A 144,179-nucleotide genomic window follows, 5' to 3' on the forward strand; every position below is an offset into this window, starting at 1 on the left:
TGGACAGATTTACTCTGTCATGGGGAGAAAGACCTTTACATAGCCGGCATGATTCAGCTGGTCTGTGTGGCTGCCTATCTGAAACCACATTCAAAGCAAGCTAGCTCTCAGCCCTCAGAATTTTGGATTTTTTTCCAGCTTTAATGAGGTAAAATTGACAAATAAATTCTATAAATTTGAGGTGTACAATGTGATTATATATATATATATATATATATATACACACACACACACATATATATATATAATGTTGTGAAATAAGTATCACAATCAAGTTAATACATCCATCATCTCACATAATTACCATTAGTGGAGGTGGGGGGCAAAAGATAAACTTTAAAGGAACCTTATATTACATGTTAGAAATTTTCAAAATATATGGACTCGCAGTTATTCTATGTCTAGGTCACACTGAGAAAATTGTTGGGGATGGAATGGGGATTGGGGGTGGAATGAATGGTCTAAAGAATGCCTTACTGACCAAAGTAAATGCATTCTTTCATTTACATGACTTCATGTAAGTTCAGAAAAAACAAGTACTCAAGTCAGATGGAGGAAAACCTGCTTGTCAGAAGTTCCTAGAAAGAAAAACAATCTGAGTTTTGTTTATCAGGGACTCTATGTGGGCCAAAAAAAAATTTTTTTTGACTTTTTTCCTTAAGGCCAGTGCCATTTTTTAGAGAGTCAGAAGTATGGCCTCCCAACAGGAATAAAGACGCTGACGTAGAGAATGGACTTGAGGACACGGGGAGGGGGAAGGGGAAGTTGGGATGAAGTGAGAGAGTGGCATGGACATATATACACTACCAAACGTAAATAGATAGATAGTGGGAAGCAGCCGCATCACACAGGGAGATCAGCTCGGTGCTTTGTGACCACCTGGAGGTGTGGGATGGGGGTGTGGGAGGGAGATGCAAGAGGGAGGGGATATGGGTATATACATATGCATATAGCTGATTCACTTTGTTATACAGCAGAAACTAACACAACATTGTAAAGCAATTATACTCCAATAAAGATGTTAAAAAAAAAAAAAAGTATGGTCTCCCAGTTTGAGGTGGCAATGGCCGAAATCTGTCCACATTCCCTCCTCCACCATCCCATTCCTCAAAACCCAGACACTAGTTTTCCCCAGTAGTTAAGCTCTATCTAGATCACTGTGTTGATTTACATGCATGTTTGAATGATCAGAACGAGTCTGGAAGATTAACCTGGGGGATCAAAACCTGGAAACCATGTCGTAGAGTGATGAAAACAATTAGCAGAGTTCATCTTGGAACAGAAAACCCTTAGTGGGGTGTGATGAATGTCTTTAAATACCTGAAAAGCTGCATTGCAGACAAAGCAGGAGATGTGCTCTGTTAGCACAGAGAGTAGAACGGGGGTCAGTGTGACGATGACTTTCATTTAATCAAGTATGATTAACTAGATTCATCTAGTAATAAAATAAGACAATTTTGTAATGTAGTGGGCACCATCTCACCAGGAATATCACAAGAGAGTGTGGGTAATGATCAATCACTGATGTTATAGAAAAGATCAAAACGTAGGTTTTAGGACTCAAAAATGTTCATTGTGGTTCAGCTTTACTTCTTATCTGGAATCCTCTCCACAAATCCCCTGCCAGGTGGTTACTCAGCTGATGAGCATACATGTCCACTGACAGAAAAGGCAACCCTTTGGGAGGAAGATGGAGCCAGACTTAGATTTGTCACAGCGTGGTTGCAGGCTGCCTGTCTCAGATTATTTGAACTGATTGTCAGAAAACATACAGATTCCTTGCTGCCCTCCGTTACCAATCTCTTGCACGAGAACGTCTGGGATGGCGCCAGGAATCTACATTTTCAGCGAACTCTTCAAATTATTCTGATGTACATTAGAGTTTGAGAAACACTGAACTAGATGAACATAAAGGTCTTTCTGATGCCAAGAGGCTAGGAAAAAGAACAGTAGGGTAGGATTCTCAGTTTCCCCGCGAGGATTAATTCAATTCAGGGCAATAAAGATATTTTGTGTGAATAGACATCTGCAAGCTTTGGGGGCATGACAGTCGAACATGTAACGAAGGAGTTGCTTCTTTCCATGGAACAGTCCACTTTTCTTCAATGCCAGTTCCCTTGACACGATTTCCAGGGATTGTGACAAACTGGGACATCTTACATGGACACATTCTTGGCCTCGTTCCAAAACAAAAAACATGGAGTATCACAAAATACTCGAGTATCATCGAGTATTGGCAAACGCTAATTTGCCTTCTTGGACCTTCAAATACAAGTTTAAAACTGGGAGATACCAAATTTTATAGAAATTTTATAGAGAAGCACCTGGTTGAATACACAGGGAGGATCAGGCCCATCCTAACCACATCATGGGGTCTTTTCAGTCAGGACATTTAAGGTCTTGGAGACTCTGAGCTGGACATCCCCTTCATCCTTACCTCCCATTTCCTCCCGTCACAAAGCTTATATACAGAATGACTTGACAGACATGAGAAACCACAATCATGTCCTGTGAATACTGAAGCCCCGCCTTGGGTAATGATGTGTGGGACAGTGGAGCTCAGATGCTAAGTGCTCTAAGTCAAGTTTACAAGGGTTTACTGAGAACACACTTTATACCTGGGATTATAATTTGAGAGTTTAAAGGAAGAAAGATAGTTGAATCAAACTTCAGGAAGAAAATGAGATTATTTGCTACTCATTCCTAGAATTTTCACCCTCAGGAGACCTCCTCACCAAGAAGCAGGAAGTAATTTTCATCCCTTACAAATGCTTCCTCATGAAGTTTCTTTTCTCAAAATTCTGCCCCTTATCCTTCAGTAAAAAAAAAAAAAAAAGACTAATATTTAGTCTACACAGAATAGCAGCTCCAATTTTCTGGGAACAGTCCCACTCCTAGGTTAAATGTGGGGTTCGAATATTTGGGTATCACCGTAGACTTACTGACAGTGCCCTGGGGTGACCACTGATAGCTCTGGGCCTTATTCCTCATCCAAGATGAGTCAATTTACAGTATTGCTCAATGCTTTTCACATTTGGATAGAAATTGACTTTCAGGCTCTCTGGAGAAGCAAAGTGAGAGATACAGGGCTTCAGAGCTGCCGGTGGCCAGGATTCCAGCTCTGTGGCAGAATGTAATTTGCATCAATGAAGCCAACATACAGAATGAAGCAGAGAAGAAAGAGGAGCTGCTGGTACTCACCCTATATTCAGTTGCACTGAAGCATGACTATACATGTGTCCTTCTAACACTGTGGTTAGGTACAGAAAATCTAGCAGGTTCCTTTCTGCATCCTAGTTTGAGCTGATTGCTCTTCCTTTCAACCAAGAAGAGTTTTACTAACCAACAGAGAATATAGAATTTCTAGTAACTGAAGTCCTGTTGTACACAGACCCATAATTCCCTCAAGTCTTATGCATTTGGTCATCTTTTCTGAAGACCGATGGAGAAAACCCTGTCAATCTGTAGATTCAGCCATAATGTTAGCTCAGTAACTAAGACCTGTAGCTAAGGGAATATTCTTGGAAATCATTAGAACTTGCAAAACACTCCTTATTTGTTTTTAAATGTAGATCAAAATAAAGGATTTTTAGAAATAGTTTGAAAATAAGAAGGGGTTAAAGATTAATACTCCAGTCAATGTTTTCTGTTGTAACTCAGAGATGCATATTCAAAGCCCTGTGATATAGTGGAATCTTATAAAATCCCAATTCTCTCCTAGGCTCTGTGCCCACGTTAAAAATCCATATCCTATTAAGATGTTTTCCTTACTGGGGGAAGAGTATCTTTAATCTTAACAACAACAAAAAACCTAAAGAAATTCACCACAGAAATGGAACACAATATCAGTATTAGTCCATAAACAAAGTGTTTTGGTATATGGTATATTTGTATATGGGGGTAGGTAAGAGGGGATGGCCAAGGATAGTAAAGACAATGCAAGGATAGGAAGGGTAAGAGGAAGTGAAGAGAAAGAAAAATCAGAAAACTTTTGGAAAGCAAATTAATGGTTAAAAGATACCTTATAGCTACCTGATGTTTACTGACACCCTGGAGGCTTATTTAATGCAAGATCTTTTTGATCTGGGTTTAAATATACACCAAACTAAATCAGAAGGAAAACCATGGATGGCTGGAAGGCATATAGCAACAGAATGGAATATAGACCTAAAACTAACATTAACAAGATAGATGAAGGAACTTTATCCCAGGGGGAAAAATATCAAATAGGAAGATTCAAGTTTCTTTCTTTCAGTCATCCATCCATCCACCTCTCTGCCAGTATTAAACACCTATTGTGCTTCAGACACTGGACTAAAGACTAAGGAGAATACAGCCATGGATCAGACAACCCCTGCCTGTAGCAACTACCCCCGAGTAGGAAAAAGAAGATGTGAACAAAAATAGCTCAAGACCTAAGACAGCGCGAGTGTCATGAGTGACCTAAAGTGTTCTCAGGATTTGGAGCAGCAAGAATCCATTTCCTGCTAACAACTTCACGGTGAAGGTAGCATTGGAATGGAACTTTACAGGATGAGTTCACTTTCACAGCCACTGATCCAAAAATAGGGGCCCCCAGAGCATGGAGTAAAATCCCTCTGTGCATTCTTGATGGCTCCTAATATTTTGAGAGCATTATAATTGACTTGTTTCCCTTCCATTTCCAGCTGTGAGGTCACGGATGTTTCATCTACTTACCACTCCCTCTGGTTTCTTCAGAAGATGGGATTGTTATAAATTGTGCTTTTCGAAAAATTGCTTTTATAGAAAGCAAGAGAGCTCAGCTCAGAGAGGAGGGATCTTTCCTGCATTTCGTGTGTATACATCAAGTCTCAGACACCAGACCCAGAATGTGAATTTCCTGAATAATTCTTTGAGTTGTCATGTTCTCTTGAAAACATGATCCAGATGGCATTCTGAGCCACAAGAGGTTCTAGACCACAAGCAGAGCTCCTCACGTTCTTCATAACCATCAGAATCTGGGCAACAGGAAGACGCCCTCCTCCTCTCCTACATCCCACTCATGCCTCTTTCCTCTGGGAGGGCCTCTAGGGCAGTAGAAATGCAGAGCAGAGGATGAGAGCTCCCAGATAAATGCCAAATGGATTTTTTTCCACGAACAAATAGAGAATTCCTTAAAATCAAACAAAATATTTATTGAAAAATAGATACTTGCCCTTAAGTTAAAGGAGGTGAGGGACTTCCCTGGTGATGCAGTGGTTAAGAATCCACCTGCCAATGCAGGGAACATGGGTTTGAGCCCTGGTCCGGGAAGATCCCACATGTCACGGAGCAACTAAGCCCGTGCGCCACAACTACTGAGCCTGCACTCTAGAGCCTGCCAGCCACAACTACTGAGCCCGTACTTCACAACTACTGAAGCCCGTGCACCTAGAGCCCATGCTTCGCAACAAGAGAGGCCACTGCGATGAGAAGTCTGGGCACCGCAATGAAGAGCAGCCCCCCCTCGCCACAACTAGTGAAAGCCCGCATGCAGCAACGAAGACCCAATGCAGCCAAAAAATAATTAATTAATTAATTGAAAAATAAATAAAGAAGGTTAGAGGCAGTTCTTTTCCTCCGCTGACACTCTCTCCACCATCACAAGATCCAAACTGTTAGTAGCAGTGAGGAGATAGACACAAAAGAGTAATGTGTGCTTATTATCTTTAAAAAATAAACCAAGGACAAGAGAAAAATCATATAAGCACAAATTTAGGGAATTCCCTGACAGTCCAGTGGTTAGGACTCAGCGCTTTCACGCCGTGGCCCCGGGTTCAATCCCTGGTCGGGGAACTAAGATCCCGCAAGCTGTGTGGTATGGTCAGAAAAAGAGGAGGAAAAAGCACAAATCTAAAGGAATCAAACTGGCATCATTCTGTTCATATGCAATCCTAGAAGCTTGAAGATCATGTGAAAAAAAAGAACTCAAGAGAGAAAAGAACAAGAACTCAAGAATTCTATACCTAGCAGAGTTACCATTCACCTATCAGAGTAAAATTAAGTTATTCAAGGATAAACAAGAACTCAGAAAGTATTTTACCTAAGTACCCTGAGGAAAATACTTGGGGGATGCTGGGAGGAATATTAATGAAACAACAAATGATCCAGCAGGGCTTTCAAAATGAGGAAAACTTAAGAGTAGAGAAAACTACAGTAGAGAATAAATAATATAATAGACAGATATGATTATATCTAAAAGGGTACAGGATAGGCCTTGTATCTGTGTAGAAGCATATTAGTATGACTCTCAGGGACAAATGTCTAAGGATTTTTAATACAATTTCACAACTCTGAGCTCAGAATGTACTTAGACCAGGATGCGTCAATTGGGGCAACAGTGAAAAATGAGAACTGGGTTAGTGGCTGAATGGACCTTGCTGTGCTGTTCTCTTTGTTCAAGTCTATACTGTATAAGAACAGGACTGAAGAGGTACATCCAAGGTGACCAACTCACTCTGGTTTTCCCAAGACCTTCCTGATTTTAGCACTGAAAGTACCATGTCTGAGGAATCTGCTCAGTCCAGACAAAGGAGATGGCTGGTCACCCTAGGTACATGTAACCCAGATGAAGCTGCCCTCACAAATAACCTATGCGTGGAGCTTCTAGGCCTGGAATAAGACAACTGTAGGTTTTAAAATGTATAAAGCAGATGTTAATTGGGGTTGGGGAAGCGTGGGGATTTTTCCCCACCACAGGACATTTGGCAACATCTGGAGTTATTTTTGGTTGTCACAACTGGAGGGGGATGTGAAAGCCATCTAGTGGGTAGAAGCCATGTGACACTGGTAAACAGTCTACAATGCATACGATAGTCTTCACAACAAAGAATTATTTGGCCCCAAATATCAGTAGTGCCCAAGTTGAAAAACTCTGATATAAAAAGCAAAATCAAGCATAAAAGTTCTAACATTAAACGAAAATATACTCAAATGCCCTATTGAAAGACAAACTGTCAGACTGGATTAAAAGCAGATCCTGACTATAGGCTATTTGGAGGAAAGAGCTATACAATAAACTGATAAAGAAGTGTGATATGAAGAAACGAACAAAGGGATACCAGTCCAGTGCAAACAATATGAAGGCAAAGGAGGCAAAATTAACGGCAAACAACTTGTTTCTAAAGATTAAAAACAATGAACAAGGTAAAAACTGTCAATTTAAATAGTAAACAAACAACTTTTAAAAAAGATACAAAAAAAAAATTAAAAAAAAGATACAAATGGTCCTAAACTTAAGTTGTGTAAATCAAATAATGTATTAGTTAAATATGTAAACCAAAAAGCATTAAAAAAGCAGGAATAATTTGATAACTGTAAAGTTCTACTGGGAAACAAAACTCTCTCCAGATTAGTCAATTCCACTAGATCAAAGCTAAAAAATATAAATGAAAGTAAAAATACAGTGGAATTAAGTGCTACAAAAGAACCTTAAATCTTTCAGAGAACATACTTTTTTATATATTCTTATAATATATAAAAAAATTACATATTTGAACACAAAGAAAACCTTAAACCTTACAGCAGACATTTGTAGGCCATATTCTCTGATAAGGCGATAAAATTAGAGAAAAAAAATTGTGACAAAAATATGTTAGCTGCTTCAAAAATTTGTTTTTTAAATACTCACATAGTTCTGGCTAAAATTAAAATGGAAATTATAATTTATCTATAAAGCAATTAATTAAAAAGAAAATACATTATAGCAAAACTTACAGTACACAAGGAAAAGAGTATTTAGGAGAAAATGGATAGCCTTAAAAAAACTTCATAATTAAAGAAGGAAGACAAAACTAGAACTAAGAACTTATTTTAAGAAATTTGGGGGAGAAAGGGGAACATTGATTGATTCCAGAAAGAGGGAAATAGAGTAAAGGCTGAAATTTCTGAAATGTGAAATAAAAAAGTAATAGAAAAAATAGAGATATCCAAACCTAGATCTTTGAAGGATTAATACATTATAAAAAGCCATTTGCAATCCTGATTGTGTAAAAAGAGCAAAAATAAAAATGTCTGGACCTGAGACTGCAGTTAAAAGCAGAGATAGCCACTGGACCACCAGGGAAGTCCCTAAGACTCCCAATGCAGGGGGCCTGGGTTTGATCCCTGGTCAGGGAACTAGATCCCGCATGCCGCAACTAAAAGTTCACATGCCACAACTAAAAAGATCCCGCACTCAGCAGCAAAGATCCCTAGTGCCGCAGCTAAGACCTGATGCAGCCAAATAAATAAATATTTTAAAAAATTTAAAAAGCGGAGATAGGAGAGGAATTCTATGTGCAATTGTGGGGCAGCAAATTTTGGGGTCCGGGAGAAAATGGATTGCTTCTTGGTCAAACATAAACTACCAACATTTATTAAGAACCATCAAAAGTGAGATTATATCAATAATTATAGAAAGAATTGGAAAGTCATTCGATATCTGTCTAACCTTTAGAAAATTAAGGAAAAAAAATGTTCTAAGCAAAAGATGGGAGTCTCTAATTCCGTTCTGAAATCAGCATGACTTTATTACCAAAAGTCAAAAAGATAGTATAAAAAAGAAAACTATGGACCAATTTCATTCATGAATATAGTGAAAATTCTAAGTACAAATTTATGAAACAGAGTCTGACAATACATGAAACACAGTACACTATGAAGAAGCTGAATTTACTGCAGGGAAGCAATAGTGCTTTAATACCAGAAAACATATTAGCAGAACCCAAAACATAAAAATAGAGAAATAATTACACCTTCGGGTTCTGAGAAAGCATTTCACAAAATTCATCAGATATGCCAAACAAAAGATTATAAATAAATGACATATTTAATTAAGTTTGTTTATCAAAAACCACAAGAAGCATATGTAACAAAAATATTTCAATTAAAAATCAAGACTAAAAAAAAAAAAAATAAAGACTAGAGCAGAAATCCATGATCACTACTACTATTCAAAATTGACTTGGCAGTTTCAGTAAATTCAATAAAGTGAGAAAATTAAATAACATCTAAATATTAAAAGAAAATCTGTATAATTTTATAGAGAGAAATTCATGAGATGTCAGTAAAAAAAAATTAAAACCTTATCATGCTAAGGAGAGTTTTGTAAGATGAAGAGATACAGGACAAACATATAAACAGAAAATAGAGCAATGGAACAGAACCGAGCACCCAGAAATAAACTCATACATATGTGGTCAATAAATTTATGACAAAAGAGACAAGAATATACAACAGGGAAAAAAATTTTTCTTCACAAACTGCTAAGAAAACTGGACAGCCACAGGCAAAATAATCAGACTGGACCCCTATCTTACACCATACACAAAAGTTAACTCAAAATGGATTAAAGACTTGAGTGAGAGACCTGAAACCAGAAGACTCCTGGAAGAAAACATAAGAGTTAAGCTCCTTGACACGAGTCTTAATGATGACTTGTTCGGGGGGGGGGGGGGGGGCGGGGGGGGGTGGGTGGAGGGGGTAGAATTTGCCACCAAAATCAAAGGCAACAAAAACAAACAAGCGGACAAGTGGGACTACATCAAATTTAAATGTTCTGCACAGCAAAGGAAACCATCAACAAAATGAAAAAGCAACCTACTGAGTGGGAGAGAATATTTGAAAACCGTATCAGATAAGGGGTTAATATCCCAAATATATAAAAAATTCCAACAACTCAATAGCAAACAAACAAAACGGAACTATCTAATTAAGAAATGGGTGGAAGATCTGAATTAACATTTTTCCAAAGATGACAACCAGGTGGCGAACAGGTACATGAAAAGAGGCTCCGCCTCACTAACCATCAGGGAAATGCAAATCAAAAGTACAATGAGATATCACCTCATACATGTTAGCACAGTTATTATCAAAATGACAAGAAATAACAAACGCTGGCAAAGATGTAGAGAATAAAGGACCATTGTGCCCTGTTGGTGGGAATGTAAACTGGTGCAGCCACTATGGAAAACAGTATGAAAGTTCTTCAAAAGTTAGTAAGAAAAGGATCAACTATTTCATAAATAAGCTGGCACAGCTGGCTATCCAGAAAACAAAAATGAGCCCCCATTTTACATTAAAATTTTTACATGGATTTAAGGCTTAAATTTTATTTTATTTTATTTTTTTTGCAGTACGCGGGCCTCTCACTGCTGTGGCTTCTCCCGTTGCGGAGCACAGGCTCCGGACGCGCAGGCTCAGCGGCCATGGCTCACGGGCCCAGCCGCTCCGCGGCATGTGGGATCTTCCCGGACCGGGGCACGAACCCGTGTCCCCTGCATCGGCAGGCGGACTCTCAACCACTGCACCACCAGGGAAGCCCCAAGGCTTAAATTTTAAAACTAAGTATTTAATAAACATCATGAAGGAAATAAATCAGGAAGTCTATTATTGTACAATGTGGGGTTCAGAGAAACTTTGACTAAAAATTCAGAAGCTAAGAATTTAAAACATTTTTGGAAAATTAAAAGTTAAAGAAGGGTGCACGTAGAAAGATACCACAAATAAACTCAATATCATCTATGTGGAGGTAAAATTAACAGATGTAAGAAGAAAATTTTCCTTAATATATCCAGAACTCTTATAAATTACCAAGAAAGGCTATTCAGGAGGAAAAAAATTATGGATAAATGACATAAATGAAAATTTATGAACAAAAAACTAAATTGGACAAATATGTGAAAAGATTCTCATACTGATGAATATTGAGGTAAGTGCAAAATAAATAATAGATTGTCATTTTATTGACATCAGACTGATACATACTAAAAGGGACTATAGTACCTAATGTTGGTAGGGTTATGGGGAAAGAGGGCTCTTAAATTAGTAGTAGAACTTAAACTGCTGTGGCTCTTTTGGGAAACAATCCAATAATAGCTGTTAAATTGTAATATCGTCTTTACTCCAACACTTTCGAATTCTTCCTGGAAACCTACTGCAGAATTGTTAGGAATGGACAGAAACTGGAAATAAATTTTTGCCTACTACTAGAGAAGAGGCTGAACAATGTTTCACACTGTCACACTAGTGAATATTAGGTAGTCATTTTAAAAAATTAAAGCCACCAGATGAGAGATGTTGATGAAGTAGAGTACAAAAAGCTGTAGGAAAACATTGCTTATATCATTTAATTCCAAACAAAGACTCAAGGAAAAACCCAGTATGTACATATGTGAGTACAGGCTCCTTAGATGAGTAGGGGGAAAACATGAGAGGACACAGCAGATTGTGTTGCGAGTTATCGGAAGAGGAAGGAGATATTGATATTGATGTGTAGACTGGAGGGACAAAATCAAAGGAACAAAGTTTTAAAATGTAACAATTTGAAAAACACGATATGATGAATAAACTTATAAGTTTAATTTTATGTGAATAAAAGTAACATGAAATTTAAGGTTAAATGGCAAAGTGAAAAAAAAATAAACTTCTACTATTAGTCCTGCTACCTTTCCCCAGTAAGGTGACACAGTAATCACAGAAACAGAGAGAATGGCTCTACTTAGTAAATGAGGAAGTTTACCTTAGATCAGACAAAAATCCAATTTGACATTAGAAAAATCAAATCATGATTCACTTTGTTATTCACTTTGTTGTGAATCATTCACATGATTCACTTTGTTAAACAGAAACACACCATTGTAAAGCAATTATACTCCAATAAAGATGTTTAAAAAAAAAAACGTAAGAACATATAGGGAATGTTCCTTGACTTGTGTTTCTCACATCTCAGCAACTGCTTAACCTTCTATCTAAGATTTTTTCAATCTTCATATAAGAGCACTGGCATTTTTAAGAATTTGGGGGTCTGTCTGAAGCTGAGTTGCAGTATCTGGGTGAAATGGCTATTTTGTTTTGCAGATGAAGAGAGCGATTTGTAATCCACCTCGGATTACAGGCAACATAGAACGTGGACACTGTTTGGGAACATCAGGCTCCCAAACGAGCTCCTCCTTGTAGAAACTGACTAGTCTTCCCAGTTTATTCTAACCTGGGATGTATGGCCCCCTCCTCGCCTCACTCTTGTCCAGATCTAGCCCCTTAGCCACCTCCAGGTGCCCTTTTACTTGAAACCCTTGAATCCACTTCTTTTTTCTTATCATAATGGTGATTTCCACATAAATAATCAATCAGTCAGCCAAGCATTTGATCCCATTAACTGGCCAGGGCTGCCCCCACTACGAAATTTTGCTAAGCTGTATCTGACACATTCCTCTATAGAAGTAAATATATTTTTCCCAAAGCAATTATTAGACACTTTATTTTAGTTCCTTATTTAATCTTTTTTTTTTTTTTTTTTTTTTTTAGTTACAGAATCTAAGCAGTCTGACTGGAATTTCAAATGATTGTCACACTGAATCTGAAAGTCTTACACAGAATGTAACATTTTTCTTACATTTTAACCAAGTAGAGACAAAGGGAAGGTCCTTTTTATCTAGCTGAACGTATGTTCAATATTATTAATTCAGACAGAAAAAAGAATATCCCACATCTTTGACTCTTTCATAAGATTTTTCAGTCTTTTGTTAAGTTCTCACTTGCTCCCTCTCTCAAAATTTATACTGATTTCCCTCGCTTTCAGACCTGGTTTATTCTTAAGGGGTATGAAATCTCTGTTAGCACCTGCCAGAGCACACAAAAACTAGCTTGTTAGAAAGCAAGCAATTGCACCCTTTTATTTATTTGTTTGCTTGTTTATTTATAAATTTATTTCTAAACAAGAAAACGAGTTTGAGTTAAAAAAGAAAAAGCAAATCAAAGATTGTCACTATCAAGATCCATCGTGACAATTTCAAGAATGGGGTCTATCCCTTGTAACGCATAACCTAGTCCTAGACAGTATCTGGTGCAGTCTTCTCATTTGACAGTTGAGGAAATTAAGGTCCAAGGAGGTTTTAAGTAATATTTCCTAGTGACAGAACTTAACAGAGCAGAAATGGACCTAGAAGCTACTCCCTTCTCCAGGGTTTCCTCCAACACTCAGCCCTGTCCCCTATCATTCTACGAGGTCCCTGCCACCCCGGGTTTGGGAGAGTTCTTTCAGGGTGGGACCAGCATGAAGGAAAGAAGTGTAAATCAAGGGAATGCAAAGACCTTGCCCTCCTAGATGGAGGCATTTTCTTCGTAAGAGAGAACTGTGTCATCTTATTAAGAATTCTTGCACCAGACACAGTGGATCACAGGGTCTCCAGGAGCTCTGCCCATTGACCTGTGCAAGTCATGTCCCTACCAAACCTTTACACACCTACCAGTTGACCCTTACTTTTGTTCAAATGCTCAGGCCCCAATCCCAAAGCCAATTACTTCTTTAACTCAGAGTCGATACTTTTCACACATCCAACAATTGTCTACTATTTCTACATGAGTAATGAAATGCTCAAGTCAAAATATGTAAAATTCCTATATGGGAAAAGAATCTGAAAAAGAATAGAGATATGTATATGTATCACTGAATCCCTTTGCTGTACACCTAAAACTAACATAACACTGCAAATCAACTATACACCAATAGAAAATAAAAATTTTTTAAAGTACATGTAAAGTTACTCTCTCATCCCTTCATAAAGAAACAGACCCAGTTGACATGAGTTAGCTGCTTTACATAATGAATACAGGTCACAGACTCAAGGCCTGTAAGTTTTCCTGCAAGAGACTAAAATTTCAAACTTGGTTATCTATGTGCCTTCTTTAGCAAAAATATCAGGAAAGAGACTATGGATCTCTTGTTGCCAATACAGTATATCTCCCAGAGAAACAAAGTAGGTGGAAAGTGTAACTATTGCATGCCAAAGATGACATGTTTCCATTATGAGTTACATAGTAGAGATGTGAGGCTAACACACATGTCATCCAAGCTGAACAGTTCCCCGATAACTCCATCAACAATGATCAACTCATTATTCCAAGTAGTGGTACTGGATAGGGTCTACGTGAAGACTACAAATCTTAAAAGTTATTTAACTCCTTTGTGACTTTTTTCCTCATCTTCCTCATCATAAAATAGGTTGTTTTTGGCTCCAATAGAACATAGTTCATAAAGTGGTTAGCCTACTATCTGGCATATGCAAGCACTTTATTACTGAGGTAACACTGGTTTATAATATTACATGTTTCACGTATACAACATTATATTTCTACTTCTGTATAAACTACAGTGTGCTCACCAACAAAAATTTAGTTTCCATTTGTCACCATTCAGTTGACCCCCTTTACCCATTTTTGTTCCCCCAATTCCTTCCCCTCTGCTAACCACTAAGCTGTTTTCTGTATCTCTATCTTTGTTTTTGTTTGGTTTATCCATTTATTTTGAGAATTTTTGGTTTCTTTTTTAAAGTCTACATTTGCGTGAAATCATATAGTATTTGTCTTTCTCTGACTTATTTTACTTAGTATAACACCCTCAAGCTCCAACCATGTTGCAGCAAACGACAAGAGTCCATCTTTTTTATGGCTGGGTAGTATTCTTGTGTGTGAGTGTGAGTGTGTGTGTGTGTGTGTGTGTGTGTGTGTGTGTGTGTGTACCACATCTTTATCCATTCATCCATTGATGGGCACTTAGGTTGTTTCCATACCTTGGCTATTATAAATAATGCTGCAATGAACATGGAGGTGCATGTATCTTTTTGAATTAATGTTTTTGTTTTCTTTGACTAAATACCAAAGTAGAATAGCTGGATTATCTGATAATTCTATTCTCAATTTCTAATCTCCATCTTGTTTTCCATAGTGACTGCACCAATTCACATTCCCACCAACAGCGCATGAGGAATTTCCTTTTCTCCACATCCTTGACAACACTTGTTATTTCTTGCCTTTTTGATAATAGCAGTTCTAACAAGTGTGAGGTGATCTAATTGTGGGTTTGGTTTGCATTCCCCTAATAATTAGTGATGTTAAACATATTTTCATGTGCCTGTTGGCCATCTGCATGTCATCTTTGGAAAAATGTCAGATCCTCTGCCCATTTTTCAATCAGGTTGTTTGGTTTTTTTGTTGTTGAGTTGTATGAGTTCTTTATATGTTTTGGGTATTAGCCCTTTATTGAATATATAATTTGCAAATATATCCTCCCATTTAGTAGGTTGTCATTTTGTTTAGATTATTTTCTTTTATGTCCAGAAGTTTTTAGTTTGATGTAATGCCATCTGTTTATTTCTGCTTTTGTTTCCCTTGTCTGAGGAGACATATCCAGAAGTGAGAGCCCAGAAATAAACCCACACATCTGTAGACAAGAAATTTATCACAAAGGAGCAATGAACATATTCAATACAATAGAGAAAGGATAGTCTCTTCAATAAATTGTGTTGGGAAAACTGGGCAGCCACATGTAAAAAAGTGGAATGAGACCTCTATCTTATGCCATACATAAAAATCAACCCAAAATGGATTAAAGACTTGAATGTAAGACTTGAAACCATAAAACTGCTGGAAGGAAACATAAGCAGTATGCTCTTTGACATCAGTCTTAGCAATTCAAGCACTTTAATATAACTATTATCATTTATATGAAAAGTCTTTATGTTGTATGTTCAACCCTATGGGTAAGCATTGTTCAAATAAAAATACACGTAAGTATTACACACACACCTGGAAACAGAGACAATTGCTGAACTTAACATTATGTGGTGTGTATTCTGAGGTTTTTGTTTTGTTTTGTTTTTGTTTTTTGCGGTACGCGGGCCTCTTACTGTTGTGGCCTCTCCCGTTGCGGAGCACAGGCTCCGGATGCGCAGGCTCAGCGGCCGTGGCTCACGGGCCCAGCCGCTCCGCGGCATGTGGGATCTTCCCGGACCGGGGCACGAACCCGTGTCCCCTGCATCGGCAGGCGGACTCTCAACCACTGCGCCACCAGGGAAGCCCGTTTTGCTTTGTTTTGAACATTAGAAGGCAAGGAGGTAGATGGATGAACTGGAGTGATATATACATGTGTTACAAATCCATGGGTGAGAATCTCAGTTTCTTGGAGAGATCCTATAAGAAGAAGCTGTCCTGTGGTCATCTGAATCTTTTATGTGTGTGTCAGGTTTAGAAAAAGAAAGAACCATGGAAACTTTCTCCTCAGGAATTAAGAAAATAATTTTCACAGCTGAGTTGTCCACAGCAGTGGTTCTCAAACTAAATCAGAATCACCTAGGTGGCTCATTAAAGCTCAGATCACCTGGCCCTTCTCCAAGATTCCAAAGTCAGCAGATCTGAAATGGATCCCAGGGACTCAAATTTCTAACAAGTTCTCAGGTGCTGCGGATGCAACTGGTCTGGAAACCACATTTTGAGGACCACTGCTCTGGCTTATTTGCCTCAGTTTCCCAGTTTGCTTTGCTGATGAAGGTCTGAATAGGGAGAACTGGTCCTGAGTAGAGACAGTCCTAAGCACACCATTCTCACAAGCTTCTTCAAACCTTTCCTTGGTCAGTTACCAGGCTCTATGGCCTTCAAACGTTAAGTCAACAAACAGCTTTTTTGAAAAGATAGTGAGGGAGACAAATAGGATTAATCTCTTAATTTGGGGAATCTGGAGAAAAATGACTCCTGTGTTTTGCTATAGATTTTGACATGTAGTCAGAGTTTGGCTCTGAAAATGAGAGCGACATCTCTACTCCAGGAGCCACCCGAAGCCACAGTTAACGTTCAGACAGGCCCATTCAGACTCCACCAGCAGCCCAGATTCTTGTGCCCCCAGGAATATTGATCCAAAGAATCAATTTTGCTTATAAATTAAAGGGGGTGAAAAGATCTAATCATTAAAGCATATGAGGTTTGGTTTAAGTGCAGAACAATTATGCTATATGATATGATAGCTTGCAAATCAATCATTTGGAAATTTTTTTTTTTTATTTGAACCTGGGGAAACTTTAGTAACCAAAGAAGAGGTGACACATTCTAAGGGATTATGCACGCATTTCCAAAAATGGGCTGCAGGTTCAAGAAGTATATAAAGAAATGATGCAACATGGATTCTTTGTAATATTTGTGTGACCCAAAATGTCCATTATTTTAAGAACTTATTAAGAGTAGAACATCCCTCGACATAAAGGGCTGCCAGATATTTCCCGAGGTGTGGACCTCTTTACTAGTCTTTTGTCCCATTTTCCCACTCCATTTGTAGCTCCCACTTGTCCATCTCGGCTGCTTCCTGCAAAGCTCCTTTTAGATGATGAGCAACGGTCACTGGCGATAATAAAAAGAATTCCATTGTCCAGATAAGTACTGTTGCCTCTGGAAGCCCCCAAATCCCAGACTTTGGGGCTCCAAGTGCTGTGGACATCAGGAATAAGGGCTTTCTCCTTTCTCTACTCTGTGCCCCACTCTGCACCTACTTTGCTGACCCAAGAGCATCAGCTGAGCATAGCAGCTCTTGAACAAGAGCTAATTTATTAGTTTGCTCCAGCTGCCTGAACAAGATGCCAGAGACTGGGGGGCTTAAACAACAGACATTTTTTTTTTGTTCCCTAGCAGCTCTGGAGGCTACAAGTCCAAGATCAAGGTGTCGACAGATTTGTTTTCTTCTGAGGCTTCTCTACTTGGCTTGCAGCTGGTGCTCATAGGTCTTTTCTCCACGTACATATACCTCTGCTATCTCTTCCTCTTCTAATAAGGACACCAGTCATACTGGATTAGGGCCTCACACTAATGGCCTCATTTTAAAAACCTAATTATTCCTTTAAGGGCCTTATCTCCAAATACAGTTACATTCTGAGATACTGGGGATTAGAACATTAATATATGAATTGGGGGACAGGGGCTGGGGATGCAATTCAGCCTACAACAAATAGTATCAGCTTCCTTCTTTAATGCTTCATTCCATAGGAGTCCAAAGCCCATGTGAGGGACCTGGTCTGAGGGGCAAAGTCCTTATGCCTTTCTCTTCCCTTTTTCCATCGAAACACAACTCTCACCCTACTATAAAGTGAAATTCCCATAAAAGTGAAAGTAGAAAAATGGATTTTGGTGGAGGTGCGTGCTGGAGAGAGGGATATTGTCTGTATCATCCAAGAATGTAGTGTTATGTTGACTCAAGTCTGGATATCAGCCTTTGAAGATGAAGTCTCCCTGCCAGACTATCTAAACCCAACCCCTTCTCTTACGGACAAGGGAAAGCCCAGATTGATTAGGTGACTTTCTCAAGATCGCACCGCTAAACAGCGATAAATACGACTCTCCCAATTCCTAATACTCTGCTTTTTCCCCACCACACATAGTTTCTTTCTAGAAGATGCTGGGAGCACTTGCTCATGGAAGAACACCAGGGTCCCCTCTGCTCTCCTTGCAGCCCTCAGGGAGCCCTCTCAGGGAGAATTCAGGGTGTGATGTTTCTGAGGAGGCCTTCCATAAACATCACCCTCCCACAAGATGCCTCAAAGAGGCCAGGGTTTCAGGGGAATGAAAGGAGCCCCTAACCACGCACCCATAGGTTCCAGGTACCTGGATGACATAGATAAGAATTGTGGCTTACATACCTGAGAAAAACAACAGTGGCTCAGGTTTCCAATCAGAACCCAGTTAATCCATCATCACGTAGGCAACAGCCTTTGCCTATCAATTAGCTGTATCCAGTCACACACACAAAATATTGCTGTAATGTGAAATGTCTAGAGATTTGAGGCCGGGAAGTTATGTTTAACCTCAAGCTTTAGATAATTGCCTCAATTGTCCAATTACAGCAATCTCTTTTAAAAGACAGAGTCCGCAGCAACCCCCAATAGGCCGCCCATTAGCAATGACTGGGTCATACAGCCTTTTCACATCTGCAGCCCCCAGCCCCCAGCCCCCATTCCTGTGAATCAGCTGCCCTTTTCTTTCCTCAGATTAATACTCTGTATCGAACGACCAAGGGGTTCAGGCTGCTCAGCCAAGAACTGGAAGACCTGGGTAATGACAGCGAAATGGTTAGGTTAACATTATTGCTAACACCACAATCCTCAGATAGAGAGCCTATCTAAAACGAAGTGTATACACATTGTAAGCCACATAGGTATTGAGAAAAGTTTTCTAAATTAATGGCATCAGAGAGGACAAAAATTATACAGTCTTCTGTCCAGAAGCTATCAAAAAGCTCTATCAACTAATCAAAATCTTTTCAAAGATGCCTACTAGCACAGGGCTAGTAAAATCAGTAACTTTGAAATCCTTCTGAATAATGGCCTAAGACGAGTAGTTTGGCTTATGTTTTCTCTCTCTCCCCACCAGTTAGCAATGTCTTCCCCTCTTCCTCCCCTTCACCCAAGTCCTATTATTCTTCAGCATTAATTAATTCACTCATCTGATATTTAACGTACATCATGTACCAGGCATATTTCTCATCAGCTGGGACACGGTACTCTTACTTAGCTCAAAACACCCCCTTCCGATGTGTCTTAGGGTCTTTGTCATGCCCACAGCCTCCTGCTGAAGGATCTATTATGTACAAATGATTGTGGTTAATACCATAGGACCTCACCCACCGCCCTGCCTACAGCTGATGGAAACAGAGATCTCTGCGACTGTCTGGTAAGAGCCAGGGATATTCAGTATTGGAGAGTAATGTGCAAACTCAGTAAAAGGGGCTTTTAATGTTAGAGACACAGGTATGTATGCAAAAGATAGAAATGAAATTGGGGAGACACGTCAAGAGAAGATAGTCATCAGAAGCCACAAGACATTAGAAGTCACAATCCAACAGAGCCTTGACTAAGCAGAAGCCATGACATCGAGTTTCTAGCAGAGACAAGAAAAAGAGGCAGGTGAGAAAGAGAAGCAAAGATGGGGCCGCTGCTGAGTCACAAAAACAATGGTCTAGAAAAGTATTATTAATTCACAAGAGCTGCTACTGAACATCCAAAGTTATTGTAACCTACGTGATAAACAACGTTCGAGTCCTCCAGTAGGACTGCATCCACAATCACGGAGTATTTTCTTTGTCTTGTTATTCTCATAACCCTAAGGAAATCTGAGTGTGCCTCTTCTGCTCTTAAGGAGAACATAGAAGCTATCTTAGCAGGTAATGGAGGGAAACACAAATATACCAAATATTACAGTACAGGTTGTAAGTGGGTGTTTCAGGAGCATAGAGAGGGCCTTAAACCAGGGAGGTATTCTTTCTTGGGCTGAGTCTTGAAGGTCTGATAGGAACTGGAGACATGGAGAAAGGACACTTGAGGCAAAGATCATTGGGTACAGAGGAGCTGCGGCAGGAAATAGTCTGTTGGTTCAGGAAACTCCAAGTGTTTTGATCTGGCTGGAGTGCATGCTAACTTGTGGGTGTGTCCAGAGATGAGGTTGGGGGGAGTCAGGGGCTGAAAGACAGCCTGGTGATAAGGGGCTTGTTATTAACAAAGGCTATAATTAAGCCCTATTGACCATTGGGTTAAATTTTGCCTGACAGCTAATAGCCATCTGGAAAGGCACAGGGTACAAGACAAAGCCTAAGTTATTAAGATATCTCAGGCAGAGCCTCCCTATCTCCATTTCTTTCCCACCAAGAAAATCTGTTTCCATGACCCCTGACCTCATCCCAGCCATTCTCTCCTTGTTCACACCTTTACCGCTGCTAAAAATGGCCTATTTCTTCCACTCTGTTGAAGGTTTCCTTTCTTCACCGCCTTATTAATACTCAGCTAAAACTTTCCAGCCTGGATCTGAGTGATAGGTCCCAATTAAGGACTTTAATTCTATGAGACACCCACCATATTGGTTGACAACACTGGCATTGCTCTGGAAGCCTTCCAATGACCCATAGCAACTTATGAAGAATGAGACCCTGGAATTATCTACCCAGCAGTGTTTTGAAACTATCACTCCTGAGACTACTACTTCTTGGATACTCTGGGTGCCCTTACATTGAGTTGTTCTCTATTCCAGGATGTGTTTTATTCTCATACACTTATTTCAAGATACAGCTTAAAAGTCCCTTCGTCTGTGGAGCCTTCCCTGACAACTTCAAAAGGAAAGCTCTCTTATTCCTATGAGCTTCTTAATTATTTGTTGGTTCACTTGTAAATCATATACCAATTACCATATTGTGCAATATTTTTTACGTCATCACCTTATATTATTTAACATGCATCTTTTTGTTTCATGTTTCTTTTGTCTTGATGGGATCAATGGGAAACCCCAAAAGTCATGCTGTATGTCTTCCATATTCCCTACAGCCATGTAGAATGCCTCATACCTAACAGGTGCTAAGTAAATGTTTGCAAAGTTGACTTATTGCTTAATAAGATCATAAGCTGGGACTGCCTTGTGTGCAATGTCAGACTTTTAATTATAGTAACAGTGATTTCCAAAAGTTATTGAACATTAAAATCGCCTAGGAACTTTAAAAAATTAGGCTGAGAAGGTTGCACCCAACACCAATTAAATCTGAAAGTCTGAGAGTGGGAGCCAGACCTAAGTATTTATTAAAGATCCTAGGTGATTTCAATGCACAGTAATGTCTAGAAACAAGTATGTTAACCTCGATGACTGGAGCTAGCCCTCCATTTAACTGTGTCCCAACTTTCATTTCAATGAAGAGTTACAGAGCCCCAGCCAAGTGCTAGACATTGCATTTGGTGGTGGGTATATAGCGGTAGACAAAGCAGACATGGCCTCTGCATTCATGGAACAGACAATCGGGTGAGTCTAATAAATCTGTAGCCCTGTCTTTCACTAGCACTCCTTTAGTGTGTCAATGTCATAGATGACCTATTTTAGGATGTGTGTCATTTGCCTGTACCGACAGTTTTATCAGAATGATAATATACTTTCCCCTTTTGTTATAAACACTCTCTGGGCAAGCATGGGCTTCAATTTTCTTTGCAACTTCCTTCAAAGAACACAGAACAGCATTACTCACACAGCAGAAAATGGTCATCATAAAGAAGATGATGATGATGACGATGATTATGGTTGTGGTGTTGATAGAAGTGGTGATTTAAAAACATAAGAGCCACTAAATAGAAAAATTCTTTAAATTTCGGAGTCTAATTATATCTGTGTAAAAGAGAGAAAAGACCTAAGCCAAAGGTTATGAATTCCTTTTGAATTCCCCATAAAAGGAGATTCTTTCTTTACATTAAACCTTGAATTAAAGTAATGAGTATAATTTTATAAGCCTTTTTTACTACCCTTAAGAGGAAATGAATTAGATGGATCAATGCTGAATTGATACATCCAAATGTTTTGTGCCTTACTGATGCTGTGATGCAAGTATACTAATTGGAAGGCTGCGCTAAATGAATCTTCTGGAAAGACAAAAACTAAATTATATTAGCCTAAATGAGCAGATTTTTCTGATTTGGAGCCTTTCATCCCTCCTGATCCTTTGATTAATTCACCCACCTACAGCTCATTTTTATACTTCTGATTATTCTCCACTGCAAGTGTTCTTGAAGCCCATTTGAGATGCTCTCTGCTCCACAAGGGAGGCTGTGAGAACTGGAAGAAGAATCTGGTGCCAGATCATTTTGCTAATGGAAGATAATTATTGTGATTATCTCATCCTTGCTTAAAAGCTCTAATGGTAGCAGAGCAGCCTCCCTGACAGGGTGAAGTTTCAACCAAAATATGTTGACTCTCTTTGTGGAAAAACTTGTCATATTCTTCTGAGTGAGGAAAGACTACAGCTAATTCTTAGGGAGAGACTACTCAAGTCACAGAAAGGATGCACCTGGGTCATTATCAACCCAGGTGCCATGTAACCTTTAGTTCCTCCTTGTATTAGAAGGGGTACTGGGGGAAAAAAGCAGTGTAATGGGCACAAGCATTATTTGAAAAACATGGTGTGATCTTGTAAATTGATTGTACTCATTTATATACAAGTTATACATGAGGCAATTTTATAAATTTAAGGGATGTTATTGATATCTAGTATCTTATTCTGGAGCGAATGCTCCAGTCTCGATAAGTATTTCCTAATTCAGTGGACAAAAATCATAGCTCTGTTCTTTAACAGATGTATAACCTTGGGCAAGTTACTTCTTGTAGCGTCACTTTTGCCATCTTTACGATGGGAATTAGTTACTCCTACCATGGGAAAAAGGTTCAAATTCTTCTTGTAAAGGTAGAGTAAGATTGATACCAAAACTGGATAAATACAACTGCCCACACTTTCAGTAAAAACAAACAAACAAAAACCCCTCTTACCATTTTTACATATGAATATTGATTCCAATGAACAAGAAATTTAAAATATTAAATCTATAGTACATCAGAAGCATAAAACACAATGACCATATTCATTTGGTAAAGTAAATGTGATACAAGCCAGAAAAACGATAAGAAAAAAAAAGTTGGACTCTTTTATCCAAAAATAAAACGTTTTTAAAGTTAAAATAATTTTTAAAATTTTAGTGCTGGCTCAGGAAACCAGATAAATTGAACAGAACTGTAATGAATAGTCCAGATATTATCCAAAATGTAGAGAGGAACTTATAATATTGTAAAGATGATTTTTAAATAAGGCAGTGAGAAAATGACTCAAGAAATTATGTTCGAACACTTGTCCAGCTATCAATGGGAGAATTAGAACTTCAGTTGGATCTCAACCTCATTTCTTATATAGAAACATCTGAAAGCTTTTTCAGATAAATCAGAGACGCAAACATAAAAACAAATATACAAAAGCTTGATTGAAATTTTTTGTCGTTTTGGTAAGGGGAAAACCTTTTAGCATTTAAACAGATGCCATGAAATGTGTTTAAACTACTGGGGAAGAAATGAATGAAAAGTATATATAACAAGTTTGAGAAACATTTCTAAGGCATATGACAGAAAAGGGCCTAAGGTTTAATGTATAAAGAGATTTCATAAATCAAGAAAATAAAGAAGAATAACTCAGTAGGAAGAAAAAATACAAAACAAGTATACAAGGAGGTATTTCACAAAAGGAAATGAAATTGGCCAATGAATAAGAAACTTGTTCACCATCAAAAATTTTAAAAACTGAGGTCCATTTTTCTATTCACTTGCTGTAGATTTTAAAGGTTTAATGATATTCAGTGTTGACTATATTGTGAGTCATAAACCACAGAAGGAGATAGAATTGACAGAAAATATTTTTCCCACGTTGGTAGAAATGTAAATTAGTACAACATTTTAGGCGAATAATCTGGCCTTGTTATGACGTGATTTCTTTCTCGTTACGATTCCTACTCATCTTGGGTGAAACTTAAGATTTAAGCTATGTTAAGACATGGTAAGTAGTTCAAAATGGAGTCACACTGGCCAACATTAACTTTCATATTCATTGTTTTGAAACGTCAGCTGTAGGACAGAAAGTGCCTTAGAGGGATAAACTGTTACTTTAGGTAACACTCCAGACCAGACCAGAGACCACAGCTCCTGCTGAGAGGCCTCCTTCCTGAACTTCTCCTTGGACTGGTTCATCACCCCTCTTTCCCTACTTTGACTAACCTGTGTTGTGTTGTCAATTGTGCGCATACCAAATGATTTGTGAACAGAGCATGAGCTACTGTTTCATATTTCTCCAATCCCATGATTCTTAACCTGCCCTTCCTGCTGGGCCCTGACAAATAGGCCCTATTTATCAACATCAAAGTATGGATGTTCTACATCCCAGCAATTCTACTTCTAGCCATTTACTCTCTCGGTATTGGAAAGGACACTTAGGAAACCACTGTAGCTCTTATGAGTTGGTTTGGGGATGGATAGTAGTTGGGACTTTTCAGTTTACTCTTCAGTCTCCTTTGCAAACTTAGAATTCTCTGTATCATTTGATTATTTGTGTGTGTTTCTTATGTACAAAATGTGACTCTTCTGATAGTTTTTAAAGTGGTTAATGAAGACAATAGCACCTACTCTAAAGAGATGTCGTGAACATTACTGATAGTATGTACTGTGCCCCGAACATTTCTGGGCACATAGTAAATGTTCAAACAAAAGATGGCTTTCACTAGTATATAATTTTGTGAACAAGAAACATTCCAGCTCTTTTCCCCGACTCTGCCTTCTTTACTACCATCCTTCTTAGGTGACCATTTAGCAAAACCATAAAATATCCTCATTTCTCTTGTCTAAGCAATGTAACCACATTAAATCTGAGAAATGAACAGAATTACAGAATAGAGCATACTAGCACTAGAGGAATCTTAGAGAATGTTTGTTTCAACTCTTTTGTCCTATTGAAAGATAGATAAATAAGATGGTTAACACAGTTCCCAGGGAGGGGAAGTGACTTGAAGGACTCAGCCTTTGAAGGCTGGGTAGAACCAGAACATGCACCGACGAAATATCCTGTTAGTGTTTGGGAGGAATGTTTAAGAGTTTTTAAGAATATTCTGGAAAACAGAGAAGACTTATTTATGGGGAAGCAGGGACAAATGAAAAGAAATGCATATCTCCTACAAGTACCATGCATTAGTTCTGAAATGATAATTGTCACCACGTAAGAAGAAACCAACCTCAGGAGCCCAAAGGAAGTGCTCACTGTAGAGTGGGAATAAAGATGATGGCCTGCCAGGCCTCGCCACTTCTGCTTTTCTTCTTCAGAATCCATATGATAAAGGGCAAAGGGCACCGGAATAAGAATCCAGAGTCCACGGGCCCAGCTCTTTCTCAACTCCCAATTAGCTTTGGAGTTTTCTTAGTCACTTAACTGGAAAAAGAGCCGACATTTCTACTTCACAGTCCTGTTTCGAGTGTCAGATAAAAATAGTTTGTTCAAGGGACTTCCCTGGTGGTGCAGTAGTTAAGAATCTGCCTGCCAACGCAGGGGACACAGTTTGATCCCTGGCCTGGGAAGATCCCACATGCGGTGGAGCAACTAAGCCCGTGCACCACAACTACTGAGCCTGCGCTCTAGAGTACGCGAGCCACGACTACTGAGCCCGTATGGCACAACTACCGAAGCCCACATGCCTAGAGCCTGTGCTCTGCAACAAGAGAAGCCACTGCAATGAGAAACCTGCACACCACAACGAAGACCCAATACAGCCAATAATTAATTAATTAAATAGTTTGTTCAAGTGCTCTACGAAATCCAAGGATTGTTCCAATATAAGATACAGTTGACCCTTGAACAAAGGGGTAGGGATTAGGGGCACTGCCCCGCCATGCAGTTGAAAATCCACGTATAACTTACAGTCTGCTCTCCATATCCTGGGTTCCTTCGTATCTGCGGATTCAACCAGCTGCAGATGGTGTAGTATTGTAGCACATATTTATTGAAAAAGTCCACATATAAGTGGACCCGAGCAGTTCAAACCCGTGTTGTTCAAGAGTCAGCTGTACTGTCATTGGTTAGCTTTCTTTTCTGGTTATGTGTTGCTTTTACTGAACAACCTCATTTAAATGGCACAGAGAGATGCATTATAAGTGTTTTCATAAAAAGTGGATACACAGAACACACATAAAAAGTGGATACACAGATGCATTATGAGTGTTTTCATAAAAAATGGATACACAGAACACACAAACCAAGGGAAGACTGCCTATGGTGCTGAGGGTAATACCCCAAAGGAAGCAGGCTGTGAGCCCAGTAAAGGCTCTGATGTTACAGATTAACCCTGGGCGCTCTCAGCTGGCTGGCTGGCCATGCAGCTTCCCAGATTTGAACAGCCTATTGTCTTCAGTCCTCAGGGGTTGGTGTCCAAGAAGGGTGTGCAGTGATGCTCCCCAACATACAACACAGACTCTACTGAAGCTCCAGAAGTGAATTTAAGGGTTAGAGTCAAAAATCTTATTGCAATGAACTCAACAGCAACTTCCACAAGTCTTTGGTTGCACCTGAGGCAACAGCCTAAATCATTGGCCTAGAATTCAAGATCTACCTTGGGTTTCATTCATTTATTGTGCATTTATTCTATTTCATATATTTTATTTTGTGCTTACTGTGCTTACTTTGTATATCACTGAGATTGATCATCCTAGTAGCTTCCTAATTAAGACAGCATGGTAGACAATGTTTTAAGACCTTGCATGTTTGAGAAATGTCTATTTCTACTCACTTGAGGATCTGGAAATATAGAAATCTAGGTCTTCCGACCTGAATTGCTGTGATGGGTAAGCTCAATTTGATTCTAATTTCTGACCTTTTGCAGACAATTACTTTTGTTGAGTTTCTGTATTTGTACCTGTTTTTCATCTCTTGAAAACTTTAGGATTTTAGCATAACCTTTCATGCTCTGAAATTATACTGTGATGTGCCTTGTTAACTGTTTTCATATAATTTTGCTGGGTACTTGGTGAGCTCTTTAAATATGGAAACTCATGTTCCTTAGTCCTGGAAAATTTAATTATTTCTGGTAATTTGCTCCCATCAGTTTCCCTCTTCTCCCTGCCTGAGTCCCATTAGCCAGATGGTGGGCCCGTTTGAATGATCCTACTTTTCTCACCATTTCTCTCCTTTTAAGGACCTTTGTTAGGGTCATTGTTAATGCCCTGCTTCCTAAGAGATTCTCAACTTTATCTTATGTGTTTTTTTACTTTCCTGCTACTTTTAATTTTCAAAACCTTTTTACCCTCTGAAAGAATTGTTTTAGTGGAATCTTATTTGGGGTCATATATGCTGTACCTTCTAGCTCTTTGAGAATGCTAATAAAATTGTGTTTCTCTCTGTGCTTGCTTATGTGTGTGCCTGCCATCTGCCGTGTGATGTTGGCTTTGCTAGAAACATGACTGATGACTCTTGGTTGGCCTTTCATATGAAAGAGTGGGTCACTCAGAAACTAAATAATTAGATTATTTTCTCTTGTATTAATCAGATCCAAGAACATTTCAACCTCTGCATGAAGGCAATTAACCTAGCTGCAGGGAGGGAGCCTAGTGAGGGAAGGGATTTGGGAATTTCAAGGTTCCTAACAATACTTCTACATTATCTGGTAGTTATCAACTTGCTACCCCTACCCTTGATGTGATGAGTTCCCAACAGAGTCTAGGTATCCACTCTCCTGAGGATACTCCTCCACCCTTGTACCTGGGGTTGAGGAGGGAAGTCTTCCAGATGGAAAGAGTAATGATGTGGGATCTAAAATGCTTCTTCAGACTTTCAGACTTCAGACCTATCCTATTTTCAATCTCACTTTCGGGGGTACCTGATGGTGCCAATTGCTGTATCTTTTAGGGTTTCCAATACAAATCAAACTCTGCTCAGTCTCCCCCATGGCTGTCTTACAACCTGCCAAGACTGCTAAGTCATTTACCTCCTGTCCATAGATTACTCTCCTTCTGATACTTTGATGCTTTTGTCTTTCTTCATCTCTTTGTCCTTTAGGGTTGCAGTTGTTTTTATTTTTTATCCTTCTTGTTTTTTTAGTAAGATTCAAAGACAGCATAAAGATATATCTTTGTGCTTGATCATATTTATGTTTGAGCATATTTAACTAGAATTGGAAGAGAGGTTTTGAGGACACTAGAAGGGTGAGGGGAAGATCAAGCCTCCAGTGATTCATGAAATCCAAACAGCTTATAGGACACTCATTAAGCAGTCACTTTCTCTTTTAAATACCTCAATATGCTGCCCAGTTATCTATTTTAACATGCCCATGCAACACAGCCAAATTCTAGGTTTAAAGTACCAGAATCTTAAAGGAGATCATATTCAAATGAAGGTCATAAATAACGGCTTGTTGAGTTTTCCAGATACTCTGAGACGAAGTTAAAGAAAATAGTGCCTCTGAGCCAATAAACATTTAAAGGTACTATTAAAATGACTAAGTTCAAAATGCCATAAAAAATTACATCAAGATAGAAACAATTTCTCCCTAATTGTTGGACAGTGTGCTTTGAACAGTCTTTGGGTTTTAAATTAAGGGACAATGAAAATTTTAAAATGCAGTTAGTTATTTGAAAATGGGTCTTTAACGATTTTACCTTCTCACATTTAACAACAAACAGGTAGCGCTGGAACTTTTCATTTTTGTGGAGGAGCTGAACTTTCTTATTCATACTGAGATTGAAATATCAGAAACATAAGGGTGTACAAAAAAAGCCATTCTCATAGGCGACCTCACATTTATGAAACACCCCATCCAATATGGTGCTCTCTGGATCTTCGGGGATAATTCCAAGAATTAAGTTAAAACCACTGACTTCAGGAAATGAAATTTAAGTAAACAACATTAAACAGCCTTGACAGACATGGGGGAATTATTAGTTTGTTGTTGATTTCTCCCTAGCTTTTCCCTATCAAAAGCTTGGCATACACCTTCTACATTAATAAGAGATGAGAAAATATGGTGTATACAGAGAGCCTCTGATCTTATTAAATTGCAAGAGTATTGTTCATTTGGCCAAGGATTCAGGCCCTAAATCCTGTGGCTATCCAAATACCTAAGAATAGCTCCCACCAAATGATGTCCACACACAATCTGTCTTTCAGCTCCCACACAGCATGTTACAACATAAACGATGCCACCTCCTCCAGCACTGCATCCAGAACTCCAATAAGCAACACCTGCCAACCAAAGTAGCTCTTAAAGGGCCCCCACCTCTGGCCACCCATCATCAAGGCTGGAAAGAGCAGGGCCTCATCCTGTCAGGCTCCATTGCGCTACGAAATACTCTTCATGCTCTTGTTCTGTGATCACTCAACATCCACGTGAGGAAGTTGTGAGGAGAAATCTGTTTTGACGTGATGGTACTAATTGTCCCCAAAGTAAAATATTTTTACTATGACAGCTAATTTGAAGGACTGCTGAATGTGTCCTAGAATAGATAGGTAAAAAATCATTATTAGAATGAAAATTTTTATCCTATTTCTCCTTACAGAGAAATGTCATATGTAAGAGGCAACATCTTAAACAGACTCCTCCGAAAGTCAACATTATCTCTCAATGGAAGAATTGCTTAACAGGTAAAGAGCTCAGAAATGGCTGTTACCTGCTCACAAGGCTACTCAAAATCCCCCCACTTCCCATCTCTCTCACACACACATTGTAACATTAGCAGCGATGTTTATGAAAATAGTGAATACTACAAATGCTTACTTTTTTAACATGATTGATTATTTCTGGTGTACAGAGCAATGATATTCAAAAATATCTATAGCTACCATTTTCTCTTTTAGCTTTATTGAGGTATAGTCGACAACTAAAAATTAAATATATTGAAGGTGTACAACTTGATAGTTGGATATATGTAGCCATTGTGTAATCACCACAATCAAGCTGATTTACGTATCTATCGGCTCCAATAGTCATCATCTCCTCCTGAGTGTGGTGAGAACACTTAAGATGCACCCTCTTAGCAAATTTCAAGTATAAAACACAATATTGTTAACTATAGTCACAGTGTTTTCCTTTAGATCTACAGAACTTATTCATTTTGCATAACTAAAACTTTGTACCTTTTGTATCCCAATTTCCCCCTCCCCTCAGCTCCTGGCATCCACCATTCTACTCTCTACTTCTGTGAGTTTGACTATTTTAGGTTCCAAATATAAGTGAGATCATACTAAATTTGTCTTTCTGTGTCTGACTTATTCCACTTAGAATAAAGTCTTCCAAGTTCATCCATATCATCAAAAAGATCAGATTTCCTTCTTTTTAAGACTGAATAGTATTCCACTGTGTGTGTGTGTGTGTGTGTGTGTGTGTGTGTGTGTATAGTATTCTACATAGTATACTATTCTGATAATAGTATTCTAACAAGTGTAAGGTGATATCTCATTTTGGTTTTGATTTGTATTTTCCTGATTATTGAAGTTCAGCACCTTTTAATATACCTGTGAGCCATTTGCATGTCTTCTTTTGAGAAATGTCTATTAGCTCCTTTACCCATTTTTAAAATTTAATTATTTGGTTTTTTTGCTGTTGAGTTGTATGAGTTCCTCATGTATTTTGGATATTAACTGCTTACCAGATATATGATTTGCATATATTTTCTTCCATTCCATACGTTGTCTTTCCACTCTATTGATGGTTTTCTTTGCTGTGCAGAAGATTTTTAGTTTAATGCAATCCCACTTGTCTACTTTTTGCTTTTGTTGCCTATAGTTTTGGTGTCATATCCCCAAAACAGCATTGCTCAGACCAATGCCAAGAAAGTTAATCTTCTCTTTCACTATCATGCCTCATCCAGTATTTCCCTACATTTCCATTGCATTTCTCAAGTAATTTTCCTGACTCTATTCCATACCATATACTTAAAAATAATTCTATCATTATCAGACATTTCATATAAAATACTGGGACAAAACAATGTTTAGTTACTCTGAAAGCCAAGCACAAGAATACCTATATGGAATAGCACTAAGTAATTAAAGAATCACAACAAAAATCGAAAAAGTAACCACATTTTTTTAGGGCTCACACAGATTAAAAAATGAATGAGTACCTTGAGACAAATGAAAATGGAAATATAAGATACTAAAACTTGTGGGATGCAGCAAAAGCAGTTCTAAGAGGGAAGTTCACAGTGATACATGTCTACATTAAGAAACAAAAAAGATAATAATTAATCTAATTTTTCGATTCAAGGGACAGGAAAAGAGCAAACTAAGCCCAAATTTATTAGAAGAAAGGAAATAAAGAGCAAAGACAGAAATTACTGAAATAGAGACTAAAAAGACAATAGAAGAGACCAATAAAACTAAGAGCTGTGTTTTTAAAGAGATAAAATTGACAAGTCTCTAGCTAGAGTCACAAAGGAAAAGAAAAAAAAAGAGGACTTAAAATTAGACAAGAAAGAAGAGACATTATAACTGATACCACAGAAATACAAAGGGTCACAAGAGAATACTGTGACCAGTTATATGCCAGTAAGTTGGACAAGCTAGAAGAAATAGATAAATTCCTAGAAACATACGACCTACCAAGAGTAAATCATAAAGCAATAGAACATCTGAGTTGACCAATTCCTGATAAGAAGACTGAATCAGTAATCAAAAACCACCCAAACAAACAAAATTCCAGGACCAGGTGACTCCAGTGACTAATTCTTTAAATGTCTGATAGAATTCACATCAATCATTCTCAAACTCTCCCAAAAAAATACAAGAGAGGGAAGAATGCTCTAACTCATTTTATGAGGCCAGCATTTCCTTGATACCAAAACCAGACAAAGACAGTACAAGAAAATTATATGCCAATATCTCTGATGAATACAGATATAAAGATCCTAAACAAAATACTAGCAAACTGAATTTCAACAATACATTAAGAGGGTCATACATCATGATCAAGTGAGGTTTATTCCAGGGATGCAAGAATGGTTTAGTATCTTCAAATCAATGAGATACATCACATTAAAAAAGAACATATAAATACCATGATCATCTCAATAGCTGCAGAAAAAAGACAAAATTTTACATCCATTCACAATAAAAACTCTCAAAGTGTGTATAGAAGAAACGTACCTCAACATAATAAAGATATATGACAAGCTCATAACTAACATAATACTCAATGATGAAAAAACGAAAGGTTTTTAAGTTCAGGAACAAGACAAGGATGCCCGTTCTCACAACTTTTATTCAACATGGTACAGGAAGACCTAGCCAGAGCACGTAGGAAAGAAATAAAAGGCACCCAAATCAGAAAGGAAGTAAAATTGTCACTATTTGCACATACATGCACTTGTACACTGAAAATTTTAAGACACTGATGAAAGATAATCCATGCTCATGGATTGGAGGAATATTGTTAAAATATCCATACCACCCGAAGCAATCTACAGATTCAATGCAATCCCTATCAAAATTCTTACAGTATTTTTCACAGAATTATTGCAGTAACTATTTTGCAATATATACATCTACCAAATCATTGTGTTTTACACCTACAACGAGTAGAATGTTATACCAATTACATCTCCATTTAAAAAAAATGAATGAATGGTTGAATGGATTAATGAAGACTAAGCAGATATTTCAATAATTCTGGGTAATTGTATCTTAAAATTGTATCTTACATTTTACTTGATCCTTTAAAGGATGATAGACAATCAAGCAGACTAGGATGAGATAATTGACTCTTGGAGTTAAAAGCAACATACAGAGTGTCTATTCTAAGCTTCTAAACTTTCAAGAAAAAATAAATATCAGAAAAATTGATTTATTTGAAGTATGGAATTCAGTCTTGGTAGAACAAGAATTGGCTCTCATTCTTCTTGTTTCTCATACTATACAACACTGTCTCATAGCGATCTCTAAGGATCATCTCAGAGTACACAAGGGAAGGTCTGATTTTTGGTAGTTTCTCCCCACCTCTCTTGAAGAGACCCTTGACAGCATTTATAAGAAGGGAAATTTCCTAGCTCTGTCAAGTCATCTTTCCATCAAATAAGGCCTACTTATTGACACCTCTGAATGATACCACAAAAACTCCCAGTAGAGTTGGGTAATTTCTACTGTTGGATCTGGGGCTCAGAGAGATCAGAAAACTGAGTAGGGTGTGTGTTGATCTCAGAACTGTTACAAACACTCTTGAACTAAGCATTGTATCCATACATAACTGCATTAAAAAATCAGAAAGTAGAATGTGACACAGAGGGAGACTTCTTTTTTCCTTATATCTTTTTCTAGGGATGGACACTTTTTCAGGACCTTCCAGAAAACTTCTTTTTGTGCTACTTGCCATAACTTAGTTGTATGTCCACTAATACTTGTGGTGGGAAGGGCCTTCCCTACAAGATCACATTGTCAGAAGATGGAACTTCTAGAATGGGAGAGTAAGGACCTCTACAAATTCCCTCCTTAATGAAGGCAATGAGGCTACTGGCTCTATGATTTGTCATCAAAAACATCCCTAAATGACAGAGGCATAAGATGAGAGGTGGGGCTACTTATGAAATCTCAAAGTTTGAGTGAGCAGAGCCTGTCAGGGTAGAAAAGGAAGAGGCATGTAGTGTTGGCCTCAGATTCAAAAATGACTTATTTTCTATTGAAGTTATTTCAACATAGACATGTTTAGAGTTGAAAAGAGATTTATTTTTCTTTACATTAATGTTCAGTCATACCACCTAGAGTGTACAATGAAATGTTAATCTTTTGATCATCTTGAAAGTAGAACAAGATTTTCTACTATTTTTTAAGTGATAAAAGTTTCAATGGGGTGAATGTTAAAGCTTACCACAGTTTTGTTTTGTTTTTTAATAACCCTTCTTTGGCATTTCTTCATATTAAAATAGACTAGCAATCACAAAAATGAAAAGGCAGGGCCCTCTCTTGACCACTGAAAGGCCCAGGTCCTCTGATTGCAGTTGTCTCTTTATTGACAATCTTGGTGTCCCAAGAGAGAGGAATGTGCTAAAAATCAGAAATTTAGGCAGGTAAATTTAGGCAGCTCAAGGCAAAACACTCACAGCGATAGTCTAAGAGATCTCAGTCACACAGCTGGGGAATTGTGCCTTCTTGGAACCCTGCTACTCAAGGTGTGTTCTGTGGACCAGCAGTATCAAACAACTCCTGGGGGTCTGTTAGAAATGCAGAACTTCAGGCCTCACTGTGAAAGTTTTCTAAATCAGACTATATTTTCATAAGATTCACAGGTGATTCAAGTGCACATTAAAATTTGAGAAGCACTACCTTAGACAACTTTTAAACTTTTAACCCAATGACTTTTTTCCAGAGGAGGAAGCAGTTTTGAAGAGGATAAGTGATTGGACAAGGACTTCATGGTAGGAGAGTTAAGACGTAATCCCAGTCTGCTCTGATCTCATCAATCTACTGTTGTCTTTTGTTATGAAAGTTCCTAGAATTGCAGGTACAAAGTGGAGAAATGACTAGCCCAGTGACCTGGAAAGGTGATGAATGGTACCATCAGTGAATTTGGATTTAAAATGTCCTTTTTAGGCAATTCATCTCTAAACTCGGCTTCAAATAAATAAGTAAATTTATTTACTTAAATAAATAAATAAATTGTCAGTTGGCTCCATTGTTTCATTCATACATTCTTTACATAAGCATTTTTTTGTCTACTGTTTCAGGAATTAACCAAACTTACCAGTACTTCTTAGCAGTACTGGATGGGAATTTTCTTTTAAATGGTACTTTATTACAGGGCTAAAAGCTAGAGCTTAAAAAAACTGACTTTACCATGTAGTAGACCTAATTTTATTCACTAAGCTTAACTCCAACAGAAAATCCAAAATAACAGTAGCTTAAACAGGTAGAAATTTCTTTTCCTCTCATGTAAATGTTGGCAGTCCAGGGCTGAGCACTGGGGACAGACAGGATGCCTTCTCATTACCCCACCATAATTACCAACGTGGTCTCCACATAAAATATAGTAAGAAGGAAGAAGTGGAATTACCTTCTTCCTTAAAGCACTCCTCCCAGAAGTGCATTCACACCTGTCACTTAATTTCACTGACCACAACTTAGTTACCTGGCTGACACCCAGCTCCCAAGGGAGCTTGGTAATCTCGGCTTTATTCCAAGTTGCCGTGTGCCTATTATGACATGAGATTTTTCATTCTAACAAGATATGATATTATGTGATAGTTCTTGATGCGCGTTGTTGATCAATAATGTGACTTCCTTCTTTTTTTAACTGTTCATGCAGCCTCTATACTAACAACAAGAAGACATGAGAAGGAAGTCCATGAACTTCTGCCACTGTGAGCCGTAGCGCTCTCCTTCATACAGAACTAACTCCCAGAAATGAATCCAGGTGTTCTAGCCCTCCTATGACTCCTCTTTTTGGATTTCCTTGCAATGCCTCTTTATCTTAAATCTGTGCCCTTCCATTTGTATCTAGAACTGATTAAGGCCGATTGTCAATTCACCAACACTTCCCAGATGTGTGTTAATAATACTTTATGGTCTGAGATCACAGTGTAGCTTTTCATACTCAGAAGTCTGGCTCTTTTAATCAAAACTCCTGTCTCCATATCTGTTGTATTTATAGCACTTTTAAGGACCCCGTTTTGATGCACTGAAGCTGAGCACTGATACCTTTGTTCCTTTCTCAGACATCCTTGCTCTAAAGCCATGAGAGGGCTCCAGAACTGCAAGTGCACTAAAAGGGGTTGTGATGACGGAACACATTGCCTAAGATCTTAACATACTATTTGTCTCTCACAACAAAACAGGGAGTCTAGAGTTTCTTAAAGTTAACAGAGAACTTTGTGAGAACAGATTAGAACACACTGTGTTTAAATCCTAGCTCACCATTCCTTTCCCATGCAATACTAGCATAATTACGCCAATAGAGGATGAATAACACCTTCTTTTGGTCTGTGTTTTGTAGATTTTGGATCCACCCCCTCCAAAAAAAAAGGCGGGGAGTAAATAGGTTTTTACCTTGGGTACAGGCTGCAGTAACTTTTTTTTTTTTTCATTTGCCTCAGAGAAACTAATGACACTTTCTGGTGTAGTTTTCCAATATTCTCACACAAGCTGTGGGGAACCACCTCTATTAGTACACCTCTATTAGCCCCTTGTCCCCAATAAGGAAATAAGTATTTTTGGCTGGGAGGGGGGGAAGAGTGGGAAAGATGGGGCGGGCTTAAGACCATTCCAATTAAAGATGTATACCTCCACTGGAAAGCTGGAAGCAGAGTAGGTAACATCTTGACATTGTTTCATATTCCTTCTGATACAAAGTAGGGGAATCTGGAACCATTTGGACACGTTTTTACCTTATTTTCCTGTGATTTACACTTACTGCAGTTCAAAGAATTGAAATAAAACATCACCCAGGAAAGGAAGCTTCCCTAATTTTGGCAGATCTGAAAACAGATAGCTACTAAACATTTAGTTCAGGGAATTGGCACGATCAGAACAGTATTTTATGAAGATTCATTTCTCCTAGGTAAGAAGAAGCCAAAAGTGTTAACATTCCTATTAAAACATGAGATTTTAAACTGTATCTGTGTAAGTCATCTTTCACGGGTACTACAACTCAAATGCATTTAAAACACATCTTTCAAGCATTTATTGAGGTAATTTAAAGGATCCATCTCCTGGGTGGAATTTCTCATTTCTTTAATGACATTGGTCTTCCTAATGGATTCTGGAGTACACCTGAGTAGATAACTTCTGACCCTACATTTTCAGTTGGCTTTTGGTGCTCTTGGCATCTTACCCTTGTCACGTATAAAACTAACCTTGTCATTTCTCATGGAGAGCAGCCTCTTGCCCTCTCAATGTCTGAGGTTCTTAGATAGCTCTATTCAAAGTCATCTTTGGCTCTGCTTTCTGTTTTCTAGCTGCCCATGTCCAACAAATCCATCTTGCTTCCAAGATGTGAAAGACATCTATCCCTGCCTCTCCATTCACTGTCCTAACTCAGTCTTCGGCGATGTCAACTATGCTGCCACCTCTTTCCCTTTATAACTGACTGTGTTCATCACTGATAGACCTTCTTGTACAGCCTTGAAAATGTCATTCTTCTTTCAAAGCTTTTCGCTGGTTCCATGTTCCTTACAGTCTGTAAGAAAGGGATTGCTATATCTATGTATCTGGATATATATGTATGTTTTAACAGTAATTTTTTTTATAAAAGTAAAGTTACACATAAAATAGATTATAAAAGTATCAGAGGGCTCCTAGTGAAGCCAAGAGGAATAACATAACAAGCACTTCCCAATTGGACTTCCACTGGGGGCCTCCACCCCTCCACAAATGCTTTGGGGAAACCTGAGTCATGTCTAAGAACTGTATTTTGAAAAACACTTTTTTTTTTAATTTTATGATTTTATTCTGGTTTCACATTTTATGATTAATGCATATAATCTCTAATATACAAGAATCTGTAATTCCTATACTTACAATGCATATAATATACTTGAATACAATGTCCGTAGTGCTGAACCTTCTAAGGTGATGTAATCTCTCCTCATTGAACTCTGCAGACTAGTTAGAATTTATTAATCTCATGACAGTTTTCACCTTCTATCTCAGGACAAACTGAAAAGTTTTTTGAAGCCAGGAACTCTACTAATTTATCTGGTAGAAAAGGACCTTCAAACTAGTAAGTGATTTATTTAACTGAACTGGATAGAATATAACCTTTGGGTGTATCCCATAATGCATCAGAGATCAAGGAGGGCTCACCTTTCTCCACAATTTGGAAAACATTTAAATTAAATGACTATAAGGTGACTCCAGCAGAAGCAGATGGGCCCCTAAATAAAAATGAGACTTCGTTTGACCAAAATCATAATGATGCAAAGTTAAGAGTCCGCAAAACCACCTTCACTTCTGACACCAATTACAAGCTCAGGGGTCCCCAAGACCACACTGGGATTCAACAATTTGCCACAAAGACTCATAAATTCACTGAAAGATTTCTACTTGCGGTTACGGTTTAGTACAATGTAAGGGTACGGATTACATTAGCCAGAGGAAAAGACACATGGAGCAAAGTCCAGGAAAGTTCCAAGCACAAAGCTACCGATTGTCATCTTCCAGTGGAGTCATGGACAGCACTACTTTTTCCAGCAATTATGAGTGACAATATTCCTGGAGTATTACCAGTCAGAGAAGGTCATCTGAGCCTCAGTATCCAGAGTTATTACTGGGACTCCATCACATAGGCATAGTTGACTGCCCAAGCGCCTGATCTCAGTCTCTAGCCCCTCTGGAAGTCAAGCTAATATTGTATGACCCAAAGTACACACTCTAAATCACATTGTTAGACTCTAAGATAAGGCTAGTCCCCAACTTGTATCACACTTTTAGATTATCTAGTGTGACCCAAGGCCTTCAGACAAAGACTTCCCAAAGGTTTAGCGATTATCTTCTAGAAGCTCAAGGCAAAGGTCTGGGTGAGGTTAAATTCTTCACTACACAAATGGTAACTGCGTAACTGGAAAATATATAGGGAAAAGTTCTTCACAGAAGCAAGCACTTTCACAACTCAGATTCAACTATTTAGAATGGAAGGGGAACCATGTGAGTGTGAGCTTCCTGAGCTGCACCTTCTGGTTAGAAGAGGCAAATGTGAAATAACGCACCATCTCCTCCAAAGTGGCCATTTGGTTTCTTCCTTAGTGAATCTAAAATGTTCTCTCTGGTTTCTTCTTTTTTTCAAATAAACTTAGTTACTTACTTACTTACTTATTTATTTTTATTTATTTATTTATGCCTGTGTTGGGTCTTCATTTGTGTGTGGGGGCTTTCTCTAGTTGCAACGAGTGGAAGTTACTCTTCACTGCGGTGTGCGGGCTTCTCATTGTGATGGCTTCTCTTGTTGTGGAGCTGGGGCTCTAGGTGAGCGGGCTTCAGTAGTTGTGGCTCACGGGCTCTAGAGGGCAGGCTCAGTAGTTGTGGCACACGGGCTTAGCTGCTCCGCGGCATGTGGGATCTTCCCAGACCAGGGATCGAACCTGTGTCCCCTGCATTGGCAGGCGTATTCTTAACAACTGCGCCACCAGGGAAGTCCCTCTTTCTGGTTTCAATCCCAAGGATGCTGGGATGACAAAAGATTAGAGAGAACCTGCAATAGCTGATTCCAACCCAAATGTGACTGTTGGGCTGCACCCTACAGGCCTATAAGCCTTGTAGTTGCCCAGCCTTGAGACCACAGAAAGAACCCAGAGACAGTGATGGGGATATCAATGGCTTATTAGACAGGGGATCTAACACACAGGGTCCTGGAGCAACACCCCACCATGTGAGGCAGACATCAGGCAGGACATACCAGCAGTCTTCGCTACTCAGGGGAGAAGGAGGCTACCATTTATAGGGGGAATTATGTCAGGTGGGCTCATTGGTTACCAGGGGCTAATTAAGCCTTATAATTATGAGAATTGGATAGTCATGTGAGTGAAGCAAGGCCTGGTCAAGGAGGGCATGTACAGAGAGCAAGAGAACAGCCATCTTGAATGGCCTAACCATACAATGACACTCACAGAATAATTCTTCCTTTCACAGCTAAAGAAGTATTTAAGACATGCTGCCTTGGCAGAAGTGTCATACTCAAACATCAAAATAGTAAAGACATCAGGAGGTTTTGCAGGAAACAAATTTCCTCCCCTGGGTTACAAGTCCAAGAGGCTCCCTCTCCTCCCTTTGGCTACTCACTGCACTACTGGGATGGGGGAAGGAGAGATGGGGTACTATCCTATGAGGAAAAGTAGTAAGCCTTATCAGACCCCCCAAATCACACAGCTACAGCTTATTCAACCACCACCCTTAGGGGATTCAATTTCCCTGCCTACATCAGGGCTCCCCCTCCTCACTGGAGGCTCTCCCAATGCTTAAGTACTACTCCTCTTTTTAACAGGTGTTTTACCCCGCAAATTCTTTTTTTTTTTTTTTTTTTCAGTACGCGGGCCACTCACTGTTGTGGCCTCTCCCGTTGCGGAGCACAGGCTCTGGACGCGCAGGCTCAGCGGCCATGGCTCACGGGCCCAGCTGCTCCGCGGCATGTGGGATCTTCCCGGACCGGGGCACGAACCCGCGTCCCCTGCATCGGCAGGCGGACTCTCAACCACTGCGCCACCAGGGAAGCCCCACCCCGCAAATTCTTATAAAGGCCCAATTTCTCAAAGAAATAGGTATGATATTATTTTCGAATTCAATAATGACAATACATTGAATTCAAACATTAGAATTTTAAAAGGCAACTAGAGATTCTGGCGCAGTGACTTTAGTGCAATACCAGAGCACAGTTCTTTTTACAAAAGCCCTCCAGGCCATCTGATTGAGGCTTCTGGTTTACAACCCTAATTTATACTGCACGATAAAAAGTGAGTTTAAGAGCTCTGCGAGTTGAGAATATTTTCCTCAGTTCTGCTTGGGCAACTTCACTTGAAATACTTGACCAAGATGTCTAGAGCTCTCTTCTGACAAGAGTGACAAGAGTAACCGCAGCTATACTATCTCACTGATTTTACACATACGAATAGCCAGTCATCTAGAGACCTAGGACTGGGGTAAGAACCACTGGGGCTAGAGTGGCTAAAGTTTTAAACAAAACAGAAGAGACACTACCAGGATCAAGAGGCGGCCAGCACGTGGAGCATCTGAGACTCACATAGACCATCTGGAGGAGTAGATATTGTTACAGCCACTTCAGGAAACTGGCAGGTTCTACATGCCTGCCCCATGAGTCACACTGTTAACATACAGCAACAGGAACATAAATATATGTTCATCAAAATGTATGCATAAGGATGATCAGAGCAACATGCTTCATAGCAGCTCCAAGTTGGAATCAGCAGAATTGATAAATCGTGAGGTAGTCATACAATGTGCGACAAGGCAGCAATGAAGTAAGCCAAGTACTGCTACGTGTGACAATACAGATGAATGTGATTATGAACCTAAGAGGCCAGACATCAGAGTAAACAAACTATATGATTCCGTTTATAACAAGTTCAAAAGCAGACAAGACTACTCTATGATGATAGAATAATAGTGGTTACTTTGTTGGGGTGGGAGAGGCCATGGGGGGCTTCCCGAAGTGCTGGTCCGTGCTCCGTGCTCTATTTCTTCATTCTTACTGTGGTTTCATGAGTGATTCACTGTGTATAAGTTCACAGTGCACAGATGTGGCTTGTACCTTTTCCTGGTTGTATTTTATGTTTATCATTTTATTCAGTATTTCTTAAAAAGAGGAAGAGAAGCGCTAGTAAAAACTTCTGTACCTATTCAAGCGGGGTCATTCATGAGTGGCTACCCAATAATACCTGGGAACCGTGCAGAACCAAATAGACCATAGGCAGTAGCTGATGGAAAACTTCCCATTTGGGATTTTCCCCAAGTTTCCAGCAAACCCTAGATCCTCAGTCTTCCCCATTCACATGTCTGATACTTGACCCCCCGTTGCTCTAGGAAACAGGTGGGCCTCCTGAACTCAGCCCTCCTGAGCCCTCCGGACCCTCAGATCTCTTTGGAATGCCCCTAACACACGACTCCTCACCCAACTTTAACCTGCCAGCAGTCTGGGGACAGAAACTTGTTCTCCTGTATGCACTCCCCTTTTTTGATCCCTCTAGTCTGGAAAAATGTGAGGGTCAGGTCATAACTTCCTATCCTGAGTGATGAGGGTAAACAGTTGGTTGAATGGGATCAAGGGTCATCCTTGATGGACACAGGGACCCTTCACCCTCTGCGGCAGTAATGGAACACATGCTCCAGACACTGAAACGATGCACACCTACCCAGTGCACCAGCCTCTCGCAAATAAATGTATAAATGTATCTCAGCCTTTGCAGGTACCTCCAGTGACAGGAAACATCACTTCATGGAAAGAGTTTAAGTTATGCCCTGACCAGTGCCAATATGGATAGATACAACCATACCCAACGCTAATATAGTGCTACCTACACGCCAGGAGATGTTGAGACGGGCAGACAAGCAGACAGGCTCGCTTAATACTCCTGACGAATCCCGCGAGAGAGGTATTATTATTATTACCATCATCATCTTTTGCATATGCAGAAACTGCAAGGAGAGGTCACAGACCTGGCCACAGAGAGCAAGTGAACGGAATTAACACCACAGGGCAGTCTGACTTCAGATTCTGTACTTTCAACTGTTGCATCACGCAGTCTCCAAAAGGGGAGAGGAGCAGTGTACACCTTTGATTCTTCTCACTTTGGCACTTGCTGGTGCCCAGGCAGCCCTCAGAGATGTGCCCCCACTTACCCACTCATCACCAGTCCAGCCCTGAGGGACCCTCCTGACTTGGGGCCCATAGCTTTCCAAAGCAGAAGGGATGCTCTCCATCTCTATGCTCCGCTAGGGACCAAATGTGCTTGCATCTCAAGATTAATACTCATTGCCAGGACACTTTACACAGACATTTTTCTCAAAACACAGCCAAAGCTGGACATTGGGGCTTAACTCTAGGTGCACCTCTTACCCTTGTTGGGGAGGAAGAAATTCTCTACCCTTCTAGGTTCTTCTGGCTGGTCTGAGAACTAAATTGACATCCAAAAGATGAACAGGAAAAAAAATCACATCAAAGTTTAATAACATGTATACATGGGAAAGACCCAGGAAAATTGAGTAACTTGCCAAAAGGGCTGAAACTGTCACCTTAAATAACATCTTCAGCTAAAGATAAAAGAGGATGTTGCCAGTAGTGGTTTGGGACTCCAAAGGGGTGGAAGGAAATTCACATGGTGATGGAAAAGCAGAGGAATGGTAAATAAATGTTTGCTGGACAAGACAGAGATAATGGAACGCAGAGAGGAATTCTAACAAACAGACTTCGCTAGGTCCCCGGGTCTACACGCCTAGTTCTTACCAGGGTGATAGTTCCCTTCCTGGAACAGGTTCTCTGTCTACATTCTTTAGGAAGTTACGGGGAAGGTCAAAGTTTCTACCTGAGTCTTTTGGTCCTTGACTGCTTTCAGCTCAAAATAGCCGACATGCCAAAGAAACATTTTGGGGGTGGCAAATTTTGCTCCCCTACACACTCTATCCATAACCAAAATTCTGCTGTTGAAACCAGGGCACCATCTAGAATTTCCCTTTCCCTACATTAAGTTTCTCTCCAGGTACTGCTGTCCCAATCAAACACAATAATTTTGAACATCAAAAGGAGACTTTAGACCCAGTCCCTTTTCTCTCAGAAGCCTCTCCTGGGATGCCTGGTTAAATTTGTGACTCCAAATAGAAATGGAGAGAAGGGCACTTACATAGGCAGCAATGTCTACATTTTTAGATGCCAATGGAACTGGCAATAGGAAGCTGCCCGCGTGCACCATCCAAACCCCTGACCCATGCCCAAACTAGTGTTTCCAGAGGGGCCACCATGCCCCCAAGCTGTGATGTACTTTGCTGAGCACCAAAGCTGCGAGATAGATAAATCCCTGAGGGCAAAACTACCAACTAGTGAGTACGTATGAAGTCAGTCCACAATGATTGCCTGGGCACCCTGTGATGGATGCTCTTTAGAAAACTTACGGAATAAAAACGGAGAACGTGTCATTTTACTAAATGGCATACTGTGTGTTATGATCTAATGGCCGGAATTACTTTGTTGGGGGAACACTATCTCCCCCTCTCCTTGTATTTCTGGATATAATGACCTCCTTTAGAGGAACACTTCTGGCCTCTCAGTGATTCTTTATGGTGTGACTAAGCTCATTGTATTGCAGAACTGTCAGGACTCAGCTAAACCTCTGCTGTCTTTTACTGAAATCTGCCTTCTCTTTGGGGATCTTGGTCTACATTGGCCTGCAGTAAACTGAGCATTAAAGATTCAGCTCCTGGAGCCAGGTCAGCAATTCTCCAACTCTTCCTGAGACCAGATAACGTATGTTTCCTTCTGGGATACAGTATAAGCCAGCCCTCTGTCATCTGGGTGAGGCACATGTCCCAAAGAGATTTACCTCAATTAAAGATAAAATATGACTCCTGGGTATAAATCCAAACAACAAAAGCCAAAGTACTAATTTGAAAAGGTACATGCACCCCAGTGTTCATAACAGCATTCCTTAAAATTGCCAAGATATGGAAGCAATTTGTGTCCATCAACAGATGAATAAAGAAGATGTGGTGTGTGTATATATACACACACAATGAAATACTACCCAGCCATGAAAAAGAGTGAAGTTTTGCCGTTTGCAACAACATGGATGGACTTGAAAGGTTTAAGTGAAATAAATCAGACAGAAAGACAAATACCGTATGTTACCACATATATGTGGAATCTAAAAAATACAACCAGTGGCTATAACAACAACAACAACAAAAACAGACTCACAGATATAGAGAACAAACTAGTGGTTCCCAGCAAGGAGAGGGAAGAAGGGAGGAACAAGGTAGCAGCAGGGGATCAATCGGTACAAACTATTATGTATAAAATAAGCTACAAGGATAGGTTGTACAAACACATGGGATACAGCCAATATTTCATCATAACTATAAGTGGAGTATAACCTTTAAAAATCGTGAATCACCATACTGTACAGTGTTATATGTTACAAGTGTACATCAACTATTCTTCAAATAAAAAAGATAAAATGTATCTCCTGACTCCTTTCTTAGTTGTAAACCCCAATGGGAGAAAGTAAGACTGTTGCTCTGAGAACCCTTTCAAGCCCCAGTGCTACTCCACTACCATAAAAGCTTCCCCAGGTACAAGGACAGGAGATTTTTCTCTAGTAATTTTACTACCACTGGATCAACTGTCCCTGAATCTCCTCCTGCTATTATTTCTCCTCCTGGCTTTTGCTGCTGATGCTTTGTTGCATTATTTTGCCACTCCGAGTTCCCTCTGGTTCCACTCAAAAAGCCATAGCTCCTTCAATTGGCAGTGCTCAAAAATGGGCTGCCTCTCCAAGGCCGTCATTTAAATGAAATCTTTCCCAAATAGCTCTTCATTTTGATTGGAACAGGAAAATAAACACCAACAGATTATCACAGCTGTATCTGGCACAACCATCAGAAGAGCAATCCAGGATTGCTTTCGTTTTTCCAGATTCCCAAAGATATTTGTCTTCTGCTTTCTATCGCCCAAGCCTGGCTTTCATCAGGTAGCTTACTTAGGAATGAGTCAACAATACATCCCCTTCTCATCCCTCCATCACTGAGGAGGCATTAAAAATTCAGCTGCCTCTTCTCAGTGAACAATTATCTCACTCATTGGCTTGATTCACTGATCTCTTAATGACAGCTTTCCTGCTGTTTCCTTTGAATGTTTAAAATATGAAACAATCCTGTCTCGTCAAGCTGAAAACTGTGGCTGAGTTTTTTGTCGCTGTTTCCAATAAATAATTTCAAGGGGTTTCAAATTATCCATCATCTAACAGCTCTCGGGAAGATTCTCTCATCTCCTTCAGGCATAAAAAGCCATTTCTAACTACCGTGCTGTCCCACTGATTACCCTCAATGATTTTCAAAATCGGTTCCATTCTTCTCAAAGAACCTCCCTCTCCATCAATATTAAAGGGCGCTTTGAATGAACCCACACCCAGGAGGAAGGACTGTATGTGACTGTCCTCCCCTGGCCAGGATGAATTAGTAAATAGACTATAAAGATTAGAATGGTATACTGATCATATTTATTCAGCACTTCATGAGAAGATGCACACATTAGAAAGAGAAGATCTAGGATGGGGAGACCAGTGTAAGTTCTGATGGGAGGCAGCAGAAGTACTATCTTCATTCAGAAAAGGAAGTAAAGTAACTGAAAGACATTCTGACTGGAAAAATGTCAGAGGTTTGTGCTCTAACCTGTCACTGTAGCTTTCTTGCTCCTTTCTTCCCCAGGGAAGGATGGAAAGGACAATTCACAGAAGGGAGTTAGAAAGGAATGCAGTCTGCAGTGCATTCATAGCCAGTGGAGAAAGAATGCAACAGCAAATAGAACCCTTTCCCTGCCACAGAGTCTAAAAGAATCAAGAAATGAGCTTTACTCATGGGAGTTACAGAACTGGAAAATGTAGTCTTTCATTGTCTTCATGCCCAGAGGACCTCAACCAAAAGCCCAGAAGCTAAAAGCTGAAAAGGGGTGGAGGAAGATAGCTGAGGACAACCTCTAACCCCAGGAATTAGTTCTGACTCCAGAATAAGGATTCTGAATGTTTTAAAAAACAGTTTATTATCAAGTTGAAAAGTAAGATCAAAGCTGGATTAAACTTTCATGGTTCAAATTAGCAAGAAAAGATAATACCTCTGTGTATATCTCTTTGAAACTGGTGCTCTTACTGATATTGAAAGTTTTATTTTTTTAAATATTTCTGTGCTTAACCTTATTTAAAAGTTGTGGGGTTTTTTTAAAGGAAAGCCATGCTTTTAGACAAACAAATCAACCTATGAGCTAAGCTCTGGCGTTCTAAGTAAAAATAAAAAGTGTTTCCTGGACCCTAAATGCTTACAAGCTAATTGCAGGATTAGTTATATCACCTGCCCTAATGAATGCAGTAGGGAAACTAATGAATTCTTTCACTTTGCATATTACCACCACCTCCAAAAGAGAATTAAAAATAAGAGGGTCCTCTTCTAGTGTTCATCTCACCATCCACCTAGTTACACAAACCAGAGCCCTAATGGTCATCAACCCCTCACCCCCTAGATCTAGTCTCTCACCGTGTCCCGTGGATGTGACCTCCTCACAGTATTTTTAAGCCTGTCTGGAGTAGCCACCATCACCACCACCCCAGCTCTCTAATCTAGATCATTGTCTGGGTGACCAGAATAGCTTCAAACTGCTCTGCCCACATGCACTCTGGCACCCCTCTAATCTGCCCTACAGACTGGAGCCAGAGCAATCTGTCCAAAATACCAATCTGATGATGTCACCCTTCCTCAAGTCTCACCACATGTGGAGAATCTCCCCTCCCCTTCATCACGCAAGCCCTTGAAGGGCCATGCTCCCTGCCATAGGACTTTAAAATAAAGATGCCGGTCCTTCTGACCTCACCCATTTCTCTTCATCTTGCTAACTCTTACTCACCCTTCACAGGCTAATCAAATATTACATTCCTTTTTTTTTTTTTAATCTCTGCCTCACAATGGGTAAAATTTTACATTCATTTATGGGATTGTTTAACAGCTTTCTCTCTGACCAGACTAGCATAATGCTTGATGTATAGTAAGCATTAAGATAATTGTTGGATGGATTAGTAAGTCAATAAGAAATTAAGATGGGATTGCAAAATGAGATTCACAGATAAATGTGGTCAAAGACAGATTTACAGAAACAGCCTTTTGATTTGGGTCTTCAGAGGAGAATAGCAGTCTATTAGGAGAAGAAATAATGTAGATTATTTGGGATTGAAGGAGTGGATGGATATGGCTGTATTGTGGTGGTAAAGAGGACAGGGCTCTAGTAAGTTACCCAGTCCCATTCAGACTTAGCAGCTTTGGTCTTTGAAAAACCTACTTAACCTTTCTGTTCCAGTTTACTCATTTTTAAGAGGTGGATGACAAGAGTTCCTACCTCATGGTATGGAATGAGGTGTGGTATGTTAATACTTGGCACTATAACTGCCACATAGTAAATGCTCTTTAAATGATAGCTCATGTTATTATTTTTATACTTATCCACAGGTCATTAAAATTAAAGTTTAAGTCAACAAATATACATATATCAAGATGCTATGTGCTGGTACTGAGTCAGGCAATGGAATGGTGATGAAAGATAAATTTACAGAAATACCCTTCGGGCTTCCCTGGTGGCGCAGTGGTTGAGAATCCGCCTGCCGATGCAGGGGACACGGGTTCGTGCCCTGGTCCGGGAAGATCCCACATGCCGCGGAGCGGCTGGGCCCGTGAGCCATGGCCACTGAGCCTGCGCGCCCGGAGCCTGTGCTCCGCAACGGGAGAGGCCACAACAGTGAGAGGCCCACATAATGCAAAAAAAAAAAAAAGAAATACCCTTCAAGGAGCTCACTCATCTTCTATTGAAGGTGGTCACTGTTTAGTGGAAACTAAGGGGGGAAACAAGACAAACACTGAAGGACAAGCTTCTTAATGGACCAATAAAATGACAACAGCAAGTACCCCACCAGGTACTAATTAGTACCTACATCCCAGCTTAACCACGGACAGTATTTCTGTAAAGTCTCCAACATGAACCCACTTTTTCCAACTTGCATGCAATTTGGGGAGCAAGTCTGGTCCTTTGGGCTGTCATCCTTGTGGAGAGAGTGCTTGTGTTCAGAGTCTAGTCACTGCCCCAGGCCAGGTATGTCTTCCTACCATTTAACAGGTCAGTATCATTTCATGTTTTATGTTCTATTTGGTAATACAGATGGAGATATTAAAGTTCCAAAGGTTAAGTCAATTTGTCCAAGGACACAAAGCCACTCAAGATTTGAATAAAGATTGTATAACTTGAGATTGCAGGACAGTGTTCAGTGCACTCCGGGTAACTTTCTTTACACAGAGGTCATGGGAACCTTAAAAGGACAATTACCTAAGGATGATCTAAGCAGGGATGGAGAGATGGAATTCTGGCATGTTTTCTGAAATATTTATAAGCTTCGAAATGAAGAATTTTACTAACATGGATAAGTGGATGATGTCAATGTCTTTAAGTAGCTGTTATCTGTGAGAATCTACAGAATACATTTAGTCACAGAATTTGGCAATTAAAAGGACCTTGGAGGTCATGTGGTTTTACACCCCATACCACATAGAAGCTTCTTTTTGCAGTAACTGTCAGAGAGTTTAGGAGGATACAGTTTTTCCCAAAACCCTACAGTCTCACAAGGGGAAGGCATCCTAGAAATCATCTAATCCAACCCCACGATTTACAGGTAAGAAATGTAAAGCCCAAAGTGTCCAGGTGATACATTCAGGGCCATCGACCACTTATCTCCAGAGGTAGACCCAGAAAGCAGACCATTTGGATTCCAACTATACTGCCTCAATTTAAGATCTTAAAAAATAAGGTAAAAAACAAACCAAAACATTTATTTACAGATGATTCTTTTATTAGGAAAATGCTGTTTGGGCGTAGGAGGCTGCAAGAAAAAACTATGGAATTCCATCTTTAAAATGCATTCAAACACTTTGGTAAACAAATGTCTGGCTCCTAGAAAAACATTTCTGGTTTTTGACAGGTTCAGACACATGCAAATGACAGGAAGAGTCTAACTGAAGCCCTGGAGAGTATTAACAGCACTATCTTAATTGTAGACAAAACTGTGACTAGGTTTCCCAGTCAGGCAGTATAAGTGCCAAATAGGGAACATTCCTAGCCTTTGTGGTGGGGTAGAGCCAAGTATCAGGGATAAAATGTAAGAACATGTCCATGGTAAAGATGCATTATCTCGCATCCTCACAAGGCTATTATTCTGTCCATTCTCCAGTTTTAGAAGTTGAGGCTGAGAAAGCTACTCCAACTTGCCCTAAATCCCAAAGAAGTGGCAGAGCCTGCATGTTCGCAGAGATTAGTAGTTAGTCTCTAACTTAGTGGGCTAGAGTCCAGCCTCTTATGAAGCCTTTTAAAGTAGGATACACTTGGGAGAAAAGGAAACAGAGATCTACGTCCCGAATTTCAAAATACACCACCCACCTCCTCTCTATCCAGGGGTTCACTGAACATGGAGTTCTGTCTGCAAGTGGTCATATTTCTTCCGGGCTACTGCACGCATTCGGCCAGCACTCTCTCCTCAGCACCGTCTGGGCAGAAATCTCTGCAGTAACTCTTAACCAACCAGGAGTTGTAATATGTTCAGTTAATAGGTGGCAAGGGACATGTCAGATTGAACTTTCTAATTTATAATTTCAATCAAAGTTTAGTGACTCCCTGCTGACCATAGACAGGATAAATTCCAAATTGCCTTGTGATATGCTTAGGCTGACATTCAAAATCTCCCACATCCTGGCTTGAATTTCCTGTTCCATGTTCTGCCCAGCCATTACATTTTCCAAGCCTTCTACTCAAGCTAAATTGGCCTTAATCTGTCTTCCAAGCATATCTTACACTACTCCACATCCACATTTTTGCTGAGACCATTTTTCCACATCCTCAGATGTCTCTCTTTCTCATCATTCATCCAGAGTCTACCCTCCAAGATCCAATTCTAATTCTTATTTCTTTCATTTATTTGATAAATAGTTGCTACTTTTGTGTCAAGCCCTATATTATGCAGCAACTGTAGCTAGGTATAGAGTGGTGCTTTAAGCCCACATCCTAGTTGAGGGTTGAGGAAGGAGAAGGAAGAAACAAGAAAAGTTAATATGCAATATCCAGATATGAAAATTGCTATGAAGGGAATAACTTACAATACAAAACAATTGCTTTCAGTGGAGTGGCTGTTCCCTACAGTGGTGGTCAGAGACCTCTCTGAAGAGTAGCCATTTGAGATGAGACTTAAGATATGAGAAAGAACCAGGTGTCCCAAGAACATCCCGGTCAGGATAACAGGGTGTGCAAAACTTTGGATTGTGAAGGACCTGGAACCAGGATAAGAGTGGCAGGAAGTGAGGTAGGAAATCTCACAAGCTTTCCAGTTGGCAAAAGTCTACCTTTCATCTGAATCTCTTACCATCTGTACCATCAAATTCTTTAGCATAAACTGTCTACAATTATCATTTGTTTTTAATCTTATCTCCTTCCTTACATAGAAGTTCCGTGAGAGCCTGTATCCTAGTACTCACCAGCAATAAAAGCTCCAAAATGTACTCAACAAATAATTGAGTGGAAGATTCTAGTTCCTTAGGGGCAAGGCTTTCTATGGTCCGATGTCAGAAGACAGAGTCGAGCACATGATAGATACAAAAAGTTCTGCTGATCGATTGGTTGATTTCCCCCCTTTGCTCTGGGAAAACTGATCTGTTTGCAGTTATTTTAACACTGATGGGAAGACTCTGCCTTCTAACCCTTGCTCCCTTTTGTACTGTCACAACCCTCTGAAGTCTTCACTGGTAACCACATCTCAGCCAATTTCTCCCTGCTCTAGTCACCTGGTCTCTGATTTGAAGTTGAGCCCATGTCAGTCAAAAAATGTTTTAACAATTCTAAATCATGTATACATATAGTTGTTTTAATACATTTACTTAGAAAACATTCAAAAATAAATGGAAAGAATTACAATATTTAAAATGAATATTATAAAGAATCAAGCCATTTTACTCCAAAGAGAAAGCAACATGATTGAATAGGCTTTGTTGTATTTTATTGGCCTGATATAGCTCCTCAGTTTCCCCCCACCTTGGCCCTCTAGATCATGGCTAACCCATCAGCAGTCTGACAAGCCTATTCAAAGCACACATATTATTTGTAAAGTTGTTTTTATAATGTTAAATATATATACGTGTGTGTGTGTGTTTGTGTACAAAGCGTGTCCCCAAAGGGATAGTTCATGCTGTTATGTTTACATTTTTTTTTTTTTTTTTGTGGTACGTGGGCCTCTCACTATTGTGGCCTCTCCCATTGCGGAGCACAGGCTCCGGGGGCCCAGCCGCTCCGCGGCATGTGGGATCTTCCCGGAGCGGGGCACGAACCCGTGTCCCCTGCATCGGCAGGCGGACTCTCAACCACTGCGCCACCAGGGAAGCCCTGTTATGTTTACTTTTAATATTTGAAAGTCCTGATTTGATTTCAAATATATATCACTGAGGGACACTGCAGTAATTTCTCCTTAATACTAAATATTATTTCAAAATCTGGCAGCTAAAAAAACAGATTATTTTCTAGGCAAGAACCTGTTTATTATCCTTAATGTAAAGATGTGCTAAGAAGATCTATTCTAATAAACAAGTACTGAGTATTTATTTATGGTAGTGATGACGATCATCAATATGGATGTGGAAAGCAATCAATGTCCTCATCAAGTAAAATTTGAGAAATTTAGCATTTAAGTCCAAGGCAAAAAAAAAAAAAAAAAAAATCACATGGAAATAAACAAAGAGCCTCCATCCTTCTCATACAACTTCTAGGATTTTTGCCTTGTTTTTCCAGTATGTACACATTTTTAAACTAGAAAAGCTAAAATGTAAAAATTACATTATTAAGAATCATATTTGGTCAGGGAAAAACACTAATTCTTTTATTTCAGAAGATTTTGCTGTTGTGGTGCATTTTCTAAAGCGCATTGCCTCTAGAGACGCTCAAAATGAAACAAAATAAACAAACGCTAGTCATCCTGTCCAAAGTAGAAGAGCTAAGTCCTGCCCTGAGGAACTGTACAATTGAACATAACAAGCTGGAAACCTCCTCATCCACATGCAATTCTTTCATAAATGATTTGAGGTCAAAGTGTCACTTCCAGAACTAGGGCCCAGGGAAGTAGACAGTTCCTACCAGAAGAGGGTACATTCAAAGAAATGCTTAGATCTGGTTAAAGACTGACAAAAAGTAGATTTTGTGCTAAAGATGAAAATTTGAGATACATGAACAAAAAAGACAGATTTACTCCAAGGCCTGGAAATCCATCTGAAAGGAGCAGCAGGAATAACGGATTTGCAGAATGGCTCTACAAAGCCCATGATGGATGTGTCCACCCACGCAGGAAAGGAAGGAGAGGACATGCACCCAGAGGGCCAAGCTGCAGGCAGGTCTGAGGGTAGCATGAGGAAGAGTCAACAGCAGATACTGGTGGCCTGTTCCTAGAGTCTGATCCAGAGGCAGGAGGTGCTATCCTGGGGGAACAGACACCTAAGGCAGGGAAGCCTTTGCTGGGAATAAGGTATGACCCTGGTCCTAAAGAACTAGGGAAAGATGGGAGGCTGTCACAGAGGAGAGAGGCCAGAGCCCCATTCCCATAGAACAACAATGTCACTAGCACAGCATGGTGAGTGGCAAGGCAGGGCCAAGACAGTTCCTGGTCCCTTCAACCTCAGTCATTTGCAGACGGGACTGGGGTGGGACTGACTTACTGGCTGAAGTGACTTCAGCTAGGAGTATTCAGGGACTCCAGGGACAGGACAACTACTGAACCACCCAGCAACTCAACTTAAAGCCATGTTTGAGGGACATCTATGGCCCAAACTACAGCAGCCTTCTTTCTTCTCCCTCTCACTTCCCTTTCCCACCTGGAATTTTCTCTTACAGTAACCCTTATTACTCAATGTTAAAATAGAGTCACCCTTACCCAGCAGGCTGTAAGCTTTGTGAGAGCTAGGCCAGCGTCTACTGTGTCAAGTGTTGAATCTCAAACATCAGTTGAATAAATGAATGGCTCTCCACCTTGTTGGACACATGGGTAGATTGTCCCCTGCACTAATAAGGAAGATAGGAAGACCCCCTGGTTGAGGCTAAATGGTTCAAGAAGAAGACTTTGCCTGCCGCTGGTACTCTGAACAAATGCCTGATCTCTTTGCCTGAATTCTTAACTCTGTTACCTTAGTTACCTGTGTTGATCTCTGGCCTTTAACCTCAGCAGACCATGCCGAGCTTGTTTGCAGCTCTGGGCTCTGCTCCTATGGATTTCTCTAGACCTCCATTTGCCCCTGATGTGCCCTTGCCGGACAGATGTGCACCTGCTGACTTACTCTGATCTAGACAGTCCTCTGCTTCAGGTACCAGATGTCCATCCAGTGCAGCTGCAGCTCAGCCACTGGTTTGGGGCCACATCTCAGATCCAGCTGTGTCCATTCTAACCCAGCCACCACCAGTACCTCCACCTGGCAGGCTGGTCGCCAACAGATGTGATCAAGGCTGCTGTTAAGAACTTCCCCACTGTGTGTGGGGGGGGTACCAAAATAAAAAGCAAGCACCAGAACACCTAGAACTAATATAAAGTAATCACACTGATAGTATATATGTGCGTCTAAATCACACACACACATATATAAACATAGTATAAATTAACCAAAAGCTTAAAATGTGATTATTTCCACACCATATTTTATAACTGCATTGGAGTTCCTCAGCCAAATTACTATGATGTCAAATGTTTCACTGCCATTCCCAGCAATTTGAAGGTCAAAAATTCTATGCTTCCAGATTTTAGGGGAATTTTACCATTAAATCCTGGTAACGTAACTATACAATCCTTTGATACACGGTTACCCCTAGCAATGGGTAGTTTCCTGGGGGACTGACACATTCAGTTGTGCATGAGGCCTTCCCCAGTACCAGGGCAAACAGACCATAGGATACAGCTTGCAAACATTACTTCCACGATGTTACAGAAAGGTTCTTTGGCAGAGAAAGAGAATTGATAAAGGTAGATCTGCAACATGCACACCTGTAACCAAGAGCTCTGCCAATGACATGCTCACCCCTGATCATTCTCAGTCATCTTAAAGGAAAAGCAGCCCCTGAAACCAAGGTCTCCACAACATGAACAGCATTAACTGCATTGCTCATTCCCAGAGAGATGGAAGCAAGGCTGGCGCTCTCACAACAGGACACAATCACAGGGCAGGGATGTCAGTGAACCAGGTGCAAACTGCTCCACCATATATTTAAGGCATCAGCAGTGCACATGCCTCCATTTGATAAAGTCACATTAAATCCTGCTCAACCCTCAGCCTGCTTGATATCAAACAAGAATCCCCAGTATTATTCACACAATTCTCTGAAAGCGGTCTTCCAGCCCACAGTTGCAGTGGCGGCTATTGTTGCTGCAGCCCCACCACGTACCGTTGGCACCAGGTTTGACCATCTGTCCAACAGTATTGTTCTGTCTAAAGCAGAATCTCATTAGCCTAGCTTGCTGTCAAAGCCACTGCTGTCCATTGGATACTGAGCAGCCTTGCTTGTGTCTTGACTTTCTTCATGGGGGCGGTCCCTTGCTTAGGCTCTCAAGGCATCTGTCCTCAGGTATGGCTCAGCCAGGCACCCACACTGCTGGCCAGCCCCACCTCCGAGGCGTAGCCTCCCAAGGGCTCAGGAAGGTGTCCTCCCCTTGTCCCCAGCTATCACCTCATAGTCCGCAATACGTGGTTCTGCTCTTTTCTTCAGCCTCCATTCCCCGCTCCCTTAGACTATCCAGCTTCATTGCATCAGAAGCCTTTTCACTTTTTGGCCTCGTGTGACTTGGCTTCTCAGCAGCTTTTCGCAAAAGCCAGCCACAACCTCTTGCTTCAGTCTCTTTCCCACTTCAGCTTTCATGATGCCACACTCTCCGAGTGTTCCCTCTACCTTGCTGGCTACTCTCAGCCTCCACTGCCCAGTCTCTAAATGTTGGGATTACTATTTGGTTACTTTAATAAACACTTACATAAGATGTGTCACTAATACTTGCTAGATAATATTTGTCGTAAATGCCTTGCACGTATCACCTCATTAGTGCCCCACGTTTCCATTTTCAGACATCATCCCTATTTTCAACTTTCTAGGTTATCTCACACAACCTCATGGCCTTAAATACCATCTCCTCCCTAACATCTCCCAATGTATGTCTCTGGCCCCAGTGTTTCCCTGGGATTCCAGATCTGCTTCCCCAACTGCCTGCTCAACATTTCCATTGGCACATCTAATAAGAATGTCCAACTCGTTTAAAATCAAACTCTTCCCCTGCTCAGATATGCCACTCCCACCACTGCCTCGTATCCTGCAAGGCAAACGGCAAATCCATTCATTCCAAGATGCTCAGGCCAAAACTATTATGCAGTCGTATGTGATTCCCTTCTCTCTATTTAACCTCCAACTAATTCATCATCAGATCCTTTTGGATCTACCTGTGGTCAGAAGCTGACCACTTGTCTTCACCTCTGCTATCCTAGTCTATGGCAGTATCATCTCTCTTCTGGGTTCATAGAAGAGCTTACCAACAGACTTTCCTTCCACTCTCGCCTCCCTAATGTCTGTTTTCCACATAGCAGCCAGAGACGTCAAAGCCCTCCACTGGCTTCTCATCGTACATAAAATACATCCAAAGCTCTTTCTACAGCTTAAGGCCTGCAGTGATTTTACCTCCATCATCTCCCTGGCCTCATCCGCTACTTCATTCCCCCAAATCCCTTTGAACACCCTGCTCTTCCCCAAGCAGGTCTTTGCTCACATTCTTTCCTCTGCGTGGAATGTTCCTTCCTGAAACCTTTGCGTGGTTCACTCCTTCATTTCTTAAGGCTCAACTGTTACTTCCTTAGAGAGGCTTTTTGATGTTACCTAAGACAGCAGCTTCCTTTACCCTCTTCCACGTCTTCATACTACAGTGGTCCTCTGTATCCGCAGGTTTCACATCTATGGATTCAAGCAACTGAGGATGGAAATTTCACAGATACAGAGGGCGGATAGTATTCATTGTACTAAGCCACTGTATACATGGGACTTCAGTATCATGGATTTTGGTATCGTGGGGCGCTCCTGGCACCAATCCCCGCCCCTATAGATACTGAGGGAGAATTGTACTTACTTTATTCCAACACTATTATGTTATCTTGATTTTTGTTTCCTAATACTGTACTACCTATACAGTTGTTATGATTTATATTGATTCTGCCAATGGATTGTAAGCTATTTTTATTCATTGTTTTATTCTCAGTGTCTAAAAAAAGAATCTGGCACCCAGAATTTTTTAATAAATGAGTTTTTAATCAGTAATTCCCCTTTTTGGTTTAAGCCGGTGGGAATTGAATTTCTGTCACCAAAAACCAAAAGATTTGACTTAAAAAAGAAATGTTTGTTTATGGTTGTTATTGCTGTTACTTAACCACATGAAAAAGGAATAATCCTAACCCAATTATAACTCCAACAACACACAGGGACGTGCTAGGGAATCTCTTCCAAAGAGACAGTATTCTATTAAATTGGAAACTTATGCATAGAGAGAACAAAATGTCAAGTAATTTTGAAGGAACTGAACAATATAAGTGACTGCTATTTCTCAACATGAGGTTCCAGTTGTTTCAACATTTCCAATTTGGGCTGTATAATTAAAGAAGGGACAGGCAGACAGCTCGTGGTTCACCACTACTTTAAATTGGCCACCTCTATCATACTGTGATTTTCTAGAATACCAGATTGTCAAGAAACTAACATTCATTTGTTCAACACCTATGTAATTCCTTGGATTCAATTCATCCCAGTTTGCCTGAGACTGTCCTGGTTTTAGAACCAAAAGGCCCATGTCTTGGGAAAACTCCCAGTCAAACCAAGATGGTTGGTCATCCAATAAAAATTACTCTTAGGATTTGGGCTTGAGCAACAGGGTAAATGGTAGAGTCATTTACCATGATAGAAACAACCTGGGAAGGAACACCAGGAGGATATAATTAAGACTTCTTTTTTGAGATACAAAGCAGGCATCCAAGTGGTAGTTGGTTAAATGAGTCAATACTTAAAGAAGAGGCCAGAGACTGAATTATAAGTTTTGGACCCATCATCTTATTGATAACATTTTATAGTCTTGGAATTTACTGCTATTACCCAAGGAGTGAAAATGATAAAAGTACCTACAGACGTCTCTTGAGGATTTTCACCATAAAAGAAGCTCTTCAAAAAAATATCTGCACAGCACGCCTCAGGCTGTTGTAAGGTCAGGCTGGCCTCTGCCACTGTAGGCTCCATCCACATTCCATACCCTTCCCTCACCCGCCCCCCACACCCCGGCCTGAGTGAGCCACAGCCCCCTAATCAGCTGCTACTTTAACCCCGCCCTGTCCGAGTGAAGAACAGATGCCCTCAAGAGACCTACACACAGAGGCAGAGCCAAATCCAAAGCTGAACCCCAGAAACTGTGCAAACAGAGGAGAGAAAGGGAAATCTCTCCCGAGAGAAATTTGAGAGCAGCAGGTTAAATCTCCACAATCAACCTGATGTACGCTGCATCTGTGGAATACCTGAATAAACCACAAATCATCCCAAAATTGAGGCGGTAGATTTTGGAAGCAACTGTAGACTAGGGGTTTGCTTCTGCACGTAATTTGTTTCCAGGTTTATGTTTATCTTAATTTAGTATTTAGAGGTTATTATCATTGGTAGATTTGTTCATTGATTTGGTTGCTCTCTTGCGTTTTTTTTAAATTTTTATTTATTTATTTATTTTTGGCTGTGTTGGGTCTTTGTTTCTGTGCGTGGACTTTCTCTAGTTGCGGGGAGTGGGGGGTCACTCTTCATTGCAGTGCACGGGCCTCTCACTATCGTGGCCTCTCTTGTTGTGGAGCACAAGCTCCAGATGCGCAGGCTCAGTAGTTGTGGCTCATGGGCCTAGTTGCTCCACAGCATATGGGATCTTCCCGGACCAGGGCTCGAACCCGTGTCCCCTGCATTGGCAGGCAGATTCTCAACCACTGCGCCACCAGGGAAGCCCCGTTTTTTTTTTTAAATATATAGATACATATATTTTTTTCCTTTTTCCCTTTTTGTATGTGTATGCTTCTTTGTGTGATTTTGTCTGTATAGCTTTCCTTTTCATATTTGTCCTAAGGTACTGTCTGTCCGTTTTTGTTTCTTTTTGTTTTTCTGTTGTTGTTTTCTTTTTAGTACAGTTTTTAGCCCTTGTTATCATTAGTGGATTTGGTTTGTGGTTTGGTTGCACTCTTTTTTTATTACTATTTAATTTTTTTACTTTTTATTTTAATTTCTTTTCTTTTCTTTCTCCATCCCTCCTTCCATCCTTCCTTCCATTCTTTCTTCCTTCCCTCCTTTCTTTCTCTCTTTCTTTCTTTTTCTTTCTCCCTTTTCTTCTGAGCCATGTGGCTGACAAGGTGTTGGTGCTCCACACAGGTGCCAGGCCCTGTGCCGCTGAGGTGGGAGAGTCAAGTTCAGGACATTTGTCCACCAGAAACCTCCTGGCCCCATGCAATATGAAATGGTGAAAAATCTCCCAGAGATCTCCATCTCAATGCTAAGACCCAGCTCCACTCAACGACCAGCAAGCTACAGTGCTGGACACCTGATGCCAAACAACTAGCAAGCCAGGAACACAACCTCACCCATTAGCAGAGAGGCTGACTAACATAATAATAAGGTCACAGACACCCCAAAACACACCATCAGATGTGGCCCGGCTCACCAGAAAGACAAGATCCATCTTCATCCACCAGAATACAGGCACCAGTCCCCTCCACCAGGAAGCCTACACAACCCACTGAACCCACCTTACTCACTGGGGACAGACACCAAAAACAACTAGAACTACGAACCTGCAGCCTGCAAAAAGGAGACCCCAAACACAGTAAGTTAAGCAAAATGAGAAGACAGAGAAACACACAGCAGATGAAGGAGCAAGATAAAAACCCACCAGACCAAACAAATGAAGAGGAAATAGGAAGTCTACCTGAAAAAGGATTCAGAGTAATTACAGTAAAGATGATCCAAAATCTTGGAAATAGAATAGAGAAAATACAGGAAATGTTTAACAAGGACATAGAAGAACTAAACAGAAAACAAACAATGATGAACAACACAATAAATGAAATTAAAAATTTTCTAGAAGGAATCAATAGCAGAATAACTGACGCAGAAGAAGGGATAAGTGACGTGGAAGATAAAACAGTGAAAATAACTACTGAAGAGCAGAATAAAGAAAAAAGAATGAAAAGATTTGAGGACAGTCTCAGAGACTTCTGGGACAACATTAAACACACAAATATTCAAATTATAGGGGTCCCAGAAGAAGAGAAAAAGAAAGGGACTGAGAAAATATTTGAAGAGATTATAGTTGAAAACTTTCCTAATATGAGAAAGGAAATAGTCAATCAAGTCCAGGAAGTGCAGAGAGTCCCATGCAGGATAAATCCAAGGAGAAACATGCCAAGATGCATATTAATCAGACTACCAAAAATTAAATACAAAGAAAAAATATTAAAAGCACCAAGGGAAAAACAACAAATAACATATAAGGGAACCCCCATAAGGTTAACAGCTAATCTTTCAGAAGAAATTCTACAAGCCAGAAGGGAGTGGCAGGATGTATTTAAAGTGATGAAAGGGAAAAACATACAACCAAGATTACTCTACCCAGCAAGGTTCTCACTCAGATTTGACAGAGAAATTAAAACCTTTACAGACAAGCAAAAGCTAAGAGAATTCAGTACCACCAAACCAGCTTTACAACAAATGCTAAAGGAACTTCTGTAGGCAGGAAACACAAGAGAAGGAAAAGACCTACAATAACAAACCCAAAACAATTAAGAAAATGGTAATACGAACATACATATCAGTAATTACCTTAAATGTAAATGGATTAAATGCTCCAACCAATAGACACAGACTGGTTGAATGTATACAAAAACAAGACCCATATATATGCTGTCTACAAGAGAACCATTTCAGACCTAGGGACTCATACAGAAGGAAAGTGAGGGGACGGAAAAAGATATTCCATGCAAATGGAAATCAAAAGAAAGCTGGAGTAGCAATACTCATATCACACAAAATAGACGTTAAAATAAAGACTATTACAAGAGACAGAGAAGGATACTACATAATGACCAAGGGATCCACCCAAGAAGAAGATATAACAATTGTAAATATTTACGGACCCAACATAGGAGCACCTCAATACATAAGGTAAACACTAACAGCCATAGAAGAGGAAATCGACAGTAAGACAATCATAGTAGGGGACTTTAACACCCCACTTTCACCAATGGACAGATCATCCAAAATGAAAATGAATAAGGAAACACAAACTTTATATGACACATTAAACAAGATGGATGTAATTGATATTTATAGGACATTCCATCCCAAAACAACAGAATAGAGTTTCTTCCCAAGCGCTCATGGAACATTCTCCAGGATAGACCACATCTTAGATCACAAATCAAGCCTTGGTAAATTTAATAAAATTGAAATTGTATCAAGTATCTTTTCCAACCACAATGCTATGAGATTAGATATCAATTACAGGGAAAAATCTGTAAAAGATACAAACACATGGAGGTTAAACAATGTACTCCTAAATAACCAAGAGATGTCTGAAGAAATCAAAGAGGAAATCAGGAAATACCTAGAAACAAATGACAATCAAAACACAATGACCCAAAACCTATGGGATGCAGCAAAAGCAGTTCTAAGAGGAAATTTATAGCAATACAATCCTACCTCAAGAAACAAGAAACATCTCAAATAAACAACCTAACCTTACACCTAAAGCAATTAGAGAAAGAAGAACCAAAAAAAACCCAAAGTTAGCAGAAGGAAAAAAATCATAAAGATCAGATCAGAAATAAATGAAAAAGAAATGAAGGAAACAATAGCAAAGATCAATAAAACTAAAAGTTGGTTCTTTGAGAAGATAAACAAAATTGATAAACCATTAGCCAGACTCATAAGGGAAAAAAGGGAGAAGACTCAAATCAATAAAATTAGAAATGAAAAAGAAGTAGCAACTGACACTGCAGAAATACAAAGGATCATGAGAGATTACTACAAGCAACTATATGCCAATAAAATGGACAACCTGGAAGAAATGGACAAATTCTTAGAAAAGCACAACCGTCTGAGACTGAACCAGGAAGAAATGGAAAACATAAACAGACCAGTCACAAGCACTGAAATTGAGACTGTGATTAACAATCTTCCAACAAACAAAAGCCCAGGACCAGATGGCTTCACAGGTGAATTCTATCAAACATTTAGAGAAGAGCTAACACCTATCCTTCTCAAACTCTTCCTAAACATAGCAGAAGGAGGAAATCTCCCAAACTCATTCTATGAGGCCACCATCACCCTGATACCAAAACCAGAAAAAGATGTCACAAAGAAAGAAAACCACAGGCCAATATCACTGATGAACATAGATGCAAAAATCCTCAACAAAATACTAACAAACAGGGCTTTCCTGGTGGTGCAGTGGTTGAGAATCTGCCTGCCAATGCAGGGGACGCGGGTTCGAGCCCTGGTCTGGGAGGATCCCACATGCTGTGAAGCAACTGGGCCCGTGAGCCACAATTACTGAGCCTGCACGTCTGGAGCCTGTGCTCTGCAACAAGAGAGGCCGCGACAGTGAGAGGCCCCCACTTGCCACAACTGGAGAAAGTACTCACACAGAAACAAAGACCCAACACAGCCATAGATAAATAAATAAAATTTTAAAAATATTAACAAACAGAATCCAACAGCATATTAAAAGGATCATACACCATGATCAAGTGGGGTTTATCCCAGGGAAGCAAGGATTCTTCAATATACACAAATCAATCAATGTGATAAACCATCTTAACAAACTGAAGGAGAAAAACCATATGATCATCTCAATAGATGCAGAGAAAGCTTTCCATAAAATTCAACACCCATTTATGATAAAAATCCTCCAGAAACTAGGCAGATTGGGAACTAACCTCAACATAATAAAGGTCATATATGACAAACCCACAGCCAACATCGCTCTCAATTGTGAAAAACTGAAACCATTTCCTCTAAGATCAGGAACAAGACAAGGTTGTCCATTCTCACCATTATTATTCAACATACTTTTGGAAGTTTTAGCCACAGCAATCAGAGAAGAAAAAGAAATAAAAGGAATCAAAATCGGAAAAGAAGAAGTAAAGCTGTCACTGTTTGCAGATGACATGATACTATACATAGAGAATCCTAAAGATGCTACCAGAAAACTACTAGAGCTAATCAATGAATTTGGTAAAGTAGCAGGATACAAAATTAATGCACAGAAATCTCTTGAATTCCTATACATTAATGATGCAAAATTAAACTCAAAATGGATTAAAGACCTAAATGTAAGGCCAGACACTATAAAACTCTTAGAGGAAAACATAGGCAGAACACTCTATGACATCAATCACAGCAAGATCCTTTTTCACCCACCTCCTAGAGAAATGGAAGTACAAGCAAAAATAAACAAATGGGTCTTAATGAAACTTAAAAGCTTTTTCATAGCAAAGGAAACCATAAACAAGACGAAAAGACAGCCCTGAGAATGAGAAAATATTTGCAAATGAAGCAAACGACAAAGGATTAATCTCCAAAATTACAAGCAGCTCAGGCAGCTCAATATCAGAAAAACAAATAACCCAATCCAAAATGGGCAGAAGACCTAAATAGACCATTTCTCCAAAGAAGATTGCCAACAACCCATGAGAGGATGCTCAACATCACTAATCATTAGAGAAATGCAAATCAAAACTACAGTGAGGTATCACCTCACATAAGTCAGAATGGCCATCATCAAAAAAATCTACAAACAATAAATGCTGGGGAGGGTGTGAAGAAAAGAGAACCCTCTTGCACTGTTGGTGGGAATGTAAATTGATACAACCACTATGGAGAACAGTATGGAGGTTCCTTAAAAAACTAAAAATAGAACTACCATATGACCCAGCAATCCCACCACAGGGCATATACCCTAAGAAAACCATAATTCAGAAACAGTCATGTACCACAATGTTCACTGCAGCTCTATTTAAAATAGCCAGGACATGGAAGCAACCTAAATGCCCATGAACAGATGAATGGATAAAGAAGATGTGGCACATATATACAATGGAATATTACTCAGCCATAAAAAGAAATGAAATTGAGTTATTTGTAGTGAGCTGGATGGACCTAGAGACTGTCATACAGAGTGAAGTAAGTCAGAAAGAGAAAAAAACAAATACCGTATGCTAACACATATATATGGAATCTAAAAAAAAAATGGCTATAAAGAACCTAGGGGCAGGACAAGAATAAAGACGCAGACGTAGAGAATGGACTTGAGGACGTGGGGACAGGGAAGGGTAAGCTGGGATGAAGTGAGAGAGTGGCATGGACATATATACACTACCAAATGTAAAATAGATAGCTAGTGGGAAGCAGCCGCATAGCACAGGGAGATCAGCTCGGTGCTTTGTGACCACCTAGAGGGGTGGGATAGGGAGGGTGGGAGGGAGACGCAAGAGGGAGGAGATATGGGGATATATGTATAGCTAATTCACTTTGTTATAAAGCAGAAACTAACACACCATTGTAAAGCAATTATACTCCAATAAAGATGTAAAATAATTAATTAATTAATTAAAAAAGGAAACAAAATAAAGTAGCTGCCTGAGCACACTCTTTCAACACCTGTGATGCATGATGACCCAGATATACTGAAATAGGCCTCAGGTGGTGGGACAAGTCTTTTTTTAATGTGGTAAAAGGCTTTTTGTTTTAGGGAATATAATATCCAAACCCAGCATCCTCCATTTTAGTTTTTCATTCAATCAAGTCACTCAGTATTCTAAACGAAATCAGTGGTTCATGGTTCAAAGTGGTCTCTGATAGAAGACTCTAGTACACCCTCTCTAAACTTATCGTCAGGATATACATAAAGATAATTTTTTTAAGATTCACAACTTGGAAACCAAGACTGTCAGGAAACATAAAAACAGGATGTGAGAGGAATTGACACTAATTATTAAGTAGATAGAACTAGAGCAGGAAAAACTCAGCCAGCACAGCTCAACTTTGCTTCAGAAAAGAGAGAATTTGATCAAAGACACTGGTGACTTCCGGATTAACATGGCAGAGAGAAAACAGGCATTTACTCTTGCTCCCTTCTGAATTTTTACTGGGACTACAGGAGGCGTTTTATTTCAGATGTAAGATCAAGAGTAAGAAAAGAACATAAAAGTATGAAACATCAGCACATTTTTTTAACTGAAATGTAAATTAAAAAGAGCCAACTCACTCACCAGACCTTAGCGTGCTGGATCCTCAAGCAGCTGCGGGGAAAGCTCAGAAACAGCCCGGTTTATATCGCAGTTGTTAACACCTGATAATCTCATTTAAGCATGGTGGCACCTGATGCTTCTGATGTAGTGGTGAAGGCGGGGCTCCATAGAGGAGCATTCCTTAAAAGTTTGTTCCAGAAGCTGTTAGTGCCTCAATGCCATCCCCTAATCTAGCAGCTAGATGCCTTTCCCTCTCCAATGCTGGCAGAAGAGGGAAGCTTTGTTTTCTAAAATTGTAAAGCAGCCATTTTTCAGACCAGGGAGAGTCTGGCACAGTTAAGGGTAGGAGGACGCTAATGAGAACAGATGAATTCAGTGAATATTTACATCCAGATTGCTGAGTCCACCTCAAATGCATACGTATCCCTGTCTAAATGTGATAACTAAAACTGTAAAACTCTTTTTCCAGCATGTTATTTTCTTATTTTTTGGCCACACCACTTGGCATGTGGGAACTTAGTTCCCCAGCCAGGGATCGAACCCATGACCCCTGCATTGGCGGCGCAGAGTCTTAACTACTGGACCACCAGGGAAGTCCCAAACTATAAAACTTTTAGATGAAAATATGTGTTAATCTTTATACCTTTTAATTTGGCAATGATTTCTTAGATATGACACCAAATATACAAGCAATCCAAGAAAAAATAAATTAGGCTTATTCAACATTAAAAACATTGGGCTTCAAAAGACTCTATCAAGAAAGTGAAAAGACAACCCACAGAGTGGAAAAAAACATTGGCTTATCATCTAGCTGGTAAAAACCTAGTATGAAGAATATATAAAGAACTATTACAATTAAACAATAAAATGATAGTAGCCCAGTTTTTAAATGGGCAAAGGGTTTGAACAGACATTTCTTCAAATGGCAATAAACACATGAAAAGATGCTCAACATCGTTAGTCATTAGAAATGCTAATCAAAACCGCAGTGAGATGTCCACTAGCATGGCTATAATCAAAAAGAGACAAGTTTTAGTGAGAATGTGGAGAAATTGGAGCCCTCACCATTGCTGGTGGAAATTTTAAAGGGAGCAGCTGCTTTGGAAAATGGTTTGGCATTTATTCAAAATGTTAGGCATCAAGTTACCATGAGATCTAGCTATTTCACTCCTAGGTATACAGCCAAGAGAAATGAACACATATGTCCACATAAAAACTTGGATTCCAATGTTCATGACAGCATTATTCACAATAAACAAAAAGCGGGAAAAAAACAAATCTCTGTCAACTAATGAATGGATAAACAGGATGTATACCCATACAATGGAATATTACTCAATTACAAAAAGGAATGATGCTCTGATATGTGTTACAACACAGATAACTCTTGGTAACATTATGCTAGTAAAAGAAGCCACGAAAGACCACACGTTGTATGACTGCATTTACATGAAGTGTCCAGAATAGGCTAATCTATAGAGAAAGTAGGTTAGTGGTTGTCACGGGCAGGAGAAAAAGGGACAGAGGGTGTGATTCTAATGGACGTAGGGTTTCTCTGGGGAATTAGCAGTGATCAATACACAGTGTTGTGAATATGTTAAAAAACCATGGAAATATACGCTTTAAAAGAGTGAACTATGTGAATTATGTTTCAAAAAAGCTGTTATTGGAAAAAAAAAAGATGACAAAGTTATAAAAAGAAAATTTTAATCAAAAAAAATTCCCCCCAGTGTTAACATTTTGGTGGGGAGAGATGAAGTAAAATTGTGTTAAACTTCTCACATATTCATATTTCCCTTACGATTTTAACATTTGGAGGAATAAAGAAAGCTTTGGTAAAACATAAAGACAATAAGAAGATAAAAGAGGGCTTCCCTGGTGGCGCAGTGGTTGAGAGTCCGCCTGCTGATGCAGGGGACACGGGTTCGTGCCCTGGTCCGGGAAGATCCCACATGCCGCGGAGCGGCTGGGCCCGTGAGCCATGGCCGCTGAGCCTGTGCGTCCGGAGCCTGTGCTCCACAACGGGAGAGGCCACGACAGTGAGAGGCCCACGTACCGCAAAAAAAAAAAGAAGATAAAAGAAAAAAAAGGACAGTATAGAAAATTTGTACCAAAAGCAGAGCAAAAATTAAATTAAAAAAAAATAGAGTAAGACAAATATACCAGCGATCCCACTATATCAAAATTGGTTCAATTCTCCAACTAAAGACAAAAATTCTCAAACTGGGCCATGTGAAAACCTAGCTATCTGTTGTTTACCATTATAGAGGCCCAATTCAAGTAGAAATGGAACAAACTTTACTGAAGAGTAAGGTATTTTAAAATCTCTTTCATTTTCCTCTTTTTTATTTTCGTATATAGAAACCTTCATTCCCAGTGTCATCCCAGTTTAAGAACAGTCTATTCTTTATCCATTGTTCACTCTAGTCCTCCTGGTGGGAAATGAATGTTCCTCATGGCAGACACACTTGGCTCCTTAAGCAACAACCATTCTTCCTTCTTCCTTGATAATCCACCCTGATTTTGTTAAAATATCAACTTCAGGGAAGGCCAGCTTAGCCTCCCCCCCCCTCACCTAAGGAAGGAACCCTGATTATTCTAAGCCAATAAATATAACCTTGTCCCTTTACCAGTGACTGCTTTAGGAAAGGACAAGTGACACAATTCTGAACAAAGAGACACGAGGGGAAATCTGCTAGGGACATTCTGGGAAAGTCTTTCTTTGTAAAAGAAGGTTTTCTTCCCCTTGAAAAATATTGTGTATTATTCAAGGGGAATAATTATTCAGAGCCCTCTTGCAAACATGGTGGGGGAGAAGTGTGTAGGGGATGATGTGAAGATTAGGTAGAGCAGGAAGATAAGGAAAATCTGGGTCCTTGATGATTTTGAACCATAAACTTAACAACCCCTAAAACAGCCATATTTTTGGATTTAAAAGATAACTCATTTTTGTTATCAATCACTTTTTTTTTAAACTCCCAGACAAAATCATCTTAAGCAACTCATTCTTTACTTGAGATATAAATACCCATAACTTTGGATAGTTTTACATTTAGGTGATGGATTTAGGGAAGATCCACATGGAACTGAATTATTTGGGGGCTCAAAAATGTTTGAAATCATCTAATTAGTGGTGGTATAGAGCATGGGTAATCAAAATAAGAGAGCAAACCCTCCAAAAGCAAACCTCAGAAGTCTCCCCTGGGTCTTTATTTATTAGTGATTCCAGTGTGTGTGTGTGTGTGTGTGTGTGTGTGTGTGTGTGTGTGTGTGCGTGTGCATTTTAAGGATTTATGATGATGAGTGTCAGGGATGGAGATTAGGAGGAGAATAGAAAAAAAGTGGAAATATTGGGATTCATCTATAAAACCTGGTGAAATTGTCTTTTTTAATAGGTCTTGAAATCTGGTAGAGTCAGTCCCATACTTTCTCAGAACATTTTGAAGCCAATAAAACCCCCTAATGTTATGTGACCAAACTCTTCTCTAATTTCTTTTTACATATTGGGACCCTTATGTGTCATGAGTACAATGTAGTTAAATTATATAATAAGAAAAGATTAACAAAAACAAATTCAGTGACATGGAAATAAACACACACACACACACAGCAAATGCAAACTCCTAAATTACTTCTGGTTCAAAGAAAGAATATAAACTAAAACCGCAGAGTATTTAAAAAGTAATGATATTGAGAATGCAATTTACCTAAACTTCAGTGATATGGCAAAAGCTGTACTGAGGGAAAAAAAATCCACAGCCTAAACGCTTGCATTTATTATAACGAAGGAATAAAATCAACTTGAGAAACTAGAAAAATTGCAACAAAAGTTAGCTAAGAAAAATAGAAATGAGGAAATTATAATGATAAAAGAACAAAACAATAGAACATTAATGGGATAAATAGCATAAATTCTTGGTTTTTTTTTTTTTTAGTACGTGGGCCTCTCACTGCTGCGGCCTCTCCCGTTGCGGAGCACAGGCTCCGGATACGCAGGCTCAGCGGCCATGGCTCACGGGCCCAGCCGCTCCGCGGCATGTGGGATCCTCCCGGACCAGGGCACGAACCCGTGTGCCCTGCATCAGCAGGCGGACTCTCAACCACTGTGCCACCAGGGAAGCCCCACAAATTCTTTTTGAAAATACAAGATATTGGGTCTTTAAAATATATAACAGTGACGGACGGTAACTAGACCTTTGGTGGTGATCACTTTGTAGTGTATACAGATCTCAAATTATAATGTTGTACACCTGAAATTTACACAGTGTTCTATATCAGTTTCACCTCAAGTATTTCTTTAAAGACCAGAAATGTAACAAGTTTTCCTGTTTTCAACCTCTAGTGATATTTCAAGCTATCAGAAAGTGGCAGTATGAAGCAGCCTAATGAGGCATACATCATATATCGTTTTTATTCATCTTCTACCAAGTGGTATTATGTGTGTTCACTTATGAAGTGCACAAGCACACACAGAAAAACACCAAACCATAAAAGTCTAAAAGGTTATTTAAATGTTTCACAAGTACCTCTCTGGCAATGAATAAAATCACTTCTTTTTTTCTGTGCCTTTGTATGTGAAATATATATATATATACACACATACACCTTCTGCCAGAGACTAATCAAGGAGTAAGTGAAAGTCTAAATACATAACATCAGGAATGGTGAAAATTCTCTAGAAACATATAAGCAAGCAAAATTTACTTAATAACAGGTAGAGCTCTTGAGTAAAGGAAGAACTATGGAAGAAATAAATTGTTTCCAATGAATTATTTCAATAAAGATTAGTCCCAGATAGTTGCCTCAGTAAGTTTGATCATATATTTAAAGGTGAGATGATTCCATTTCAAATGAAATTCTTCCCAATTCATTTTGCAAACAAGACAGAACCTTTGCATAAAAATGTTAGAAAGCAAAGCAAAATTAAAACCACAGACTAATTTTACCTAAACCCTAAAACTCAAGCCTCAATAGAAACCATTCTCTGAGTCCTGAGATTCAATAAGCCATATTTTAACCATTTACTTAGCTACAACTTAACAGAGACAAATTTCCAGCCCATACCTTATCTGACTCAACCAATTTCACATTCTGAGATTTGACACTTGCAGCTCTCCATGTCCATTTGCCAAACGCAAGACTCATTTGACTACAAGTGACTTCTCACTTCGTTGAGCAGAAAGGGAAATTATTGACTCATGTAATGGCCCAGTCCAGGGATATGATGGCGGCAGGAATGGCTGGATCCAAGGATGCAAGAAATGGCAGAAGGGTGGGACACTACATGCAATTATTCAGTGTGTGCACTACACATCTGTAACCAGCCCAGCCTCTACTCTGAAAATCATGCCCTCTGGAATGAGCTACATCTACCCAGAGAGAGAGGCCTGTTTTCCTTCGCACAAAGGTGGAATTCCCTAGGTGAAATCTGAAACTGGCCTCCAAACACGGAGGGCAAGGAAAGCAGAAGAAAGAGGCACATCACTCCCAATTGATAAGTGGCAGTTTTAACAAACAAGGGAACTTACATATGGGGCTTGTCTTGGGTGGCTGCAAAACGAGTAGATCTCTGGGCCCACCAGAATCTTAAAAGTTTATATAGAGGCCTTAACAGGGTTCAGTCACATATTCAGTCCAGATGGTCTCAGGAACAGTGCTCTCTCAAGGTTGCATCCTTGGAACTGGCTCACACTGTGGGGAGCCATGGGCAGAACATACATTCCAAGGATGGGAGGAGGTAGGGAGCTGCCTATTGCCCGAGTCCAGCTCACGGGTCAACCGGCGGTCACATTCTCCCCACAACCTCCTCCAGCAGTGTTTATTTGCCAAGCTCGGCTCTTATCTAAAGAAGACAGTTTTCTCTAATTATCAAACATCTCCATTTAGGCAGGCAAAGGTCACAGTGTGGGATGCAGTCTGCCTCTCTGATGGCTTCATGTACAGAAAGTCTGTCCGTGTAGTGACACTGATCAAAATGATGGTGGACAGCCCTAAGCTTGCTCTCTTCCTGGTGCCTGAAATTCAAAAAGGTGAATGTACCCCTTTTCCAGATAATTGTATTTTTAAAATCCCTTGATACGTTCTCATTGACAAAACCCGAGTCAGGTTACCTGGTTGGCAACTCTTTAAACACATAGACTCAGAGCTGGAAAAAGGAGACAGTGAAAACTTAGGATGCTGCTTCCAAAGATGAGGTTAGGGATGGTGGGTAAAACAAACCTTGCAGCTACTTCTCATAATCATCAAGACCATTATCATCTGACTTGGTATTTGCATGCCACCTTACTGGCTAGGTTTTCCTCACAGTGTTAATGGGAAGATCAAATGATAGATCCTGCAAAATAGCGTGTGGTCACAGAGCTATAAACAGATACAAAAGGCTGTTGACACCTCAAACTTCATATATACATACACCCCATATACAACATACACATATTATCTTGATTCTCACCCTTGCCAGGTGTAAAAAGATGTTTCATTCTGGCATTTTGGTTTGGTATAATATTTCTTGCTGTACAGAGGGGTAGTGTGGCCAGCTTCTCCGGCTACTGAAGATGATCAGAACTCTGCCAAGAGAACTTCATTCGGTGAATTAAAATTGGTGGGAGTTTTTGTTTGTTTATCCTGCAAAACTTGTTATTGTGCTTCAAACTGTTTTGCGGGCCTCTCACTGTTGTGGCCTCTCCCATTGCTGAGCACAGGCTCCGGACGCACAGGCTCAGCGGCCATGGCTCACGGGCCCAGCCGCTCCGCGGCATGTGGGATCTTCCCGGACCGGAGCAAGAATCCACGTCCCCTGCATCGGCAGGCGGAGTCTCAACCACTGCGCCACCAGGGAAGCCCGTTCAAACTGTTAAGTCAGACTTTTTCCACGGTTGAAACAAGACCCTATGGATTGAACTTGAGATTGATTTGAGTGGAGTTGGGGCTGGGGGAGGAGTGAGGAGGAGAAGGGAGGAGGGAAAAGCAATGATTAGAACTCTACACTGACATTACTCTGTTTTCCAAATTTTCTTTTAGCTGCTCTTCCAATATATTCAGAAAAGGTGAAACTGCTTGTCCCTGTAGTGAAGAGCCCCTGCTGTACAGTATTGCTTTGAAAAAATTGCAAGGCATGAAGTCAAGAGATCCTAACCCTGAATTCAAGAAGCCTCCTTTTATCCCACACCTAGGGAGCCATGAAAATCCCAAGGTTGGTGCTGTGGTCTCCTTACCCCTGGGATAAAAAACCTTCATAGTCAAATCAAGAAGACAGGAATCACTTCACACTCAGCAGGTGAGTGTCCCATTCAGGGGTGGTGTGTGTATGTAAGAGCGAGAGAGAGCGAGAGAGCGAGAGAGAGAGAGAGAGAGAGAGTTAACCGAAGTCTGAAAATCAAGAAATACATGCTTGCCATCGTCACGCTATTAGAAGAGTATGTAAATTACCTTACAGATAATGTCTTTGTCTTACCTTTTACCTTGATTTTATAGAAAGCATAGGTAGCTATCTAACCAAATTTTCAACTCTGGGCAGTGTCAGTGAATATAAACAATCTATAATAGGAATAGAAAGGAGTTTTATTTGAGCCAAAGTGAGGTCTACAACCCTGAAGACAGCCTCTTAGATAACTCTGAGGAACTTCTCCAGAGAAGCATGGTTTTCAGTACAGTTTTACATCTTGTCAGAACAAAGAACATCAAACAAATCAGGGATGCATTCCTTCAAAGTTTCAAAAAAAAAAAACAGATCAGCACATACACAGCGAGTCAGTATGGCCTTGGCACCTGGGAAGAGAATCTTATGATCAAAGGAGTACCAGCACTGATGTCCCAGGAAGGGAGGCATTTAATCTTTATTTTTAGCATGGACATTCTTTACTTCTGGACAGTGTACCCTTTTCTTTAATAATTAAAGCAGAAGTGCAATGTATGTTTGATAGCCACAAACAGGCTGTTTCAGTTAGCATAAAGTTAACTCCTATGTAAGCCAGAATGACTTCTCCATATCTCAACATGTGAAAATTTCTTTTATCAGAAGCCAAAACGAAAATAAACCTCCTTTCAGGGCAGTGGGAGGCGTAATGCAACATAGTGATGGTGTGTATGACAGAGTGGGTGAGTTAGATGATACCTTTCTATTTGACTCTGCACTTCTTTCTGGGTATGAAAATGTCCAGACTTACGCTGAGTTCATGGAAGAAAGAACAGTGTTGTGAAAATAGTGCAAAGTAGAAAAACTTCCACTTCTCTGTTTACTCTTTACCTGGTTAAGCACTGAGTCGCTTGGCAACTATGTCTGGGCTTCCTTGGCTTCCTCGGTTAGAAGGACAAAACACTGTACCTGAGGTTTGTTGTAAAACTGAAATAAGCTAATAAATGACACATGTTCAAGACTGCAGTAGGCTAAGACGTGAGGCAGGTCAATTGATGTGCTTTTCTACAAATATATTAAAGATACATCTGCAGTGTGGAAGAAAAGAGGCTGAAGGGGGCTCATTTTAGAAAGCCAGCAAAGAAATATTTTCCTTAAGGTTGTACGTGTTAAGAAACTACATAATGTCCCAATGACTTTCCGTCAAAGACTCCCACAGAATTGGCAAAATCCATGTGACGTAAGTCAATTACAATTGATTCACTGGATCCGATTAACTCCCAAACTCAACACATATCTAGGCAGTCAAACACCCCAGCCTTGCCGCACAGTTTCATGGGGCTCCCAGGGCGTTGCCTTCCACCAGAATCAATTTCCACTTTGCCCATTTTTCCCAAGATGGTGTTAACACTTCCCTTGTGTGTACTGCCATCCTACAGGCACTGGTTACCAATCTTGCACCATGTGATGCTTGTAGGGAGGGTACAGGACTTAAAACAAGGAAAAGGAGACTCAGAGTGAGTATTTTACCAGACATCGTTCAGCTTGTAAGATTCTCTAAGTGTATTTCTCACGTTCTTTTTAGCCCAGAAGGGAGGTCGTAGGACTTTATTTGTTCCTTGGTTATAGTATTTACCAAAGTTATCTTATTTTTTTTTTAATTTTCAGCTTTATTGAGGCATAACTGGCAAATAAAATTGTGAAAGCCTAGCTTCTAATTGGTGTTTCATATTAATGCACGAGAAAGATGGTTTCCTGAGAGACAGTCATGTTCACCTCTGGAAATCTCCTCCAGCATTCATAACAGCGCCTGGGAGGTTTCTGACACTCAGTATTGAGTGGTTGGTTAGTTTAATGCGTTAAGTGGTAAAGACAGCATTTTATTAACCACACTGCCTTGTTAAAGAACAAAAGGAGGCACCACCACCACTGCCCTAAACATTTTTTGAACTGAGACTTTCTAAGAAATCTTGGAAGTTGGTTATCTGGGCAGTAAGTTTCAAACGCACCCTCCCCTCCGCCTGTTTTTCTTCCTCTCCAGCCCTCAGCCCCATTCCTCTGGCAGTATTTTTCCCTTAATAGGAAAAAGGCTATAGAGGAGACTGCTTGTATTAAAGAAATGTCTCAGCTTTTAACATCTTGACTTTAGCACAGATTTTCTTTCCAGGAGCTGTCTCTTGCAGGTTTCTTTGGGCTATCTTTGCCTGATTTTGTATCCTAGTAATTGTCACCGTAAAAGATCATTCCTTTGCTCTTCAAACGTATCACACTACATTTGCTTCTATTTATACAGACCTCTTTCACATAAAGGGTAGAGGCATAGTTATTTACATCTACATATGTATGTATATATAATGGATTTTTTTTTTCCCACACAAATCTGCCTGGCTTTCCATCTCTTCTTTAAAACCTCCAGGCAGATTATATCAATGCTTCATCACACTTCCATTGTCCAGGCAACAGACAATACCCTGAATGGTTCCAAAAGAAAATCACTACCTGCTGATAGCCAGGGTAGATGTCACTTACCAGATGTCTGGCTTTCATTGTCGCTAACTTGTTTAATTTCTGCACCCAGCAATGAAAGTGTTTTGATCTTTCAAAGCAGAATGTGCGCTGTACCAATTGATTCCAAATGGCCTCTTTTTAGATTGAATTTTTATTTTATTTGGTTGAATGATTCTCTTTCACTGAAACCTGTATTTATGTGGGAAATTCAAATGCATGCCACTTTGCATTTCAAGAAAAAAGAATCTTTGTGTTTATGAAATCACTTTTGAGTTGCAATTACAGTTATTTGTCTCTGAGATACACAACATGTAATTGGGTTAACACCGTTAACGAGTGACTAGTGTTATTGTTAATGAGTTACTAGTGATAGTTTCAATGTTTCACCCCCAGCAGGTGGTAAATACAATATGTTAACACAGATAATTATGTTAATGTTGCAAATATCCACAGACCAAGGAAGTCATTAAAAACATACAACTAAGAGGTTAAAAGGGACACACACACGAAATGGACTTTTACCCAAAGATGCATGTCTCCCCTTCATAGAAACTTTGTTCTGTAACTCCGTGCCCAGTTCTGTTCATTCACAGAGCATCATAATGACAAGAGGCTGATTTTATCTACAAACAATAAATGCTGGAGAGGGTGTGGAGAAGAAGCAATCCTCCTGTTAGTGGGAATGTAAATTGGCGCAGCCACTATGGAGAACAGTATGGAGGTTCCTTAAAAAACAAAAAACAGAGCTACCATATGATCCTGCAGTCCCACTCCTGGGCACATCTCCAGAGAAAATCATAATTCAAAAAGATACATGCACCCCAATGTTCACTGCAGCACTATTTACAATAGCCAGGTCATGGAAGCGACCTAAATGTCCATCAACAGATGAATGGATACAGATATGGTACATACATACAATGGAATATTACTCAGCCACAAAAAAAGAATGAAATAACGCCATTTGCAGCAACATGGATGGACGTAGAGATCACACTAAGTGAATTAAGTCAGAGAAAGTGATATCATATCATATGATATCACTTGTATGTGGAATCTAAAAAAAAAGTTATATATGAACTTATTTACAAAACAGAAACAGCCTCACAGACCTAGACAAATTTATGGTTACCAAAGGGGAAAGGTGGGGGAGGGGATAAATTATGAGTTTGGGATTAACATATATACACTACTATGTATGAAATAATCAACAAGGACCTGTATAGCACAGGGAACTCTATTCCATATTCTGTAATAATCTATATGGGAAAAGAATCTGAAAAGGAATAGATATATGTATATGTATATCTGAATCAATTTGCTGTACACTTGAAACTAACACAACATCGTAAATCAACTCTACTCCAATATAAAATAAATTTTTAAAAAAAGAAGGCTGATTTCACCTGGTTTTGGACACCATCAACATGGGCAAGTGACAGACTTTAATACTTTGGGCTTGAGATCCTTAACTTTGTAGGATAAACATCATCCAGGCAGTCAACAGGAATTTTATCATTCCATCCTGACAAAGTCATTGTGTGGAACATTTAAAGTAACAAATAGACAATCTGGTTCCTGTCTACAAGAAGCTTACAAAACTTTAGAGAGACAAGATGTATATATGTGAAATGGTTGGCAAGACACAAGAACCAAACATGTAGTAGAGACAATATGGAACCTGCAAGAAAGAAAATGTGGGCCGGAGACACTGGAAAAGTTTTTATGAAGAAGGAAGTTTCTATCAGAGATTTTTTTTTTTCCTGAAATCTTAGAATGCCTAACTAATAGGGGCTTCAACAGTGAAAACATTTAAATCTTTCACATATTAAGTTTGAAGTTAGGAAATTCCAGCACTGAAACAGCAGCTTAAGGGTGTCATCAAGGACCCAAAATACTTTGTCTTTTCCTCTCTTCCTTCTTCAAAATGTCAGTATTATAGAATATAGGATCACCAGGTGGCTGCTGCTGCTCTGACCATCACATTCTCGTCCATGGGCATCTAAAAGCCAGCGGGAGAAAAAGAAACTTCTTCTAAGAAAGGAGGAGATGTCCCTTCACATCTCATTAGCCAGAACTGCTGCTATGTGCAGCTCTTGAACCAGGGCAAAGGGGAACAGCAGTCATGATTGCTGTGAAAGGGTTAGGCCAGCCATGGCCTATTGAGTTGCACCTGGAGCAACTAGTGTTATGGGTCCAGAGGCAATAGAACCAAATCAGGCTCCTAATTAGTAAAAAAAAAAAAAAAAAAAAAGAGCAAGATGTTGAGTAGGGAACCAAGAACTGAGGCAAAGCTCCCATTCGTTCCCAGGTCATAGTCTTCGTAGGAGCATGCAAACTAGAGAGTGGAAGGCTGAGGCTGGGGTAGAAATCAAGCGCCAAAGACTCTGCAGTTAGGTTCCCAAACCAGCTCCACACCTCCCCCCATCAAAAAAAAAAAAAAAGCAACAAGAAAACTACAGGCTTGAGGTATATTGGCTGGAAAAATGGTACAGCAGCATCAGGTGGGTTTCCCATAGTACTTCTTGGCTGGTGATAACTTTTTGTCACTTAGTGTTTGCTGTATCTCTCAGATGATAATTTTGAAATAGCTCAGAGCACCAAGTGTTACATCTGAGACAGATTTACTTAGATGGCTGAATTCCACCAGTGAATCATAGAACTTGGACCTTTCCAACAACGCTGGCCCTACACATAAATGTTCACCAGAATGACCAGGAGACCTTTCCAAAAATAGGTATTACCAGGCCCTGCACCAAGACCTGAGCCAAACTTCCAAGAGTTAGAGCCCATAAAAATTGCTCAGAGTGCTGTTAGGGCCATAAAAGCCAACTGATTGCTTGTTGTGGCAGTGCTTTCTCTAGGCTATGCCACAGTAACCATCCGAAACCCCGAGTGCATTACAACTACAAGGGTTTATTCCTCACTCAGGTTACACCTCAGCTGTGGGTTGACAACGGCTCCATGGTTTTGCTCCATTCATCTTCCCCATCCTGAGGATCAAGTCCAGTATTTCTTGACCTTTCCTAAATTTGTGTACTCTATGTACATCTGTGCCCCATATGTAAAAAGAGTAAGATTTTTTGTACCCCCAAAGTCAATTTTACCCCACTTCAGGGTGCTATCACTCCCGCTGAGAGTGAATGATCTAAACGGAAGAAGTAGCCCCCATCCTGTGCTCAGGGAAAACATCGATGGGTAAACCCTGGGATGGCTTTTAGAGGTTCTGATTGGACATGGCTATGTCATGTCTGCTCACATGCTGCTGGCCAAATCAGGTCACAGGGCCACCTTTGATGGCAATGGGGTGAGGAAGTATTCTCTCCCCACTAGAAAAACATGAACATTAGATGACAAGTTATAAGGAGGGCAGAGAATAACTGGGAACAGTAACTCAATCTAGCACACTGTAACCTCAGGTGGAGAAGTAGAAACAGTAGAACTTGCAAATAAGATGGTACATATCACATTGCATCAAGAAACATACAATCAGGGCAGAGATAAGCAACTAACATGCTAGAAGAGCTAGAATTTTTTAGTTTGGGGGAAAAATTAATACTGAAAAGGGTTAATAGCAAGGACAAAAAAATAGAAATTATAGCTTGGGCTTATATGACCCAATAGGTTCAAGAAAGAGTAGAATATTAGAACTACACAATACCATAAAATGTGAAGAACAATTATAGAACAAATGAGCTATCATTTCATTCATCTGCAAAATATCTGTTATACACTCACTGTGTGAGAGTCCCTAACTTCATGACTAAGAGATAACCCAGAACTATCAACATGGCATTTTGCCTCTACTCAGATTATACTCCAAAATGAGGAAGGTGGGATTTTTTTTTTCAAAATTCCATGTATCAATCATCTTTGACCCCTAAGGCATCAAAGGTCTGCTCCCTTCATTATTTTTGTTTTCTAATTATGGAAACATACATGAAATGTGCAGAGAGTTATTACTCTGTTGACCCTCGTTGATCAATCTTTCTACAGCTTGCTTTCAATCACAAATTACGTCAAACACAGTTGTCTACAAAAGACTTAAAGACAGATAAATATCCAGGTTTTTAGACCATGACTTATTGCTTCTAACATGTGGCATTGCACAAAGTCACAAGTGTCTCTTGTTAAACATTCACAGCCTTTGATAAGGAAACACCCAAAATCAGGAAGGAGCAAATTATCTCAGAAGGACAAGAGAGCAGGCCCTTCGCTAGTCCTAGGGCCACTCTAGCATTACCAAAACTTCACAGGTGTTTCTTTGTCAGCTTCCTGATTCCTTCAGTGAAGCAAAAGCTGTGTGTGTGAGTCAGTTTCATTCCTGTAACCAATACGGAAATGTACTGATCATATTTCTTTCTCTTCTAAATATATCTTGAATTCTGAGCATGTCTTTCTAGTCTCCCTCCTATTACTTTATTGTAGGCCACCATCATCTGCTTGGAAAACAAAAATGAAAACCTCCGAGCAAAAAAACAGTCTTCTGTCTCCATTCCCTGCTCACTCCACCCCAGTCTCTACACAGTAGCCAGAGTAATCTTCCAAACATGTAAGTCTATTCATGTCACTGCTCATCCACCATCTCCACAAAATAATTCAACAGGTTCCAGGAATCTCAGGCCAGAGGACGAGTCACGAACCTGACATAAGACGTGTGGTGATGTGTTCTCTGCTTACCTTTGTGGTATCACCTCCCTCCATTCAGCTCTCAGAGCTCCCCATGTTGGCTCACACTAAGGGCCCTTAGTTGACTAGCCCCTTAATTAGATTGCTCCTCTGTCTTCCCCATCCCTTTCACCTGGTAAAAGCCTGTTTATGGGCCCTATCTTACAGGTCTCTGCTCCATTGTTGCTTCCCCTTAGAAATCCTTCCCTTCCCACCCCTTTAAGACCAAAATAGGGCCTCCTCTGGTCTGTTCTTATCACACACTAACCTCCTCCGATGTAGCCCTTATCACACCGCATTATCACTGGGCTGTTTCACCAGTGTGACTTCAGAAACTACTCTTGTATCTGGCCCATAATTTCTATTAATAAATATTTGTTTAATAAGTGCTGGAGGCATTGTGTTCTAGCCCAGTAAGAAGAGTGGGCAGAGCTAACTTGTAGCCGGGAACACAGAAGCTAATGGTTAATACAACCTGTCCATTTTGGGACCTAGAGAGAGTCTAAACCATCAACCAACCCATGGAGGTGGGACCAAAGCAAAACTGAATCTAAAGTAAAGTGTATGTGACAGCTGTCAGTGGGTGATGACAAGATGGGGAGGCCAGGTTTGGGGGGACAGAGCCATAAGTGATGCCCTGAAGCAAGTGACTCAGTGAAGAGGAACCTTTGATCATACCCCCATAATCTAGGCAGAATGGGGGTATGAAAACACTAACCCAGGTAGACAACACGAAGATCAAAATCACTTGGAGCTGACATAACCATCCTCAATGTGCGCTCCTCACGGGATTGTTGCCTTTAGGATTTCAGGTCAAACTTAAGTCAAACATTCCCCTATGGGCTTCCCTGGCGGCGCAGTGGTTGAGAGTCCGCCTGCCAACGCAGGGGACACGGGTTCGTGCCCCGGTCCGGGAGGATCCCACATGCCACGGAGCAGCTGGGCCTGTAAGCCATGGCCGCTGAGCCTGTGCGTCTGGAGCCTGTGCTCCACAACGGGAGAGGCCACAACAGTGAGAGGCCTGCGTACCGCAAATGGTGCCAATGGCCTCTTCTTTTCCTAACTGTCCAAGAATGAGTCTTCTAGAAAGACAATGTTTCTTATGAAAGGTTGGTACTTTCCCTGGAGCAGCCCCTCAAAACAAGCAGATAAGCCACCCACCTTAATGTGTATAGACTTAATAGTTCCAAAGCCTTGACCTCTATCATTTCATTTTTTTAAGAGTATAGCCCTAAGGGGAGCAAAATTTGTCACCCCAAAATGCCTCTTTGGCATGCAGATTATTTCAAGTGAAAAACAATCAAGAAACAGAAGACTTAGGAGGAAACTTTGACCTTCCCCCAACTGCCTGAAGAATAATTTAGATAGAGGAATATTCCTGTTTCAGAAATAAAGCTTTCACCAGAGAGAGGTGCAAAGAATATGGGCTAGATATGGTGGGGGGAACTCTTAGAGATCACAGTCCATTCTGTATCCCATTACCTCTGCAGTGCCCAGCAAACATTTGTTTACAAAACATTTGCTTTTCCAGCTCCATACGAACTGCCATCCTCCCCTTTGAAGTCCCAAACCACGACCCCCAACATCGTCTTTTGTCTTTAGCTGAAGATGGAATTTAAGGTGAGGGTTTCAGCCATTTTGGTGAGTTACATGGTTTTCCTGGGTCCCTGGGTCTCGCCATGTACTCATGTTTTTAAAATTTTGTTCAGTTTTCTCCCATGAATCCATCTCATGTCAATTTAATTCTTAGACCAGCCAGAGAAACCTAGAAGAGGAAAATTTCTTCCTCCCCGAAATGTATGAACAAACTGCAGTACATCCATACAATAAACAACCACTCAGCAATAAAAGGGAATGAACTATGGATAGAAGCAACCAACTAGAGAAATCTCACATCCATCACGCTGAGAGAAAGAAGGCAGCTCCAAATGGCTACATACCAGATGATTCCATTTGATGACATTCTGGAAAATGTAAAACTACAGGAACAGAAAGTTCATGTCTGCCATGGGCTAAGGGCATGAAGAGGGGTTAGCTACAGAAGGGTCACAAGGAAACTTCTGGGGTGACGGAACTCTCCCTGTCTTGATTGTGGCCATGGGTACACATGTAGACGTGACTATGCATTCATCAGAATTCATAAAACAGTGATAACGTGGATGAATTTTATTATATTTTATTAATTTTATTATATAAATTATATAATTTATATAATAAATTTATATAATTTTATAATATATATTATATAAATTATATTGATTTTATTAATTTTATTATATGTAAGTTATACAAAAGAGGTTACCAAAAAGAGGTAAGCGGTAGGTGCAGTAATTAGAGGCAAAATCCTCCAAAGCCTTGCAATCTGGGACTCAAGGACTTTTTATTACATTTCAGAGTCAAACTTCTCTCCTCTTGCAAAAAGAAAGGAAAAGGCTAACTCAAGGTCCATAGGCCTGCTGCCATGGAAGCGGGTAGACAGCATAAGCCATGCGTGCCCCCAAGCAGCCTCACTGTTAACAAGGCAAGGCCTCCTCGGAGTCTGGAATCACTGCAGGGTCAGGGGAGGGGCTAATGCCCCGTTGAGCTCCTTGTCTCTGTCTCCTGAGTTATCCCTCCTGGTGAAGCCTCCTTTAGCTATCATGTCACAGTTGTAGCCAAAATTCAGCCTCTGTACCCAAGTACAAAATTGAACCTCAGAGACAGAGTTTTGGGTGAAGTAGAAAAGAAGAGCGATGTTGCTTTGCCAGGCAAAGGGGGCCACAGCAGGCTAATGCTCTCAAAGCTCTGCGTCCCCTGACCTGGAGGGGTCAGTGAGGAGTTTTATAGCAATGGTTCAAAGAGGGCGTGATCAGCCCGTGGACATTCTCCTGATTGGTTGGTGGTGAGGCAACTGGGAGTCAGCATCATCAACCTTGTGGTTCCAACAGGTCCAGGGTCTCAATGGTTAACTTCTCCTACCTGGTGGGGGGGTTTCAGTCTCTGCAAAACAGCTCAAAGATATTGTTGTGTGTATCCCTTGAGGGGGAACCAGGACCCTGCCCCAAGGCTGCACTATTGTTTCCTGACTGCTCCTCCCTTGTCTCTGCATCCCCTCCCTTCCCTGATTAGCAACTGTTTGAACTTGCCCTTGGAAAGTCAGGGAAGGTCATGGAGGCTGAATGAAGCCTATTTCCTGCAAACAAGAAATGGGGGACAGAGAAAGGCTTTTGCACCCAGGAGCCCCACAGAGTCCTGCTTGGTTTTCAGAGTGAGAACACTGTTCTCTCAGGATTATGTATTTCCCCCCCTCCCCAAGAGTGTCTGGATCTTCTTACTGCCTTTTACTCCCCACTGCCAGGGTATCTTTCCCTAAGCTACCAGTGGGCATGTCAGTGGCTGCTGGACCCTGCTGGGTGGAGGCTCATGGGCTGGGTCGTGGGAGGCAAGGGGAGTGGCATTTCCTGGGCTCTGCCACAGGGTGAGGAATCCACAAGCAAGGGGCCTGCACAGAAGCCAGAAGGACAATCTTATGGGCATTTCATACCATGTCATGATTGAACAGTGTTCGTTTTGGGGAGAGGGGGTATTTATTTATTTGTTTGTGTGTGTGTATTTAACTTAGCTTGATTTGTGTTGAGCTCCAGGAGAAAAAAATGCATGGCAGGAAATAAGTCCCTTCCACATATGTGAAATATAAATTACAAATACTATTATTCCCATTCACAAATTAGCAAAATGCGACTGAGAGGTTAGCAATTACTCATTTCAGGCTACATATCTAATTAATGAAGAGTCGGAAATAAAATCATGACATTCACCCGGTTAAAGCAATCAGATTCATGTCATAGTGAAGGAAGCCCTGGGCTTAGCATTGGACACTTGCCTGCATTTGACTCTCAGATTTGGAATCTGAGAGTCCAAATCTGAGAAAAGAATATATACATTCTTTTTTAGATTCTTTTCCATTATAGGTTATTACAAGATATTGAGTAGAGTTCCCTGTGCTATACACTAGGTCCTTGTTGGTTATCTATTTTATATATAGTAGTGTATATATTTTAATCCCAAACTCCTACTTTATCCCTCCTCCCCCCCTTTCCCCTTTGGTAACCATAAGTTTGTTTTCTATGTCTGTGACTCTCTTTTCTGAAAATAATTTCCTTTGTAACATTTTTTTTTTTTTTTTTAGATTCCACACTGGTGCTACCGTGTAATGAAGTCCTCACAAATTCAACAGGAAAATGGAACAATAAAGACAATGCAGAGAGTTCTTTATGAGCTAAATGTGTTCAATTTTTTAAAAATCCTTTATTCTCAATTTCTCTTCCTTTTTTTTTTTCTCTTCCTTTTGGGGTATCAAAATTCCTTATAGAAAATGATGATAAAATTTGTTGCTTTTTGTTATTTGGTCAAGTATCACTTTTTGAAATTTTAGTAATATGTGAGATCCAAGAGCTTAGGGACCAATAGCCCATAGGACTAATTTAAGACAAAATTGCAGAGTAGATAAAGTTTGACCATGTCACTCTCTTTCCAGAAACCTTACTCTTTCAGGCTACTTTGGACTTGCCTCTAGTTCCTCTGAAGACCTGCCCTTACCTCTTATGCAACTGCCATTGAGAATCCAATTGAATTTTTCAAGTAATATTTATTAATCAGCTACTAAGTGCCAGGTGTTGTAAAAAGAAATAAAATCCCTTTTTCTCAAGATGCCCATAACTTAATGAGAGAGACAGGTCCCTATGAAATAAAGCATAAGACAATCATAGAACTGTACTAGACAAATTGTTTCCAGGCTAGAGATAAAGGTGCTAGAAACCCAAAGAGAAGGGGCCTGGTTTCTGAAGAGAAAAGGAATCATGTTCCAACAAAAAGTTACAAAAGCTTTTGAGAGAATTTGTATCATTGGAATAAGCCTGCAGGCATAGATAGATACATACGCATATTTACACATACACATCTCCAAAGTGACTATGTGACAGAGAATGATATCCAGGCTAAGTAAGAAAAATCTACTTGGACAAAGTTGGGTTGCTATTATTTCGCATGCACATAATTTAGAGTGTTTAGGGAACTGCTGATCTGCTGCTATTGGCTATAGTTGGCAAAGTGCGTAACATTCAAGTGATTGTAGATGTAGGGTAACCAGAAAAAGTCATCAACCCAGGTGTTAAAGAAAAAAACTAAACAAAACCAAAAATAAAAAAACACTGTATCAGAGGGGCTTCCATAGGATTTGGCCAAGTTTTAAGACAAAGCTGTTAATTATCAATCAATAGTAAAACAACAACCAAAAAAGTATCAGTCTAGTATGCTGCTAACTTCTGGGTGTAAATCAATGTCTGTACAGCTTTAAGAATATAAAGGCACTTTGCTGTCTATGTGGGTTCATTCGTTTCTGCTTCGTTTTTAGTCCTGGAAAATCTTGAAGGGCATTGCAGTACATAATCTCCAGCTTGTCTGTATTGGGTCTCGTAAACCAGTTCATCTTTTCAGTGCCCTTTTAATTGCATCCATGAAACTCAGTGTGTTTTGAGCCTATTAGCCTCAAGAAAATATTTCTATCTACAAACGGTCAATGAACTTATGAAAAAAAAATGTTTAACTTCACCAGTTATCAAAGAATACAAAATTTAAAAAAGAGCATAAAATGGTTTACCTATCAGATTGTAAAAGAAGAGTGAAAATGTTAGTGTCTGCTGTTTATGAAGGCGGGAGAAAGAATGTTCTCCTGTACAGCTGGTGAAATTGTGAATTGTCCCAACCAGAGGGCATTTGGTAATATGTAACAAAAGTCTAAAAAAATGCACAAGTTGACCTAGTGACTTGTTGGAATTTGTCCTAAGGAAATAAACAGACATCTGCTAAAATTATTCAATAATTATTTAAACATATAGCGGTAGGATATTGTATCCAAATATTATAGTTCATCCATAAAATAGACTGCAATGCAGTCTTTAAAAATACAGATGCTAGTCTATATTTGGTGACATGAAAAGATGCTCGTGATAAATGTAGGTAAGAAAAATAGGCTACAGAACAAATATAACTGTGGCTCCATTTGAATAAAATACATATGTTATGTACCCAATAAAGATACACAAAGACACATTTTGAAGAGATATAAATCAAAATCTTAACCTTAGTTATATTATTACGAGGGGGATTATTAGCTATTGGATTTTATAATTTAAATATTTTTATTTTATACACTTCTATGATAAGTGGTCATGCTTCAGTTGAGCAGCTGGCGGGGGCACAGTGACTAAAGGCAGAAATCATACAATAAATCAGAAACAGGCAATTGGGGCTTGGGCCAACTCTGCCATTCCTTAATGAAACATAAAAAGTCACTTTCTCTCTCGGGTCCTCAGTTCCCTCATATGAAGCATGAAAGGGATTAACTAGATATTCTCAAAGCCTATTCTAGTCCATTTCAGGCCCAGGACACTTAGAATGGTACCATGATATTTGAATACCAAGAGAGACTCAACCCTTGAACGTCTTAAGATTCATAACAGAGACATCATTAGAGTTTAGTTTCTCTCTCTCAATGGCCTGAAGAGGGGATTTGAAGGGGAGTGGGGAAGCAAAGGGACTATGGTGTGTTTTAAATGATCAATCTGCATGAGGACTAAATCACTAACATTCTCTTAAGCTTACCCGTCTCTGGGCTAGTCCACTGATCTGACGGTGGGCACACCGTGCTGAAGGGGCAAAGGCTCTAGGTAAAAATCCAGGTGAGCCTATTCAAGCCCATGGCCAGCCATGTTTAAAATACATACAGCTGTTCAAAGGGAGAGAAAGTGGGCTGATTCCATGCAAACCAGGACTATTATTGTAAAATTAAATTAACAGTCAGTGTCTTCATCACCCTACAAATTATCCCAAACAGTACCAAATAGCTATACGAGGTTTCATCAGACGTCACCATTGCCATTACTGATTTGGAGTCACTGACCTATAACAAAAAAAGATTTCAGGAGGAATAAGGTCAAGCCGTGCAGAAGAGAACTATTTAACTTCAGAGTAGCGTCTGATAACATAACGACACCCAAGGGAAACTGAAGCATTCAGCCTTACTCACTTTTGAACCCCTTTCAATGCAGCTTCCCATTTCCCCTGAGTGTCCTCCCCTCCTTCAGAATTTGAATCCAGTCTATTCCACGTATAGAGGGCAACCAACATAACTTTCGGCTACGGATTTGTCCAGTTTCTTCACTGTCTTGTGAATTCAGCCTGTTCATTACTCATTGCTGAGTGAGGAATATACATCTCTCCTGCCCCTCTACCCCAGTCCTCCAAACCTTTTTCCTACATTCATCATGGCTGAGATAGAGCCCCACTTCTGGGAGGAAGCCCTATATACCCCTTTGGTTTTCATCAGTTCTCCTCTGTTCTGGTCTGTTTTCATACATACGATGTAAACCTATCTTGAATCATATTCTGCCTCAGCAACTCTGAACTGTTTCATAGGTGTCAGTTTTGTGCCTATAGAATAGAAGCTTCTTTAGGGTAAAGACCAGGTCCTATAGTTCTCTGTATCCCTCAAAGTATTTAATGGATGCTCTGTAGCTCTCTTTAAATGGGTGATTAAATACATGATAAATAAACAAATATCCATGGGCTAGTGACTATATGTGGATAAGGCATCAAGCCTAAAAGAAAATCAATAACCTTCAGTCCTCCTGAGAAATGTCCGTTGGTTACTGGGGACACATTTTGACAGCATGGGAACCAAGAGAGGAATCTGGGAAGGCAGGAGCATCAGGTATCCTAAAGGTTGCCATATAGGGAGAAATTAGTGAGGACTGGCATTGGGATAGAGATGGGATTCCACACTGGAGAATGTGGGCAGGCTGATACAGACTTGTGGGAAGGACCATTGGACTTTGTAACCCTAACAATTTCTCAAATTGAAGAGTCTCCTCTATCCCATATGGACAGGCAGAAGCTGACCTAGCTGATCGCTGCCTTGACTCTTCCAGTGTGTTTATTCTAGTTCTGGCCAGCCTGGCTGATAATGTAGGCCCTTTCCTGTGGCTGCTAAAAGTAGCTGCAAGGGCAGCTGACCTTCCTTCAACCAGTAGATGCAAATCTACTAACGGATGGACATCGGTGGCTCTGACCACACATCCCAGCAGTCCTCTCCCCACTCCTGCTCTCTAACCCCTTTCACAGCTGGCTAGGACCAAGCAGGGCGGGCAGAGCTACTGGTAGATCTGCTTTCTAGCTAATATTATTTGGAGTGGAGATACTTTTAACCTTGTTTGGTTTTCCAAGATAAGAAGCAGAGGGTGATGCAAATACTGCAAGGTATGTGCTATGTGATTATTGCGGATGCAAACTTGAAACCTGCCTGGCACAGAAGAGCTTTTAGCTGAACTCTGGCTATCCCTGCCAGCCCAGGAAGTCTGTGACACCACGGAGAACAAAGGCCCATTTTCACAATGGTTCTAATTAAAAATTAGCAAATAGCACAGTGCCTAGCAAACTGTACATGTGTGTGTGCGTGCGCGTACAAAGAGAAAGAGGATGATATTAACATGTTTGGTCTTACATTATAAAGCTATTCATAAGATTTTATTATTTGAAAAAAAACACATGAAAATCATGTGATACGCAGAAATTCTGCCAAAAAAAAAAAATAAAATTCAAAGAATATTCTCCAAAATGTAAAATGATGATCTGTTAGGTATAATTATGGATACTTTAGATGTATTATCCTTTTCCGTGTTGATTTTTTTTTTTTTTACTATAAGCATTCATTAATCAGAATTAATTAGTAAAAAGAAAACAAAATCTTGTCAGTTGGCTCTTTCCTGCACAGTGCCTCTCAAATCTGTGACATCCACTTTCTGATGTCAGGACATCTGTGCTCCTACACACAACAGCTTGTTCTTGAATATCAGCTGTGGCATTCTTGGGCTTTTGAGTCAGGCCACTGTGTTTCTTCTACCCGCCTAAAGCTTTAGAACCTGAGAGAAGCAGCTTAGGGCCCAGTTTCTAGCCAGGCTGGTCTTGAAGTTAAATAATGAGCCTTCTCATCTGTTACTCTCAGGCATATAAGCATCTAGACAGGATCTTGCATACTTCTGCAAACAAAGGAATTGGAACATTATTTTCACAATTTTCTACTTGTCTAATCATGGAAGCCAAAGTGCATTTGCTTCTAAAATAAAGGGAAGAGAATCACAGGTCATGGGGTGGTTGGATTTCCTGCCCCATGAAAAGAACAAGGTGACACTGGGTGACATGTAACAGCACAGCATTAGAAATGGTACAGGAGCATCCAATTGTAATTAACCTCTGGAGCTCTCTGTCCTGGAATGCTACCAAGGCCAGTATCTTAGCTGGCTTTCAAAAATAGTGTTGGAAGGTGATGTGCATTTAAACCAGATCCCACAATTATACCAGGTGTGCTTATAATATTATTAAATGTTAGCACTATCCATCTCCCCAGACATGGGCAGAGGATTTCTGGCTAGTGCTAAGAAAGCACTCCAAAAAATAAATAAATAAAACAAAAAAAGAGAGAGAAAGCACTCTAACACTGAGGAATGCAACTTGGCTATAAGAGTATGTGTTGGACAAAGCAAGGATATGGTAGCAGCCAAAGTCACCTGCATTGTTTAGCATTTTGCCATTCAGAAATTTCTCTCCCTTATACTTTCATGTAATTTCCAGAGCATTCTGTGAGGAAGGTTATTAATCTTCCCATTGCACAGATATGGAAGTCAAGGCTCAGAGAGTTTAACTGACTTGCCCATTATTACATAGCTATTGAATGGTAGAGGTCCAACAAAGATGTATGGACTGTTCATCTCTGGCCTCATCCTATATGTTGGATCAGCGGCTGATTATTGGAATTACTCAGTGATTTTTTTTAAAAATAATGATGTCAGGGCACCCATCTCTCACCACCATCCCCCAGTAGATTCTGGTTTAACTGGGGCCTGAGATTTAATATTTTTCCTAAGCGTTCCTCAGTAGACTCAAATATGCAGCCAAGACAGGGAATCAAACTGTTAGATGAAAATGATGACCCACTATGATGTGTAATGTGCAGAACAGGCTGTTCCGTGACACTATGGACCCTTCACATCAGAGGAGGATGCAGATCAATGCTTTCAGGCTGGTGCTATATGTTGGTTGCGTAAGTGATTGCCTACTTGGTATAATTTGACAACCAATGAAGGATACCGCCATCTAAAATGGGCCCTCCTCTGTCCCTTCACTGTGCCTGAAATAGTAGAGAACTGCAGGGCTGGTGCACCATCAGAGTCTGGGAGGCCCCTAATGGGCCAGGCAATGATCCTTCAATGGCTAGCTCACGGGCAGGTCCCAGATGTCCCACTGAAGAGACTGGATGGCCTAGGCAGCTGGGGGTCCTTGAGGGTCTTGGAGCAGCAGGTTTTATTGCCAACCAGTATAGAGGTGTTCTTATAATTTATCAGTCATTATGGCCACATTTGTGTGCACTAGCAAAGGTGGTATTCCATCTTTGAATATGCTCTCATCTCAATGTTTAATAACCAGGGGAGAGGCAGGAGTAGAAACCCCGAGTTGTAGTGTTTGCCAATTCCTATGGTGTAAATACTCTCACTACGGACAATTTTAATCTACCAATGTGATGTCACTAAATACGGAGTTGGGAAGAGATGTACAGTAACACATGGTTTTATAGTATTTATATCATACAGATACACTAAGTGTATAACCTCAAGAATATGAATACTAGTAAAATGTAGTAAAATAATTAGGACATGAGTTTTTACCAACTTTTTAAAATACAATTTGTTTTATAAATCAGGAGTTTGGGATTAACATATACACACTACTATATATAAAATAGTTAATCAACAAGGACCTACTGTATAGAACAGGGAACTTGACTCAATACTCTGTAATAACCTATATGGGAAAAGAATCTGAAAAAGAATAGTTACATGTATATGTATAACTGATTCACTTTGCTATACACCTAAAACTAACACAACATTGTAAATCAACTATACTCCAATATAAAATAAAAATTAAAAAATAAAATAAGATAAAATTTGTTTTATAAGTTTATATAATTTAATTTTTAATAAAGACTGAGTTTAACAGCCAGCTAATAAAAGTCATGAAAATCTAACAATTGACTCTCAGGAACCAGTACAATCTGACTTCGGCATACCACCGACCCATCCTAATCATTAGCGTCACTGTTTGAGGGAAAAGATTGGAAGGTCCCTAATGAAGAGAATATAGCATGCCTGAAAAAGTGCAACACAATCACCCAAAAGAATCCATAAATAATTTATGGCAGGTTAATTTGTTAGATTGACTGTTGAATTGTTTTGTAATATCGTGGAAGAAAAGGCAAATAGAGAAGAAGCTTCAGTATTCTCGTGAAGAATATGGAGGTAATAACACCAAAACTCAATAAGGTACATAAAACACAGTGACTAAAACATAGTAATCTCTACGTAGATGACAGTCACTTTTACTTCTTTTGGAATAGACAAGAAAATTAATATTTAATGCACATTGTATATTTGTTAGATACTGTGCCAACAACTTCTGAAGGCTGATGTGATAGCAAGAAAGATGGCAAATGAAGTATAAGAGTTACAAGATGAAGAATTAGTCCTCACCCCATCCATTGGCTGGGAGTTAGACAAACAGAACAGTAAGTATACGTAGCACCTGGTGATAAGAGAAAAAGGCATGGAATAGGCAAAGGACTGTTGAACACAGGGGTAAACCACCAGTGTCTAGTAGAGGGAATAAGGACAGATACACAGAAGGGAAATAGTTTCATCTTGAAGACTTAAGAGGAGTCCCTTGGGCAAAAAGGTGGACCTTTTGGTTTATTTTTTTTAAAAAAGCTTACACAAAAGCTCAGGAAGGCCTGGAACATCTCTAAAAAGATCCTTTGATGGAGTCTAGGCTGCGTGATAGAGAGGACTTGTAAAGAAGATCTGAGAGAAGCTTGCCAAGGAGTTGGGACATTATCCTGTTGGTTATATTGGCATTATCAAGGGAAGGGAAATTTTGAAATATATGTTTTAGAAGACAATCTTGGCTACTCTGAAAGCAGTGCAGCAAATGCAAGCAGAAATAAAGACAAAGACGTAGAGAACAAATGTATGGATACCAAGGGGGAAGGAGGCGGGTAGCAGGAATTAGGAGATTGGGATTGACATATATACACTACTGATACTATGTATAAAATAGATAACTAACGAGAACATACTGTATAGCACTGGGAACTTAATGCACTGTGGTGTCCTAACTGGGAAGGAGATCCAAAAAAGAGGGGATATATGTATACGTATAGCTGATTCATTTTGCTGTACAGTAGAAACTAACACAACATTGTAAAGCAGCTATACTCCAATATGAATTAATTTTTTAAAATGCAGGTATTAAATTTGTTTGCTAAGGATGGTGGCGGAAGACCCAATTCAAAGACAATTTGAATTGTCCGAGAAATATGCAGAAAAGACCAGAATTACCCACTTCAGAGAAGTAGAGTTAGAGAGGACTGGAAAAATATTTAGAGGATAAAATCAGTAAGACTCGGGGACTGATGGTGAATGGGCAGAGAGAGGGAGGACAAGGAATCAGAGGTTTCTAAGTAGGGAAACGTGGTAGATTGTGATGACGTTACCTGAAACAAGGGAAGCAGTAGAAGTACAAGTTTTCAGAAATACAGTATGAAAAAGCCCAGTGTGAAACCGCTGAACTCAGCGCAAACACCTGGATTGTTTCTGTTTGTCTCCTAATCTTGCATTGCGATCTAGTGACTTCTTTGTTTCAGGTTGAGAGGGGCAAATAGAAGTGTGCATATGAAAGTGCTGGGGAGGGGGGGAAGCATATGGGAACGGATGCAAATAAGAACCCTCATCACCATTTACTCAAAAAAAGTGTATTATGTCATGATCCCAGGACCCTAGGAGCCTGTGCGGAAGTTCTCCCACTGCCCCCCACCCCAAGTCTGGCCTTCTCTCTTCCAGACCAGCAGTGGGACAGGGAAAACAGAGGGGCCAAATCACAGGGCAGTCATCTCTCCTCTTCAGCCAGAAAAGTATTAGAAAACTATTTATGGGGACTGGAATTGAGAACAGGCTAGCAGAATCTGCTTTCTGTGGCAGAGCTAGAGTGGCTAGGGTGGCTGTAGAGAGGCAGGCTGGAGGCCAGAGAAAGACCTGGAAACAAGGTGACCCTATATGGGGTCAGAATGTAAGATGGATTTGTCAGGAGCACAGGGCTAGGCTGGGGCGTGAACCAAGAGACACGGCCAAGAACAAGGCAGGAAAGTAAAAGGAAATAGGAACTAAGGTAGAATAGATGTAGAGGATAAGCCCACTAGCAGAAGTCAGGCTCCAGGTTGATCATAAACTCAAAGAAGCAGTGGGCAGAGTGCAGCTCTGCTGAGATCAGAGCAGTGTTCAGAAGCCTCATTCCCCCCAAAGTAGGTCTCCCTGCTCACGCCTCTTTTTAGCAGAATGCTGTGCAATCCCCGAGAAGCTCCTCTCAGTCCTAACAAGCAACAGTCATCCGAGGGTCCTCTCAGTCCTAACAAGCAACAGTCATCCGAGGGGGCCAATTTTCAGCCGGCCAGAGGCTCGCCCTCTGGTTCAGGAGTTTCACTGAGTGCAAAAATCACCTTTGAAGTGCGTGCACTCTCTGGGTGATTGAATTTATTTCCTAACACTGGGCCCGGAGTCCTAGCACAGGGGATTCTGACCAAGACTCTGATGCCAATTAAAATAACGGCACAGGGCTTCCCTGATGGTGCAGTGGTTAAGAATCCACCTGCCGATGCAGGGGACACGGGTTCGAGCCCTGGTCCGGGAAGATCCCACGTGCCATGGAGCAACTAAGCCCATGCGCCACAACTACTGAGCCTGTGCTCTAGAGCCTGCGAGCCGCAACTACTGAAGCCCATACACCTAGAGCCCATGCTCCGCAACAAGAGAAGCCACTGCAATGGGAAGCCCACACACCGCAAGGAAGAGTAGCCCCCGCTCGCCGCAAGTAGAGAAAGCCCGCATGCAGCAACGAAGACCCAACACAGCCAAAAATAAAAATAAAATAAAATAAATTAATTAAAAAAATAAAAGGAACGGCACAAAGTGGCGTTACAGCCCCAGCAAACTGTTCCTACTGCTGGGGCTCACTACAGGTGGCAACCTGAGAACATTTTCCAATCTCTGGAGGAGGTTAGAATGGTTATTATTGATATTCTATCCCTCAGTCGAATAGATCACATTTTTAATGATTAAGCAAATATAATCAAATACAAATCCATCTCGAGAATTAATCAAGTCAGTCCAGGCTTTGCAGGGGCAAGCCATCCAACCCTGACCCTGAACAAGGAACTCTTTCCCCCCGGGTCTCGGGCACAGTTATTTGGAAAATGAAGGCGTTGTGTTACAGCATCCTTGATTGTCCTTCGAGTTGGTTTAAGGAATATAAGTAAAAAGCCAGCAAGATTTGAAATGAAAGCAATTATATTTTGCTCCTGCATTTCACCTGTGTAGGCTGAACACATGGCCCTGATTTGATAGAGATGTTAACTCTCACAAACAAATTAGGAGAAAAGAGCCAGCATTTTTGTGGAGGGGTAAAGAATTGTATCAGAAAAGGTTAAGTCTTCCTTCCAGCCTTGGCCCAGGTGCAGCTCCTTGAAAGGCAGCTCCCACAGCACACACGCTGGTTTCAACAATGAAAATTCTGTGCCAGACGCCACAGGCAACAGTGCGATTTCTCCCTCACCCAGTGTCTTCCCAGAAAAGGGAGAGAGAACACAAGAGGCAGTGACCGGCACAAAGGAGACCTGTTGATTTCTTTGTCAGGTATGATGTGTCTGCTCTCACAGCTCTTGGTCAGGGTGGGGACCATCGAGTCCTGAAGTGGCACCACCTGGGACCACTGGGCAGTTGGGCTAAATACCCTCCTGGAGGATAAGACTTACTTTACAGCCTGTAATTAATGCTGCAAACACAGGGAACAAACAAAAAGAAAAGAAAAAGTTAAAACACTCATACTTTCTATGTTCTCAGTAAGAAATATGGCTGTGTGTACTGTTGCTGGGAAAGTAAACTGGTACAGCTACTATGGAAAACAGTATGGAGGTTCCTTGAAAAATTAAAAATAGAACTACCATACGATCCAGCAACTCCACTTCTGGGCGTTTTAATGAAGAAAAAACAGTCAAAAAGATACATGTACCCCTATGTTCACTGCAGCATTACTTACAAAAGCCAAGATACAGAAAGAAGCTAAATGTCCATCAATAGATGAATGTGTTACCGAGTCCAAGCTTGCTCTGCTCGCCACAAGACAGGCCAATAAATCCGAGACGAGGTGTTGAGGCAAAGAACATGACTTTATTCAGAAGGCTGGCAGACCGAGAAGATGGCAGACTACAGTCTCAAAGTAACCATCTCATCGGGCGATTTGGATGCCAGTTTCTTTTATAGCACAGAGGGGGAGGAGAAGAGGAAGTAAAGTAAAAAAGCCCTAAGTTTTGCAAATATCCCCTGAAATGACCGGCCTCAGGGAGGGGATTTGTTAATTTCTTCTTTCTTGAAGCCATCCATAGGTGGACAGGGTCCGGATGTTTCCCTGAACAAAGGCACTTTGGTTTAACATTCAGGCAGAGGGGCAGGGTTCCCAGAGGCAGGCAGTTATGTATATACAGTATCCTTTCAGTGAACCAAAGCAATGGGAAGCAAAGGTTAAAGTAAAAGAAACACAGATCCAACGTGTAGTCAGATTTGGCTCTTCCCTGTTACAAATGGATAAAGAAGATGTGAGATATATATATAATATATATACACACACACATAACACAATGGAATGTTACTCAGCCATAAAACAAATGAACACTTGCCATGTGCAACAACATGGATGGACCTAGAGGGTATTATCCTAAATGAAAATTCATACAGTGAAAGACAAATACCGTATGATTTCACTTATATGTGGAATCTAAAAAACAAAACAAACAAAAACAGACTCATAGATACAGGGGACAAACAAGGGGCTGCCAGAGGGGAGGGAAGAGGGAGGATAAACGAAGTAGGTGAGGGAGATTAAGAGGTACAAACTTCCAGTTATAAAATAAGTCACGGGGATAAAAAGTACAGCATGGGGAATATAGTCAATAATATTGTAATAACTCTGGTGACAGATGGTAACTAGATTTATCATGGTGATCATTTTGTAACGTATAGAAATACTGAATCACTATGTTGTAAACCTGGAACTAACACAGTGCTATATGTCAATTACACAACTTTGCTGTGTAAGAGAAGAAAACAAAGTAGCAAAGTTCACTTTTAAGAAAAAAAAATGTGCCCTTTCCAAGTGCTATAGAAGTAATGAGTTCTTTACTAAAGTACTATTCAGTATGGTAGTCCCTGAGCCCGTGTGGCTGTTTAAATTAAAATTAATTAAAATTAAAACTTCAATTCCTTAGTCTCAGTAACACATTTTGGGAACTCAAGAACCACATGTGGCTAAAATGGTCACCATATTGGACAGCACAGATATAAAACATCTCCAGCTTTGCAGAAAATTCTACTGGATAGAGCTGGTCTAAAAAGCTGGATGGATTCAAGAACAATAATTCATGCAACAAGTCTGCCTCCTAAATCACTTTTTACCTAGGACAGAAATTTAGTCTTCACTATCTGTTAGCTAGTTCTCTACTGCCTCTGTTTTCTTCGGCTTTGATACTTTACCTTACAGCTTACATTCAGCTGTTCAGTAATCAAAGTCACAGCTTTGCAAAATTGGAGGACCACTTCCTCAGTGTCGGAGATGTGTCCCCCTCCTCCCTGTCTCTAAGACAACCCAGATGGCACTCAGGCAGCTCTACAGCTCAGGGCCTCCATGGCCCCTCCTCACTTGGGTCTCCTTTCTGTGAGCAAATCAAGTCGTCTGCTCTTAGCATCTCCAACCCCTACTTCTTAATTACCTCCTCCTTCAGGTTTTCACAGGACAAGTGACTCAGCAAAATGACTTTTTTTTTTGATTGATTGCTAGGAAGATGTTTTTATTTAGTTAGTTAGTTGTGCTGGGTCTTGTTTGCAGCAGGCAGGCGCCTTAGTTGAGGCTCACTGGCTCCTTAGTTGTGGCAGGCGGGCTCCTTAGGTGTGGCATGTGAGCTCTTAGTTGCGGCATGCATGTGGGATCTAGTTCCCTGGCCAGGGATCGAACCCAGGCCCCCTGCATTGGGAGCATGAAGTCTTAACTGCTGCGCCACCAGGAAAGTCCCAGCAAAATGACTTTCTAAATGAGCTTTCATAGTTGGCGATTCAACCCCCATGCAAACTGTGACTGGGACTTATTTAAGTAAACATGCCAATACTTTTTCATCAAATTAGTGTTTTTGAAAATAATCACCCTAGCAGTTAACATACTTCTCCCAATTTTCTAATCATTGCTCAAATTACAGCTAGAACATTACTTAGGAGATTGGCTAGGGCAGGTGTGTGTGAGTGTACAGTGGAATTTCTTTTGAGGAGGGATGTGTCTATCTTCCTGCCCTCACCTCTTTAGGGTCTCTCCGTAAAACCTAAGAGGGCACAGAACTTTTGATTTTACAAAGCAAGGTTACAGGTCTTCTGACTCTCAAAACTGTAAGCGCATACCTCCAGAATTAACAAGGTCTCTCATGAGGTGCATAGGAGATGATCACAAGGTGCATTCGTTTGCCTCTCATAGAGTTGAGATGTTTTAATTATTCTTTCTTCTAATTACTGTATAAATGTGTGAGCATTTCTGTCCAGACTTCATAGTCACTTCTGTGCTGCCTCACATGCATGCACATCCGATAACGCTTCCTTGGGAAGTTTCTCTCTTACATTCTTACAGAGGGGTCTTCTGTTGGCAGGATTGTATTTGCTGAGGACTGAATGTTTATGTCCCCCCTCTAATGCCCAATGTGATGGTATTAGGAGGTAAGGCCTTTAGGAGGTGATTAGGTCATGAGGGTAGGGTCCTTATGAATGGGCTTAGTGCTCTTACAAGAGAAGACATGAGAGAGATGCTCTTTCTCTTCACCACATGAGGATATGAGAAGACAGCCATCTGCAAACCAGGAAGAGTGCCCTCACCAGACGCCAGATTTGTAAGTGTCTTCATCTTGAACTACTCAGCCTTCAGAACTGTCAGAAATAAACTTCGGTTGTGTGAGCCACCCTGTCTTTTTATGAAAGCCTGAGCTGGCTGACAGAATATTACTTCCCCAATATATGTAACATATGTACTTTAGTGTTTTAAACCTGTATGTTCTGAGACAAATCTGATTCTTGGAACCCTTTCAAAAGTCACCTCGATTTTGAGTAGCAAAATGGTCATGTAGGATTACAGAGTTTGGAATTAAAAATGGGGTAGGTTTTTTGTTGTTTTAAGTATGACCTACAGGTTACCTTCCAAGAATACATCTTTGAAGGGGATGGAAACTGAGGTTCATTTGTTAAAAATAAATGAATGAGTAGCCCATGTGTGCAATACATATGTGTATTCAAGAAACATAAATAGATTTTCCCTAAAAGTAAATTATCTTTTCCCTTATTTTTATACACACACTTAAGGTACATGAGCTACTTCATTAAAGATACTGGATATCCCTGCAATCATTTGCAGATACCAGAAACTCTGTCAAAAAACACTTTTTAAACTTAATTCTGTTAACTCTTAACTTTTTGTTTTAACTCTGTTAAAGCCACTGTTAAGATGTCAAAAGAATAGAAAAAGCTAATTTTGTATCATTTTCTCCATATCCTGAGAACCCCATCCTTGGCTGTGTACAGAGCATAAAATCAGCTATAGTTTTTGCCCAATGGACTCACAATCTAAATTGAACTAATAGTCTCAATGCAAACATAAAGGAGAGAGGCCCTTGATAGAAAGATGTGGACAGGGCTGAACATTACCAGCACCACCTCTCTCTGGGTGCAGGCACACACAGCCCTCAAGGTGGGATTGTACTGGTTAGGTACAGAACATTCCCAATCTGCCTGTTGGATATTACTGCCAAGGAAAGTTATCTCAGAGTAAAACACCACTGTTGGTCCTCCTCCAGTTTCCATGAAGGTACAGAGCATGTGGGCCTATCCAGGTGGTCTTCAGGTAGGAAAAGTGGTCAGGCAGAAACAATACCCAACACCTCACCAGGAGTCTGATAATCCGGATTCATCCAGCCGATAAGCAGGATGATCTGAGTTAGGCCCAGGTGTTCCCTGTATCCCAGCATCTGTGTCTGAAAAATGAAGGAAGTGATGACACCCATCATCCTTCCAACTTGACAAACCACGACTCTGGAAGATTCAGGCCTGATTCCTTTAGGACAGTGTTTCCCTAATTTGACAGACCCTAAGAATCATCTTGGGGCACTGGTTTAAAAGAAAAAAACAAACAAACAGATTTTTGATTTTCAGCCCCAAATCTTTAGAGGAGAAGCCAGAGAACTTGAATGTTTAACTAGAAACTCTGGTGACATTGATGTAGAACCATGATAAGTAACAAGCCACCCTAAGTCCCCTGTCTTACCTGGCTTTCATCTAATTTCAGAATGAAAAGTAGAAAGACTCTGTCCGTCTTCCTATTTCACAAATATGCCCAGATATTTTAGCACCTAAAGAGCAGAGCCATTTTGCTCATTGTTATTCTTCTATTGAATAAAGCAGTGAATCTCTAAATTTGTCCAGGGGCTTCATTAAATCTACTCTCATTTTAAATGAGAAAAAAAAAATGTGCTTTGCAAGCATTTTCAGTTTTTTTGGTTCTAGTGCTACTTTGTCTATCATCTATCATCTATCTATCTATCTATCTATCTATCATCTATCAATCATCTATCTATCATCTATCATCTATCATCTATCTATCATCTATCTATCTATCATCTATCAATCATCTATCTATCTATCATCTATCATCTATCTATCATCTATCTATCATCTATCATCTATCTATCATCTATCTATCTATCTATCTATCTATCTATCTATCTATCTCCAGAAGAAAGGGATAAGGAGGAAGGTATGAAGGAAAGGAAATGGAATTCAAAACAGGCTTCAAAATAACCTTTGTTACCCGTGACCTCAGGAATGTCATAATAGACAATCAAATGGATGACAGTTAAGTCGATTATAGGCGTGACGCCTTCGTGATGCTAAACAATTATTTGATTGGTTCTATCTCCAGTTGTGAGGCCTGCCAGTACCTTTGCAACACAGGCTTATAGAGAAAGAAGAGAACGCAGGAAGAGCAGCACTGGGACCACCAGCCCAGCTCCAGCTTACTGTCATGGGCGTGGTCAGTGAGTGGTCCGTATCAGGGTATGCACACCAGTCTGGCCATCTGAGCTCAAACTCGGCCAATAGCTGTATCCAATGAGGACCCGGAGGAAGACTGTAGGGTAACATGATTCCCTAGACAGTAACAAGACTATGCCTTAAGATCCTGTAACAGATTGCAAGGGTTCTTTCTCACATGTAACACACATATGCACGTGCACATACATACGTTCTTCCATTCTGCATACCTAACTGGATATATCCACTATATCCTTTAGGGTACTAAGTAGGATTTTGAAAACAGAAAAATGAATCTGGCTCTCAAAGAGACAGATATTGTGGAAGAGTGTCAATTAAAGGTTTTTTTTTAATGGAATAAAATGCCCGGATCTTTGGATGACACCAATAATCATACTTGTTTTGGAACTCCATGCCTGCAATAATCCCAGATTTTACTTGGTGTCTGAAATACAACCAATATCTGACCTTATTACTCCCTCTTTGCTTTCTAATGATTTAAGCAATATGTGGGTCATATGCTAAGAATGACCAGTAACTAAATGACCAAGAGTCAGTTTGAGTGGCAGCAGAAGCCATGAAACTGACCTGCATGAGGAAATTGTCTGGACTTTCAAGAGGTCAGCTCAGCAGAAGCATGTGACGTCTGACTGCCCTTTCGTGGTCATGCTCTGGACCCCCCGTCACTGTAGAGCCGTGATAGAAGAAGGGATGGCCTGGGAGGTAATGATAGCTGCTGACTCAGCCACAGCTGGGACAGCACTTTTGCTGATGCATAAAATATCCCTGTAGAAACATTTTATCCTTCGGTTAAATGTAATAAATATCCTCTTGTTTAAGTGGTAAGTGATTTGCTCTTGGCAATGCTTCAGAGAGGAAAACATCAACACCTTTGATCCATGGAGGAGGAAGACATTGGCCAGACACTAATGTATAGATACTAACTTCCAAGTGTGGCAGACCTTAGATGAAGGGAGGGCTCTACGCTCTGAATAAAGACCCTTCTGCAGCCCCCAGAGTGGAGATAGAATGGCAAAATCCAAACCAGTAACAGAAGGCATGAGGTGCAAGAACTAGCCATGGGAGAGGGGGCTGATAAGAGCTACACAGCATGTTCAGTCTCCACCTACCTTCATTTGAGGGCAAGACGCTAGTCCAAGAAACACACACACCAAAAAGTCCAGTCATATAAACATGACAAAGATTGGGTTAAAGACTGAGTTGAAGGAACCTGAAGATGCCCAGGGAGCACACCCAGACATAGGGCAGAAATGACCAGCAGGTGGCGCCATACCCATTGCTCTTTTAGTGCCAGCCTCAGTGAGAGTTGGCTATTGGACTGGGTTAAAAGCATCCGTACAACTGGGATTAGCTGGGGAAGAACCAATAAGACCTTTCGAGCATTGAGGCTTGTTGTTTACTGCAGCTATTGATAGCAACACTTTGCAGCCTTACTCCAGTTATATCCAAGGCCAGATCTGATTAAACACTATTCAAGTAGAGGTATGGCCAAGGGAGGCAGTTATATAAATTGTCCTATAAAAAAAATGAAGAGTTTACTGTTCACAAGGAAGCCACTGTACATTGTTCAGTCTTATTCCACATCATCATCAGTATCTTTACATATGAATAAATATTGTGAGATTCAGGCCATAAGATTATTAAAATCTAATATTCTAAATTACAATGATTGAAGATAAGACAATAAACCAATACTGTCTATGCAATGACAGTTTGGGGAGGCTAATATAATCACTGGTATATATACAAATATAATTATTGTTGTATCATTATATATAACCCCAAATTAGAAATTCTACCAATTGATAACATATAAGAAGTGGCCCACAAATGGATGATGTCAAACAGCTTCTTAATATGCTCAGGAGTTTTCCCTTAGTTCCAGCCTTTCTATTTCCCCAGTCTAACTGCAACCACTTTGCATAACATTTCTGGAAGCTTGTATTCCTGGCTTCAACCTGAATGCAAATTCCTCCCTACAGGATCACAGGGAGAGAATTGGCTTCCTGGAGATCATCTCATGATGCAGACACCAGGTGACACAACAGTACTGCAACTCAGGACTAGACAATGAGGTTTGTATCGTATCACAGAGCAAGGAGAAAGTAAAGTATTACATCTTCAAATATCTGCCAAAATTATTTGCAAAACACATCTCTAAAAAGGGCATGCATGTGTCCAGAATATATAAAGACCTCTCAAAACTCAATAATACAAAAACAAAATTGGGCAAAGGATTTAAACGGTTAGATCACCAAAGAAGAAATACAAATGGCAAATAAGTACATAAAAAGATGCTCAACATCATTAGGAATTAGAGAAATGCAAATCAAAACCATAGTGAACAAACTTAAAATGGTTTAAAGACCTAAATGTAAGACCAGAAACCATAAAACTCCTAGAAGAGAACTTAGGCAAAACACTCTTTGACATAAATTGTAGCAATATTTTCTTGGATCAGTCTCCCAAGGCAAAAGAAATAAAAGCAAAAATTTTTTAATGGGACCTAACTAGGGCTTCCCTGGTGGCACAATGGTTAAGAATCCGCCTGCCAATGCAGGGGACACGGGTGCGAGCTCTGGTCCGGGAAGATGCCACAGGGCAACTAAGCCCGTGCACCACAACTACTGAGCCTGCGCTCTAGAGCCCATGAGCCACAGCTACTGAGCCCGTGTGCTACAACTACAGAAGCCCACACACCTAGAGTCCATGCTCCGCAACAAGAGAAGCCACCGCAGTGAGAAGCCCACGCACCGCAACGAAGAGTAGCCCCCACTCGCCGCAACTAGAGAAAGCCTACACGCAACGACGAAGACCCAATGCAGCCAAAAATAAATAAATTTTTTAAAATGGGACCTAATTGAACTTAAAAGCTTTTGCACAGCAAAGGAAACCATCAACAAAATGAAACGACCACCTATGGAATGATAGAAGATATTTGCAAATGGTGTGACCTACAAGGAGTTAATATCCAAAATATACAAGTTCATAGAAGTCAATGTCAAAAAAACAAACAATCCAATCAAAAGCTGGGCAGAAGACTTGAATAAACATTTTTCCAAAGAAGGCATACAGATGGCCAACAGGCACATGAAAAGATGCTCAACATCACTAATTATTAGAGAAATGCAAGTTACATCACACCCATCAGAATGGCTATATCATCAAAAAGTCTACAAATAACAAGTGTTGAGAGGATGTGGAGATAAGGGCAACCTCGTACACCGTTAGTGGGAATGTACATTGCTGTAGCCACGATGAAAAACAGTATGGAGATTCCTTAAAAAACTAAACATGGAACTACTATATGACCCAGCAATTCCATTCCTGGGTATATATCCAGCAAAAATGAAAACACCAATTTGAAAAGATACATGCACCCCAATGTTCATAGCAGCACTATTTAGCAGAGCCAAGATATGGAAGGAACCCAAGTGCCCATCAACCATCAATTGGATTAAGAAGATGTGCATATATATACATATATATATATGTGTGTGTGTGTGTATATATATATATATATATATATATATATATATATATAATGGAATATTACTTGGCCATAAAAAAGAATGAAATACTGCCATTTACAGCAACGTGTATGACCTAGAGAATATTATGCTTAGTGATGTAAGTCAGAGAAAGACAAATACTATATGATATCATTTATATGTGGAATTTATATACAAAAGAGAAACAGACTTACAGGTAAAGAAAACAAACTTGTAGTTGCCAAAGGGGAGAGGGACAAATTAGGAGCATGGGAGTAGTAGATATAAACTACTATATATAAAATAGGTAAGCAACAAATATTTACTATATAGCACAGGGAATTATACCCATTATCTTATGATAACCTATATTGAAGTATGATGTGCAAAAATATTGAATCACTATAATGTACACCTGAAACTAACACAATATTGTAAATCAACTATACTTCAATTTTTAAAAAACGCAATAAAATACCACCATGCCTTTTTTAGAATATCTATTTTTTTAACATTAATGACAACACCAAATGCTGACAAGGATGTAGGGCATTAGGAACTCTCATACATTGCTAGTGGGAATGCAAAATGGTACATCTCTTTGGAAGACTGACAGTTTTTTATAGAGTTAAGTATACGCTTACCATATGACCCAGTAATCTCACTCTCAGGTACTTACCTAAGAATAACGAAAATTTATGTTCACATAAAAACTGTACACACACAAAAAAAAACCATATGATTGTCAAAAACTGAAATGACCAAACATCCAAAAATTCATGAACAGATAAACAAACTGTGCTACATCCATACAATGGACTATTACTTGGCAACAAAAAAGAAATAAACTATTGATCATATAGCAACACAGATGAATTTCAAATGCATTATGTTAGTGAAAGAAGCCAAAATCAAAAGGCTACATTCTACATGATTCCACTTATAAGACCATCTGGAATAGGAAAAATTATAGGAACAAAAAGTATCCATCAACAGACAAATGGATAAAGAAGATGTGGTACACATATTGTAATAAACTATAATGTAACAGAATCAAAAAATGTAACCAAATCACTTTGCTGTATACCTGAAACTAACACAATATTGTAAATTAACTATACTTCAATTAAAAAAAAAACCCACTTAGGAAAAAAGTAATAATAATACATAAATAATTTTATTTTTAAGAAAGACATAAAAGACCCCAAATCCTAAGGCATGTGGTACCTCGCCACTCAGTGTTTGCTCTATAAATGCCATTTCAGAAGGGGACATGATGAATGAGTAGTTCCAGATCCATATGCAATGTTGAGTCAGAAACAGTTTATAAACAGCTGGAAGAGCTCTAGTGTGTGAGGGAGGAGTAGAAAGACTGTAGAGAAGTTTTTCTAGGATCTAGTCTCCTTTCAAGTGTTCAAGAGTTGCAAGTTAAGAATTTGGGTTATATTAAAAGCATTTTTGATTGTTGCTCTGTATTCTTTTTATTGCAACACTGAGTCAGGGCTACTACAGTGGCCAGAGCTTTGTAACATGACAATTACATGTGTTGAATTATACTTACACAAAGTAAAAGTACTATACAAAGGCAGTGTAGCATCCATTTATATAAAAAAAGAGAGTCCTCTGAGAAAAAAGAAAAAAATCCTGGTTCCCAGAGGTTGGGAATGGTGCAAGGGGTTGATTACAAAGGGACAGAGTGAGGGAACATTTGAGGTGATGGAGCTGTTCTATATTATGATTGTGGAGGTGGTTACACAACTATACACATCTGTCAAAATTTGTATAACTGTATACCACAAGGAGTTAATTTTACTATATGTTTTAAAAACATGAATAAAATAAAGCAAAATTAAAAATTTATTAAAATGATTGATAAAAGCCAAAATCAACGTGCAACTGTCAAGTTGAAAATTTAAATCAGGACATATTTTATGCCATATTAATAGTGCTCCAGTAAAGTGACCAAAGGTTAATTTCCTTTTTTAAGTCTCTACCTTAAAGAATCTTTGTCTGAGTTATCAAAACCTCAAGTTGAGGAGGTGGGTCAGTCCTCAGGACATCCCAGAAGAGCCTCAGCGATCGAGATGCAGTGAGGAACAGTGGAATATCTCCAGTGGGTATCAGTGATGCCTGCTGCCATCAGCCTATAATTGGCCCAGTCTAATTTCTACTAATTGAAGACCAAGGGCATAAAATCCTTGCGTGTGGTGGAGCTTATCAAGAGCTTCTGATTCCTTATTATGAGTAATTTACAAATAAAAAATGTGTCCTCCTTTGAAGTAAAGGAAGAAATAGGATTAGTCCCAGGTTCTTAAAGAAAAAGAAGAAGAAGCATAAGGCCTGCAAACACTCAAACACATGTGGAGGAAATGAATTCCAACCCAAAAGCAACAGAAAGAATTAGGATATGATTTTTTAAACTCTGTATTTATATAAGAAATTCAGAACAAAATAAACACCCACAGACGTATTTCTTGGGGAAAACAACCTAAAAGTCAAAGTTTCCTAAAATTCGTCTTTCAAGATCTCAAAGATAATTTTCCATCCAGTCAAAATAACCGCAGCTTCTTCCATACCCCTAATATTCAACCATATTCACCTGTGAAAATTCTACCCATTCTTCAAGATACAATTCAAAAGAAAGACAAACATTCAACCTGAAATAACTTTGGAATTGCATCTCCTGGTATAGTTCTAGAAACGTGGCAAAATCCAACTTCGGTAATTCTTAATCCTATCACATGTGAAATCAAAAGGACCTAGTGAAGTTAAAAGAGCCCTACATCACTTGTTCTCAAACTTTAGCAGGCATTAGAATCAGGAGGAGGGCCTGTGAAAACACAGATTGCTGGGTGGGTCTCATCCCCAAAATTTCTGATTGAGTAGGTCTTAAGTGGGACCTGAGAATTTGCATTTCTAACAAGCTCCCAGGAGATATTCATGCTGTTTGTTAGTCAGGGGAACATACTTTGAGAATTACTGCCCTACCTATTGCAAGAATCAAATAAGATAATTACCTGTAAAACTGTTTTATAAGGTATAAATTGCTATATTAGTAGAAGGGAATCTTGTTTTTATTGTTACACTAACCCTGAGCCTTTAAGAAGTGTTCTCTGTCTCCCCAGCTAGATTTTAGTAGTTATTCCTTTGAAAACTTTGCACTTCTTTTCTGATGTGCCAGTAGTCTGCCTAGGATTGAAGCCATTTTTATTCTGTTTTTATTACTCCAAATAGACTTCATTGAAATCACTGAGATCACTCAGTCCCCTGCAGTGCACAGCAGAGTGTCTAACACACAATAGGTATTCTGGGCAATAATTTGTTGAACTGAGTTGAATCCCTTATTATAAGAATACTGCTTTGCTTTCTGGTGGTTAAAATAAAAGTATAGTAGGAACATATTCCAAAGCACCATGTATTATTTTCCTGATGGAAAGCTCACAATGAAACTGATTGTCTATTTGAACAAATTATCGACATTGAATGAACTATAGACTGTACCAACAAAAGTAATCATTGCTAAGAATAGTGTGTATGGACATACATTTTAAAAGTTAGATATAAGTTTCTTGAGCAGTAACATAAATCTTCCAAGTATGACCTTTATTCCATGAGTAAATCTGTTTTCAACTTCATTTCTTCTTCTAAGGATGGAATCTGCTACAGGTATGAGAACGGTGACTTTGCTTCTATACTTAAAAAGGAAACTTACACAAATATGCACAGGCTCCTGACTGTGGTAATGGGGACCACGCCTGTTCACTGTGAAGAAACTGGACATGCCCACTCTTAGGCATGAGGAATAGATCACTGATTTTAAGCTGTAAATGGCCATTAAGCCCTACGGAGTTAAATCATCCATTGTTTCTTGCATTTTAATAGTAAAGCCTCATTTGTTTAAGACAAAGGAATTGAGTCCTAATTATGGAAATACAGGCATCAATGACCCCCCGGGTCATATGCGAAGGGATGGAAGGACTTTCCCCACACCCTGAAATGATGTCCTCATTGACACTTACTTATTTTGCCCCCGCAGAAAGTCAAACTCTGTCTAAGAGGACTGGCAAAATGGAAAAGTAAAATTCTGAAATGGACATTTGCCCATTCACGATTCATTTGGTTGACATTGTTCTTCAGATGTTACGACACATACTCTGAAGGGGAAAGTCAAAATCGATGCCTAACTTATTTTGAAAGCCTGATGGGCCCCTATCAATTTATAGGCAGGTAGATTTTGGTTATCTACTGCTGTAAAATAAGCCATCACCGACAACAATTTATTTACTCTGGTTTTGCAATTTGGGCAGGGCTCAGAAGTGATGGCTTGCCTCTGCTCCATGATGTGTAAACTGAGGCAGCTCCACTTCCAGGATGGCTCCCTAACGTGGCTGGCAAGTTGGTTCTCACTGTAGCCTGGGAGCTCAGCCAAAGCTGTTGGCTAGTGGCGTTGACTCTTGCCCATGTGGAGGTCACCGCTTGGTCTAACTCGCAGATGATGTAGCAGGGCCCAAGAGGGAGGAAATAGAAGTTGCCTGTCATGTTAAAGCATCACTTCCTCTGCATTCTGTTGATTAGGCAATCAAAGAACTAGTCCTGATTGAAGGGAAGGAGAAACAACCCACCTCTCAATGGGGACAGCAACAACGAATGTGTGGCCATCTTTAAACTGTTACTGCAGATTTGGGCGAAGACCAGACATTAAATTAGGGCAGAGGAAACCAATGTCTTCCTTTAATCTTAAAACAAGACAAAGCTTGACATCAGTGCTTCTCAGTGTGTGGTCCCCAGACCAGTAGCATCACCCCAAAATTGTTAGAAATGCAAATTCTCAGGTCCCACTTCAGACTTACTGAATGAAAAAGTCTGCTTTACATTAAGGTTGAGGATATTTTTTCCCTGACTCTGAATTTTGCTGAACCAATTGTAGAAGATGAAAATGAGTTAAACTGTAGTAAACAGCTATATTTACTTAAAAGAGAGAATAACAAACAAAGCTAAAGATCTAGACTTACTTGAAGCAATACACAATGCGTACATATGATTTAACATTCTAAAAATACTTATGGGGGCTTCCACATAATAGATTTGTATCTCCATGGTGGTTAATCTTCAGTAAATATGTTTTTATCATCATGTGATTTTTACTTACTTTGTGCTGTCTTATTAAATTCCAGTTAAATCCATATGTGAGAACATTAATTTAAAGTGCTACCAGAAGGACTGATTACAAAATCTATTACTGACATGAAGCCCTGGTATTATGCAAAGAAAACTGGCAGCCTCCACTTGTTGGTACCAAAAGAAAAGCAATAAAAAAGTTGCACATTCACCAAGTAGTCTATAAACAATCTTTAAAAATTTTTGTATCTATGACTGTATATGCTTAAAGAATGGTAAGAAAAGGAGGCCATGAAGCGCATGTACAATTTTGAGAAAAACAATAATTATAATAATTTGCCATTAAAATTCATAGCGACATGCATTATATAGATTTCTCTATCTGTGCACACATATACACATATTTACACACAACACAGAGCATGACCATGGGGAAAAGATAGAAAAACTACAAAAAGCTGACACAGGGCCAAATACCACTGCATATCCCTGAGCCATTCAATGGAAGACCCAGCAGCCCTGAAAGTTTAATGCCCCAGAGATCCTTCCAACCTCACAGCAAAGTGGGATTTTAATGGATATAAGGAAAATTGGGGCCTATAAATGGACAAGAAAAATGTTCATTTACGTTTACTGTGCTCCTTTCAAGAGAAAGTGTTCAATGCAGCTTAGAAATATTTTTTCCATTGCATCACTAAGCCCTCATTTATTTACTCATTCTACTGATCTACAGTTAGATTACCTTCACTTTTTTCCCTTTATAGTTATTAAAAAACCAGATTGGCATCAAATTATACATACAGATTTGTCAGCTTTTTCCACTTCACGTTACCGAGTATTCATATATATTCTTTCAGTATATTATTTTTATTGAAGTATAATTAAATATAGCATTATGTTAGTTTCAGGTATACAATGTAATGATTAGACATTTGTATATATTGTGAAGTAATCACCACAGTAAGTCTAGTTAACATTCGTCACCATGTATAGTTACAAAAACTTCTTTTTGTGATGAGAACTTTTAAGATCTACTCTCTTAGCAGCTTTCAAATACAAAATACAGTGTTATTAACTACAGTCTCCATGCTGTCCCTTACATTCCCATGACTTATTTATTTTATAACTGGAAATTTATATCTTTTGACCCCCTTCACCCATTTTTCCCACTCTCCCACCTCTGGCAACTATCAATCTGTTCTCTGTATCCATGAGTTCAAGGGGTTTTTTGTTTGTATTTTTAGATTCCACATATAAATTATATCATACAATATTTCTCTTTGTCTGCCCTAGCTTAGAAATATTTCTAATATAGAAATAGTTTATGCAAAATGGTTGATTTTTTTTTAAGTTGGTTCTTAACAGACGATCATTAATCATCGGGACACACTGTCTCCCTTCCTGGTAGTGTGAGGTATACTTGTTGGAGTTTAGTGTGATCTTTTAAAATACAGCTTCTCTAAGTCTCTTTATAAATTCCCTGAGGGAAGCTGACTGGCCTCCTCCTCTCAGACAGCGTAGTTTGAGAACTCAGAACTCGCAGTCAGGGTTCCATGAAGTGTGGCAATGAGTCCTCAAAAGCCTGTCTTGCTCAAAGCACTGGTCCAGACTAAAAGCAGACATCCAAATGAAATGAGACCTAAAAAGAGATACCACACGAAATAGCGCCTCTAAGTACCGGAAGAAGATAGAGGCCATGAGGTGCTGAACGCCCCCAACTTCTTTCCTCACCTTTCCCAGCAATGTTTTCTCCTTTTGTTCCAACTTTTCTCCTCCCTCCTCTCAGAGGAGGACAAGATTCTTGGCCCAAGGGGATTCTAGGCTCTGCATTCCTTCCTGTCTTGACCCCGCTAAAACCTTATTCCACAGGTCATTCTTTATTCTACTACTGGTCCCCACTACTGAAACCCCCCATGGGGCAGGCACAAGCACCCCGAGTTGCAATTCATAAGGAGAGCCCCAAGAGAGGAAGAAGAATAGGCAGTGGGCAGGAAAGCAGATTTGAGGAATTCTGGGAGAGGCCAGGACAGCTTAAGGAACTAGAAGGCAACTGGGAAGGTGAAAAGACATCACGGAACCAGGCAACAACCCAAGGCAGCTTAGCACAGCGGCAGCAGCACATGGCCTGTGGTCTTATAGGACCTCAAGTCCAGGTTCTGCAGCTCAGTAGCTGCGATCCTGAGTAAATTACTCAAGCTCTCTAAGCTTCTGCTTCTTCTGCTGGCAAGTGGAGCTAATAAAACTTTCCTTGATGTTGTTTCAAAGATTGAAAAAGTTTTGTATGCACAGAGCCTCACAGAGTGCCTGTGGAATAGTTGGGCCCTTCGTATGTACTGATTCGTGTCCCCGTATGTACAAAGGACCAAGAATACTTATGGAAGCAGACACCTGCTCCTCCGCGTATAGTACTTGAATTGTAGTGATGGCTGCAGATATGTAAATCAGCCCAGCATCACTCAGCTCTTTACCTCTCTTTCATCTTGGAATTTTATGGGACACTGGTCCAACTCTCCAACTCCACACGGGAAAGGCAAAGGATACGCCCTTCAGTCATTTATTTCGTTTTAATTTCAGGTTGTCTGCTTTGAATCGCATCTGAAAGGCAGAGCATCCTTGGTGATAAACCACACATTACGAATTCTATGATGAGTGAGGGTGCAGATTTTCCATTCCACCTCTTCCATTTGAAGCTAGATGCTTCGGGCCTCCTGCCTGCTTTCAAAGTCCACTGACATATGTTTTTTTGTGTATAGTACAGTGTAGGGAACAAAACCAGTATGATTCTGAACTAGCAGCTGCCTGAGTGAGTGTCACTATAGATGCTTGGTGCTGAAATCCAAGCAACGTGTCTTTTCCAGGCTGGGAGACTGAGGTAAGAAGGCAGGAGGAGAAAAGCAGCACAGAATAAATAAAGTTGCTTCTGACTTTTGGTCTTTTGTAAGCCGGGTCACTATTTTGGTCTCATTTACATACTTGCCTGGGGGAACTGAGATGCTCCAGGCAGGCTGCGGGGCCTCATTTGCATAATCCCTCTGAATTTCAGGGGGCGGGACTGACTAAACCCCAGTCCCTACTGTTCAGGATAAAATTCCCCTAGGAAAGAGGTGCTGGTTCCTGGGCTGTGACTCTCTGAGCTGGTGATAGCCAGCAATCCAGTGGCTCTCAGGAGGGACGAAGAGCCTGTGATGCAGTCATCCTGTACGTTTTATAGAATGGAAAGAGTTTCGGTAAAATAAAGCAATTTTCCTGGCAAGACTCCTAATGCACAGGGTGACTTGGAGACCTGTGAGTTTAGGGCTGGGGTAACAAGCAGGGGGGCTGGCTGGTGACAGAGAGTAAGAGACAGACAAACCCCCCCCGAGCAAAGTCAGAAGAGGAGTAGAAGCAGGATTGAACTAGAGAGGCTTTTTCCAAAGTTTATCTCAAGGTAGCCGGCTCATCTCCACCCCACCCCACAGGGACATCTCCAGCTTGATGGCTCCCTTGCCAGTCTGGGCATCACCAGGGAGCTTATTGGAAATGCAAAATCTCTGGCTCTACCCGGACAGGTGGAATCAGAAACTCTGGGGGTGGGATGCTGTGATTTGCTGTGTAACGAGCCTTCCAGGTGATTTTGATGCTCTTGTTATCTCTCTAGGCAGAGGGGAGTTGGGGGGGTTGACTTTACCGTTTCTCTGATAGGTAGTTGTCGGCAGGGAGCTCCACCTCACAGCCCAAGACTCGGTTCTTTTAAGTCATTAGACTGTGGAACCCACTGATGCCCTCACTGTTCTAGAAAATACTTCATCTGCCTCTCCCCCAGGGCAGAGTTGAACCCTTTAATGAAGAAAGGTTCAGTAACTGTGCCAAATTGTTCTGACACATCCCCTGTGTCGCTTGCGATTCTTCCCACTCCCTCTTCCTCCTGGAGTCCTCTCTCTGTCCTTACAGATTAAATATGCTGCACACTCCCTTCTCTGCTTCTCAAATTAATCAAGTCCTCCCATACCCCCTGATTCCAGGTATCTTGCAGATACTTCAGCCCCAGGCAGGTGCTAAATGTCAGGGGCTTTGCTGTCCTGCCAGTGCTCTGTTTATCCCCCAGGACAAGAAGGCTGAGCTCTGGTCTCTGTGCTTGCTGGCTTCACGTGTGAGAACTGAGCCTGAGTTCTGCCCAGTGGACGGAGATGAAGACAGACAGCTGGGTGGGGGGACGTAAGTTGGGGCTCCCCATCTGAGCTGCTACTGATGTTTTCCGAAAGTTTCTGTGACCAGTCTCATCTTGCTACCCAGAGGGTCATGGAGGACAGCATAGCTTTAGTTAGGGATTTGAGAGCGATACCATCCCAATTCCAATCCCAGCTTTCCCACTTAATTGGTGGGTGGGTTCTTCATAAAATAGCTTAAACCCCACCCCCATGCTTGAGTTTCCTCATCTAAAATGGTGATTAAAAATGTTTAACCGTAAAGTTGTCTAGAGAATTAAATGTGATAAGTGTTTATAAGAATTAAATGTTAAAGGTGTCTGGAATGTGCGCGATGTGCCATAGAAGTTTTGCATCTAACAGTTTCCTTCTGTGGACATTTCCACTTAGTCAACATGAACATTTTACATTCTTTCTATTTCTTGTGAAATCATAAGCCTGGCCTTATTATGTAAAAGGCTAACTCGTCTGACCTTGGCAGGCTGTGGCAATGAATGTCATTGCCAAAGTGATTTCCTCTAACCCAGCGGGTCTCAGCCTTGGCCCTGCATTGGAGCCACTTAGGTGGGAAGCTTTACAAAGTACTGATGCCTGGTACCCATTCCCAGAGACGTGGATTTAATTGGTTTGGGGGCAGCTTAGGTATCTGGAGTAAAAGCTTTCCATGCAGAGCCAAGATTGAGAAGACTCCTCAGACCTCCAGTACGGGGGTGAGGTTTGAAGGTGAGATTCATTCACCACAAGTAACCGGGACTGGTAGCTGTTCCTTGAAAAAAAAGCATTTCAATGCTAAATAGGTTTTGGGAATCCTGGGTTAAATAACAGTAAATAATAAACAGCCTCTGTTTGCTATGGGGTTTTAAGGCCTTGGCTATGTTAATGGACATTGCACATCAGTGTTTTCCAAACTAATATAAGCACAGACACTTTTTGAATGTGGACTATCTTGAAAAACTGACAATATATAAAATACATAACTAATAAGGACCTACTGTATAGCACAGGGAACTCTACTCAATGGGAAAAGACTCTAAAACAGAGTGGATATATGTATAACTGATTCGCTTTGCTGTACAGCAGAAACTAACACAACATTGTAAATCAACTATACTCCAATAAAAGTTTTGAAAAATAAAATAAAAACTGACAACCTGAGGGATGCACTTTTTTTTTTGCAGTACGCAGGCCTCTCACTGCTGTGGCCTCTCCCGTTGCGGAGCACAGGCTCCGGACGCGCAGGCTCAGCGGCCGTGGCTCACGGGCCCAGCCGCTCCGCGGCATGTGGGATCTTCCCGGACTGGGGCACGAACCTGTGTCCCCTGCATTGGCAGGTGGACTCTCAACCACTGCACCACCAGGGAAGCCCCCAGGGATTCACTTTTAAAAACACTAAACTGATGGCAATTCCAGGAACAGCGTGGGGAGCTGGGTGAAGACAGAGCCAGGGAGGGCTTGATGCCTGTCCTGATGCTGACGTTTCCCTGGCAGAAACTCCAGCCAAAGTTACCCCCACTCACATCATTGAGAAACAAGAGAGCACCCAAAAGGGACACTCATGTCCCTGTCCAAGGGGGAAAAGACTATACGGTTCAGTGGATGGTAGTAGACTCAGTCTCAGGCTGATCTAAACAAGGTACAACTTTTCTTGAAACTTGAGTTCTTGGTTTCCAGGAACAGTTATGACTTGGGAACCATTTACACGATGGTGAAGCAGACAGAGCCCTGGATTGAGGGTCCAGAAACCTGAGCATGACATTCCGAAAACCGCCTTGACTCTCGGATTGAGTTTTCTTATTAGTAAAAATAAAACTGGGACTAGATGTACTATACAATCCGTAATTTCCATGATTCAATAGTATATGCTTTCCACTTCAACCTTATCTTACTTTATAACAATAGTGCTTTATGATTTTCAAAACATTTTCACATACATTGTCTCATTGGATTCACAGAACAACCCTGTCTGGTGAGCTGTGCAGGCTTGGTTATGCACATTTTTCAAAGGGGGGAAACTGAGGCTGAGAGAGGTGAACAGATCTGCCTGGGATGACAGAAGGCAGTGATGGATCCAGGTTGAAAGCACATGTGTTCTTTCCACTGCTCTGTACCTGCTTTAGAATCACAGACTCACAGACTTCTCTCGGGAGGAACCTCCTTTCCCAGGGATGCATGCTGCCATGTGAAGAGATACCACCACCACAGTAGCACCCCTGCCTCTGTCATCAGTAACTCGCTGTCCCCGACAGAAGGTGGGAAGGTGATTGAACTGACTGGAAAGTTTAGGAGCAGTGGATGACTGCCCTGGGCTTAGTCCCTTCTGTGCCCCTCGTGGTGGGCATCTGCTGAGTCTCCAGGGAGCCCATTATTCTCTCCTCTGGCCACGTGGCAAGAGGAGGCCCATAGTTTGGGGACGGGGTAGGGAAATTTAATTCAGAGGAGGGTTAGCAGGTCTCTTAGCTGCACACTGAGTGGTGTCCTCCAGCAGAGTTTGATCACAATAAAACCTCCATCATCTAGAATTTCAGAGTGTGGCTTTGTTACAACAGGCATGGGTAGGGAAATGGGGCATTATTTATTGGTTATCCCCAAACCTTATACATTTTATAGCTGAATCAAATCTTAAGTTACTTGGTATAAGCTACTTCTATTGACGAGAAAGCATCTGAGTAACAGGTTTTATTAGTTTCCCCGAATCACACAGAGCTGTTTAACACATAAGCCATGAGTAGCCTCACTTCCCAGGGAGGTGAAGGTGTCCACTTAAACATGATTTCTTCCAGATTTTTCACGATTACTTCAAGAGCTTATGCTTGCAGTATCCCACACAGAAGGGCCATAACAAAATGAAGAAACAAATTTTGGAAATAAACTGATCTTAGATGATTCCCAATAAACCATCCAAGTCATCATCCTGCGGGAGGGAAATCACAGTTTGTTGGCTCTCCCTAACCCTTTGTATAGTTCTTATTTCAAGTTACACATGGAAGTATCAATTCAGTTTTACTGCAGTAAGAACCGTAAAATTCCAATGGGTTACAATAACAAGCATTTATTTTTTGCTCACACTAATTGTTGGCAGCTATAGGTCACTTGCTCTGGTTCTACCCAGCCCCGCTTCCTATATCTTCTCTTTCTGGGACCCAGGCTGAAGAAGTAGTCCCCACTTGGGACATGCCATACTTATGGAAGAAGGAAAAGTTCAAGAAAACTAGAATCTATGGTGCCTCTTATAGAATTCTGTTCACCCAGGCATATGGCACCCTGCCCACATCCCATTGGCCAAAGCATGTCACATGACCAAGCAGGGGAGGGGAGTAAACTGCTACACAGGAAAACTACAAGTCATGTGGCCATGGGTGGGTATGTACATTTTTTTATAGGGAAGAAGGGAGCAAATACTTGGGGGCAATAATACAATCAACCATGGAGTATGTTTTAATGTCCATGGTCTATAAAAGTTTTCATCTGGCTCTGTCCTTGAAGTGAGAGTATATCACCTTTGCCACACTCTGAAGGATCCTTCCCTGGAGTTGGAAGGGAGTTGAGAAGTGCACAGGGAGGAGAGCGTAGGGTCAGATGGAGGAGGGCAGCCCTATAAAATGTGCTTTGCATCCACTAAAGAGGACACCCCCGCACAGTGTTTTAGCTATCTTGCAGGTTATTCATGCAGAGGAGGGGACTGAGGTGTGCAGTACTGCAGACAATCCGAAACAGGATAATCCAAAATTCATTTCTATTCGGCTGCTTTATGCCTTTTATAAGTTTTGCAGCCAGCAAAGTTCCTTCCTGATTGCACTTCCCTGAGATCAATACAAAGAATTGTTAGTATTCCCTAGACACACAGCAGCTGATGGGAAGAAGGCAGTCAAAGGACCACTAGGTAGAAGCCAGCTAAATTAGTGAATTTGTGGACCAAGAGACAATCGAGTAACTTCTTACTCCCAGCTGACTTCTAAGTCTTGCACAGGGACTAAGGGACAGCAAATCTCATGAGACCATCCACCTCCTTCTCCACATATGATTCTGTAGTAGCTTTATCTATGCCTCCCAGGAATCAAACTCAAGATTGACCAGGAGAGGACTCAGGCAAATTACAGCCCCACTTCATGAATTCAACTCGTTTTATTCACTCATGTATTAAGGAGTGATTGAGGACCTACTGGTTGCAAATGTGCAGATACTACCAGGGGGAGCTAAAAGTAATAAGGAGACACCATCTCTGCCCTCCACCCAAATTATCGCTAGTGATGAACATTTTACAATTTTAAAGCACTTTGAAAGTTTTAAAATGCTTCATAGAAGGTAGTCAGAACTGTAGAAGCAGAAGTCACTGTGGCCAAAAAGGTGCCCCTCCATGATCTCTGTCTGTCCTCAGGGATCTTGGTCATTCTTTTGAGCTTAGAAGGTACAGCATCCAGGCCAGAGGCAGGGCTGAGTCTGGGAGCTGGTGCTGGCTTACAAGTTTGGGAGACAGGACTTAGCTGAAATAGCTAAGCTATTAGGAATAAATCTAACAGAAAAACACTGATTCTCCTCTCCAGACATTATTTTGCATTACCCACTACCTAGAAAACACAGCATATAGTTTCAGAGACGCAGGATTGCTGGGGGTTAAGAGCTTAAATTCTTACAACAGACCATGTAGGTTTAAAACCTGGCTTCTCCACTTAGTAGCTGTGTGACACTGGAAAAGTTATCTTACCTCTTTCTGTGACTCAGTTTCCTCATTTAGAACTAGCTCATCTAGAACCTCATCTAGAATTGTTTTTACTAGAATTAAAAAGTTTTTTTAAAAAAGTACAATTTATATTAGCACACACCCAAAATGTAATATTTAGATATAAATTTTAAAAATATGTACAAGTTCAATATGATGAAAGCTACAGAACTGATGAATGAAATCAAAGAAGAACAAAATAAATGGAGAGATATTCCATGTACATGGATAGGAAGACTAGATGTTGTCAAGATGTCAGTTTTGCCCTACTTGATCTACAGATTCAATGCAATCCCAGTTAAAATCCCAACAAGTTATTTTGTGAATATTGACAAACTGATTCTAAAGTTTATGTGTAAAGGCAAAAGACCCAGAATGAAAAACACAATATTGAAGGAGAAGAACAAAGTTGGTGGATTGGCACTACCCAACTTCAAGACTTACTATAAAGCTACAGTTATCAAGATACAGTAGTATTGGTGAAAGAATGGACAGATAGATCAATGGAATGGAATAGAGACCCCAGAAATAGACACACATAGAGTCAACTAATCTTTGGTAAAGAAGCAAAGGCAATACAGTGGAGCAAAGATAGTTTTTTGACATGTGGTGCTTGAACAACTGGACATCCACCTGCCAAAAAACTAATCTAGACACCAACTTTATACCCTTCACAAAAATTAACTCAAAACACATCATAGATCTAAATGTAAAATGCAAAACCTTAAAATTCCTAGTCCAAAAGGGAGATTATATATGCACACATATAGCTGATTCACTTCATTGTACAGCAGAAACTAACACAACACTGTAAAGCAATTATGCTCCAATAAAAAAAAATACTCCTAGAAGATAACATAAGAGAAAACCTAGATGGAAAAGCCTTATACAGTGAGGCCTTTTTAGATACACCAAAGGCACAATCGGTGAAAGAAATAATTGATAAGATGGACTTCATTGAAATTAAAAACTTCTGTTCTGCAAAAGACATGTCAAGGGAATGAGAGGACAAGCACAGACTGGGAAAAAATATTTGCAAAAGACACATATGATAAAGGACTGTTACTCAAAATGTTAAAAGAATTCTTAAAACTCAACAATATGAAAACAAAGAATCCAATTAAAAAATGGTCAGAGACCTACAGATTCCTCACCAAAGAAGAAATACAGATGGCAAATAAACATATGAAAAGATGCTTCCTATGATATGCCATCAAGGAAATTCAAATTAAAACAGCAATGAGATACTTCTATGCACCTTTTCAAAAGGCCAAAATCCAGAAAACCGACAACATCAAATCTGACAAAGATGTGGAACAATAGGAACTTTCTTAAATTGCTTGTAGCGATAAAAATTGGTACAGCCACTTTGGAAGACAATTTGGTGATTTCTTACAAAACTAAACATCTTCTTACCACACAATCCAGCAATTATGCTCCTTGGTATTTACCCAAAGGAGTTGAAAACTTAGGTTCACAAAAAATTGCACAGACATTTATAGCAGTTTTATTCATAACTGCCAAAACTTGGAAGCAACGGAGATGTCTTTCAGTAGGTGAATGGATGAAAAACTGTGGTACATCTAGAAAGTGGAATATTATTCAGAACTAAAAAGAAATGAGCTATCAAACCACGAAAAGACATGGAGGAACTCTAAATGCATATTATTAAGTGAATGAAGCCAATCTGAACAGGCTACATACTGTATGATTCCATCTATATGACATTCTAGAAAAGGCAAAACTATGGAGATAGTAAAAAGATCAGTGGTTGCTAGGGGTTTGAGTGGGAGAGGTAAATAGGTAGAACACAGAACATTTTTAGGGCAGTTAAAATGCTCTGTATGGCGCCATAATGATAGAAACATGTCATCAAATATTTATGCAAACTCATAAAATACACAAGAGTTAACTACAATGTAAACTATAGACTTTGGGTGATTATGATGTGTCAAGGTAGGTTCATCACCTGTAACAAATGTACCACTCTGGTGGGGATGTTAATAATGGGGGAGGCTACACATGTGTGCGGCCTGGGAGTATATGGGCAATCTCTGTACCTTCCCCTCAATTTCGCTGTGAACATTAAATCATTCTAAAGAAAAAAAGTCTTAATTTTTAAAACCACATTATGTTTTTATATTCTTGTTGCTTGGTTGATTGCAAAGATAATTACCCCCTTTGGACAGCACTAACAATAAGATGGCCCTAACACAATAAATACAAATCTCATATACTTGCTGGTATACTGAAGTTCAGAAAGGTGATGTAAGTTCCTCCAACCAGACCTGCCTGCAGAGCCTTTGATTTGGAAGCAAGGAAACAGGCAGGAATGGAACTTCCATCTTGCAGCCTGGAGTGGTGGCAGAAGCCACATGTTTCTGCAATTGAAAGAGGCCACTTTCCCATCGTGGTGGGGCAGTGTGGTCCTGGGATCAGCGGCAGCAGCAGCTCATTTACCAGGCCACTTCTGCAGGGTGTTCCTAAGAATTACTCCGGGAATCAGCCTAGAGTTGTCCCTCTAGCCCTTGCAATGACTAGGAGTTAGAGAAAGCAGCCTGGGCTCCAATCCCAGCTCTACCACTTACTGTGTGACTTCAAGCAAGTTGTCTAACTGCTTTATGCATCAGTTTCCTTATCTGAAAGATGAAGCAAACAGATCGTGAGGTATAAAGGAATTAAGCTTAGGGACTTCCTTCCAAAGAGTACTGTATGGAATGAAGAGAAGAGAGAGAATAACTTCATAGTAGAAAAACCTGACAAATACTATCTCAGCCACTTGATCAAGGTCAACAAACAATAGTAAGTCAAATTGATAGTATGAGCCTGATACGATGTGATGAGAATGTCTGTTACCTCTGTGGTCTTCCTGGAAAACCCATAACCCCATTCTAATCATGAGAGAAACATCACGGACAAATCCAAATTCAGGGATGTTATACAAAATATCTAGCCAGTACTCCTCAAAACCGTCAAGGTCATCAAAACCAAGGAAAGCCTGAGAAGCTGTCATAGTCTATAGGCACCTAAGGAGACATGACACTTAAATGTAACATGGTATCCTGAACAAGATCCTGGATCAGAAAAAGAACATTGGTAAAAAGCTAGTCAAATCTTAATAAAGTACAGACTTTAGTTAATTTTTTAAAAAGTGGATGAAGAAATTTTGGAAGAGGAGACAGACAATGACAAAAGCCTTATTGATATGAGCATTTTAAAGACACACCCAGCAACTGGAGGGGACAATCCTGCCAGGCAAGAATCTTGCGGATTCTACAACAGATGCACAGAATTCTATCTGGTGGTGGACCATGTTCTACCTCAGCTGAAAGATATGATTTGGACTGGCAATAAGACCTGAAAAATCCATGTTGAGCAAATTCCCCAGCCAGAAAGTGGAGCTAAATCTGCTGTAAAGAAGACTCAGGAATTCGGCGGGATAAATTTCATAATAAAATTAGTAGGACCCTGAGAAAGATTAGCAGCTAAAAAAATGCATCAGAAACCAACTTGTACACCTGGTTTAAGACTATTGCACAGCTCAACCCCAGCTGAGTAAGGCAAGAGATGATGCCAAGCTGAGAAATGGAGGAGCAACTGAAAGGACCAGAATTCTTTCTACAATCTCACAAGGGTAAATTAGAAATGGAATAAATACCAGCATTGAGAAAGGTACCATTTTGGTAAATACTAAACAGAGCTCAACTGAAAGAACAACTTAGAAGGACATTAGAATTCGTGAGGTGACTCCAGTTAAAATTTAAGGCAAAGTATAATTTCACTATGGACATACATATAACAATTATTCCAGAATATGCAAAAGATGCTTCTTAAAATGTATTATTTACCCTTGCTTCTAAACAGTTGCTTTCTCATGTCAAATTATGTTTCATTTTCTTAATCTTCAAAAGCAGTTATACCTTGTAGAACCTGCTCAGAGGGTTTAGAAATACGTATTTATACAACTATACATATACTCGTATCTAAATGTATATACACAGATAGATGCATATCATGACTAGCATGATTTAAACATTTTGGTGATTAATATAATGTTTAATCAGGTAATTTGAAGTGATCTTTAAAAAACATAATAATCACTATGTCATTTGATCTCTTAAGGAAATTTTGTGATAATTCTCATCTTACAGAAGAGGAAATAGCCCCGGAGAGCTTAAGAAACTTACTCAAGGTCACGGAGTCAGTTAGAAGAGCTTGCAACATAGTTAGGCTAATAAAACACACCCAGGAACATAAAACATCCTAAGAATAATTAGAAGCTTGTGATTTTCTGAATCAAATTCCCAAGCTCAAAAGATGTCCTCCCAACGAAAAGGAGGTCCACACAAGCAAATCATCCTGGTCTGCCTAAGAAATACAATTGGTTCTTTTTGAGGGTGAAAAACAAACTTACCTTCTTCAAGCTGGCAGATGAAGTAGAAATCTTGGTGCAAGACTTTTACAGTTCATTAACTATCATCCAGAGCAAGGAAGACTTGTGGCTTGCTGAAGGAACTGTTAGGCGGGACTATAACAAACATGCCAGTAGGTTTAACCCTTTAGCAGCAGAGGCCATGTCAACAGACCAGGAGGCCACCAGCACCCAAGGCAATGAGGAGGTCAGCCACCCTCAGTGTAGATTGCTTTGAGTCCTCAAATTTACAAAATTCTTCTATGTCTTTAGAAGATTTTTATATGCTTTCTGATGGTTTCCATTTGAAAATCAATATTTCTAAGCCACTTCTGGAACACTTATACTACAGAATACCACTTCTTGGTATTCTGCCCATAACAGGTTGTTTACTCTGAAATAAATTTCAAAAGAATTGTCGGATTAGGACCAAATTTGTAACGCTGAAGGGCATAAAAAACAAACAAAACTCTGCAATTTGATTTGGGGGGTCAATCAGTCATCTTGAAAAGAAATGGTGACAGGGACTTTTCGAATGGCTAATCTTTTCTAATTGTGCCAGATAACGTTCCCGGTGACAGAACCAGTGGTTTGGGCCACTGTGTTTGCTGTTTATTTGGGTGAAATAAAGTCTTCTCTGTCCATTTAAATAATTAGTACCTGATATTAATTAATACTGTGTTAGATTTACTCAAAATTAAATCAGGAGAGCTTGCTTTTCACAGAAGGGGTAGAAACAGTTAATATTTGTCCACACTGAAAACTGTAACCAAGGCATACGTTGTTATTTATGGTAACAAACAATTATCCTTCACAATACAACTAAAAACAGAAATTGGATTCGTGAATATGCTCTTATTATTCTTCCTTGCTGTGGACATTACAGTCGTTTTCAGCCTGAAACAGACTGAGAAAGAGTGTTGAGTACATGCACATGAGCGGGTGTGTGGGTGTGTATGTGTGTAAGTGTAAATAGTCAATAAAATGTAACTCCACTCATTCTTTTTTACTAAACACCAAATAATAGCATGTAGTGTCTGGCAAATGAGTAGGACAAATGTTCTGAAAATTTTAATCTAGAGCTAAGCTTATTACTGATATAATCTTTTCAGATAACTAATATGATTAATCTTTCAATGAGTGATACACAAATCATTATGGCAATCTTTTGAGACCATTAAGTATGTTGTCAATGATCAACTATTAGACAGCTATGCATCTTGTATTTGAACTAGTATATAGGATGCTTGTGTTACTTTCAATAATGTAAGTATTTATATTATACCATATGTCACAGATATTGACACCAGTATTTCAAAAATGATTTACATCTCTGATCTTACAATTAATGGTAGAACTGTCAACCAGGCAGAAGTGGTAATGTAGGTGCCACTGCCCAGTCATTCCTGAACTTGGTCGTAGATGTTCTACTATTATTACTTCAATTAAATGAAATAATTTGTTTAGGCCTGAAACAAAGGGCATTGTAGCAGCAGACCCAAAATGCCATGCAGAACTTTTTCCTTTAATTTTTTAAAAATTTATTTAATTAATTTATTTACTTTTGGCTGCGTTGGGTCTTCATTGCTGCATGCGGGCTTCCTCTAGTTGCAGTGAGCGGGGGGCTACTCTTGGCTTTGGTGCACAGGCTTCTCATTACAGTGGCTTCTCTTGCTGCGGAGCACTGGCTCTAGGCGTGCAGGCTCCAGTAGTTGCGGCACATGGGCTTTTTTGCTCCGTGGCATGTGGAACCTTCCCAGACCAGGGTTCAAACCCATGTCCCCTGCATTGGCAGGCGGATTCTTAACCACTGTACCACGAGGGAAGCCCCCTTTCATTTTTATGCGGTCCAATTAACCAAACTTTTTTAGGACTTCATGAATATTGGATTACGATTAGAAAGATCTTCCCCAAGATAAGATTTTAAACGTTCCAACGTTTTATTTTTTATTTTTATGATTTTATCTCATATCCTTAAATTTTTGATCCTGTTGGAGTTTATCTTAGTATTCTGTCATTTCCCTGACATGTTGTATCCTCTGTTTCCTCCTATTCATTTTAAGCTTTTTCTAGGTTTTCAATTATTTTCCTCTGGCCCATTCAACAATTCATGCACTGATAACCTATTATTTTAATCATTGGGACTCTAAAATGTTTTAATACATGGCAAAACTATTTACACTTCATTTATCTTCTTTCTTCAGAGTTTTTCTGGCTATACTTGGTCTTCATTTTCCCATATGAGATTTAAAACACCTTGTTTCAAAAACCATTTGGAATGTGGATTACGTTAACTTTAAAAATGAACACGGGAGAATTGATGTTTTTATAAAGTATAGCCCGCCTATTCAAGGATATGAGTGTGTCAAAGATGGCTAGCTGTTCACCAAAATAGTTCAAGGGTTGCTCCTGAAAAGTGGTTGCTAGTTAAGGACTCCAGTTTCCAGCCACCATTATATCTAGGTGTGGTAAAGTGAAGGTGAACCAATTTGTTGTGTCACTTCCAGGCCCGGGCATTTAGGAAAGGTGTGTCTTTGCCATGCTCTTTCCCTTTCTGAAAGTTGGGGGGCAGAGGACCAGGTGGTTCTAGCAGATAAGAAATCAATAAGATGGAAGGAATGTGTCTGTATTACTTCCTTGAAAGTATAGAGAATTTTCTCTAAGACTTAGTTTAGGGCCATTTTTGTGACTATTTTCTAGGAATATGAAAAAAACGTGTACTCTTTATTTTCAGGGTATAGAGTATGAACTATATCCGTCTCATCAACCTGTGAATCATACCATTTTGTTTTTCTGATTGTTTTTGTTCACTTGCTCTATCAAAGAGGGAAAGAGGTGAGCAAAGTTCCCTTACTATTCATGTTTCTCCTTTTCTTGTTAACTCTTGTAATTTCTGCTTTATAAATTTGGATGCCATGATATTTGATGTGTAGATAACCATAATTGTTAAAAACTCATGAGTTGGGGGTAAAATCTTTAAAGACAAGCAAAAGCTAAGAGAATTCAGCACCGCCAAACCAGCTTTACAAAAAATGCTAAAGGAACTTCTCTAGGCAGGAAACACAAGAGAAGGAAAAGACCTACAATAACAAACCTCAAACAATTGAGAAAATGGTAATAGGAACATACATATTGATAACTACCTTAAATGTAAATGGATTAAATGCTCCAACCAAAATACATAGACTGGCTGAATGGATACAAAAACAAGACCTGTATGTATGCTGTGTACAAGAGACCCACTTCAGACCTAGGGACACATACAGACTGAAAGGGAGGGGATGGAAAAAGATATTCCATGAAAATGGAAATCAAAAGAAAGCTGGAGGAGCAATTCTCATATCAGACAAAAAAGATTATAAAATAAAAACTATTACAAGAGACAAAGAAAGACACAGCATAATGATCAAGGGATTAATCCAAGAAGAAGATATAACAATTGTAAATATTTATGCACCCAACATAGGAGCACCTCAATACATAAGGCAACTGTTAACAGCCATAAAAGGGGAAACCAACAGTAACACAATCATAGTAGGGAACTTTAAAACTCCATTTTCACCAATGGACAGATCATCCAAAATGATAATAAATAAGGAAACACAAGCTCTAAGTGATACCTTAAACAAAATGGACTTAATTGATATTTAAAGGACATTCCATTCAAAACCAACAAAATACACTTTCTTCTCAAGTGCTCATTGAACATTCTCCAGATAGATCATATCTTGGGTCACAAAACAAGCCTCAGTAAATTCAAGAAAACTGAAATCGTATCAAGTACCTTTTCCAACCACAACACTATGAGACTAGATATGAATTACAGGAAAAAAATACAAACACATGGAGGCTATACAATACGCTACTAAATAACCAAGAGAGCACCGAAGACATCAAAGAGGAAATCAAAAAATACCTAGAAACGAATGACAAGACAACATGAGGACCCAAAACCTATGGCATGCAGCAAAAGCAGTTCTAACAGGGAAGTATACAGGAATATAATCCTACCTCAAGAAACAACAAACACCTCAAACAAACAACCTAACCTTACACCTAAAGCAATTACAGAAAGAAAAACCAAAAAAACCTCAAAGTTAGCAGAAGGAAAGAAATCATAAAGATCAGATCAGAAATAAATGAAAAAGAAATGAAGGAAACGATAGCAAAGATCAATAAAACTAAAAGTTGGTTCTTTGAGAAGATAAACAAAATTGATAAACCATTAGCCAGATTCATCAAGAAAAAAAGGGAGAAGACTCAAATCACCAGAATTAGAAATAAAAAAGGAGAAGTAACAACTGGCACTGCAGAAATACAAAGGATCATGAGAGATTACTACAAGCAACTATATGAAAATAAAATGGACAACCTGGAAGAAATGGACACATTCTTAGAAATGCACAACCTTCCAAGACTGAACCAGGAAAAAATAGAAAATGTGAACAGACCAATCACAAGCACTGAAATTGAAACTGTGATTAAAAATCTTCCAATAAACAAAAGCCCAGGACCAGATGGATTCACAGGTGAATTCTATCAAACATTTAGAGAAGAATTAATACCTATCCTTCTCAAACTCTTCCAAAATATAGCAGAGGGAGGAAAACACCCAAGCTTATTCTACGAGGCCACCATCACTCTGATACCAAAACCAGACGAATAATGTCACAAAGAAAGAAAACTACAGGCGAATATCCCTGATGAACACAGATGTAAAAATCCTCAACAAAATACTAGCAAACAGAATCCAACAGCACATTAAAAGGATCATATACCATGACCAAGAGGCGATTATCCCAGGGATGCAAGGATTCTTGAATATATGCAAATCAATCAATGTAATACACCATATTAACAAATTGAAGGAGAAAAACCATATGATCATCTCAATAGATGCAGAGAAAGCTTTCGACAAAATTCAACACCAATTTATGATAAAAGCCCTCCAGAAAGCAGGCATAGAGTGAACTTACCTCAACATAATAAAGGCCATATATGACAAAACCACAGCCAATGGGTGTTCTCAATGGTGAAAAACTGAAACCATTTCTTCTAAGATCAGGAACAAGACAAGGTTGTCCACTCTCACCACTATTATTCAACATAGTTTTGGAAGTTTTAGCCACAGCAATAAGAGAAGATAAAGATATAAAAAAAAATACAAATCGTAAAAGAAAAAGTAAAGCTGTCACTGTTTGCAGATGACATGACACTATACATAAAGAATCCTAAAGATGCTACCAGAAAACTACTAGAGCTAATCAATGAATTTGGTAAAGTAGCAGGATACAAAATTAATGCACAGAAATCTCTTGCATTCCTATACACTAATGATGAAAAATCTGAAAGTGAAATTAATAAAACACACCCATTTACCATTGCAACAAAAAGAATAAAATATCTAGGAATAAACTTACCTATGGAGACAAAAGTCCTGTATGCAGAAAACTATAAGACATGATGAAAGAAATTAAAGATGATACAAACAGATGGAGAAATATACCAAGTTCTTGGACTGGAAGAATTAACATTGTGAAAATGACTCTACTACCCAAAGCAATATACAGATTCCATGCAATCCCTAACAAACTACCAATGGCATTTTTCACAGAACTAGAACAAAAAATTTCACAATTTGTATGGAAACACAAAAGACCCCGAATAGCCAAACCAATCTTGAGAAAGAAAAACGGACCTGGAGGAATCAGACTCCCTGACTTCAGACTATAGTACAAAGCTAAAGTAATCAAGGCAGTACGGTACTGGCACAAAAAGAGAAATGTAGATCAATGGAACAGGATAGAAAGCCCAGAGATAAACCCACGCACATATAGTCACCTTATTTTTAATAAAGGAGGCAAGAATATACAATGGAGAAAAGACAGCCTCTTCAGCAAGTGGTGCTGGGAAAACCGGACAGCTACATGGAAAAGAATGAAATTAGAACACTCCCTAACACCATACGCAAAAATAAACTCAAAATGGATTAAAGACTTAAATGTAAGGCCAGACACTATCAAACTCTTAGAGAAAAACCTAGGCAGAACACTCTATGACATAAATCACAGCAAGATCCTTTTTGACTCACTTCCTAGAGAAATGGAAATAAAAATAAACAAATGGGACATAATGAAATACAAAAGCTTTTGCACAGCAAAGGAAACCACAAAGAAGACAAAAAGACAACCCTCAGAATGGGAGAAAATATTGCAAATGAAGCAACTGACAAAGGATTAATCTCCAAAATTTACAAGAAGCTCATGCAGCTCAATATCAAAAAAACAAACAACCCAATCCAAAAATGGGCAGAAGACCTAAATAGACATTTCTCCAAAGAAGACATACAGATTACCAACAAACACATGAAAGAATGCTCAACATCATTAATCATTAGAGAAATGCAAATCAAAACTACAGTGAGGTATCACCTCACATCAGTCAGAATGGCCATCATCAAAAAATCTACAAACAATAAATGCTGGGGAGGGTTGCAGAAAAGGGAACCCTTTTGCACTGTTGATGGGAATGTAAATGGATACAGCCACTATGGAGAACAGTATGGAGGTGCCTTAAAAAATGAAAAGTAGTAATACCATAGGACCCAGCAATCTCACTACTGGGCATATACCCTGAGAAAACCATAATTCAAAAAGAGTCATGTACCACAATGTTCATTGCAGCTCTATTTACAATAGCCCGGAGATGGAAGCAACCTAAGTGTCCATCGACAGATGAATGGATAAAGAAGATGGGGCACATATATACAATGGAATATTACTCAGCCATAAAAGAAACTAAATTGAGTTACTTGTAGTGAGGTGGATGGACCTAGAGACTGTCATACAGAGTGAAGTAAGTCAGAAAGAGAAAAATAAATACTGTATGCTAACACATATATATGGAATCTAAGGGGGAAAAAATGGTTCTTAAGAACCTAGGGGCAGGATAGGAATAAAGACGCAGATGTAGAGAAAGGACTTGAGGACACAGGGAGGGGCAACGGTAAGTTGGGATGAAGTGAGATAGTGGCATGGACATATATACACTACTAAATGTAAAATAGATAGCTAGTGGGAAGCAGCCACATAGAACAGGGAGATCAACTCTGTGCTTTGTGACCACCTAGAGGGGTGGGAAAGGTAGGATGGGAGCGAGACGCAAGAGGGAGGACCTATGGGGATATATGTATATGTATAGCTGATTGACTTTGTTATAAAGCAGAAACTAACACACCATTGTAAAACAATTTTACTCCAATAAAGATGTTAAAAGAAAAAAACTTATGAGTTGAACACTATAGTATAAATCTGGCTTTATCTTATTTAATTCTTTGTTTTTGCCTGAATTGTAGTTTCTAATATTAAGATCATGACTCTTGCTTGTTTACTTTCTTTTTTTAAAAATAAATTTATTTATTTATTTGTTTTTATTTTTGGCTGTGTTGGGTCTTTGTTGCTATGTGTGGGCTTTCTCTAGTTGCAGCGAGTGGGGGCTACTCTTCGTTGCAGTGCACAGGCTTCTCATTGTCGTGGCTTCTCTTGTTGCAGAGCACCAGCTCTAGGTGCACGGGCTTCTGTAGTTGTGGCTCGCAGGCTCTAGAGCACAAGCTCAGTAGTTGTGCTGCACGGGCTTAGTTGCTCCGCAGCATGTGGTATCTTCCTGGGCCAGGGATCAAACCCATGTCCCCTGCACTGGCAGGCAGATTCTTAACCACTGTCATACAGAGTGGAGTAAGTCAGAAAGAGAAAAACAAATACCGTATGCTAACACATATATATGGAATCTAAGAAAAAAAAATGATTCTGAAGAACCTAGGGGCAGGAAAGGAATAAAGACTGACACCAGGGAATCCCTACTTCCTTTTTTTTGGTTTTGGATGGTTTGTTTTTTGTTATGGGGTGGGAGGGTTGCTTTTTGGGTTTTTTTGCATTTCTTTACTATACCTCTTCTCACCTCTTACTTTCAACTTTACTGAATTACTTTGTTTTTGTATGTTTCCTATACACCATACAGTTTGTCTTTTTCTGATTCACTCTAAAATTCTTTTGGTAAGTGATTTAAGCCCACTTACATTAATATGAGAACTATGTTTTACCTTAGATCTGCCATTTTGTTTTGTGTTCTCTCTCTCTCCCTCTCTCTCTCTCTCTCTCTCTCTCTCTCTCTCTCTCTGTCTCTTTAACTATGTGATATATTTTCTTTGCTTGGATTTTTGGTCTTATTTATTCTGATATATAAAAATTTTATTTATAATTGTGTATAATCCCCATAGTCCTTTGTTTCTTTACAGTACATGTTAATTCCTTATTTTGAGAAATGATAAAATTAGCACATTTCTTCTTCCCTGACCATGTAATTTTAGTTAATAATGTTATCTTTCTTACCTTTGTTTACCTTTGTACACTTAATTATGCCAGTTTTCTAATAGGCAGCTTTAATAATAATTGTTGACTATTATTTAGTAAGACAATCAGCAAAACTATTCCACTGCCCACCTTCTTTCAAACTTCTTCTAAATATTTGTTAGTTGTAACACTTCTATGTTGCCAGAACACGAGACTCATGTTATGATTCATTGTGCTAGTCTCCAAATGTGTACTAGTGTTAATTCTACAGTGGAATATATTCGATGTGTACTGCCTTTTGTTGTAATTTTCCTAGTTATCTCTTAACTAAGGTAAGTTTATCTTACAGAAGTTTCTTCAAAAAGGGCTCATAATTATTATGCTCCCTTAGTTTTTGCGTATTTATAATTTTGTACACACCTTTATACTTCAAGTACAGTTTGGCTGCATAGAACATTCTTGACTTATACTTTCTTCCTTTGAGGTTTTTTTAAGTGTTGCATCATTATACTTTGACATGGCATTTTGCTATAGTCGAATTTGAGGCCTGCCTAAATTTTATTCCCTTTTATTGCTTTGATCTTTTTGTCTGGATGCTCAGAGAATGTTTTGAACTCTTTACATCTAACAAATGTACTTGACCCTGTCTCAATATTGACCATTCTAGGTCAATGTTTCTTATTGCATGCTGTAAACTTTTGACTTAGGTGTTTGTCTTTTATTATTTAAATAAAATTTTATTAAACTACGTGCTTTAAATAATTTTTCCATTTTTTACTTTCATCTCAGAGACTCCAATTATGCAAATGTTGACTCCCTTTTGCCATTCCTCTCTACTTATAATGCTGTGCCTAAACCCCCATCTATTTTTTCAAGTTGCATTCATTTTTGTGATTTTTCTCCTTTCTTCCTCTGTGTCCATTATCACGTTCTCCATGGGGCATGTTCTTCATCATGCTTCTTACAATGTTGTCTTCATTTCTGTGTTGGCTGTTTGTCTGTTTCCTACTTCTCTCCTGGGACCTGACCCCTCATGTTTTGTCTTCTCTTACTATCTGGTCATCTCTCTCCCAAGTTCTCACACTTCTGTTGAATTTTTGTTTGTAGAGGTAATTGCTTTGCATGGCTTCTTTTTCATTTTTTCAGTTGTAGTAAAATATTTGGTCGCAATTTTCTTCTACTTTGTGGAAACATTTTTCTGGTAAATGTTTGCCATTTGTTAGTAAGTTTTGATGCTCTTTTTTTTTTTTTTTTTTTATTCTTACAGTACCTTTGTATTGATCTAGTACTTGCTCATCTTTTCCTTAATCATCACTGAACCCCTGGGCCAGCTATTTGTAGGAAGTGCCTTTATTGGAGGAGGGAATGCCCTTTATGGTAATGGGGAGGGCTAGTGGGTATTCACAATGCAATCTATGACACCACAGAGAAGACACATCCTGCAAATATGACTGTTGGTTCAGTCCTTTGTTTTTGTTTTTTTATGGCCGTGCCATGTGGCACACGGGATCCCAGTTCCCCTGCAGCGGAAGCACAGAGTCCTAAGCACTGTACCACCAGGGAATCCCCGGTTCAGTTCTTTATGAAGCTCCCATCCTCTGATTCTCTCTACCAAATCCTTTCTGTGAGAGCCTCTGCTCACATCTCTGATTTACCCAGTTCCCACAGCCACTGTAGTAAACAAAGGATATAATTTCTGTGCTCAGAATGTATCTGTCCCCCTGAAGTGTTGGCGCTTTCTGACATAGCTGTCATCTCACCCTTCCCCATGCCTTGTCTCTTCATTTCATGCATCATTTCTCTCTGTTCTCAGCTACCTTGGTGACCCTTAACACATATTTTGGGATCTGTAAATTATACATGTCTCCAAATTTTACCAAAAATAATCTCCAGGGCTTTGTTTCTTTAATTTTGCTTTTGTCATACTGATAATTTCCAGAACAATAAGAGTAAATGCCAACTTATGAAGTCATATTCCTTCCATAGCTGAGAAGCCCTTCATTTCTCTCCTCTCCCCTGGCTAGTTCATCTTATATGTCGGTGTCAGGTGCTAATCTTTTGAAACACAGGCCTTTTTAAAGATCAATTTATCCATCTGCTCAAAAATATACAGTAACTCCCTGCTGAGTTCATATTCTTTAACCTGCCATGCAAGGCTGGCTGGTGCAGGGCCCTATCCTCTATGTGTGTCTCCATTTAGTTCCTTCTTTCCAACCTCTTTATTTTGTGCATGTCATTTCCTTCATGAAAATTACCCTTCCCCTTCTCTCATCTTTACATGAGCTTCTCCCACCACTGAACCCACAGTTGAAAATCATTTTGATTTTATTCTTAACTCCTACACCATTTTTCTATACTTACCTTTGAGACTTTGTCTTTCTGACATTATAGTTATTATATACACATTTCTTGTCTTACCTCCTAGCAGGAAGGCTCCAGAGAAAACAATCCTGCCTGTTATAACTTGGTTTCCCACAAAACATCCCGCACAATAAAAATACTCCACAAATATGTGTTGAATGAATGAGATCACCCTCAATACTTAATAAGAATAGGAATAAATGCTGCTTTAAAGACGAATAATTCTGCTAGTTTGGGGACGCCATCATTCCATGTGGTAAGGAATTGGGAATTTACTGTGTTTTGGTCCTTTCATAAAATAGAATTTTTTTTTTTTTTTTTTTTGCGGTACGCGGGCATCTCTCTGTTGTGGTCTCTCCCGTTGCGGAGCACAGGCTCTGGACACGCAGGCTCAGCGGCCATGGCTCACGGGCCCAGCCGCTCCGCGGCATGTGGGATCTTCCCGGACCGGGACACGAACCCATGTCCCCTGCATCAGCAGGCAGACTCTCAACCACTGCACCACCAGGAAAGTCCCATAAAATAGAATTTTTAAAGGAACTATTTATCATCGAAGGCACCAACTAATTGAGATCTAGCTCTCTGTGGCTTTACAGGTCTGCATCTGAGCATCTCTGCAAGATTCTTCCTGTTTCCCAGGTAATGCCCTCTCCCGCCTCCTCTATCACCTTAATCCTATCAAGGCCCACCTAGGCTGATCCTTCCCTGAAACTTCCCCAACCTCCCAGAACTCAGGGATGGGCTTTATGAATTCTTACAGCAAATTTGTTGACACGAAGCTCTTAGCAGAGATTATCTTACTCCAATAATACTATTGAAATGGCTACATTTCTTATCTCCCTAGGTAGACTGGAATCTTTGAGGACAGGGACAATATCTTACATCTTTTGTCCTAAACTCTAATAACTGAATCTTGCCCAATAATATGAATAGAGGCTTCCAAGAAACTTAGCACAGTCCTAGAGACTGCTTCACCAGAGAGAATGGCCGGATGAAATCCAGTCACATCATTCAGACACATACAATTCTAATGTCCTTTCTCAAAGGCAAGTCTACCATCATCTTTTTCTCTCTGACCTTTGATCTTTAAGACTCAGGGGTGAGCATTTATTGGAGGCTTTGTATCCAAGCCTTAACCACCACGAAATGGACACGAATATTGAAAAGGTAATCTTGTGCGGCGTTCTGTAAACCAAAGAGTGCCAGCTGGTCACACCATTCTGACCGTGGAGAGGAACAGAGAGGGGCAGAGGGGCAGGAGATAAGGAAAACTGGAAAAGAAAAAAACATGGCAGGATTTATCCCTAGAGCAGTTGTGGTGTGTGTGTGTGTGTGTGTGTGTGTGTGTGTGTGTGTGTGTGTGTGAGATGATGATGATGAAATGACCCTTCCCACTCAGGTTATAATAGCTACCCCCTTACAGTGACCTTTGCCAAGGTCCCAGAGGGAAAGAATAAATTATAATTGTACAGAAAACAAAACATGACAATACATGAAATCAGTACAAGAACTGTGAAGCGTTAAGTCATGTGTCCCTCCACATTAGGGCAACGTTTTCCAGGGATAGAAACAAAAATAAAGCTAAACACTGAGTGCCACCTGGTGGAGAGATCTACCACCGCACTAGGATCCTCCAAAGTGAGAGGCCAGGTGGAATGCAGACTGGATGTGACCATCTGCTCCTGTCCCCACCCCCATCTCATGGAGATCTCATGCCACTTCCCTAGCACATGGGGAACTGGGGAAAGTTGCCCCAGGCCCCACTCTCTGAGGATTCTTGTTATGAGTAAGGCAGTGACACGAGGGAAAGGGTTCTTGAGAGGGATGGGGTGATGCCATTAGCTGGCACAGTATAAACATCCGTACACACGCACATACGATCCTGAATGACACCTTTCACCATCGCCTGCAAAGGGGGAGACTTTACACTCTCCCTTCTTATGACTTCATTGCCTTCAGGATTTCCCCTTGTCCTTGCAGTTCACTGTAAATGAACTCTGTAAATCCTGGGGTGGGTGCCTGTAATACTAAGGCAGGGGGAATCCAGTGTGCTAGGTCCTGGCAACTTTCTAAGGATCTCCCTGGAAAAGTTGTATTAGTCATGCATTTTACTTTCTACCCTAGCCTGTGACAGGGAATTAAATTTGCCGTGTGAGTTTGCCTTGTTCGGCAAGACTGCCAGAAAGGCTGGCACTGGACTCCTGGGTTCAATCTTCAAAGTGTTTCCATCTAGCAGCTGCCGTTTCGGACAAGCTCCTTGGGGAGGGAATCAGGAAGGCAGCATTGCTCTTCCTGACAGAACGGCCCCCTAAAAGGTTGTCTGTTTTTGAGCTGAGCAAGATAGGACTTAGAGCCTGGCCCTGCCTCAGTGACTTTGCAAAGGGACAGTTTCCTCACCATACTGACCAAACTGAGGCCACTGATGGGTCAGGAGCATTGGGGTTCCAGGTCCCAGGGCCAGACAGAGGTCTCAGCAGAGGCCAGACTTGACAAAGCTGCTTCTGTGAGCTGCTGCCCTCAGCTGCCCTCCATCTGTACGGCTAGACGAGCAGGTGTTTATGTCAAGTGCAGCATCCAAGTCAGAGAGACCCGGGTGGGATCCTGGCTCAGCCATTAACCAGCCCTATTTTCTTTGTTCACTTAACCTCTCTGGGTCTCATCGTTTTCATCTATCACATGGGGATAATACTGCTTTCCTCATGGGATTATTATAAGAACTCACGAATGTCAGTGTCTAGTACAGGTATATATATTTTGCCATTGGAATATTCCTCATTTTCTGCAAAGCAGGCTTTTGTCCCCCCTTAGTAATAGAAACACTTATTAAGCAGTTACATGTGTTTTAGTGGTCTGTTTTTCATGTATTTTCTAAATTTAGTTTCCACATATGAGCAGAATTCACTGCTTACGGATCCACCGTCACAGTCAATACGGAACAGATCCATCAACCCCCATAATTCCTTCCTGCTGTCCCTTTGTTGTAATGCCTTCCTCCCTCTCACTCTTTGGCAACCACTGGTCTATTCTCCACCCCTTTAGTTGTGCCTTTTCCAGAATATCGTATTAATAGAATCATGTATTATGAATCCTTTGGGGGGTGGCTTCTTTCACTTAACCGCTGTGCTCCATCCATGCTATTACATGCATTAATACTTCATTTCTCTTCACTGCCAAGCAGTCGTAAGAACTGTTTTAAGGGACATACCTGTCAGTTCTCCTGCACCTTCTCTCCTAGCTTCCTAGAGTAATGCAAACTGCCTAACAGAATCCTAAAGACATTGATTTACAGGCATACCATGCTGAGGATCTTCAGGAGATAGAAACAAAAGAAAACGGTCCCCAGGGAAGTTATCATCCCACTGATTGGCTAGCATCAAACCAGCTATGTCACTCAAATGAGAATGCCAGGCTGTTTGTCATGAGTGAAGCAATGGACACAATAGTCAAAAAGTAACATCGGGGTTTGGAAAAAAAGGAAGATCCCTGGAGTGTCAAGGGCTTGTTCATGGAGGAAGTGAGCTTGGAGTGAGCTTTGACGTAAGGAAGAGTTGGGCAAGTGAAAAGGACTCAGGAGTGAACAGGGCAGGAACTCATGCTTGGGGCAATATGGGATTTGGAATCTAAGGAAAGAAGGTAGTTAGCGTGGCTAAAACACAATTAGTAAGGGGAGACTGGTACTAAATGAAATGAGGAAAGTGACCAGAGACCAGATTAAGAGGGACACCAGGCCACTGCAAGGACATTAGATTTACTGTGAGTGTGGTGTAAACTGCAGGAGAGGATCAGAAGAGGGACTCAGGGCTTCCCTGGTGGCTCAGTGGTTGAGAGTCTGCCTGCCGATGCAGGGGACAAGGGTTCGTGCCCCAGTCCAGGAAGATCCCACATGCCGCGGAGCAACTAGGCCTGTGAGCCACGACTAATGAGCCTGCGCATCTGGAGCCTGTGCTCCACAACGAGAGGCCGCGATAGTGAGAGGCCCGCACACCACGATGAAGAGTGGTCCCCGCTTGCCACAACTAGAGAAAGCCCTCACACAGAAACGAAGACCCAACACAGCCAAAAATATATAAATAAAAAGCCAAGCATTTGAAGCCCTTTAAAAAAAAAAAAAATGAAGAGGGACTCAGTCACGCTTAGATATTAATAGGATTATCCTGGCTCCTCGGCAGTGAACATTCAGTCGAGTCAGGCGTGGAAGCAGAGGACCAAGTAGGAGGCTTTTATTAACAATCCAGGTGATAAATGATAATGACTTTTGCCAGAATGGTAGGGTAGAGGTGGTGACAGGTAGTCCAGAGCTGGACATATTTTGAAGGTAGAGCTAACAGATTTGCTGAAATAGCCACTAGAAGGATGGAATTGTCATTCCTTGAGATGGGAAGATTGCAGGAAGAGCAAGTTTGGGGTACAGAGAGCAGTAGTTTGGTTTTGGATGTGTTAGGGTGACGATGCCTCTTAGATGGCCCTTGTGGTGATGTTGATCTAATGCCAGAGCACTAAATGTATGAATCAATGGGGAGGTTGGGGGCTGGGAAGGTCAGGGTGTCTTTCATGCATAGGTGAGCAAACAGGGGTACATATAAGATGGGTCTAAGTGGACAGCGAGTGATGGGGGCAAGGCTTCGAGGAAGCCCCACCGTGATCCAGGCAAACAATGATGGCGATCTGGGAGCGGAATTGAAGGAAGAGAGACCCTTAGAGAGATTGTTTAAAGGATGACTGTCTGATCTTGGGGATGAAGACAAATATTCCCTGTTAAAATCTTGGATGACTTCAAGACTGGTTTACCTTACTAGAAATAATTCTTAATGGACCTTGTTTACGTTTTATGGCAGAAACATTTTTTACAACTAATGAAAGCACACGCTTCGTATCATCAAAAAGGAACGAGTTCAATTTTTTTGGCCTCAGTAGAAAGAACTCCAAACTTTTGTTTTGTGACATCTTATCAGCAAATGGTGGTGTCCACTCAACTCCAGTGCTTAAAAAGTTCCAATTCCTCCTGCTTTCCTTGGAAACATCTATCTTGAACAGTCCAAATCTGTAAACAGTCTCAAAGTGGGCAGCGTGCAGAGTTGGAATAGATTCAAATACCTGAGTTCACTCTCCTGCTTTAAGGAAAATAATTGAATCTTTCAGCTTTGATAATGACTCACAAGCTTTAAGGTCATCACCCTAAATATCACTGGTCTTTGTCTCCTGGGGAGAGAGACAATGTCTGAAATGCGCTACCCCACTGCGCCTAGAATTTGTACTCACCGTTGTGGGCTGACTGTTCATATCTTTAAAAATTTCCTTTTCTTAATACAAGCTAATTCTGTTTTTTAATAGTTCCCTGAGGAATGTATATTCTTTCTCCTAAAGGAAGACCTTCCTCAAGTTCCTCATCTCAGGGATGGTCCACTAACCATCCAGTCACCACATTTGAAGTCTGAGAACCATCCTCTGTCTCCCCCCAATATCTCAATCATCCCCCAGTTCTCCCTCCTCAGTGACCCTCTGGTTCATCCCTTCCTTTCCACCCCCCTTTTTCACCACTTTTGCTGAGCCTTTCCCACTTGGACGGCTGTCACCACATCAAAACCAGTCCCCTAATCGAGCCTCCACTACTGTCACAGTGGTCTTACAAACCCATACGGTCTTGCTTCAAATCTGTAGCAATTTCCCATCACTTTAAGGACAAGGTCCCCACTCCTCAATATGGCATGCCTGGAACCTCCTGGTGTCATCCAGTTTTCTTCTCTAACCTTTTCTCCTGCCAGAATCCCTGTATGCTTCAGACCTCCCAGCCGCAGAACCCATCCCAGTTTCCCTAAGCAGGCTCATTCCCTCTTGCTTCTGTGCCTTTTTACAAATGCTTCTTCTGCTCTGACCACTCTCTTTCAACTCCCTACAGAGATCTTCATCATCCTTCAAGATCCAACTCAAGCATCAGTTCCTTTGGCTGTCTCCCCAGCCGTGCCCCTCCAGCATGGAGCTGGGTGCTTTTATTCTCCTCACCCCATAACACTCTCACCTTCCTTGCATCCTAGTCGCCCTCCCACGGAGCCATAACTGTTGGACTAATGCCCTGTTAACACGTGTGAGCATTTGTGTGTGGTGGGGGAGGAGTATACAAACACTTACACACAGTTTGCTTCATCCCTGCACCTAGAACAGTGTTGGCACCGAGTAAACATTCACAATGTTTCATTCCATGAATGAATGCATGAACCAAAGGTTTTAGGTTTAGTGGGCTCTGACAATTTTGAGATGTTACCTTGAGGAGCTAAATGCATACAAAAATATATTTCGTCTTTAAATCTTTAAAGGAATCATTCATTTTTCCCCCCTACCAAAGCCCTTCAGTTAAAACTTTCCACATAAGAATAAAGCCAGAACCCATGGCAAAGGTGGTCGAACTCTGCCCATCACCAATCAATGGCATAAGCAGCAGCTTTTATGATGTCACTTTGGTCTCTAGGAATAAATCAACCTCAGTAGTCTTTAGACTCCAACCTGCTCACAAGTAAAGAAGTGTGTCTAGTATATACCTGTATGGAAGCCTCACAGCGTAAGTGTTTTCCAAAAACCCTAATTTACCCCTAATTTAGCCCATGATGTACATGGGCTACTAGTGCAGAGAAAATGGAACCACAGGGTCTAGTTCACTTTGGCACGGAGCCTGTTCTACCTGGAGCAGGGGTTGCCTTCTCAAAGCTTAGAAGGGATCTAAATCATATATGCAGTAGGATTTGGAGAGACTCTAGGAAAGCCATTTACCCCCCAAATGTCTTCCCATCTGAGAGCCAAAACCCTTGATCTCCATCAACAGAAATATCCCTCTTGGATACATTAGCCAAGGATTCTTAGAACAGGCAGTATGGTCAACTTCTACAACCCATGGCATGGATCACCTTCTCCAAGACAAGAGGACCTTGGAGCATGAAGGGAGCTTTCAACAGAGAGGACAGACTCAGAAAGGGAAACAGGGCACCAAAGTTACACTTGTCTTCCCTTCGCAACCATGCCTGCCCCTTTTGCTATTCATGGGTGTCCTCACATCGGGGACATTCTCTACAATAGCCTTTCCATGTCCTGCTAAGCAAAATGACGGAAGATTTTTTTTGATGGCCATAACTCCCCTGTGACTTCTGAAAGGTCCTGGCCAAAGTCTGGGTCTGAATAAGCTTTCAGAACCATGAGTCAAACCTGGCTGAGGACTCCACCAGCCTGGCTGAAATACATGCATCAAATGGCAAATAAAACAGCCATGTGATCTCTTTCAAAAGCATGACTGTTCTTGGTGTTGCATGAAACTTTTTCCCCCCACAAGGCAGAGCAAGCCTGCTCTTCAGGAAATGATACTGTGCGATGTATAAGTCACCAGGATTCTGCTGCAGTCTCTGGGCTTCCCAATAAAGCTGATTTTCACACTGATCTCCAGTTGTGCCCATGAATAACGCACATTTCAAACATGTCCTGAATAACAATTTAAACAGAAAGAGATGGTGTTATGTCATGTCTTCCAAGGGAAGGGTTCAAAGTGCACAGAAAACAAATTAAACAGATGAAGAAAGCAGGGCGGGGGGATCCCATCAGTGGGAACAGACTCAAGGTTGCTGAGGCAGTGGTTCTGCGAAAGGTTTTGACAAGAATAAGGTACTAAATGCATCAGTGTGAGGATTGGTAAAGCCCACATTTGAAACAGGCAGTTCTAGACAAGGCAGGATCCAGGAGAGAGGGGAGACAAGGGGGAGAGTGGAAGGCATCTGCTATATCAGAAAAGATAAGAGATGACCCCCAGGTGACTTTTGAATCCTATGAAAAACCTGCCAACAGCCTAGCACCATGGGATTTCTAGTGACTGCTTGTAGAAGAAATGAAGCCTGCTGGATAGCTTGGATTATCAAAATTGGTCCATTTGCTCTTTCTGGATGCACATCCCTGCTTCTGGTGCAAGAAAAGTATGTCAAATCATCAGAATCACTAATGGCAAGTACCGTTCCTTAAGTACAGGCATTTGCCCTGTCAGTCAGTGCCGTGGCTTCCCGCAAGCCCACCTCCAGCCCCCACGAGGGTTCAGCTACCTCTGCCTCAACACTTTCTTAAATGCCCCCCAGATGCTGTGTAAGAAGAGCAAAAAGAATAGGCAAAAGAAAAAAAGTAATTTAAAAAATAGTAAAGCAGAGACCCAAGTAGATGACGTCACTTTGGTTTTCTATATTGGAGGGCCTAGTGTTAAATAGTCACATGTGATCAGACAAAGGAGACAGGGCTGGGTGTCGAGTACACACTAAGGGTCTACATGTAACAAGCAGCCTCAGCCAGGTGTAGGGATAGACGAGGATCTGGGGACGATCCTCACATGATTCAGCCAGGTCTCCTTCCCAGGAGTCCAGCAAAACTGAAAGGGAGGAGAGCGTGAGCAAGTACGAGGGTCAGGTGTTTATTTCAAGCAAGGAAGAGCAGATGGTAGTAGATGCTAACATAAGCCTCCTAGGAGTCACATTCCCCCAAACCCCTAACGAAGCAGTGGGACTCCCTGCCATATACCAGAGTTTTGACACAGACCCCAAGAGAAGGCTGACGGCTCTCCTCCCTACTTGAGCTCCCTGCTTGAGGTGTTTGGGGACTCCTGGACAAAGGCAGACCCACCAGGGCTCAGAGCTGGCGCCCAGGGCCAGGCAGAGAAGCCATCCTCTGGAGAGCTCACGCTGAACCAGGTAGCAAGGGTTTCTGCCACGTGCTGTGGGCCAGCACTCTGCTCAGGGCTGGGGACAAAGCACTGTCCCCTAAGGCTCAAAAATAAGTGAAGGAGACACCAAAAAATGACCCCGAGGGCGGCATTGTCTTAGCTGGGCTACTTGTATGAGCACCTCGGTCAGCCGGTCAAGACACAAGAGTTTTATTGCACATCTACCAGCAAGAGTTGCAGTACTCAGTAAACCCCCCGAATGTGGGTCCTGAGAAAGCGTTGCCGCGATAACAGGTATTTGGACATCTCGAGTGATGGCTGGCTCCCACACTGTGCCATCCCTTATCCGCAAAGGCGAGTGGGGTGGCTTCTTACGTTCTGGTCGGGAGAGAGACTGAGGAAGTGACTGATCTGTGACCGTTATTCTTCCCCGTTCAGCTCCTTGTGATGGCGCTGACCAACTGAAAAATATTGTTTTCACTACCTCCCAATGATGTCACCCGCATTTTACGTCCCTGAAGTTTTACAGCTCACTTATCTTGTTACGGCTGAGGTTTTAGTCAATTCTGCCTGAGGAGGTATCTCGCTACTCGTAAGTAAGACAAGAATAAGAGAAATTTAATAACATTCCAGTAACATATATTAAAGGTGGACACCGTTGGGCACAGCGCTAGGTATAGTCAGTCATGAGCAAGACAGGTAATCGCTGACTGCTTGGAATTCACAGTCCAGAGGGCAAGGCAAGCATGAAACAAGTCATATGAGTACAAGCGCTATGGAAGGAAAGCACAAGACGTATAGGTAGCATTTTGGATGATAAATAATATTAATCTATCTTTTGTCACTTTTTTACCAGAAGAAAAAGAATAAAAGAAGGGAGTTGAAAGGAAGGGAAAAGGAGGGAAGCAGGGAGGGAGGAAGGAAGAAAGGAAGAAGGAAAGAAAGAAAAGAGAAAGAAAGGAAGAAGGAAAGAAAGAAAAGAGAAAGGAAGGAAGAAAGGAAAGAAGGAGAAAATAGAAATAAGCATGAGGGTAAGTGGCAGCTGGGACCTGGCCTTAGGAACAGGGAGGCAATAGGGAGTGGTGAGGACTGCAGCAAACTAGAGCTCACCCAGATCTACAGGCGATTGCCCAGATCTCCAGCTAACTGCTCCCAAGTGTAATTGCACAGCCATTGTTTCCAAAGCTTCCACTTTTTAAAGTAAAGCAACAATTCTGATTTTTTTTTAGGTGAACCGTCCTGATTTTTAAATGCTGACTCATATAAAAAACTAATAAGTTCCAAACAGGCCAAACCAAACACTCTGGCAGTTGGGATTCAACCCTTGAGGAGCCAGTTTGCAGCCTCGGCCTTAAATGGTATCATGGAAGGTTATAGATCTCTGAGCGCAGGGCCAGACAGATCCCATTATACCAGACCCTGGGCTTCTTCTACAGCATGGCAAACGCCTCACAGCGATTTCACATTCCTTATATGTTTCTGCCTTATAAACTGACATCACATTTTTACCTCCGTTTTTTGCTAAGCTTGAAGAGCTATCTTTTGAGAAGGACATTGGACTAGGTGACTTCAAAGGTCGCTTCTGAATCTAATTGACAGCCCCCATCTTGAAACTATGACACTAATAGCAGCATGACAATGATGAAGGCAATGGTGCATTAAATACTTCATTTCCCGTGAGTTCATCTGTGTTATCTGGTTTAAATTACTCAAAGTATTCAATCGTCTCATTTAGGTAGGAAGTTATCACTGAATCACACACTATGGGTAATATATAAGCCTGACCTGCTTATCTTTCCATCCGTTTTTTTGGATGCTTGTGCTGGAGATTATAGACATGCCTAATAACTAGTGGCGTTTTGCTTCACTGGCCATAAACGTTACCTTCAGGGCGAGCAGGTGCAGAATGAGACAGGCTGTATGAAAAGATCACCATTTCTACTGTTTCACCAGATTAACTCAGGATGGCTCTGAAGTGAGCACGGTTTCTCTAGAAACTGACAGTCTAGCCAGAGAGAGAAAGGATCCTTGCACATTAGCAGTAAAGCAAGAGCTAATTTAGGGACAAATTCACGGGAAAAGAGATGAGAGGTGCCAGGGAGTTTGACTCTTTTTCGAAGCAGAGATGGATGGAGTCGGGCCCCTGGGGAGGTGAGTCATATTAGAAAATGCGGGCAGGAGGACTGAGGGTGAAAGTTCAATTCCCGTCTTCGGGTTTCCAGGTTTTACCTCCATTTGGCAGCCTGGGACGTGTGTGGGGAAGACCACGAGGGGGCTGGGAGGGTAACCAGGACAACCCGGGTCTCTGCCTTGTCTTCTGTCCCCTCGTGGCTCTGGCACATGTTGCCTCCGGCCCAAACCACCGTGGCCAGCGTGCCAACCGCACAGTACCAGGCTGGCACATGGCAGTGTTCGGCACACAGCACTAAGGGCCTCTGCTCTTCGTGTTGGTTTCCGCCGGATCCCATTTCTCAAGGAACAGCAGGTCGAGAGCAGGGCTTTTGAAGACTCGCGCTCAGGGCACTGTCTGCAAGCCAGCCTGCTGGGTGCCCTTGGCCGCAGGCAGGTCCAGGAGAGGAGGGGGAGTAGGCTGGGAGGCCAGAGGAGGCCTGGAAGCCCCCTCTTCCCACGTGCCTGGAGGTCTGAAACTCTCCTAAGCCAGTTCAGGCAAAACAATTCAAGTTGCCTGCAGGCAAGGAGGCGCTGTGGGGAGCTGAGAGTCCTGATGGGGAGGCAGGTGGGGTGGGAAGGAAGGGAGAGAGGGTGGGAGGGAGATCCCATGTGGAGAGAAGGAGAAGGCTTTGAACTTGCAGATCTCTCCAGCTGAGCCAAAATCCACACTAAAGCAGCCCCAGCTGGGTGCCCAGGGGGTCCATGAATAAGTGTTAGTGAGTGAGATGACAGCTCCCCGACCTTAATGCATTCACCCCAAGGTGCTGGCGGGCATCTGCTCCATAATTAACGCTAGGCTCTCCCCTCTATGCCTCCTCCTTCACCTGTGGTTGCTGAGACATTTGCCATAATTATTCCCCACGTCTCCAGGAAGGAGTGTGCCCCTGGCTCGTTTGCTTCCTCCATCACTTCCATTCTGGGCTGGGGGACAGCCGTCCCTGGCTAGCTGGGGGTTGGGGGCACCCCATTTCCAGGGGCCATCCTCCCCACTGGGGTTCATCCACACAACATCTGTTCTCCCGCCAGGAGACTCACTGGGGCATCAAGAATGGAGGAGCATCACAGGTACCTGAAGGGACATTTTCCACCAACAGATCAACAATCTATATCATGTCTAATGGCATGATGTGATGTGCCCGTGGGTTGAAAATCACTGCAG

This window comes from Phocoena sinus, chromosome 14 (genome assembly GCF_008692025.1).
Source record: "Phocoena sinus isolate mPhoSin1 chromosome 14, mPhoSin1.pri, whole genome shotgun sequence".
NCBI lineage: Eukaryota > Metazoa > Chordata > Mammalia > Artiodactyla > Phocoenidae > Phocoena > Phocoena sinus.